Source organism: Centroberyx gerrardi, chromosome 14 (genome assembly GCF_048128805.1).
Source record: "Centroberyx gerrardi isolate f3 chromosome 14, fCenGer3.hap1.cur.20231027, whole genome shotgun sequence".
In the NCBI taxonomy this organism is placed as follows: Eukaryota; Metazoa; Chordata; class Actinopteri; order Beryciformes; family Berycidae; genus Centroberyx; species Centroberyx gerrardi.
The window spans coordinates 15570504-15685207 of NC_136010.1; the positions used below are offsets into that span (position 1 = coordinate 15570504).

Below are 114704 nucleotides of genomic sequence, written 5' to 3' on the forward strand. Positions count from 1 at the left end.
TAGAGTGCCAGTTACTGTACTTTATCTCAACAGGCAGGAAACACACAGAGATTTTTTTTTTTTTCCCACAGTGCCATGTGTTTCTCACCTGATCCCATCTCACTCACTCCAAACGGTAGACTCCCCAAATATGAGTAATGTTATAAGATAATGTTATCGTCAGCTGTTAACAATGATTCATTTTTCTGTCTAATGTCAAACATGTTTTTTCGTCGCCGTCGGGTGAAAACCTCACATCTCTGAAATGTCAGCTATTCAGGAGCTAAGAAAAGACGCATTGTTTTTAGCTTGATGGCAATGCATTTATCCAGTGGGTGTTGAAAGGGTTTCATAGAGGTCAGAGAATTTTCTCAAACCACACAGGGGAGAATTTAATCCTTCAATTGAGGTGAAAACATGAAAATCAAATCTGTATTATTGTGCATATTGAACAAATCTTTAAAAATGTAGGTCAATATAGTCCCACTCCCAACCCAGAGGAGAAATAATTCAGTGTTTTTAATCTAATTATAGTACGAATTAATCATTTTAAATGTAAGAGTTGCAACTCTCCCTTCCTATTATGAGAGGAAAAAAGGGAGAAAAAAGCAGGAGTTTAATGACCTGAAATTTCACAGCCAGGTCAAACCACAGGTTAATTACCCAGAAATTAGCCCTGTCCACGTCAAATGGATAAACAGTATGAAAACAACAAGGCTGTTTAGGTTCCCTTGTCAACAAATGGCACAGGAATTTACATATCTCTTCTGTTGAGTAAAGATGAGCCAAAAGGTCAGAGGTCGGTGTGTGTGTCTCTAATCCTCTGTGGGAGGGAGGGGGGGGGGGGGGAGTCAGAGGGCATGACTTGCCCTCTGAGTCGCTCTGGGTGACTCCCTCAGATTAATCAGGTAGGAGGCGACACGCGGCCCGGAGACTGATCTGCTTCATCCCTGCTGAGTTCATGCTGGCACACCATCATAAAGTCCAAGTGGTTCACAGCAGGGAGTTTACAGGGAGAAGTGATACTGGTGACTGGTAAAAGTTATATATGGAAAACCCTTTCTTTTTAAATTCATACTTGCATGTGTTTGGATTTATTCAGAGAAAGGTGACCTAGCACATATCTACTCTTTCCAGCAATGTCCTCCTCACTCACACAGTTACACACACTCCCACCAGGGGGACTGTCCTGTACAGCCACAGTCCTCTGCTGTTGGACTCTGTGCAACTGGGCAAGGTTATCATTGTAAACTGAAACTAAAACTAAAATGAAACTAGGAGTAACACTGATTTAAAGATTAAACACTGTTGTAAACTTAAATGAAAATAAAAACGAGACAGAAACTAAAACTGAACTGAAACTATTGTCTAGCCTACTTATAAAACTCAAAAATAATAAAATAAAAATGTAAGTGAAATGGTTTTAGTGTTTGTGTTCGTTTATGTGCAGGATAAAAAGGAGAATATATTTTGGGTGGAGAATTTAGAAGTGGTCCCAACTTTAAGTTAGCTGAGGATGTATTGAAAAAGTAATGCAAATATTTTTCATTATATTTTTACGACTTTCTGATTTATTGTTCGTATTACACAATACCTGTTCCTATACTAAATACCTGAACTTCTATCATTAAAATATAGGCTACCATCCCTACCAAAAACACAAAAAAAAAAAACTGAAACTAAAATAAGACAAAACTAAAACTAAACATTTGTTGCCACATTCAAATAAACAAATACATAATAAAAGAAAAACTGAACTGAAACTCAAACTGAAACTCAGACTGAAAAGTAACTAAAACCATACTGAAATTGAGATTAAAATTGAAAACTACATGAAAATAAATCATCCACTTTCCCCCTCCTAGAATTGACCTGCTGGTTTGGGATTTGAACCGACAACCTGTCAGTTATAAACCTACTGTCATTAAGACCTGCATTTAACTTTCACACTTTAACACTTGTGTAGAGCCTATACACGGTGTGTCAAAGTCCCTTTGTGCCATTATTTATGAATAAAGAGCAAAGCGCCTGAGGGGGATTAGATGTGGAGATCGCTGTAATCCGGTTGGAAACGCGTGTGGGCAGAAAGGCAGGCAGGCAGGCAGGCAGGCAGGCAGAGGCCGGGAGGGGCTTTAGGACCCAGTAGGTGGAGGGTCGGGTAGGATTTCCCCTCGTAGAGTAGCAGTTGGACGCATGCGTCCCCCTATACTATTTCTCCATTCCCAGCGCAGGAACAAATAGGATGAACTTGTCATGTTACCTGCTTAAAGGCGCCGCTGGTTGTGTGAAAAGCTCAGCCTACTTAACTGGGTAGGTAAAGGTAACAGTTTCTGCTCATATAAAGTTAAAAGAGGAAGAGAGCCGATAGAGGAATCAAAACAAGGAGATTAAAGAGAAGAAGAGCCGGGTCTTTGCTTTGGTGAAAGTAAAGCGGGCAATCAGAGAGCGGATTAGATCCTCTGCCCTCTGATAGCGTGCGTGTTATTAAAGAAGATGTGGGAACAACAACAGAAACAACAACAATCGGGATTTTGATCCAATGGGATATTTACATCTGCGACTTCGGGAAAGTATGCCTTGGTTTAGAAGAAGGGTGAAAATATTCCAACTTGGAGTGATGTCCAAGCAACCTGAAGTTGTCTGTGTTCTGGGACTATCTGTGTGCTATGCATTGGCTGATTTTTGTACCATTCCGCGGGACTAACGGGTTTGGTTTGGGTGTAAGTCATCATGTCAAAAGTCATCCAGAAGAAGAACCACTGGATCACCAAAGTGAACGAGTGCGCAATTATCCGGGACGCCCGTGGGGAGCTGAATGCGGAGCTGTGCGGGGGAGCTGAGAAGGGAGAGTTTCCATACATTGGACAAGTTAGAGAGGATGCTGTGGTTTACCAGAGGGGTAAACTCCATGAAAGGGAATTGCTCTTGGAAGTTGAGGGGCTGTCCGTGTCTGGATTGCCACTCTATGACATATTGACTGTGATTAAGAGTTGCAAGGGTCCCATCAGGTTGAAAACTGTCCGTCAAGGTAAGTGAATGAAATACAGATCAAGGTGCTGATGAAAGAAACTCAGATAAAAGTCAAGTCACCACACACACACACACACACACACACACACAAAGGAGAGGTGAAAGCCCAGAGGAAGTTATTTTATAATTGCCATGTGGCACAGCATCTTAAGCACACAGTGAAATGGTGAACTACATGCATGTAAAGTAGGGCAGAGGAATGTGGCTCTCGCTGGTCATCTCGTTTCCAGCAGCATGGGATCATGGCTTGACATGAAGCTGCCCTGACAGTCATCCTGCCCCCGTTTGTCTGAGGTTGCCAAAGCCACACTGGGCCAGACCTGCAGGGTCAGAGATTAGGCCACTTAGAGCGACTGCAGCTCCACAGCCTCAGCTGTAGGCCGCTTCATTCACAAGATGCACTGACCAGAGCCAGTGTGCTGCTCCCACATGTGAATGGAGCAAAATCACAAACTTTTGATGCTTGGCCCTCTTCCTAAAGACTCTTAGGATAAAGCCACCTCATGAGTTTCGTTGTTTAACTCCCACTGCAGGTAGAATCCCAAACGGTGGTTCAGTTTGCAGTGACAGTTTCACAGTGCTTCGTGGTGAAAGAGAGCATGTTATTGTCTAAGTGAAAGGCGTGTTTTTTGCGAACCCCTCAACAAAGTGATGGATGCAATCATGCTTGTGAGAGAGACACACCACTCATGGGCAGCTGGGGTTATTTCTGGAAGTGCTCACTGCCTGTTAGATGAGCTTGACCCATTGCCCACGGTCTGCTGCGCATCTGTCTGGGAGACAGCTGGAGGGAGAGGGATGCAGCCACTGATTGTAACCTCTGCTTTTTGTCAGTGTCTCAAGTTTACTTTGCATGACTTGGTGTTTTTGTTGTTATCCATCCCAGCTGAGTCAGGATGTTATGTGGTCCTGCGTGAGCAGTTAACACTGGGACAACTCAAGGTTTTAGCTCTCATTTCAAAAGGCATAAGCTAGGTGTATTTCACTTCAACTACCAGAAACAGCATTCTGTCTGCCATCAGCTTTCCATGCTGGTTCACACAACACACACACACACACACACACACACACACACACACACACACACACACACACATACACATTGTGGACACACATTGTGCGCATTGACAGAGCTAAGAGTGCCTCTCTGGGAAAATCATTAACTGTGTTATATAACAGAGGGTTAGTTTTGGTGCAGCGTTATTGCCTCAGTGATGTACTGTATGTCCATTAGTGGCTCCACAGTGAATGCTTGGCCTCTCAGGCTAAAGTCCTGACCCGTCTCACACTGGGACAGGAGCTCAGCACTAAGCTTGCCTTGTGAGTGCAGAACGGACGTTTGGCCGCCGTTTATTTGACATATGATCACACTAGGCCTGTACTGCTATAATAGCACCATGGTAAATATTTCATATTTCTAAACAAATTTGAAACTGTTTTGAACTCTTAGGAAAACACTTCTTAACTGCTTCTTAACTCCGCTTCACAATGCATGTTTAGATGTGAAGGCAGCGGATCATCCGAGGCAAAGATAAAAGCAATTTGTCAGACTGTAAGCATGAAGAAAATCCTGAGCCCCCTTCATGCCTTTGCCATCCGTCTCTTGCATGAGTCAGCAGATTCCCCTTGACTCTAATTAAAGGGGGGGGGGGGGGGGTATTCTTTGACTACCTGAGTAGCTCTCTAGCTCACAAGACCTCCATTGTGCTTCAACCTGTTGGGCTCCCATGCAGAACCGGCCCCCCAGGGGGAAGGGCGGTCCAGTCCCAGACCAGGTGACAGGCTGTCGGGGCGGATCGGATCTCTCTCCCTTCCTCTCCAAAGGGCTGTGGGTCTTATTACAGGGCCCGATCAGCTCAGCAGGGGGAAACTCTATCAGTGTGAGCAGGTAGGCAGGTCATTGCTGTGGTAGACTGAGGCCCCGCAGGTGTGTTGCTCTCTCTCTCTGGAATGCAGCGTCGAGCCCCCTGAACGAAGCCTGAGCATTCCTGTGGAGAAGGTGGAATATTACACTGCGACTCCTGTGGCGTTGACTCTGTGACTGTGGTGTGTGTGTGTGTGTGTGTGTGTGTGTGTGTGCTTGACTTGAGTGTGTGCTATTGTGTTAACTCGGGCTTTTTGTTAAGCTTTGTGCAAACAACACTTCAAATTGGGCAGGAGTGAATGAGCTGTGAGAATGTAACGGGTTCAGTGGTTTCCATAAACATCAAACCGTTGTGCAGAAATATTGCTGCATTAATGCTGCCAGGTCATATCAGGGCTGTGGAATAGAGAATAAAATGCTCAATACTCAGAAAACAGAATTCACATGTTTACACATCTGACGTCTACTGATTCAACTATAATGCCTATAGGCATTTTGTTCTAATTGCATAGGCCTGGTGTACAAAAAGTGAATAGCTCAATAGTTAAATTATTCACGCCAAAATACATATACACACAAAGTACACAATAAAGGCAAATATACTCAGTGATTGTGCAACTTTATCCTCTTTCTTTCCTCTTCAACGAGCTATAGAAACTTTATATTTATTTATATAAATCATGCTTTGTTTCCAGAGGCCCAGGTGAATAACAAAGAGATTTATAGTATGGCATAATGTTCAGGTTAAAGTACATGGAGACAGTATTTATTATTCAGCTATGCAATGCTGAAAAGGGGATATAAGGACTTTGACCCAGCAGCAAAGCTCTTATCTCTTAATGTCAGTTGAAGCCGGCTCGCAGGTGAAAGGTTTTTATCAGCAGTGTCTTGTCCTGCCAGGATTTCAATGACACAGCACTTGATAATGGTGGCATGCCTGTATATTTAGTAAAGCAAAGTTGTGCATCAAGCCATATCAGTTATTAGATTGACGATTATTGGTTAAATCTTACATTAAATCAGTCCTAATTTTGTGCCTTTTCATCTGAAATACTTTGTACACAAGTAATACAAAATCAAGATACAGGTTAGAACAAAACAGTGTTTGTGTTTCTCTGTTTTACAACTTGAAATTCCTCTTGGCAGTTCAGTTGTTTACCCTACTCTTAAACCACCAGCCCCCTCCAGCAGCCATACCTAAAGTCTGGGACTTAGGGTGACCTGGATCCTGGGTGGGTGGTTGGCCAGGTGTCTGTCCGCTCTCAAGGACTACTGGGCCTCGGACACCTAGAGCTCAGCCCCCCCAACTTGAACACAGCCCAGGGGGATCGGGACTGCCTGCTGGGCGGGATGGATGCCAGACATTCCTGAGAAGTGGGGCCAGGAGGCTACTGGTACGCCCCACTGAATCATCTCATAAGCCCCTGTAACCCAAAAAGTGTCCAACTCTCTGCTGCTGCACCCCTCCTGTCAGGCCCCCGCACCCTCTTGCTTTCTCCCGTCGCCCCACTCACCCCTCGGCAGCAGGGTGGGATAGTGATTAGAGGTCTAACTGGATTCAGTCCTGGGTTCAAAACCTTGTGACAGGGAGCATCTGTCCTGCTGAAGTGTCCTTGAGCAAGACACTGAACCCCTACTAGCTCCTGCTGCTCTGTAGCTGAGCCTGACCTCTGACCTCACTGTGGAGGGAGGAAAAGATACATTTTTCCTTCGGGGAATCAATACGGTATCACAAAACTGTCCCACTTTAGACCTGGAAATGCTATTCGAGATGCACATTTCTTCATATTTCTTTCATTTCTGGCACTATCTTTGATTGCACATATGAAAGCTGATTCAGTTACGTAAAGACAGAACTAACTTCTGCCACTGAAAGCATGTCTCTGATTATAGCGCTTGGCTAAGAAGGCTTACACACATCCAGGGGATGCGAGAGCTTTTCAGGCATAGATCTTTTCTATGATGTGCTCATCTAGGAATGCAAGTTAAGTCCCACTTATATTTTCTTAACTATGAAGACTTTGTCAGTCTTGATTAAGTGCAGCCGACTGTGTAAGTATATCCCTGAAAGGCTTGTCAAAGGCTTGTGACATGAATCCCACAGCTAGCTCTCCTCCTCCTCTCTGTACTGCCTGCTTTTTCCCAACCCTTCCTCAGCCTCCGTCCCCTTCTGTGCAGTCTCTCTCCAGCAGCCAACAGGCCTCTCAGATGTCCCCAATGTTCAGCCTATATAAGCCTGCTCTTATCCACAAACAATAGAACGTCACAGACCCAGAATTTGAAAGTGTGCGAAACTCTAATAAGTAGGAGGTCTTTAAAAAAAAAAAGGTCACTCTAACCCATCTTCAAAGGAATCGTCAGAATAGCTGTGTGTGCCTGTGTGTGCATGTGTGTTTTAAGTTTCTTTCTGGCCTTAGTGAAATATGGGCTGACTGCCTAACATTGCTCTTAGCTGTGGCAGCACAGCAGCGAGAGTAGGGCAGCACCACCAGACACAAGCAGCTTGTGTTATTTAAGCTTGCACAAAGGGCGGCGTAATTCAGAGATTCTGCCTCAGGTGTTGTGAGAATGAGGTTGGAATGGAATGGAGGCCGGAGGGGTAAAAGTGGATGTCAGGCTTCAGCTGTGGTTATATAAATAAGGCCATTCACAAATTCCAACCTAACTCAAAAAGCGCTAGACTCATTACCAAATAAATACATCAAATATATCAGAATTGGCCATCTATATTGCTCTTTTATTTTTTTTGCTGTGTTTGGATGTCATGTTATAATTCAAGCCTAATACTGCAGGTTTTTTATTTATTTTTCCAACAAAGTAGTGCATAGCTATCTTCTATTTCTCTCCACCTTTTCAGTACCTTTCTATGTCATTATGTGGACTGGAAGTGTAGTGTGTGTGTGTGTGTGTGCGTGTGCGTGCGTGTGCATGCGTGCGTGTCAGTATGTTTGCACATGTGTTTGTCTGGAAGATGGATGGAGAGGTCCGTTGTTTCAGTGGTGCAGAAAACAGGTGTTACCCCACAGGGAGCCAGGATGTCTAGTCTGGCCCTGGATGCTCAGTCACACACACACACACACACACACACACACACACACACACACACACACACAGAGAGAGCTTGCTGGGTTTGAAGTAGCTTCAAAATGTGGTCTGAATGCAGAGTGGGTATTTCTCATCGATATTCTCCTGTAATGAAGTGCTTGAAATGTAGAAATGACCTCAGCTTGAAAGGAATGCTCCGAGCGATAAAGAAGAGTAAATCCATGCCTGTACAGTGTGTTCAGCTCCACACCATGTCCATGTTACATTACCAACAACAAACATGAAACACACTGATCTACACTCTTAGGGCTGCCGGAGTCTCTTGTGAGGTTCACATGTGTGTTTACCTGTTTATCTACTGTATGAAGCGAACCAAAAGCAGCAAAAGAGGCAGGGTGTCAAGGTCAGAGCTGTCTGCGTCACCTCACACTCTACGTGCTCTACATCTGCTATATTTGTTCATGTTAATCCCACACATTTAATTCACCCTTATGTCTGTGTCTCTGCATTTAGGCATTTGTTTGTACTTAAACTATGATTTTGCTTAAAAAACGAAACCACAATGATAGTACAGTAAAATTGGCTTTGAGCAAGAAGCACTAAATATATGTTTCAGGGTTGTATATTCATTTTTTTTTTAGAGGTAACAATTTTCTTTGTAGGGGATGCGTGGACTGGTGTGTCTGCAAAATAAATTATCCATTGTGATTACAGGAGTTTGAAACCAGCTCATGCTATTTGGTCACATTTCCTTCTCCTCTTTTTTTGTCAGTCTTAACTGTACTATCTGAGTACTCACTTTCTCTGGAGTACCCCTCCTTCTTAAAACAAAAGGTTTATTGGATGCTGAGCACAAACATAACAGGTATATTTGTGCAGCACAATCAAAATGTTAGCCTGCGACCTCGTGAGAAATGACTTGCTCCACTGCCTCAGTGTTGAAACTGCTTCATTAAAGGACAATGTATGCTGGTCCATGTGTTTTTCTCAAACTGGTGAATCATACTTAATTATAATTCTCTAATCTTTGGTATCAGGATGACTGCCCATGTGTGGCAAGAAGTAGAGAAATAGAAACCAGAAAATAACGGCTGTCAGAATTGTTCCAAGCTGTCTGCTTTTGTTTGTTTATGCATCCAGTATGTGAGAAGTGGTTGGATTTCATATTTACGTGCCATTCAGGTGTAAAATTTGCATTGCTAACAATGAATAAGATGCATGCATATGCAGTATGGAAGTGATGCATGGAGCACATTATGTATTTCACCCACATACTTAACATAATGCCATATGGCCATGCTTTAGATGGTAATTCCCAGTTTTCCATATTGATTGACAGGTTAGACTATAATGAATTGCAGTTGTGCCCAATTAATGTGTGAAAAGGTGACATTGTAAATCCATACGCCTATTATGACATTCAGTACAACAATCATGACCTCTGAATGATAAGATGCCATAGAAATGTTTGATTTGCATAATGAATGACTAAATTATGGACAATAAGAGTAGGTGATTTGAGACCAGCCAGCTTGTGCTCAGACAGTCACATCTCTATGCGATTCTCTCTGGTATTGCTGTGTTCTTATGAATAGCTGTGAACGATTGACGAAGTAAATTACACTCTTATTTCTCTTATGTTTTTTTCTTTGTGTCTCATCAAGATGCTTTTTTTTTTGTCCAATAAAAAAAGGCTTTCCTTTGATGTTCCAAACAAGATCTGCCTAATCTGTACTCCGCTGAATGCATGCAGGTCTTCTGAGACTTGTATGGCATTCAGACTGAGAACACAGAAAGCCTTCAGCTGCAGGATCTTGATTTTGGTCCCCCAAGCATCTCGCCTCATGGGGTGAAAATACAAGAGTTTGCAATAGCAAACAATATTGTCATGATTTTTGGACTAAGGTAATATTGAGATCCTTAATGATTTACAGATATTATATTGCAGTTTGATAATTGAATTATTAGGATTTATAATTCTATTTTTCTTCTAAGTTTTCTTTTTAAGTTTGACTATATGGTCAAAAGCTAGAAAACTTATGTCTTAAAATCTATGAATCAATTATTACACTAAATTTAAGATCTTACAGACTTTCAGACATTTTTTTCTGAAACCTATATTTTTTTTAATATTCATTAACAGAGTTGAAAAACATATAAAACTATTAACATGTAATGTAATTGTATCATAACATGTTGAGGGAGAAGTTTTCACAATTAGGGTTGTAACGATTCACCGATTTGAATCAATGCACTGTGCTGAATGTCTAAGATACAGCTGCATCGATTCAAACAGCTTGTATCGGGCAAAAGTTGCTAAATCGATGCAGGCTTCTCTCTTGGCTTGGAAAAGCCCGATATATGACATGCATATCTTTTTTTTATTTTAGGACCTAATAATGCCATTTACTCCTCGTGTATCATTTAGTCCGTGCGTGTTTCTCTCTCTCCGAGTCCATATGCTTGTCTCTGCCTTTGTTTTTCCCTGCTCCTCTGACCATTGTTTTGTCAAGAATGACGACCCACGGAGAGCAAATACGTGCCTCACCAAATACGTATATAAATTTCAAGTGTAGGCCCACTTTGGGTTTCGGAAATTTGATCCAAGTGTGGCAATATGCAAAACTTGCCGAGCAGCAGTGAAGTATACAGGTAGCAGGACTAACTCACTGTGGAACTGCCTGCCCCTCTCCACCTGCAGCTAGCAGCAGTGCAATGAAAAAGCTCTCAAACGGTTCTTCCTCCACTCGCCAACTGCTCTGCACGGTCAAAATCCATCACTGAAGCTATTGCACATGTAAACATAGCAGCATGGTATTATTAATAAACAATGGCATGTTTGAAAGGATTATTTTTAGGGGACGGGCTTTCATTTTGTACTATCAACAAATGAGATTCCAAATAGGATGTTATCATGAAGCCATTTTTATGTACTTCTTCCTGGCAAAACTATAGTGCCAGGAAAATGGAACTGCTTTATATTGAATTACATCATATTGCATTGCATTGAGACAGGGCTGAATTTAATTCTTTTGAATTGTTGGCTGAGTAAAATGTATCTTTGGTGCATTGAAGATGCATAATTGGTCTCAGAATGAGCGATACACACCAAATCACAGCTTTCACTCTATCAACGTTTTCTCAAATGTACTGAGAGATGCTGTGACTGGCAGCTTATTTTGGGGGATATATAAACACATAACACATAGTTATGTTTCAGGCATCTGAAAGGCAGGAATTTGAAGTAGGTGAAGGATGAAGGCCTCGTTGCTATTCTGACTTTCTTAGGCATGGTGTTATCTGCTCGGGTTTTATAGTGTTTTAACGGTGGTCATGCAGTCCTGAGTTTAAGTGCTCTTACACAATGTTTTCCAGTCAGGCGTGCAGTGGAAGTTAAACTCTGTTTACCCACCTTTTTATTTGTGGAATAGAGTGTACCCACCTTTTTAGGCTACCATGAATCTTTATGAAATTAATTTATAGTATACATCATACTAAGCAGTGTTTGAAGTTCCCTGGTTTCCTGATTAGGTAAGTCGTTTTATTTCACAACATTAGATGTGTAGTTTAAGTTTTGCATATTGTTTGTTGCACTGTTTCACTGCAAGTGGGCTTAAAACTTTGTCATGGCCTTAGTTGGCCTTGCTAAGTGCATGTTCACAGTAGTTGTTAAGTTGTTGTGGTGAGCTATTATTAGTGATTTTATTTTATTACATTATTTGCCAAGACAATTTAACTGTATTTGTTGGAACTGTGGAAAAGAAACCTGGTTCTTCTTCTCATAAGTGAGAGGATTTGAAGCACAGTGACGGCTAGCTAAGGTTGGTGCCTGTAAGACACATCCGATACTGTAGCTGAGGCTTTCTGTTGCACCTCACACAGGCGAGTGGCCCTTGCTGATAGAGAGTCAGTGATTGAATGGTTTCAGAGCAGTCTCAGGACTTAGGTGGGAATAGTATACTGTCCATATCCCGTCACTGTTTTGAGGACGGTTCTGTGATGTGAAAGGTTCAGTGCTGTTTTGATTCTCTTCTCCGCTCTTCTCGCTGCTGGCTTTAAATAGCCAGACACTCAAGAGAAACACTGACAGTCTACAGTCTCCACCCAGCCCACAGGAATAGCCCGATGATTTGAATCAGGTGATCTAGAAAGAAAAGTATATTGGGACACAGCGAAAAAAACATGCCATGGGATTCTCGCTGTCACCTATCTCTCTCTCTCTCTCTGTCTTTATCTCTCTCTCCCCCTCCGTCTCTCTGTTGCACAAACATGCATGTGCACTCACTTAAACACTCACACATACACACACACAGATGCTCCTACTATGTCACAAAGTCAATCAAACACACGCACACACACACGCACACACACACACACACAGTCCAAGGGGTCCTGTATAGTGGAGATAAATTGACATCTAAGCTGTGCTACTCCTAGATTCACACATCTGGAAAGGATTATGCCCCATTACAGGCTTGGCTTTATAGACATGAATCATAGTTCTACTTTTGGTCTGTTTCTTTAGTTTTGTTGTGGTTTTCAGGCGCAGTAATTACACCTTTTTAAGATGCAAATAGAACATGATGTGAGAAACGCTTTAATTTTCCCAGAGGTCCTCTATCATCAAGCTTGCTTTTACAGGCTGGAGCAGGACCTCGGAAATGACAATGTCTCTAACGGGATAGCCAGCACTCATTTGAATATTGGTAAAACTAAAATGTTTTTACACTTGTAATGTTATTCCTATTATATCACCATTGGTCTGTTTTATGTGCATGTCCTGTTTTCCTCTCGGTTGAGGTGAAAGGTTTTCAGATGATCCTTAGAGGATTTCTCATCCCGCTGATCTCTCTATCCCTCCCCTCCTCCTGGTCGGTCAATCTGTAGAGATTCAGGTTACTCATAAGCTCTTGAGAGGCTGACCTGACCCGGGCCGGTTTACCAGTGTATAAAACGCTTTATGCACTATCATCTGATATCCTGACACTAATGTTCACACTGCTATTTAATCTGAGAGCACGCTTCTTATGTACTAATAAAATGTATCAAGTTTTTACCTCAACATGGGTGATCAATTATCATTTTCAAAGCAGCACAAAAGCCAATGCTGAATAATTGATACAGGACACCAAGACTAGCTTATGAGCAACTCCACCTTAGCTTACTTCTATTGGTCTGCAATTTATTTACACTGTATCAGAGTAAACTGCACAGTTACAGTTATAAGGATATGAGGCTGTTGGGTGGAGGCTTTCTCTGGGCGGGACACTGCTGGTTAACATCTAACGAGTTACAGCGGTGATGTAATGTAATGTTGTAAGAGGCTAACTAGTAAAGATGTGGACAGTCTCTTTATTATCTTTCATCACAGGCAGCGCTGGTCCTGGCATTGTTATCGTCATGGTTCACAGTTTATAATCTTGTCTACTGACATGACACACTGACATAAGAGTGAGAAGGAGGGTGGAGAGGGAAGATTGAGGAGGAGGAGGAGGATGACCTAAAATGGATACCATGCTAGACACTATAATTCGCATTTTCAACATTAATGAAAATATTAAAACCAATCAACTGGCAAGAAACATTAATTCCAAAGTATTGAACGTTTTTTTGCTGCAAAACCCTCAGAGAACTCTGCTGTCATGTCAGCTCAAATAAACACAAAATAAATAAATACTGCTGCAGGTGGACAGTGAAGCTATTATGACTTGTAAAAATGTGAAATTGGGGCTGCTGAACCATCGGTAGCCACAAGTAGGGTTGTAAAGTTCATTTTGTTAATTTTCCATTTTGGGAATCTAAGGCAATTGTGGAATTTTCAAGTAGATGCCAAAAACACCTTGTGTAATGTGCTTCTCTTCAGCTGTCAAACCTCTCTTACTTCATACCGAGGTAGGTGTGTCAACCTCAAGCTCACCTCTGCCCGAGTTCACTAATTAACTTTCTTACAAATGCCTGCAGTCACAGCAGCCCTAAAGTAAATCCCAGACAAAGCAACAAAGCAACATTTTCATTTATTGTTCCATAATGTGGGCGTTGTGAAGCCCTTGGAGGCTGCAACTGTGATTAAGGGCTGCACAAATAAACTTGACTTGACTTAACATCTCATCTGTTTGAAGATCCTGCAAGCAGAGCATGTTGGATTTGTAACAAACTGAATTAAGTAAAGTTTTAGCAGAGCTACTATACTTTTTGTTTTTATTCAACTGAATGCATCCTTGCATATGTATTGTTTTGCTCAAGCTAGCACACCTTTTCTTTGATCCTTTTCCAGAGGCCACGGCTGCCATCTGTCGTGTGGAAGCATTTCACTGAAGTTGATACAGATGAATAAGATGCTGTCATCTGCCATTTTTGCTCAAGCACATACACAACAAATGCTACAAAACTACATAGCAAGTAACAAAATACAAAAATTACCAGCAGATATTAACAAAGAAAGGGCAGGCACAGCAACTGTCAGTCCTACTTTTCCATCAGTCACCTGGTCCTTTAACCAGTACTGCCTCTATTGCTTTAAAACTGCTTTTAAACAGCATCATGTTTATTGAGATTCTATTATAAAATATTTTTTGGCCTTTTATCTACTAGTGTTTCCCAAATTAACCTCAGAACTTTACAACCCTAGCCACAAGTCAAGGTGGAAAATATTTATATATTTTTAAGAGAAATTTCAGCTGGATAGACAGGCTTGTTACATTGAACTACTAGCTAGCAATCTCTAGTGTAGCTACTCAGTTATCTTGACTTACACGTAAAAAAAAAAACTTAACATAATAAAAACGTTGATGATGACAGACTCCCCTGTCTTTTCTAAACTGCACTCCAGATGGCTTTGACCTCTTCATGATGCTGCCAAAGCTCAATTTCAGTACAGTTTTACTTTTCACAGCATGTTTAAATGTAGTCATAATCTTGGCAAAAATGGCCATCGTTTTAATTTAGTCAGATTTTAGTCATGGCATTTTTAGTCGATGGCATGGCAGATGACACCTTTGGTGAAAGCGGTCATTGCTTTGGGTAATAAAGACAGTGTAGACAGTGTTCTTCTACTGTACCTTCTTATGTAACAAACTGCTGTTGTTGCTTCTGTAAACGAAAAATGATTGAGATTTCCCGGGAAAGAGGGATAGGTGTTTAGAACAGCAAATGTTTCATGAAGCTTTCATGAACTGGGTATAGGTTGAATCACTATCGTATGGTGTCAATTGGAGAGTTGGGTTGGGTGTGATACTGCATAAATGCATTCCACAGGTGAAACCTTTGTCAATATAGCTGTAACGTCATTCCCAGAGCCATCTTGTGGCAAATGAATGTGTCATGAAGCTGGCTCAGGTTGAGCAAAGCACTGAAATGGCCCTTTGTTGACTGATGCAGAGAAGTGACACATTTGTGAATGCAAAAATTATGTTGGCTCAGGGTTTTGTCAGTGACATCATCATAGGGACATCATCCTGCTGGTGCAATGCTCTTCACAAACCTGACCATGATCCACTTTTGAAATCCCCTGCACCTCCGCAATTCTACGATAAGCTGAATTCAAAGTTTGTACCAAACTCAACAGGAAAATAACTCCGCTCCATATTACACCTAAACCCACATGTACGCTGGGACTAGGTATAGTCAGTGTAACCAGAGTGGGCTTTGATCTTTGAGCCTGTCAGTTTAGAGGAGCCTCCTTGGATTTCCCAGGATCTGGTTCCCAGACTTCTCAGCCTGGTGTTTCTGGAAAAGGTTAATCACAGTAGACAACTGACGACTTCAAACAGGTGGAGAAGAGTCTGTCTGCAGCCAAGGTTCAAACACCTTTATGAGCTTTGCGTATATATATGCGTGTACGTGCATGTGTGTGTGTGTGTGTGTGTGCGTGTTCAAGTGCACATGCATGTCGTCCCAGCATCAACATTATCTCCTCCATTCCCAATCATATTTCTGTGTGTTGTGGCAGGTGGAAGGACTCCTTATCTAAATCAAAGCAGCTACACAGGAACTGGCCTCCTCCCTCTGATATTCTCATTAGTGTCACGCAGCTTGAAGACTGTTCCGGTCGCTGTGGTTTGAGTTAGTCACAGCATTAGGAGAAGTAGGCTACAACAAGGAAGATGATTACTGATGTAAGGGAAGACTCTCTGCTCGAGTGTGTGGACTAAGAGAGACCTGAGCAGAATCTGTTGCAACCCCTGCAGCTCCTCCAATGTGCATGAATCAAAATGAACCAAAGAAATGAAAAAAATCTAGCTACTCTAGGAGAACAATTGACAGAGCTTTAATATTTAAAACCAACACATCTCGGGTGCAGTAGCCTTCGTCAGGGTTGCAGGATTGCATGCGTAGTGAACAGTATATATATTAAACGATATCCAACATGTGTTTAGGAGCTACACACTACATGATTGATGTGTTGTATGTAAACAACTGTGTGCACTGCAGCTGGAACTCATTTGCATAACACCCATAAGACATCATTCTTGTCCTTCTGGCTGTTGACTGACACAACTGGCTGATCAATCTCCCCTCAGTTTCTCTGCCAGTGTTCATTTTCTCACTCTGTTGAATGTTTTTGTGTCCTAAATCTCTGTGGCCTCTTTCTCTCTCCCCACTACAGTGGGTGTACATTACTCATTTTTCCACATCATACGGCCAAACTGCTCGGTTAGCAGAAAAACACTCACACACCGATAGGGAAACAGGTTAACCTTGGTTTTGTTTACACTTTGTGGAAATTATTGCTTTGTTCCACTGGATCAGGTTTGCTTCTCTGTGCTGCAGCTTAAGTTAATCTCAAATGGCAACCTGAAAACACAAGAGTATCCATTTACCTCAAAATAAAACAATCATTTGTTCAGTATTCACAGAGTACATTTTGTCAGCGTCTCTTCTGTGATCAGAGAAACTGACAAAACACATTTTTTGCAAGTCAGTCTAACATAAAGCATATTTTACATCAAAACAAGCTCTGATTACAGAAGTTGTGAGCTGTAAACTGACAGAGACAACACTCCGCTCCTCTTCTAGCTATCTCTACACACCAGGAAGTTGTTTTGTGATTTGTTTTTTTTCTTTTTGCCTCAGGAAGGTACTAAGGCTCTGGTTTGGATGGTATGCTGACCCATCACTGTTTGATGAACAGGATAAACTGTCTGAATTTCATCCTATATCCTATTAGCTGAAATATAGAGTGTGTTTGAGGTGACCATTAGAATAGGAAACAAAGCTGTACACATTACAAGATGCTTTATGCTGCTGCTTTGTATTGAAGTTTGTACTGAGTAAGAGATGGCTTACATCTATCTGTCCTCTGGAGTCGTTACTTTGGCCTTTTCTATATCTACAGAGCTGTATTCTACTTTTGCGTGTATGTGTGTACAATCTGCAATCTGCGTATGCATCTGCATATGCAATAATTGTGAATGGATGAAGGACACAGGGCAGAGGTTTGACTTTTTTGGCTGTCTTTCGCTGTGTTTCTGTTGATCCGTCTTGATGAACAGTGATTTGATTCAATGATTTTGTTTCTGGTAGTTAGGTTAAAGTCGCATATGCTGTACTGTGATTGTTACAAATTACTCTGCCACTAATTAAAAGCCCACACAGTTCCTCTTACAAATACATCCAGATTTTCAGGCCTATACTTGTAGTTGCTGAGTGACGCTGCTGTCCTGCTACACACAACTACCATCCAACTTTCTGACCATGACCAATGGGTAAACATATCAGATGAGCCATCCTAAAAGCCAATATTTCCCTTCAGTTCTCTGGCCTGCTTTCAGATACAAATCCACCATAATCTGACACATGCCTCCGCCAATCAAATCAGTTGATGTTTTTCTTTCAGCCTTGGCCCTGAATCATCGTATTTCCAATGTAAATTTAGACTCTTTTGACAAAGTGAGATCACGGTGGAAACATTTTTCTTGAGCTGTTGATGTCAGCTAAACTTACTTTGAACGCTTAACTTGTGTAACTCTCTCCTTCCATCTTATCCTGCGTTATCCCGCCTTCGTAAACCTGACCTGAAACTGTTGTGCAAACATCGCCTCTCATCTCATTCAGCTCTCAGAAGGAGAACAGTAGTTTGTTCTTTTGCGACTGGCTCTGTTCTCAATATAGAGCTTCAGTTTGAGGTTATATATGGTAGCTAAGTCCATTTGATCAGCAAACTGTCACTGCAAATGACCGAAATGTCTTCAGATAACTGTTTTTAAAAAAAGAAGCGCAGAGACAGAGGCATTTTTAAAACCATCAGCTGACTCCATTTTAAGAACATAAAAGGTAAATATCTGTTCCTGGCGCTCAAAGCTGAAATAACAGATATATATATGGTTTACTCCAGCACAAACACAGCGGAGATGCAGTATATTTGTCAGGATGTGCCTCCCTGGCAGAGGTAGCGGCACGGTCCGGGACAGTTTGCGAGCTTCTGTCCGTCCGAGGGAAGGAGTCACCTTGGGCTGCAGCTGTTCCTCACAAGTCGGCAGCATCTGGCGGTGCTGCGGGGTGAGGCGGGGCGGAGGGAGAGCTGGGCACACAGAGATGAGAAGTGCTGAGCAGGTGAGGCAGGGTTAGACAGAGGACAGGCAGGATCGTGGTGTGGCGGCTGCATTCAGGGTGAGATGGGGTGAGGCCGGGCGACGGTCTGACACTGATGCATGGAGGAAGGGTGAGGCTGTTAGGAGGAGGCTTCCGATTGGCGGAGCTAATGAGTCGGGCGGAGTCAGGGCGAGGGAGAGGCTGCATACTGTAGCTGGACTCTGCCTGGGGCGAGGGGGGTGAGGTGAGACTTTAACCTTGATGGAGTATAGAAGCTGAGGGCGGGTAGGACAGAGGGAGGCCCTGCCAGCACGTCTCTCTCTCTCTCTCTCTCTCTCTCTCTCTCTCTCTCTCTCTCTCTCTCTCTCTCTCTCTCTCTCTCTCTCTCTCTCTCTCTCTCTCTCTCTCTCTGTTTAATGCACACTTTATTTACTGGCTCTGTGCCTGAGACACAGACAGCTACTGTATACAGACACAGATACACAAACACAGCAAGTGATCTTCATTAGAGTCGGGGGAAAAGAAAAACTGTACTTTGCTAGCAGACAGGTACACTGTGATCTACTACACTCTCCACAACACACAACACTTCTCCCCTCCATCTCTCTCTCTCTCTCTCTCTCTCTCTCTCTCTCTCTCTCTCTCTCTCCCTCTCTCTCTCTTCCTCTCCCTCTCTCACATGGAAATGGCCAATTGTTTTCTTTTTTTGTTGGGACAGGCTAAAATGGCAGTGCTTCTGAGCAGGAAAAAGAAGGTGGATGCAGAGGTGACATACAACATTGTGGAACATGTATAAAGCACAAGTTAGGATATCATTAGATTTTGATGCAAGATCTAGGGTTTTTTTTATGATAAATGATGCTACAAGGATGCAGTGTGTATATATGAGTGGGGGAGAACTACTATTTACTGAATTACTAAGGTGATGATTTGTAAATAGTTGTGTGTGTGTGACTGACTGCGTTTGTACTTTATGTACATATAAGAACAAGATGAGACTGATTGGTCACTTTGAGGGTTTTATTTGCATTTTAACAAACTCAAAACTCTCTCTCTCTCTCTCTCTCTCTCTCTCTCTCTCTCTCTCTCTCTCTGTCACACACACACACACACACACACACACCGAGCCATCTGGAATATTGCCACAATATTGCCACTAGGACTCTACCCATATTGCGTGCTTGCATTGTTTTTTTAGGTCTGTGAGATGAACACAAGGCAATATATCTTTGAGGTGAAACTTATTCCTAGCTCTCCCTTTGATTGTTTTACTTCTGCTCTCTGTGCGGAACATCTAATAAAACAGTCACATTAGTTTTCTTTCAGCGAGTATGCTGGAGTGTTTAATCATGTTTTTGGTCCACATCTGTTTCTGTGAAGTTCCTTCTGTTGCCGCTGACCTCTCTGGGCCACAGGTCACACACCCTGACCACACATTGTCTCAGCACTTACTGCAAAGAGTTTGTCAAGCTGTGATTTTAAGGCTGCTGCTCATGGTATTGTGTGTGTGTATAAGTGAGTGTGTGTGTGTGTGTGTGTGTGTGTGTGTTTGCTTGATTGTGGGACTTTGTGGGACTCAATGTAGGGCTGCACTCTTCATAGTTTTGTGGCTTTAGTTGTTTACTGCACGTTTCTGTTGAAGCAGTTGATATACTGTATTATGTCAAAGTAGTTAGATGGAGTTGAGCCATCATCAGATATTACCAAGCAGAGTTATTATAGTTTTTTATTTTGATATGGTTTTCAATTTTTATTTCAATTTCAGTGTCATTTTATTTTTTCAGGTTTTCAGTATGAGTTTAGTAGTTTTAGTTAAGTTTTTATTTTGTTTCAGTTCTAGTTTTAGTATTTTTGGTAGGAGAGTTTTTTTTAAAGGTAAATAAAACGTTAAGTCTAACCCTTTTTAAAATGTATTAACCTTAATTTTTCAATTAGCATTCAGTGAAAATAGCCACATTTTCTGCCCAAAATTCATTCTCTGTTTTTTACTGTTTTTTTACTCAGTACATAAACAAAAAGTCTAACTAAAAACATGTAAAATATATTTTTATTTTATTTTAGTTAGTTTCACAAGTAGACAAGTTTTAGTTCAGTTTTAGTTTTTTCACAGTGTCATTTTTATTTCTATTTCACTTTACACTTTACAGAAAAGTTTAGTCTCAGTAGAGAAGCACTCCAGTACTGAAAGTTGGAATAATTTTCATGATGAGCACAGTGGAAGCACACGGCCACACTGTTCTGACTGCAGCTGTTATCTCAATGACCAAAGCTCCAACTCATTTTACAAATGCTACAGAAATGAACCCTGAGCTTAATAAGATAACAACCTGTAACTATCCCCCTCCGACTGGAACAGAAATGGGATAATTTAAGGCATTTTCAGAGAGGAGGTTATTAGATTTCATCAAAAGAAACTTCCTCCAGGTAAATGTGAGCTGCTGCTGTAACATGTTGACTGAAAAGCTCCTCAGTGAGCCTATCAGGGCCGGACACCTGCTCACCACAGTTAACACTCCAGATGAGCTTCTTCCCTCCTGTCTATTTTTAAACTCTCCTTAGGCAGATCTGAATAGTGTCATGATCTACTTCATATATCTTACCGAGTGGACGATGATTAAGTGTCAATCATCTTCATGTTCATATAATGTCACACATGCCTGGAACCATAAGTGTGTGAGTGTCTTCTCATTAGGACTGGACACTATAGATAATTATATTGCGATTATTTTTGTTGAATATTGCAATTGTGATATACAGACACAGATTTTTTTTAGATTTGATATTTTTCAGCAAACAAGAAACATTTTTAATAAAAAACTGTGATGTTGTTTCTTAAGATTTGCTCTGTTTGAATACATTGAAAGTTTTTTTACTATGTGCTATTTAATTATTAGGCCAGAAATTGGGCTCAGCACCAGAATACCATGTTTAGGAATCCATTTTGAGCAGCCACCACTCAAAATAATTGCAGCCTTACGCGATTTAGAAATAGAAGTAGTACATATTGTGATTTTTTATTTTTTTCAATTAATTGTGCAGCCCCACTTCTCACTTCTCTGTCTTAGTTGTTGTTGAGGATCTTGCCTTTCTGGCTCGGAGTTGCATTGCTTTTGTTCAGTGTCTCATATCGTCATTGAGAGACGAGAGAAAGCGGTCTAAATGCACTTTCTGTCTTTGCTGTGTTTGGTTACGCATCCTTCCGTCTCTCTCAGTCCTTGAACTCATCACTGATTTGAATGTGACAGGGTAAACAGTGGAAATTCTCCAATCCTATTGCCATCCAGCTCCGTTGGATTTCTCATCATTAATAACAAAAGGAAGGGGGAAGGAAGAAAGTATGTATAAAAAATTACTACTCAGGTTTTAGGCCGTTTATGGCAACAGCCTTGAGCTGCATAGCAGTACATCATGAATGTGAAAATGGGCCATTTTAAGATTAGGGAGAACACTCAAATCTATTCAGCACCTAATGATGAACCAGTGGCAATCTGTGCACATTCATTTAAAATTATTTGGTATAGAAAATAGGTTCTATCAAGTGTTTTATGCTGGGCCATTGGATTCCTTTCATAAATCTCCCTAATAGGTTTGTCTGATGTGCTCTAACCCGACGTACGGATATCCATTATGGGAAACAACAGGAGCTCATTAAGAGAGAGCTCAGAGGACAAGGACTTGAGATATTATGTCACATCAAATACAATGAATCACTGCCCCATTAAGGCACTCAGCAGCCACAATTAAACACTGCAGAGAGGGGCTTTAAACGAGCTGTGCCTAAATGCGGTAGGGCAGAATCACTGTGTAGACATAGTGTAGTGAGCTCAAAGTATTAACTGTGACTGTATAATATTCTGATTTCTGATCTAGACCAGTATTTGTTTCATTGTGTTTATTTTTAAACTCTTCTGATCGTCTACATCAAAAGTTCCCCCGCTTTTTCATGTTTTTCATCGATACAGCTTAGGCCATTTTATAAGATTTAGTCTGAAGGCCCCCCATCTGAGAAGATTTGTTATTTCATATCAGGTACAGAACTGGAGAGCTGTTAACCTTTAGGTGGGGAGCGTAGAGTCGAACCTCTGATCAAAATAGGCATTCCTATTTCATTCTCTCCTAACTCGAAGTGAATGAAATAACAGTGAAATCAAACTATTCTTCGTTCTGCTCGCACCTCGCTTTTAGAATCACCGCTCTACATCTCCATTAACTCCTCTTGACTTGGTTCAACAGCAAAACTGAATGGACCGCTGCACTCTCGCTCTCCTCATCTCTCCATTACTTTGAAACTCCTCTCTCTCTCTCTCTCTCTCTCTCTCTCTCTCTCTCTCTCTCCCTCTCCCATCTCCTCTCCATCACCTGTTGCTCATCTCCCTTCATCCCTCCGTCTCAAACCTCTTACCCTCGTCTATCTGTTGCGTTCTGTTCATCTCCCACCCCATCGCCTAGTGCTGTGAAGCTGAACCTGCGATCTCTTACCTTCTCTTACACTCTGAAGGTCAGCGGATCAGATATTTCACGGTGTGACGGGCGATAGTAGACGTAGGATGCGCAGTGCGTGACCGGAGTGTGATATCAGGCACAGAGACGCGTTCAGTTCTCATCCGGAGCGGTCCATTTGAGGCCGAGATGGGCCGTGTCATGGGTTTAATGAAGAGCTCCAGTGCTTAACGTAATTACAGCAAAGCCTCGTCTCGTCACTGCGGGGCGATCAGAGACACTTGACATGGTTTGTGTCTCTATAAATGTCTTTTTAATGGCGCAAAGAACGTTTTGTGGCTAAAGCGTCAGATGCCATCATCTATCAGTCATAGTCAAAGATGAAGTGTCTTTCTAATTTCGAGTTTAACAGCAGTTCATAGTTTGCTGTATCTTCATCATTGCCCCGTTGGTTGGTTATAGATCCATCATTATGTTTTTAGGTTGAAGTCTATCCGTTTTGAATGTTTCTGTTTACACACAGCATTCCCAGAAAGGCTTAGACTCCTCTGTTCTGCCGACCATCTGTTATACAGTATCGTCACCCATGGGGGATACTTGGTAGATTAACTGAACCGATCAATCACGTTTCATCACCGAGAGCCAGAAACACCGTGTCGTATTGGCATGCTGCTTTACCGTTTGATTGTTTGGTGGAATTTCACAGTACTCTTTATGTTTATAAATTTGTCTGATCAAAAACTATTTTCTTATTAATTGATACTAGATGTATAGAAACAGAAAGGGTGGGAGATGGGAGATGTTTTGATGTCATAATTTAAGATGTCACTCACTCTCTCTCTCTCTCTCTCTCTCTCTCTCTCTCTCTCTCTCTCTCTCTCCCTCTCTCTGCCTTGGTTTAAAAAGGAGAAGGAATTTGTGCCTGTGGTATACTGCTATAGATTGATGATGATTAGTTTTGAAGAGGCAGGATTGATCTCCAGAATTACGCAGCTATGTAGGTTGGCAGCATTATAACAACAAGGCCAGCTGCTGAGATCCAAGGTCTCTCAGCGCAGAGCCGACTGTAATCTCATCTCACCCGGGATCACTAGCTGTCAATCTGCAGTATGACTGGATCTAGTCATGGCTATTATGCTATCAACAATTATGCTATGTGTTTGCTTTCAGATAGTTTTGATAGGGATTGACTGATAAAGAGATGTGTGAGCCGTTGTCTATCATGTTGTATTGTTGCCATCCGTTTGAAAAGAGTTATCTTGAACCAGAGATTAAACCTGCAGTTCTTAACAGTGTTGCTTCAGTTGCTGGTTAAGAACACGTTTTAACACGGTAGCTGAATCCACTGACGAATATGCCTTGCTGGCATTTCTGAAATAGTGCTCCCCCTCAGCAGAAAGTTCTGGTGGCGGCATCCATTGGGTAACTGACTGAGGAAATTCATATGACAGATTAATTTAATGAATCTCCCTGTGGGGCCTGTTGTCTGTCAGCTATCTCCATACACACAGCTCTGTATATCTGATGGATAGCCCCTCAGTTAGAAGGGCTATTCTTGTAAATGTGGGTGTTCCATATATGTTAATTAATGTTGGATTTAACACTGTAGAGGATCCGGATATAGGTCAGTACGTGTCTCATCTCCTAGTCTGTCCTTCAAGCGAATCACGTTGGTTTGTTTGCTAAAACGTAGCTGGTGTTGCCACATCCACTGCACAAGATATACGAGAGGCTCCTTCAATTACAACCCTCAAGGTACAAATTATTGGTTGTTGCACCCAATGGAAAGGCTGTTCTTTTCTTGTCTGCCCTTCATCCAAAATGCATATAAACTATAATTCAAGCCCGATGTGGTCATTTCTTGTCCTGTGTTTTATTGTGATGTTGAGTTTCATCATATCTGCTGGCTGGCGATGACACGCTCGTCCCTGTGGTGTGATGTGTTCCAGTCTGCTGCTGCGGCGGAGGGAGTGTTGGGATGTCTATCTCTTCTCCGTCTCATCGCCCAGGGTCATCGGCTCCTGTGAAAGAGGGGACTTTAATGACAGAGGGGCCTTTTGTGTGCGACAGCCAGGCAGGCAATGACATTTAACAGAGGCAGCCAGTTAGAACTGATGGCATGCTCACATACCGACTGATGCTTTATATTAGCGACAGGGAGGATTCAGCCAACTCCTAGTTTTAGCGATTTTACACATGTAGCCCAAGGGAGGAAAAAAAAAACGATACAAAGGACAGATTAACATAGCTGCTTTGTGTCCATTTTCTACAATATATGAACCATGGCACATTGTAGTGATGGGTAACCTAACGTTTATTATGTAGGCACCCCTGATGAATCACAGCGTAAATGAAGATGTGTTTTTCTTTTACTTTATTAACGGACCCGTGGGGTATGAATAGGGATCCAACAATCTGGACTATGTTGAGTTTGGTATTCTAGTATTTGACAAGAGTAGCTGTCCATGTTTAGTCTGTGTTATATTTGAGCACAGGCAGAATTTATAAGTGGTATCTGTGTTTATCTGGGACAGTCGACCAAGAGCTGCCCGGCCCTCCACCCTCTCTCTCACGCTTTCGCTCTTTCTTTCACTCTATATATTCATACCATCCTTTCTTTCTCCTTCCCGGCTCGTTTCTCCCCCTCCATCCTCTGGCCTGCTCAGCTAGTAACACACAGCAATATGGGAGCAGTAGGCCTGGGTTCTTCTGGCTATATTTAGCAGTGAGCAGATGCAGCGCACTGGAGCGGAACACACTGCCTCTGCTCGCCTCTGTGTGCGCTCATATGTGTGCTCCTGTGTGTGTGTGTGTGTGTGTGTTTGTCTTTGTGACTCTTCCTTCATACCAGCTCTCCCATCATGCACCGCTGACTCTGACTCAGCAGCACAGCAGTGGAGAACTGGGTCAGAGCGGCCCTCGTGCCCTCAACTGCTGACCAGTTTACACAAAGCATCCGTACCATTCTGCATGCCCAGTAGAGTGAAGCAGAGGGTCCGTTGTGCCCAAATGTTTGAAGTGAACTGCCTGGTATTCTCTTTTTGCAAGTCGAGCCTGTTCAGAGAGCTGGGTCAACATTGGCTCGTAATTGGTCTTGGCAGAATTTCCCTGTGCTTTAATGTGGTTCAATTCACTCTAAAGGGAGATGGGTCACATTTAACGTTGTTCTGCCCTTATGTCTAAGAACTAATGCAAATTCTTAAGTTAAAACAATGCATGATAGTGAGACTGAAAACATTCTCTGATTTATACTGAATCATTTGATAAGTCTTGTTAGCTGTTAGGAATATGGACCAATTATGTGCCAAAAAACACTGGAAACACTGTTGGTTGCTTTTAATCGACTTTTGCTCAAATGGATGGTCCTGTCCCAGACTCCTCTCTGGTGGCTTCTCCATGGGCGCCCCAGGCCCACTGAGCTTGGAGTGGGCATACATGAAAGCAGCTCTGGGGTGTGGCTGCTTATGGGGGTAATTATAGTAGGAGAAGGCAGAGGACCAGTCCAGGGCTTCATGGCGGACCTCTCTGTGATTGTTGTTTTTTCCTCTCCATGCCTGCCACGCTGATTGCAGGGCGCATGGAGGGCAGCGATAGATGGTGGCTGTAAGTGGCTTGGTGATGAACATGTGTGTTTGGCAGAGGAAGCTAAACCAACTACTCCCAGTTCTGCGGCTGGTGTGTATGTGTGTGTGTGTGTGTGTGTGTGTATAATTGACATAAGAACGAAGCAACCCAGTCCCATGTTTAACATCATCATTATCATCTCTGCTATATCAGCTGTACAGAACTTTCAAACTCTCTCAGCCAGGATAATGGATACATAATAGCTGGAGATTGCAGCTACTTTATCACACCAAGAGTGCCAAGTGAATCCCATCAGTGAGAGCAGGAGGATTTGATTAGCCTGTTTTGTCTGTTGCATCCTCCCCGATGTTCACCTCTCCCAGACAGCTCTTCCCTATAGTGCTGGTTAATGTAGAGTTAAATGCTCTCATCTGTAACTGGAGAGTCCAGTGTTGACTGACGGGATGTCCTGAGACCCACAGGAAGCTGCTGGAACAATGGATTTTACTGTTTAAGAACCAGCATTTCCAGTTCCTACTCTGTGGCTATTATTTGGAATTGGCGAGAGGAAATACAATATTATTTGTCCCCTTGAGGAAATGCCATCTCTTTGTGCTCAGTTTGAGTCCTGTGTTATCAGCCTGAGATGGCTTGGGAACCATATGGCACTACGAGAAAGAAACCAATTTTTCTCATGGCGCAATAAACAAACTGTGTTGGACAACCGGTGTGTGATTTTGTGTGTTGAAATCCACATGATGTCTTTACGTGTGTGAGTGTCTGTGGCTCCCATCGCTGCTGGAGTGCTACGGCCCCAGACCAGATAGAGGGATACAGACAGAGTGGAGCCTTCTTAATCAAAATGTGATAACAGACGAGCTGAAATCCCCAACAGGACACTCCTTTTGAGATCCTGTCTTTTTATTGTTTTAGTACAGCTATCTAAGTGATGGTCCTAAAGTATCAGGCGGCATCAGTGCTGTCTGTGTTCTGAAGAGCGATGTCCGGTGCACCTGGCTCCTTCATGGCCCAAGACGTAGACAGGGTCACCTCCAGGCCCAAGAGCCTCTGGTGGGGACCCAGCTTGGGAGGGCGTCTTGTCTTGCGCCATAAGCCTCTCTGTCATCACTACAGGTGGTGTTTCATTAGGTAGACCAGTGTGTGTAGTGTGTGTGTGTGTGTGTGTGTGTGTGTGTGTCTTCCAATTACCACAGGGTTCTCTCTGTTCTCCTCTACCCAGAGTGTTTAGGGCAGCCTGGCTGTCATTTAACACCTAATCTGTGCCAGCGACACCCTCCAGGGAGAGAGAAGCACACAAAGCCCGGCCTGGCACACAAGACTAGCGATCAAACAGTTTCGAGTTACAGAGGTGATTTCTAATTGGTGATATCTGTGTTTGTTTGACAACTGTTTATACTGCAGATAGAGGGGAAAGAGACAGTTTGAGTGATCCCATTCACAATGTTACCATGGTCATCTTAACCACACGGTGCTGTCTGTTATCATGTGTATTTTGCTTACAGTAATTAGTCAGCTCCCAGTTGCAGAGTATCACCAGGATAGCATTCTCCCAGGCAGTAGCTGTAATTTAGGGATTATTTTGCTATGGTTGGTTTAAATCTACACCTGCCCATCTCATGTGTGGTCCATTTCTTGAGAAAGAACAACTGTGTTGATCTTCCACTAAGCCCATCAGAATTATTTGTTACAGTTTACCCCCAAACTGTTTGTGCTTACTAGCCAATTGATGTTGACTGCCAAAATGTAATGGAAAAAAGAGTCAGTAGGCTACAGAGAAGTGCAGCACATACACACAGGCACCTTGGTTTTATTTGCTGTCTATTTCACTCTCCTGCTCCTTGTGGTGTGATGGTGAAAAAACCCATCTCACTTTTCATTTAATTGGGTTGACTGAATGATATGAGAGTAGTTCATGTTGTGTCTTTAAATTAGTTACTACTCAAACTGCGATGCCAAGGGATTAAATATCATATTTCATACTTTCAAGCCACATTTATGGGTCTTCTTTTTTTTTTCCCAGAGAATCAAGCTTCACCACTGGGGGGCAGCAGCCCATAGTTACCACACACGGCTCATCCCATTTGCCGGTTGGCCCCGGGTTGCTATGGTAACGGGTCTGTGTGAAGCAGACTTGGTGGTGAGGCTCGGAGACACAGAGGGCAGTGTTGAGCTGGAGGACAGGAGATGAATCCCAATCAGCAGCTGAACAGTGCCACACACACACACACACACACACACCAAACACACTAATATGGATGCTTCCTCAAATTAATACACTCACTCTGTATGAACTATTGATATATTTTATTTCTCTTTAATTGTATATCTAAAACATGAAAATACCCCCAACCGCTGCTGGTGTTTGGAAGCCTTGCACTCTCTCTCCTCTCTTCTAGTGTTTCATTCCCACAAGCATGACTGACACATAATAGCAGCGAGTTGTAGTGGTGACAGCTGTTGTGTGGTGCCAGGCTGCAGTTGTTTGGCTCAGTCTTCTGCTGATGTTATAGGTATCCACAGCCATATGTTTTTGTTCTCTTGCTATCTGGCTGGCATGTTGTAGTTTTCTTTGACTCCTTTCTAAATGGCAGCTCTCACATACTGTGCTGTGAGAGATATTTTCAGCCAAGCAGTTTTTAAATATCTCCTATGACAATATCTCCAGTGGGAATGCATAGGTGAGTGTGTCTGTGTACACATGTGTGCAAAACTGTATGTGAGAATGTGTTCAAGCTCACAAGTGCTAGAGCGTGAATCAGTATCTCCTCAGATGTTTGAGACGATGCACCCCCCTCCCCCAGCCCCTAAATGAGACAGGGATGCATAACTAGATTTAAGGTTATGTAATGGTGACTGGAGGCACGAAGGATGTGTATAATCCACTCTTATTTGGGTTAAACCCATCTCTCTGTCTATCTGTGTGTGAGGGCAGAGGCCTCGCATCCTCATATCTCCCCTACTGCTGCTTAGCCTTCCACAAACGTGCCCCATGCAGGGCTGCAAAGCACCGATCTCTGTCACACACAATCTTCCACCAGCCAGCTCCAGGAACATCTCAGCTATCTGGAAACATTTCTCCACTGAATTAATTAATTAATCTCACTGGGATCTCAGATTTGCTCCGATGCAGTGATTTCACTGTTATGAGGACCAGGATCTCCTCTCCAAGCTTCTGAAATGGCCCATTTTATCATTGTCAGTCATTTTCATTGCCAGAATAATATGACATTTTATTGACTACGACACTTGTGTTGGTGTAAAGTTTACCTTTTTTAACCCTTATTTATCTAGTGAAAGTCAGCTGAGCACACTTGCTATTTTCCAGCAATACCCTGCTTCACATTCACACCTGGGAGCTGCCCAGTACGACCACAGTCATGCTTTTTACATGCATGTCCCTGTAAAAAGCAATGTGGAGTAGTTGTAATTGTAGTTGCAATTTCATACTATCCTTAGAGTGTAGATTCTTAGGAGGCTTCATTAGTTACATGCCCTTTATAGACTATTTACTAAAAAAACATATTAGTATTAATAAAAAACTGATATTGAGATGTGTGTGTACGCTACATTTGTCTGTTTTGACTTGGTTAACATCTGCGCATAAAAGCAGAAACTATTCTATTCAAACCTGTGCCTGTAACAAAAGGTACAATATCAGACAGTTTTTTGTAATAAGACAGAAATATATCAGCAGTGTCCAGGCTATATTTGGGAGGGACAGAAAGATGTGGAGTAGCAGAGACTGTGTATGTGTGTGTCTTTGTGTAGCCTGGCTCTTGACCCCTCTGTCTTCCTGCTGCTGCTCCTTATCTGGACCAGAGTGTACCAGCCAGGATTTGCCTCCTTGTCGGCCTCTCAGTCCACTCATGAACTCATAGTTTGTCAAGAGAATCACTGCAGCTAGATATCAGTATCTATCGGTCCCGGTCCGTCAAACTGTCTGTCCGTCACACACACCATCTTGGACACCACTGATTGGATGTTGTCGAAACTTTGGGGAATGATGAGTCTCATTGCTCCATTCTAGTATTTTTAAAATTGCACTGATTGGCCTAAGGGGGCATTACAACATTTGTTTGTCCATGTGTCACACGATATCTCAGATGCTGCTGGTAAACTTGGGGAAACTCGGTGGACATGATGCATCTCACCACCGTGTTTCAGCATTTTCAAACACTAATCGGCCTAAGGAGGGCGCTACTTTTACAGAGCAAAACAAAGAGACATATTGGTTCCCGACTGGCCCAGACAGAGAATGCGTCATTCGCGGGGGACGACATGTTTACTGTTGGCTTGTTTGAGGTTGACATGCAGAATATCTAGTCAAATGAGTGACCAGAATACCTGGTCATTTGATTAGAGAGAGAGTTGATGACTGAAATTATGACCAGAAGAGAGACTAAGCAGCATACATACTGTACACACGCACACACACCACAGTGTGGTTGTAATCTCTGCTTCATGTGGCTTTAATCCTCATAAATACTGAATATTTGATGACTCTCTCATTGATGGAGCATGACACCTGGGCCGCCCGCCCTCTGCTCGCTCTGCCCACCCACGGGAGAGGGTTGTTCTGCCGGTGGTCCTTACCTTGAGAAAAGCATCTAAGCCAGCAACACTGATATGGCACTGAATGATGCTCTGCATGTTTATGTATGTATACCATGATATAAGCATGTTTTGATGAGGTGCTATTACTATAATTCAAATCACCATGAATATGGAAATGGGTAACAGAGGATACACCGATTGAAAGAATGTGTGCGTGTGTGTGTGTGTGTGTGTGTGTGTGTGTGTGTATTTGTGTGTGTGTGTGTGTGTGTGTGCAAGCGTGCTGTTGTATCTGTTTTTTTTACAATCTGACTGCTGCTTGCCTAGCAGGGACCATAATGATGGTTGTCAGCACTGGCTGGTTGCTAGGTAACAATTACCTGACTGTGCTTTGCTTGCACTGAATTACACAGAGGGCTGTGTGTGTGTGTGTGTGTGTGTGTGTGTGTGTGTGTGTGTGTGTAGGGGAACGGAAAAATACAGCAAAGTAGACTGCCAACCAGTGTTTCCACTACTGGGCAAAAATGCCTCACACCAGAATCAGATCCATGACTACAACAACATTAGCTACATGGTATCTGTTTCTGTGTGTGGTTTACGCCCTGCTGTTTTTTAAATTAGCATGTTTCTAATTTCTGTTTGACAAATCAGTAGATGAATGGTGATGAAAACCTTCGTCTGTTTTTAGTTGTATTGTCTCTATTTTCAATTTGACAAATGTACCAACAGCAGATTTTGTTTAGATTTCCCAACTGCTCGTAATCAACGCTGACCTGTGTTAGCTGTCAGTGTGTGGTTGTATACTGGGACACAGTACTGCACATCATCAGTTTTACCTTGTGGGACATATGAGCATGTGGTATTTATTATCGTAGTGTTTGTGTCACTCCATGGGAAGAGGAGGTGAAGCAGGAGCACGGGCTGGTTCGACAGTTGATGATGTCACAGTCTGTCTGCACCACAGGGCCACACCTAGGGGCAGGCGACAGAGAAACACAATGCTCCTCTGCTTCAAGACCAGCTTTCCTTCCTCCGCTTCTAGACTGATGTTTCTCCTCTGTCTGTCCTGTAACTCCCAGGTTGAAAAAGAACAAGACAATATAAAAAACTTCCAAATGAATCGAGATCTTGAACCGGCTTGTAATTCCCATAAATTCCAAAGTAAACTACAGTTATTCAGTAGCGGGCTGACCTTGCCATCCCAAAGCACAGAAGCAGAAGAGAATCTTGCAGTGTGATCCGAGTCTGTCGGGAAAGCATGGCAGCTCCCCCAAGAATAGCTTGCCAGCTCCCCAGACATGGATGATATATTTGGAGATCATTAAATGGTCCTAAATGAGACCCTGGCGTGAGAGCGAGCTCTGACCATCTGGCCCTATTGTGACTGCCGGGGCTCCGTTCAAACTCAGCCAGCAGCATCAGCACCTCTGATTGGATAGATGCTGACTAAGCCCAGGAGCTCGAGCCAATCAGAGACCCTTTTCATCAATTACCTCACCGCCTCAATCTCTTCGTATCTCTCTACATTAACCATATTGTCATGGACGGTGTCGCTCTCCCCATAACTGATTTACTCAAACTTTATTGATATGGCACGTCATATGAATAAATTGTAATATATTGTGCTTAACGTTAAGTAGTGCATGAAATAGGTAAAGCAAGAAAAATAGATTCAGTGTCACTCAGTGCCTCTCATGCTTGTTTGATTCGAGTGATAATGAATTTTTATATCACATGGATTTACAAGAGACAGTCGTTTGATAATATTTATTTGCATTCTTGAACTATATCACATTTATATGCAAACCCAATCCAAAGCACTAAAGAATTTGTATAGCGGAGGCCTTCCTTCCTTCTTTCAAATTATCTAAGGAAGGTAAATATCTCTTTCTTTTCCTCCGACATTGTTAGCTGTTTCTCATGCTATTTCAGTATCCAAGGATATTTCAACGATGGAAATGTCACAGCCTTTCATGGCCTTATCTTTGGTCAAATGACAGCATTGCAATGGTGAAGAGATGACCAGGCGTGTGACTGCACAGTTTACACGCTTCATCTGTTTTTGTCTGTCTGCTGTCTCCAGGCCACAAGCTGAACAAGGACCTGAAGCACTTCCTGAGCCTGAGGTTTCAGAAGTCTTCCCCGGACCATGAGCTGCAGCAGATCATCCGAGCCAATCTGTATCGCCATGCCGTGCCTTGTGAGTAATGATAACAATGATGATAATGTGATAATTGATTGATCCCACGTAGGGAAGTTCTTCTTTTGCTTGCCCCCCATCCACAGTGCAGGGTCAGTTACAGAACAACACCTCTGGTAGGGATTCAGTGTCTTGCTCAAAGACACTTCAGCAGGACAGATGCTTACCAACACACATCTGGTTGAAGAACGGTCTCTTTAGCCACTATCATCATTTATTCCTCTCTACCCACTTCCTGAACCATCTTTCTCATCTGTTAATATCTTCTTTTTAAACTCCTTCTACCCTCTCGTTCACCCATTCATCCTCAACTTATTCTATTGTCCTTTACTTACCATTCACCCTTTTCATCCTTACATTAGGTGTATCAAAACACTCTAGCTGTAGGTATTGTTATGATGTTACTGTCTGTGTCTATGTGCTGGAGTACCACACAAAATATGTGAAATGCGTGGCTTGAGCCAAACATCCAGCGCCATGCCAGACTCGACAACTGGGATTGGTAATGTCAGGAACAGTTGGATCTGTGGTTGGATGATACAGTCCAGCTGTATTCAATTTTTGTACTCTACTAATGTCATGCTTCTGATTCAAAAACCTTTTGCTTGAGTGGCAATGGCCATGTGGCCCGAGGCTTAAAGTCTTTCCGCAAAGCGCTGCAGTGCATCGTCTTGAGGATATGACAGGAGTGTGTGTGTGTGTGTGTGTGTGTGTGTGTGTTGGGTGTGTAATGTGTTTTCCCATGAGGAATTGTTTTCATTATCACACATATGCATAGACGTGATTTAATCAGTGAAGAAAGAGATCATCATTCCTGTCACACACCACCACTTCCTGGATCTATGAGCTGGGGCTTGGCTATTTGTGTGTGTGTGTGTGTGTGTGTGTGTGTGTGTGTGTGTGCGTTTGCATGTATTTGAATGCAGCTTTGCATTGCGGTGCTCCCAAATAGAACACAGTTTCTAGACTAGATTAATTTTTCTCATTCTCATTTTTTCCCCTCCCTCTTTTTCTTTCTCATTCTCTCCTTTTCACTCTCAATCTCTGGCTGTCTGTCTGTCCTTCTCTTGCTCTCAGCCATGTGACTGGTAAATCCTTGTCTCTGAGCCTCCCCCCGGTGGCCTGCCTGGGATTATGATGTTCTGATATATTGAAAATAGATTCCTGCCTGATTATGTGATGAACATGTCGGGCTCTAGTGAAGATCACAGGCCGATGGGCAGACCGCTGAGCCAGAGGACAGCCAGCGTTGAGATTCAAATTGAACATGACCAACAGGCTACAAAAGGGGAAAAAATGGAAACGTTAGATATATTTTCCCAGTGACAATAGTGTAAGGCATGCTGATTCAGACATTACTCTTAAAACAGACTCAATGAAACCCCGCAATTCAGTTGTCTCTTACAATAACAGGATAATCCTTTAGATTTGGAGCCAATGCACATCTGTTACTTCCACTAATTTGAGAGAATAACCATTACAACAGTGCCTGCATTCAAGTGTGGAAGCCGTATCATAGAAGAGAATGGCGGAGGCCATTATAAAGGCCATTCATTCATGCAGGAAGATCAGCCCATGCTAAATCATTAATTGGAAATAATCACTCTTTCTGGGTTATTATCTTAAAATATAAGGCTGTGGTCTCTTTGGATGAAACATAGTTGAATGGCTGAAGAATTGGTTGTGAATCAATGAGGATGTATGTGTGTGAGGCTGAATTTTCATTTTCAAGTAATGATGCAAAGTTTGTTGGATATACGTTTTGATGTTTTTTTTGCATGTGTTTCTGCCAATGATTAAAAACTGGCACAGGTAGGCAAACAAAAAGCTAGATAGACCCCAACGCAATCCTGGTCAGTCCGATACTGAATTTCGGGAAATGTGTACAGTGTTTATCTCTCTCTTTCTCTCTTCCTGTCTCTCCCTTTCTGTGACCTACTGTCGCTGCCACCTCTTATTTATTGTCTCTCTCTCTCTCTCTCACACACACACACACACACACATGCAAATAGTTTCTTGGCATGACAAGGCAGAATGACAAAGGCAGGGAAATAAAAGCCACACTTCTCTGCCCTCTCTTTCCCTTTGTCTCTGTCTCTCTCATGTGTCCTCCCCCCCTCTCCTAAGCACATGTGTTGCTCCCTCTCTCTCTCTCTCTCTCTCTCTCTCCCCCCGCCTGCCTCCCCATGCTTGACTCGAACAGGTGCCTGTCCCTCCACCAGCAGTTTTTTTTGTGTGTGTGTGTTTAGGAAGAGGACACTCACCATGTGAACTCCCCAACCCTCTGTCAATCCCCCTCCCTCTCTCTCTCTCTCTCTCTCTCTCTCTCTCTCTCCTCAACCCACCCTCCTCTTTGCCCTCCTCCCTCCTTCATAGCCCCGCTGCTACAGATGGCCATTGTTATCATGTGCTGCAAAATGTCACAATTGATAGAGAAGTCGCTCTCTCGTGGGATTCATTTCCCTCTCACGTCTACAGCTGCTGCTCGGGGATGAGGGTTATCTCGGCGTTATCCCAGCGTTTGAGCCACCGAGCAAACCAATCCTCCCTCCCCCACCTGATCTCTCTCTCTCTCTCTCTCTCTCTCTCTTCCTCTCTCTCTCCCTCTGCTCTCTCGTTCTCCTCTCTTTCACTTCAAATCCTCCAGTGAGTGTCAGCGTCCCTGTGGCTCAGTGGTGGCTGCTGCCTTCCTCTCTCTTTCTCTGTCACACTCTCTCGCTGCTCCCTCTGTCTCCCTGCCTCTGCTGCTCTCCCCCTCTCCCTCTCTCTCTCTCTCTCTCTCTCTCTCTCTCTCTCTCTCTCTCTCTCTAGCTCCTTCTCTCTCTCTCTCTCCCTCCCTCCTCACTGTCCTTCACTCTCTCGCTTCCTTGTTTTTCCACTCCACTGCCGATCTTGGGGAATCATTGTTGGAGACAAATTTTTCTGTTTGCCGCTCACACAAAGAAAGGATTACGGCTTGATTCGCTTGGCTCCGGCTCGCTCTGCACCCAGGCAAGTGGCAGCTCCTTATTCTCTCCTCCTTCTCTCCTTCTTCTTCGCTCTCGCCATCCGCCATCCATTCGGCGAAGCCTGTGATGTATGCAGGCAGGGGAGATGCATGGCAGAGAGTGAGGTTGATGGTGTGTATATAGGCTAAGGGAATCAGGGGGGTGGGGGTGGGAATTATGTGAGGGAAGAGGGGGGCAGGCACACTCGGAGCAGGCACGTCCAACCCAGAGGGACAGATGGCCAGTAGCCCTGGTGCTTTTTCCTCTTTGGTTTTCTAATTCACCCTGCAGGCTTTGTGTAAGGCCCACTAGTACACAGACCTTCTTTTCAAGAAGCAAGAGACGGCTGCACTCCTTAGCTGAAAGAGGGAGGGGGGGGGATGTGTGTGTGAAGAACGGACAGGGTATAGAGAGAGTGGGGGGGGGGGGGGGGGTGTTGCTGTAGAGGCAGAGCAGGTTTTTAAGGGGCGGATAGGAGAGGAGAGGGAAGAGGGAAGAGAGAGGGGGGTCATCAGCCTCGAATGCATGGAGGTCAGGTCCAGATGCTGCTCTAACAAAAGGGCTTTTCTGGGGGAACGGCAGGGGGAAGCGTGGCGCTCGCCATTGTGTGTGTCGCTGCATTGCAGGGTGCTGCCGGGGAGCCTCATGCTAATGATGGCCATTCAGTCTCGTAACGGATGAGTGGGCCCCAGCTTCTGTTTGCTTGCTTTTCACACACACACGGTTAATATTTTGTTCATGCAGCCAAATATCTACTGTGCTAACATGCAATTTACTATGGAAGGACGAGGGATGGGAAAATTATGGCTTCCAAACTCACTGAGGAAGCTGGGCAAATATGTGTTTTTGCGTAGCAATGATGTATGGGGACAGGTGCAGACTTTGTGCATGCATGTGTGTGTGTGTGTGTGTGTGTGTGTGTGTTTACACGGACTATATGTGTCTGAGGTGTGTGTTTATTGCATGTGTCGGTATATTCAAGGCCATATGTGACATATTTTACACATAGTGACAAACAGATAAGGACTGCAGCTCTTCCTCCTGGTTTTCTTGCCAGTGTGATTGGCAGGTCAACAGTGAGGCTGGGTGGAAGGGGGCAATGGGGGTTGTGGTCTCTGACGTTGTTTTTGTTGTTTGGCAATTTCCTCCCAACCCATTTCAAAGATATCTCATGTCTTCCGGAAGAAATCACTACAACAACACGACCTTAACGTGCCATCTGATTCTGCACCGAGAGATTAGGATAGGCTGCACTCCAAGCTTAGTCTTGAATACATTGCCTTGATCAGTCTTAACGTGGAACCATCAACTGTGATCATACTGTGGGTTATGTGACTATTATGTAGTGCTGCTCACAATAATATGATTGTTACTCACAATCACCTCAGGCAGGTTTCCTTGCTAGGCTTGTGTAAGACTACTGTCCTTTCATCTTGTGAATACCATTAATACCTGCACTGCTACAATGTAAAGCCTTAAGGCTGTGAAAGGTGTTGACAGGATCACCCCAGAGTCACTCAGGTCCGTTTCAAGTGATCAAACCCTGACTAACGAGCCCAGTATCTCGTCCCACAACTGCAGAAATGCTTCCTGTAGTTTTCTCTGTATTTCTGGGCTGGACTGCAGTCCCTGCCTGCCCAGACCAGAGTGATGCTACGGCCAAATCTGGGAGCCCAATCCACCCAGCGAACAAAGAGAGAGGATGGGATGGCTGAATAAAGCAGAAGTCTAATTTCTTTCCACTACTACACAGAGTGAGGAACCATGACATTCTTCAGGGAAAGCCATATCCATTTTTTTGTTGTCAATAGATCGTAATGATGTTAGCCCTGCCTTTTGAGGTCAGCGACATGAACTACGGTAATTCATTGAGTGAACAAAGATTCTCTGTTATCGTCGTGTAGTCATTTACTGGACTGCTTTGTGTGTGAGTGTCTTGTGATGGTTTGGATGTGGATCTACTGTGCTAGCCTGCTACCCTACATAGTTCCTAAGTGTTAGCTGGCCTTGATGCCTGCAGGCGGTGAATGTGATAACTCCGGATTGATCTAAAATAGGTAGTGCTCCAGTGGCCATCTAAATTTCCTCACTAAACAATCAAAGGATCAGAGGGTGAGGAATGATTCATCATCCGTCACTATAAATAGAAGCCACTCTTCCTCTTTCTCGGCTTTGGGATGTCTCACACTTTGTTGTGTTCATCTGGCTGCTTATCTGTTCTCTTTCACTCATCTTCACTTCTGTGGAGGAGCAGATTCTTCATATTCCATGAGCTCATTTGGTGTTCGTCCATAATCAGACATTAACTCCTGAATTAAACACAAATCCTTGCTACATCAGTGCAGTCTCATCTCCACTGGCTTTGTTATCTCCTTTGTGTTCATGACAATAATAGTTTTTTTTTTAATTCTCCCTGTTATTCTATTATTCTCCTTCAGTATCTCAAGTTTTAATGTCTCATTTGCAGTTAGTGCAGGTGATTTTACCTTCTCGCTCTGTGGCAGAACAGTTGGTTGTCAGAATAGCTGACTAGTACTTTGTGACAGTTTTTTTTTACTGCCATTGTGCAAACTGTGAATGACAGATGTTACACGAGTGAAGAATGTTTGATCTGTCCTCACACCACAGCGCTGCCATTTTGTCATCCCACATAATCCTAAAAATAAAGAAAATTCTGCAGCGTTACTTTACATGTAGAGCCGTTACAAACAAGATACCAAACACTGCATGCAGAATTTTTGTTGATTAGTTTCAGGACTGCCATTAAGGCTACTGTTTCTGCTGGGAGCTGTGGTCGAATGAGGCCATGTGGCTGAGTTTGGGCCATGTGAATCCAAACAGAAAGCTGCAGTCCTCTTCCCTCAGGGCAGCTCCTGGGTTCGGTGGTCAGCTTGCCTGGGCAGCAGTCCATGTCCATGCAGGTACAGGCCTGCCCTGCCAGGTACAAGCTTTCCTTTGGTCTGCCATCGGGCTCTTAATCTCCCAAGGTCCTAACCAAGTCCAGGCTCTGTGCTTTAGTCCCGCCATGGACAAAATATAGTAAACCAACTCCAGCCTGCATCCAACTCTGCACTGCCTCATCCACTTCTCTAAGCCCAAGCCCAACCGTCATGTTCATATACCACTAGATCCATGCCATATCTACGTTTAAATCATGCACTTTTATCCCAGATATCTGTATCTTACTCTCTTACTCCATCTTTTACACCATCATGCTGTACTCCTCTCCCTATCCCTCGTCCTCCACCCTCCACACCCTGCCTTAACCCAGCGCTCACCCCTGGAGTGGCTGCCTCAGTCACGGGACCTGCATGACGCTGATGAGGCTGCCTGTTTATCAGAAGGGACCATGTGTTAGGTAATGTCAAGAGAGTGTATTTATGGCTAAGATAGCGAGAGAAGGGGTAACAACAGTGGAAGGGAAGGAGAGAGCGAGAGAGAGAGGGAGGGAGAGGGAGGGAGGGAAGCTGTGGGCGGGAGTATGCGGGGGGCTGTGGGGCTGCAGCCATTGGCCTCAGACAGGAGCTGGAGTGTGAATAGCTCACATTGGCTTAGCCTCTAAGCTGGGCTGGACCTCTAATTTGCTCTGCTTGTGGAGCTTTGAAGAAAAAAGGCAGCTGCCTACTAGCTGCCTGCCTGAATGAGCTAGCAAGCTGCGAGCTAGCACTCGCTCACAGGCGACTGGATGATCCGTGGATGGCTGGGATGGTATAGAGAGAACAGAATTCAGCCTGTTTGGATTTATCTTCTGAATATTTCTGTGGAATAACGCACAGAGGGGAAAGGAGCAGCAGCGGCATAGAGGTAATTCTGTGACATTTACCTCTCCTCCTGCGAGTGATGCCCCGGCTTCCGGGATTAGATTGGAGGGGATGTGGGTGGGGAGAAACATAGAGAGACAGAAATATAGGAACAGATACAGAGGCAGGTGATTTTTTTTTGTCCACTAAGCTGTGGGAATCAGTGCCTATGCAGATCTGTGGAGTGATATTGATGAGCTGTGATGTGTTGTGCCGTGTCTGTGATGATGACGGAGCTGTGTGTGTGTTTGTGTGTGTGTGTGTGTGTGTGTACACATGCGTATGTTTGTCTGTCTGAGATGGTGTTTGGTTAGCGGAGCGGCCGAATTTAAACACTGATCTGTTGACACACTCGCCTATTGTTAGAGGACATTATCCCCCACGCCTGCCCAGTGGCTCACAGAGGCACGTCTTCTCCCTCATCTGCTCTGTGTGCCTCTCTTTCCTTCCATCCTCCCTTCATTTTATCTCCTTGAGTCACCCCTCCTTGTGCACTAGCTCCCTCCTCTCAACCCTCTTCCCAGCTTACTCTTTAAAGGGAAGGTTTAAAGCTCCTTTCCCCCTTTCATCTGGCTTGCCTACACTGCACAGAGCGTTTGATAGGAGAAAGAAAAACAGAAACCCCTTGCATCTTTTGTGTAATTTTTGTGAGGTTTCTGGCTAATTAAGCTTCAGATTGTATATTCTTTCCTGCTATTCACATGCAGCCCCCTCCTCTGTTCTTCCCCCCCTATATTGAAAGGGGAGAGGTGGAGAGGGAGAGAGGGAACAGCAGGAGAATAGCGGCTGGGTCTCAGCTGTGAGGAGTGTTGTGGCGCGAGCTGAAAGAATGGCCTGTTGTGTTGGGCAGCAGCAGTATTGTGTGTCTGGCCTCTCGCTCCCTCTCTCCCTCTCTCTCTCTCTCTCTCTCTCTCCCCCCGTCTTTCTCCTCTTTTACGGTTCACTCCATCACGCCTTCATCCAGACAAGCACAGCCAGGAACCTGCTATTCTTATAAAAATAAGCTCTTTGATGAAGACAGCTAGCCGGTTCCTAAATGTGACTCTTTGTTATAACGCTGCAGATATACTTGACAGAAAAAAAAGGGGAGTATAGCGAGACTTATTTATATCAGCTCTCCCAGGAGCTTGTTCTGTTTCATTAATAGGGAGTTTTGAATATTTTTTAATAGAGTTTTCAAGACTTGAGGTAGGTCGTACGTATTTGAATGTGTGTGTGCGCGCGTGTGCATGTGTGTTTATGTGTGGGAGGCATGTAGGGCTGGAGGGTGGAGGGATAGGGGGCATTATAGCTCTTTGCAGTCGAAGCCCCTCCAACCCGTGGCAGTTAATTGAACCTACTATAGCATGGCGTGCTCTTAGCGGCACCTTGGCCCCTGATAGGATCTGGAGTGGGGCCGCTATTTGCTTCATCATTAATCTGTGGGCCTCCGCTACATTGATTACCTCTCCGTTCTCCTTCATAAATCATTATGGGCCAGCAATCCCTTTAATGGGGGATGGAAGTGCTGACAGAACACAGCCATGGTACTCGGGACATAATACTCACCTTGGCCCCCAGGTCAGGTTATCAGTGCTGGAGAAACAGGTCCTATACCTGTCCATCTCAGCACAGTGGCATTAGCCAATCGAACTAACCTTCTATATAGGAAAGATGTTCTGTTAAGATGGAATAATACCTCTCTCAGTTCAATTAACCCATATTCAGCCCTTTCTTAAAAGCACACATGGAAACATCTGTGTATTGTAAACACAGCTATATAGGCCTTAATAGCATCTCTACAAAGATTTGTCCCACTGACACCATAATGGTCATCTATCCATAGCTTGTGGTTGAGATGCTTCCATCCTCTGACCAGTGTATTAAGGGACTACTTGTGTAGACGAGGCCTTAAAGTGCTGCCTCAATCAATGCTGCTCCGGTAATTGGCTTAGAGGCCCAAGAGAGCGTCCCGCTAACTCCCTGTGTGACTGTTTGCTGTTGCCCTGCCCTTCCCCGCTCTGTCTGAGAGATACTCCTGCGCACGTCATCTCTCTGTCTCTGTTTTCATAACACACACTTCCCCATCAGCACCGAGCATGTGTTTACCCTGGAAACACACTCCAATTTATGCTGTGGCTTTGGCTTTTCATCCTGCGGAACGGGATATTTCGCAAACCCTAGTGATATTAATTTGTTTTGAATCCTACTGGTTCAAGAATGCCACGTAAAAGCTTGATGTATCTGATTTTGACCTTAATTTAAGATATGAGCCAGCTACTATTTTCATTATTTATTTCTTGCTCCTTCTTCTGCAAAGGCATAGGATTATGTTTCTTTAGAAATGATCTGATCCCTGCATAGTTTGTGTGAGTTGCTCAGTCTCATGTAGTCATGAGACTTCCAACCAGCAGGGGTTAAAAACGGCAGATGTTTGGCTGAACCGGGGTGCGTGTGTCTGTGTCTGTGTGTGTGTGTGTGTGTGTGTGTGTGTGTGTCCACGAGTGTGTATGTCTGTATCAGACAATGAGTGGAAGCTCCCCAGACCATCAACAGCAGGAAGGCGATTGAGGATATCAGATGTCACCAGAGTGCTCTTAGCCCACCGCCTATTGTTAACACACAAATTGAAGAGTACATTTTTCACCTGGTTTTGTTTGTGTGTGTATGGGTGTGTGGGTGTGTGTGTATGATTGAAGTAGTGGTGGAGGTGGGGTGTTGTCTCTCACTCATGGATCCAAGGTGTTGCCATAAACACAGAACTGACATATAACTGAATTCACTGTCATAGTCATTATTGTGGACATAATCTTGTACTGTACCCACATTGACCCAAACCGTCTCTGGTCTCTGATGACCATTGGTTGAGGAGGAAAGATTCTGGGCAGCCAGCTGTGCAGGAGGTGATGTGGGTGTGGATGGAGAGGTATTCTGGTTATCTTGGCCCCAGGTAACAGTGGACCCATTCAGAGCCAGAGGTCAAAACAGGCCATTAGGAGGGGAGGCTTAGTCTGGGAAAGGATGTAGAGATAGATATCACCCTCAACCTGACATCCTGAACCTCATTTTATTTTGACTTGGCAGCTCCTTCCTAACATGAACCAGAAAAAAATATATCAGAAAAATGACACACAAGGAGAAATCTTTTTGAATTTCGATTTTTGAAGCATGCTCCAAATTGCACACAGAGCGTTCAGGAATTTGTTTGCTTCACCTATCTCCCTGAGACGGATTTCACCATAGAGGTGACGTTTGCAAAGCCCTGGGAGCAGCTAGCTAGAGGTTGAGTGTGTCGCTCAATGTCACAATCAAAACTGCAACTTTCAAGTTACATGACAAGTCAATCCACTTAACATTTAGCCTTAAAACTAGTAGTCACAGTAACTTGAGGAGACCCTGAGATCTTATTGGGATCATCTCATGTGAAGACTAATTAAAAGTAATGTCACATGGACTCTGAACCTTACAGAGCATCTATTTTTCACGATTCTTGGTGACATTTTTGAATCCTTTAGTCTGCTGCCCTTGCATGTAGGCTACATGTGGCTCTCACAAGGAGGCCTGGAACACTTTTAGACAATACAAACATTTGCTGGGCCACACAAATTAAATATTTAGTCAGCTTCCGCAGATAGCAGCTTCTCTCTCAGTATAAGCTAGCACAGCTTGCATCAGCCCACCAGAAAGAGCCGTGTCACTTTATTTAATGGAAAAAAGATGTACAAACAATTTTTACAGCATTTGTGATCAGACTTTGTTTAGTGTCATTTTCAGTTGCGTAAAACCATCTTTTCTTTGTTGTTGGATCACTTAGCAAAATTAACAGATAGCTATGTTTTAAATATGAATGCTGAGTTCTCTCACCTATTTTACATTGTATATGTGTTTGCAAGATTGTGTGATTATATGTGTTGCAGTACCATTTCAACAGATCTATTTTAGCTCAATATTTGTGGTGATGAAATGCGAAACAATGTGGACCAATATGTAGGAAAATGTGAATTTGTGCTTGTCAAAACAGTGACTGTTGAGCCTTGTTGTGCATTGTAAAAGATTCAGTAGCCAGATGGCCTTAGAATCTGCTTTTCTCTGAAGCCAGACAAAATGGCTTCTAAATGTTTTGCCCCTAATGTTCTAGCTCTCATGTTTATAGCATAGCAGAAGCTTTCAAAGGCAACTGGAAAATGCAAGCTCTCCTGGACTCTGTCCCAATGTTCCTTCATCTCAGGTATGCTGAGATGAAGGAACTCAAAGATCTCTATTTAGGCCTGAGTGCCTTAACTGTACAGTATGTTGTGGTGAGATGCTACAACTGAATGTATGTTATATGGTTTGGTTCAGGTGGAAGTGCGGTTTTAATTAACTCTGAAATAGCCAAAAACCCTTTCTGTCCAGTCTCATATAATAGAAGATTCTATATATTTCATAACAAAACAGGAATACAATGATGTTTGCCACAGCAAGGTTATGTACAGTATAAAGATAGCTATGTTTACTCTTCTGAAACCCTCAAAAGATGTACTTCTTATTTTTGCAATAAGAATAAAAATATTTCAGTAATCAAGAAGAAAATGGAAAAACTGAATCAATCGTTCCCTTTGTGTCATGACATGTGCCTGTACAGTAGACTGGGACATTGTTGCTCTCCTATAGGTTTGAGGAGGCAAGCTCCTTCATTATGGCGGCGTTGTGCTTGTTCCAAGGCTCAGTGATAAGGGCCGTCTCAGTCTTATCAGTCCAGAGTCACAGCAGGGCTGCTGCTTTCTGTGCCACCTCACTGAGAGACGATGCTGCTGTAGCTGCTGCTACCACATCTCCTGTTGGTCTCTACCAGCGATACCAATCTACCGCTCATACATCTTCTGAGTCCTGGGTATTCTCCACGACAAAGGCATTTATGCATGGATAAATGAGAATCTTTACATAGTGTATAAAAGAATGGATTTTCAAATTACAGATTAAGATTATAACTGCATATAAAGATGATTGTTACAGTGTCCATGATGATTAGAGTGCCTAGAGCACAGAGAGCATAACAGACAGTTCTCCAAGGTCTGCAGCTTGTAATTAATGACTGACGACAGCTCTGTTGCTCCTGCAGTTTATGATGTGTGTTCTGTAGGAGTGAGGTTCAGGAGTGGCCCAGTATTGGGAGGCAGGATGTGGGTCATAGCATGCACTCAAACAGGCCACTTCAGGGACACATGTCCCCTGCTCCGGAGCTTTTTATGAACTGCCAGCGAGGACAGAAACTGGCTTCCACTACCTGCTATTTATAGTTCACACTCTGAATACAGTATATGTGTTTACACACACACACACACACACACACACACACACACACACACACACACACACACACACACTCTCTCTCTCTCTCTCTCTCTCTCTCTCTCTCTCTCTCTCTCACAATGCACGTGTGTTTACAGTCAATTTTCATGCTATGTATAAAGTTGTCGCAAAATCTAGAGCAGAGTACAGTGGGGACTACGGGTAAGTGGACATGCAACATTACTGATTACTGTTAGGCTTGCACTAATTTAATTCTTGATGTGGCTTTCAGAAAACCTTCTATGTATTCTTATGTGTTCTGTATTGACTCAGGGAGAGCTTGAGGTGATGCAGCAGTACAGTGACAGGGCATAGAGACAATGTTGATGACGTGACAGAAGCGAGGACAGGCTTGCCTGAGCTCCCTTATCCTTTTAGCAGTGCTAGGATCAATACCTCTCTCTCTCTCTCTCCCTCACACACACACACACACACACACACACACACACACACACACACACACCTACCTTCAGCCTTGTGAGAAAGAGAGAGAGATGCTACTCACTCAATAACAAGATGCCCAGACAAGATGAAAGTAAAGATGTGAGGAGAACCAGCACAGGGAGTGGAACAGAGAGTGCTGCAGAACAAGCCAGAGGTGCTGTGTTTGTGTTCGGCTGGTCGGTGGCGCGATGATTGTTTGTCAGACAGCGAGAAGGTGAGAACGAGGGAGAAAGTGTGAGTTGTTTGTTGTGAGAGGGATTTCACATGCCCATTAGGTGATTGTTTTTCCTGTTGTTCTGTGATCCTTGCTGTCATGTCTCTCTCCCGCCCTCATTCTCTCCATCTTTTTCCCTCTGTCATTCCTCCATTTGGCAGACGCCCCCTCTAACAACAGCCGCCCCGTACTTCTTCCTTTCCTCTTCCCCCGTTGGAATGGACCGGAGCTGCTGATTGATGTTGTTGTTGGGAGAGGGATTGATGCTGATTGGACGATGAGTGTTCCATTTCCCAACCTTCCCCAGTAGCAGGGAGACGTCAGCAGCGTGGCGGGCACCTCATCACACCTAGTGGCGTGTGCTGCGCCCGCCCGCTAATACCTACTAATATTTGAGGAGGAGAAAGACGGGAATAGAGAAATTGAACTTCCATGTAGAGAGAAAAGAGGATGAAAGGAGAGGAATTAATGGCGAGGCTTTGAGTGTACACAATTAGCGAGAGAGAAGGGGATATAAACCGGGGATCAGAAGAGATGGTGTGAGAAATTGGGAGGGACACCAGATAGACTCATAAACTATGCTGAAGGAGCAATGAAAATTCTATTTATTCATTATAGAATGAAAAAGTGAAGGGCAATAACGGAGAGGAGCTGAAACCACAGGGAGCTGTGTGCCATAACGCTGGAAATTTGAGTCATTCCTTTTGAAAATCACATAGTAATGGATATACTTTATGTCACAGAGCAACACAGCTATATCTGATAAAAACTCATGGTAATACCACAGGTAATATAACCTACAGCAATGGCATCAGGCCAAGTTGCATAATTACTTGACAATAACATGATGCTTTCATCACTTTGTTCAAAGGGACAAAGGAATGGAGTTTATACCTGGTTATACCAAGGCTGGTAGTTCTGTAAACAGGAATTGTAAGCTACTGGCAGCTCAAACACTGATGCAGCGTGCTTACATGTGTACCACTGCCTGCATTACTTTATAGATTCACCACAAAAGACATGGCACATATTATTGCATCACATGTTTAATAATCTAAATCATCATATAGTTATATAGTCATAAAGTTTGTGCCAAATCTTACTGGTTAAATACACGTTCTTTCTTGTTTTCTCCTGTTTTTTATTCTCATATAAGTAGGTGAAGAAAACTTTTTAGCAAGTACAGATGCACACATGTTAGAAGCTGTTGTATAAAAACCATGATATCTTTGAAGAATTTATTTATTGTGATCATTGACTTTGGTGATGCCAGTGGAACTTGGATGTGCCTCCTACCTCTTGCATCATCATCCTACACATAATCACAATAACAAAAGCCCTCTCACGTAAAATTCCTACATTAAATATGTATTTCATGGTCTTCAGTGGTGGGATCTGCTAACAGTCTATGGGATTAATTCTGTAAACTCACAAGACCTGTAATCTATTTGGTGTTGTGTTCTGTGTCACAGCCAAGATGCAGTTTATAAACGTCCTATTTGGTTGTCCTTAGCAAGAGGAGTACATGTCTGACTGAGGTCATACATCTATAGCTGTACAGCATGCAGCTGCGTTTGGAATACTCCTTTTTGTATCACCCTTCACTTTGCAGGTTTTTTTTTTATACCCACGCAGGTTTTAGAGTTGCCTTATTGCGGTTTAACATTATGTAAGGGCAAATGTACAGGGAGCTGGTAATTATCGCAAAATAAAGGTGGATCAAGACCCCAAAGCGAAGCTTACATAGCGCTGCTGTCCTGTGAAAACCATGTAACTCATAAAATTTGGGTGATTTTCATGTTTTCACTTCAGTTGAAGGATTACATGCTCCTCAGAGGGCTGAGAAAATTCTTCGAACTTTTGGGCTTATTAAAACCAAAAGAAAATCCACAGGATGAAGTCAAACATGCATTGTGATCAAACTAAAACACAGCTGTTTTTCTTAGTTCCTGAAAAGTTGACATTTTGGAGATACAGGGTTTTCACCTGACAGTGACAATATTAGACTAGGCTACTTAACAAAGACATTCATCTGTTGACATTATATATTCATTTAAAATGTTTTTATTACAACATACAGTATTTGCAAGCTTCCGCATCCATGGGCTACACTGTCCCAAAGCTGTCACCTAGAAATGTAAACAAACCTCTAACCCTCAGTGAAAATGTTCATGCTCTCCAAATAAATTAAAAGTAATACTGGAAAAATCTTCAGTATTTCTAACTAGGTTAGAGTGTTTTGTCTGTGTGACGAGTAACCTATTATTGGCGCAAGGTGTCGCTGCTTAATTTGATGATTAGAAATCAACAAAATCGACCAGACTTAACTGCGGAGTGATATGATAACATGTGAAACGGTCTGTTAAGTGAAACAGACCTCAGAATGCATTCATTGGCCAATCAGAATTGAGTATTTAACATAGTCATGTAATAAATGAGAACATAGTAAGTGTTCTGTATTAATACTGATGATTAATAGATCTCTCAGAACTTACTGTTGCATTAATAAGCGTTAGACGTCCTTAAACCTTGATAGTCAATAAATATGATTAATCTCAGGGAATGAAATGACTTCTAAGCTACTAAACACTCAGAGTGGAGTAGAGTGAATATGATTATGTGAGATTGTATAGGTCCTGCGACCAGGACCAAAAGTAGGGGTATGCCATAACCAGTGCAAGAGACATTCTCGGCCTAGGCAAGATCAGTATGTCAGAGCTACTGTGGAAGCAACTGCTGTAAAATATACATGTTTATACATATTTTTGCTTATTTTTGAGTGTTCCCTGTAACCTCAGCTTTCCCTGCTGGATGTTTATGAAACCTCTCTGTGAAAGGCTGCAAGAAGGCCAGAGTGTCTCTTAGTCCACCTTTTTATATGACGCTAAGTTCTTTGTTCCAATATGTCCCACCTCTCTTTATGTATTGTTTGTGCATAATACACACATTACATTGGTGGTGTAAGATTGCCAGATGTGAGTCATTCACCAATAACATTGTGATATGTGACCCACTTTTCTCCGGTATGAAAACCCCAGCATCAAGGCACTCAAACGGTTAGCAAAAATACAGAACGAATGCATCTTAGCAAACTATTAATACTTAGCAATCAAAATCTGTCCTGATCGAACGATAATAATGACACAGATGCATTGGGCAAGCTGGTCACCATTTCTTACTACCAAAGAAAAATGCTCATGGTGTGAAATGCCACTTAAGATGCACCTGCAAGTCCTGAAGTCACATCGTTTAGCGTAGGGTGAGCGTGAGTCTCCTGCCTGCCAGAAAGTCCCACGTTTTCCAAGAAGTCTGGCACATGCCATCTGTACTGTGCAACGTTGTTGTGAATTCAAGCTATGGAGGCACTGCCTGTCTGATACTGACACCATCCACTATGTAGAGGAAAAGGACAGTTTACTGGACAAATGACATTTGGCACATACAGTTAGTGACACTTGTGCAAATGCTGAATTAATATGCCTGCAAAAAAAGAAAAAAACCTGAAAAGATGACATGATTGTTAGAAACTAGAAACTGAGTTTTCAAGAGCATGGTTGTGATGCATCTAGAAGTAGGCCCAGGTCTACCATATCTAATTCTCCAGAAGCAAAACAAATTCAAAGATGCAAAATTGATTCAAAGAAGTGTCATTAAAATTAATTTGTAACATGAATTAGTATTTAGAGATTTCATAAAAGCCTGGCCCATGTGGTTCCACACATTCTGTCTAAAGATCTTCCAATAGAGCTTAAACATCACACCCTTTTAAGAAAATTAGATAAATTGTTTTAAGAAATCTATAGCATAGGTCTTAGCTTAGTCTTAGAAAGCTCCTAAACTACAGACTGCAGGACAAGATGTATCTTGCCTTTATGAAAGTTCCATACTTAAAATTAAGAGGAAAACCCCTTCTGGTTGATCTTACTAGTACAACAAATTTAAAAATGATAAATCTGACCTCTGCAGAAAAATGAACACACTTACATTTCTATATTGTCTTGTATGCTTGCTGGATGAATAGGAGCCCAACTTTTTCCTCGCAAAGATTATTCTCTACTGCACTGGTGGCATTTGAAGACTGCAGAAGTTTCCAAATGTGCTTGTGTTACATTTTTCCATTTTTCCATTCATGCGAGCACTCAATGGCTTCTCACGCTCAAATAAAGAATGAGCCCATTGATGACTGTCAGTGGAAGTTAGTTCATCAGAGCCCGGGTCAGGGCTGAGTACGGTCCAGTCATTGTTCCCCTGGCCAGAGAAAATAGAGAGGATCCACAGTGATAGTAAGGAGACAAGCCAGAGCTCACTGGAGTTATTGTCGTTCACTGGGAGCATTCAGACTCAATCTGCTGTGAGTCCAACTGAAACCAAGCTGCTGGGGTTTGAACAGGAATTGGCTCTCAGATATGACAAAGTGTCTGTGGCTTGGTTTATGTTGCTGACAAAATAGCCTTTTCTAAAAGCAGGACATCTAGGCTCTTCTGCAAACATAAAGCTCAGTAAATATACATTATTCTATTGGCCTAAATGATTGAGCTGTCAGGTGGTGACCAGGCAACAGCAATATTTTATCACTAAATTTCTGTTTTAGCATGTCTCAATTGAGGAAGATTTTCTGTGGAATATATCTTGTATCTTCAGAAACTCATAAAATTCCTAAGATTGTTTGCTACTGTATACACTGAATATAGGCAATGATACATGACATTACAATAATACATGATGATTGTGCATATTAATATGGACACTCATTATTCAATGTTATATTCAAACTAGTACTACTCCTACTACTACCTAGACTATCGGCCATATTACATCGCCTACTACTCCTACTACTGTTACTACTACTACTAGTTGTACTACTACTTATAATAATTTAATTATGGCTCTTTGATTTCTTAAAAGTAAGAATATGTTTGTGCCCAGTTGGTACGAGGCTTCACTGGTTGTGGAGTGTGTGTCTTTCCTCTTGCTGTCTGTGCTCCATTCTCCTTCGCTCTTTTTGTAGATAATGCACAGCTGTTTGCCAGTGATTTTACTGCCCAGCTGACATCTTTGTTGAAGTTGTTTAGGTTTAAACAGCAGTGCGCTGATGTTTGAACAATAGTTGAACAGTTGTAAAAGACCCGGTGGTTTTCTCACCTTCTTCAGAAAGAGGATATGCTGCTAACATTTTGTGTCGATGTGTTCTCATTTGGGTTGAAAAGGTGGAAGGGTTTTAGAGATGATTGCTTTTTTTGTATTACAACGACGCAGTGACGTAACGCTTAACAGAAGCTCTTGGATTTGCGTTAATGAGGCAGTGTTCATTCTTCAACTTAATATGAGCGCACCAGAATTAGTCATCCTATCAGAGGCCTCTACTGTGGGAATAGCCTGGAATAAAAACTCCCTTCCCTGCTCAGTAGACGGCGTCATTAGACACACTGAGCCTCAGAACCATCTCCCACCGTGGGACCACCCAGTCCTATGACTCACACTCCCAGACAACTCCACTTTCATCTGTACCTCGATCTACTGAGATGAATACAAATCAGCACTCTGCTGTACGGCGCTGGTGCATATGGTCAATTAGATGATTTATCATATATAGCCTATTTTTTGAAGTGAGGGATTTGTTTTTGCTCACAGTCTGAGTACTATATCTTCCCACCTAAATCGCCTCTCCTTATCAATTTATCTTCACTGTCATTTCGGGAAAAGGCTGGAAGAAAAGCGATAAAGAGTATCACTGTTCCCCTTGCAGTACAGTACAAGTGTAAGGCTAAGCACTGCACAGTAAAGATTTGCTTATTATCAGGTGTTTGTGGGCTGGATGCAGCCTGAGGGATCGAGTGTGTGCTGCATATTGGAGAGGCTCAGGTAAACATTTGGATATTTCCAAGAAAGAGCCTTGTGTCGAACATGAGCTTTCTCACCTGTCTAGAATAGCATAGCACAGTGTTGTTGTTCAAGACAGAAACATTATAATTTCTGTTCATGTGGTCTCATCTGCTTTCACATAGTAAGGTACTTCCTAACCAATTATTATGATAGGGCTGCTTTTAATTATTATTTTCATTGTCAATTAATCTATTGATAGATTTTTTTATTAATCAATGAATCATTTAGTCTATATAAGGTCAAAAATAATTACAAATGGCCATCACAAGGTACCAGTGCTCAAAGTGATGACTTAAAATTCCTTACTTAGTCTGACCAGCAGCCAAAAAAAACCCAAAGTATTCAATTTATAATGATATAAAACAGAGAAAAGAAGCAAATCTTAAAATTTGTGAAGCTGTAACCTGCAAATGTTTTGTATATTTACTTGATAAATGACTAAAACGATTAATGGATTATCAAAATTGTAATCGATTAATTTTCTGACTATCTCCACCTTTGTCTCCACTTTTACAAACAAAAAGAAACTTATTGTCATCAAGATCTGCTGTGTTAAGACATATTATTTACAATGACAATAAAAAAAAATTCTGAAGATCAACTAATCGTTTAATTGACTAATAGTTAGCCCACTAAACGTGGTTCTATTCTTCAACAAGAAAATCTGTCCCAGTGGTATGACACGTCTCTTTATCATCGCTGAGACCCAGTAAGGAGCATTGGAGAGAGACGTGGAAACTGGATAACTGTCTGGCCTACATTGATTCACACTGCTGCCTGTGTTACAGTAGAGTTTAGTTCCCTTGAGAGGGGTGTATGTGTACATTGTGTTCATGCGTGTGTGTATAGTATACATGCTTGTGTGCATTCTTGTCCTGATCACAGATGGGTTACAACTTCCGTCAACCATCTGGCCGGTCATCCCATCTCCTCTGTGTAAAGGCAGAGACACAATGGCCCCTGTCTCCATTGTCTGGTGTCGGCTCCCTCCTGCTCTTATGACCCCAGGCTTCCCACTACAAAGTAAAACACCGCAGCACACTAATCATTAACTCCAATGGGGGATCAGGCTCTGGATAGTTAACCTAGCAATTAACATTTTGTCGTTAGCCCACCTTTTAAGAGAAGATGATGACACATGGATGATTGAGAGCAGTGAGCAGCCTTTGCATCAGACCTCTAATCAGCAATTCTTGTTTCAAATCTGCTGTATTTCATTGTCTTTTATTGTCTCTGTTTCCCCAGCACAGAGGAATTAGTCTAGGTTTCAATTGTGTTGGACTGAAAAGGCCTTTATTATGGTGCAGTTAAACCTAACAACACCTAAGAAAGCAGCAAGCGTAGTCGTTTAACAATACAGTAGTAACAGTAACAGCTTGGCTATAACAAACAATAACAGTTATCCTAATAATCGCAGTGATACAGTTATCATAGTATTGTGTCAGTAAATTTTACTACTCTAGACCAAGGAGAAATGAAATGCACTGACAATAGTATCAGGACCTGTGTATTGATAAAGATGACCTTTATTTTTATCTTCTCACTTTGAAGCCAGCAGTTTCCCATCAGGCAGCGAGCCAGATGGGATGTGAGACTCTTTTTAATTTCCTGACATCATGTCCGCAGCCTCTCGCCGTTCACTTCACTATCAATCACAGCCGATGAATGACGATCGCACTCTTCTTGATTTCAGATCCCACTCATTTCCTGTTTTGGAAACCGTTCCCTTTGACTGGCCATCTTCTCAAAAGTTGAATGAATGGTGGGATGTTGACTGCATTTGAACACTCAAGATAGGCTTGTAATGCCATATGAGCATAGCTGTGAGAAGAGCAGGGAGAATTTATGTTTATGTGGATGCTGCTTTTCCTTCTGCTGCTGTGCCATGGATCAGATTTGATTACCAACCAAACTGTAATTTACCTGGTGATTGGCAGCCACCTAACCCTGTTTTTGTTTTGTTTTTCTTCCTGTCATCAGGTACGACTCGCCCCCCTCGAGACGGAGAGGTCCCAGGGGTGGATTACAACTTCCTCTCTGTGGAAGATTTCCTAGAACTTGAGGAGAGCGGCACACTACTGGAGATAGGAACGTATGAAGGTGAGGATGATAATGATAGTGATCGTAACTGACGCTCCATGCAACTCATTATAGCGCAGGTGTCCTAATTCTCCACAGATACAATGTCTGCAGCGTAGGAGCGATCAACATTTATTTTTTCCTACATGCAGGCGGGCTGTAAGACTCTGCACTCGGTTGATTCCGATTAGACTGTGTGTGATGGGGGGAGATGCATGCAGGAGACAGCAGGTCACTCCACATCTGCCCCTCTCACTCTGATTAGGACAGTGTTGTGCAGTGCTAAGTCTCATACTGACACAAACCTGTGTGTGTACAAGTGTGTGTGTGTGTGTGTGTGTGTGTGTGCATGCGTGGGTGGGTGGATGTTTTGCACGTTGTGTGTTTCTTTGCAAGGCTGTGTGTTAGGCAGTGCTAAGTCTCATGCTAAAACAAGCGCGTGTGTGTGCGCGCGTGCTTGTGTGTGTGTGTGTGTGTGTGTATGGGGCAGGGAGAGAATGTTACAACGTTAATCTGCTTGGCACCGGTTCTACTGTGGTGTTGGCACGTTCCTCCCTTTCCCGCAGACAATGTCAAATACCTGTCCACAGGAGTCTGTGGCCATCCCAGACAACAGGAGGAAGGCTGGGTCTTTGATACATAACCAAAGAGTGACATTAGTGTTTCATGATTTTATAGAAACATCTTTGATCGTGTAACTCTTTATAATTTCTCCCACATTTTTTCCACAGTTTTATACCATACTAGCAAATACTTGATACGCTATTTGTTTGTTGTACAAAACCTCAACACTGACACTGAGTTAACGCTGAGGTGTTAACAAGGCGACTGTCAGGAGAAGCTGCTAAAACAAGTGTAATCTTTAAGGGCTCGGTGTTGTGAGATGATCCATTGTTTTAGATCTGTATGCTCCCTGTGGCCAGACAATACAGCTCCACACCCCAGCCCATAACAGGCACTGGAACAGCTTTGCTTTCCCACCAGCTGCTTATTTCCACCATTTTTTGGTCACATTGTGCTCCAGCTTTATTCCTTTTCTCTCTCAGCCTAAGATTAGGAGATTTCAAAGATCCTCTGCCTGCTATCGTTCTGTCCCCCGCTCTGTCTGTTTTTATCCCCGTCTTCCTCCTTTCTGTCTCCGTTTCTCCTTCTCTGTCTCTCTCTCTCAAGCATGCTAATGTCCTTCTTGTTGCCTAGGTAACTATTATGGGACCCCCAAGCCGCCGAGGCAGCCCGTCATTGGGACAGTGATTCTCAGTGATGCTGGCTCCCAGCAGTCCACCCCCAAGCGCACCAAGTCCTACAATGACATGCAAAACGCCCGAGTAGTGCCTGCTGACGACGACGATGACGACCAGGCCACGGAAATGAACAACAGTTTTACAGGTGAGGGAGTTGCTGCATCTTTAAGACAACCTCTCCATTTGCTGAAGTGTGTGTATCTGCGGCCTTTGTTTGTCTGTGTGTTTGTGTGTTTGTATGTATACAGCATGTTTCTGTGTTGTGTTGCTACCGAGTGGATGTTTGTTCAAGGGTGTCTGGGTGTATACATGTGCCTGTGTGTGTATGTGTGCGCCCAAGAGGATGCATACATGTGTGAGGAGAGGGAGAATGTGTGCGTGTGTGTGTGTGTTTATGATCCTCTCCTCTCCTCTGTTCTACGTTGCTGGGTGTCTGGCGGTTACATCATGTCTTTGTGATGCTGATTCCTTTTTTGTGAGCCTCCAAACACTGCCATCTGCCTGCGAGGAGGGGTGTAGTGGGGGAAGAAGTAGATTACAGCCTAACTTCACAAGATTCATCATTCTCTCTCCAGGCTTCACTCCTCACATCCTCTCACATACATTTTTAATTCTCATGTTTTAATCATTAAATTCCCTCTAATGCACGTATATCTGTTAATTGAGTATTAACATTTCTCACTTATTAAATAGGTGATAATGGTGTTTGGTGTTGTGTTAGCCTACTTTTTATGTCAGATATTTGTCAAAACCTGTTACCACCATTGCTCAACTGCATGCAAATCCATTCAAGAATTTGAATAGGGAGAGCAAATATGTGACAATATGAGATTTTTATGTAAAAGGATTAGTGTTTTTTTCTGTTCCACATCTCCCCCTCCCTCCTTTGAGCTCTGTCCTGTTTTTGTGAGTGTGAGAGACAGTTGCTGGATGGTGTTTTCTGTTTCTTGATGGTGTGAATCTATGCCCTCTCTGTGTCCCCCTGCCAGGCTGCCAGAGTGTTGAATTAGCATTTGATCAACCCTGAAAGGCCCACGGAAGTGGTGGAGGACAGTGGGCCAGTGCTGGGGGACTAGTGGGGGATGGGGATGGGGGTTGGGTTAATAGTTGGTTTTTGGAGAAAGAGGCTTGTGGGTGGGTGGAGAGGTAAAAGAGGGTGGGGGTCAGGGGTAGGAGAGAGTTTGGGAAAGACTGTTGCTGAAGGAATTAGCATATTCCTGGGCCCCATTCAATACACTAGAATTGGGCGGGAGCCAAACTAGGGATAGGGGGGAAGGGCTGCGAGTTAGATGTAGTTTTAGTTTGCATGCTATCTACCATAGACTAGCCAACCACTGCTTGTCTGCATATTTCATTGTTCCTCTCTTGCATGCCTGAGACATAAACCATATTTGTTCTTTTTTTGTTCTGTGTTGTGCTTGTTATGTGACCCAGGATCCTTAGTGCGTAGTCTCTTCCCCTCTCCCTTGTTGTGCACAGGTAACCCTAGTGACCAGGACGAGAGCCGCGGCGGCATCCTCCGGCCGTACCCCGCGCGCGACAATGCTCCATCCTATGGTCTGAACAATGCGGCCACCTCCACCGCAGACAGCGGCCAGCAGACCCTCGCGGAGCCCCAGGCCTCACCGGAGGACCCGCTGGGCCCGCTGCCCGAAAACTGGGAGATGGCCTACACAGAGAACGGAGAGCTCTACTTCATAGAGTATGCACCCTAAATTTACGCTACAACGTGCTGAGATTGTTCTACTGTATACAATGCTGTGATGGCCTGAATCAGCATTGCTGAACTTAGCCCATAGCTAAAAGTCGGTATTTTGTGTATTTTACCTGCACAATCATCAGGGCATTGTGTGCCTGTTTTAGCCCAGCGGCTTGTCGTTTGAGGCCAGCCCTCCCCTCTACTTCACAGCCAAGTTGCCCAGCCCTCTGGGTGCTGCTGCTCTCCAGGGCAGCCTGTTAATCCCTGCATGCCCTGATCTCTAAGGAGATCACAGCCGGATCACCTGACTGTACCTCCAGCTCTCTGTCCTCACTACAGCACAGCACAGGCACAGCACTAGGATATGGCTCTGTATTTTCAGAATTTGTATGTTTATTTGTGCGATTGTCGAATTATGTTCTCGCCTAACAATTAGGGATAAACTCAGCGCGCATGTTATTGTTGATATCCTGTCTGCAATGCTCTGTTATTTTCAAGCTATTCTCTGTACAACAGATGCCTTCCGTCCTCTGCAGGCAAACTTGCTGACATGGTTTATTTTCTATTTCTTGTTTATGCATTCATGAGCCCCTGCTGTGCTTGTTTTGTTGGTTAAATGGCCTGTCTTGAATTTCTTCTGTTGTCTTGTTTATTCTCTTTCAGCCACAACACAAAGACCACATCATGGTTGGATCCTCGATGTGGAGACAAAGCCTCCAAACCTCTGGAAGAGTGTGATGATGATGGTAAGCGGCTCTTAGTACTTAACTGGTAATGTAGTGTAATGTAGTAATAGAAGTGTACATCCACATTTGTGTCTAGTGATTTACAAATCAGTAGGTGGTGCACTTGAGCTCCCATGGATTTAGCTGTTTTTGTGTACTGACTGGCCTTTCTGATCACATTATGTAGCCCTTCATTTCTTACTAGCATATTCAGAATGTAAAACCCAAATGAAATATGTTTTTGTCAAACTCTTCTTATCTTACTCTATGTGTTGATCTAGTCTGTGTTTCACAAAAGGGAGCTCAAAATTGCTATACTTTCTCTGTTGATAGTAGATGGTGTTGTGTTTTATCAGAACATATGATTATACAAAAGAATGAAAGAATATCTCAACAAAATCAAAAATGGAATGAAATGATAGATGAGTAGTTCACAACAATTTAAAACACAAATTACAAAATTGCACCATCAAGTGGTGATATTGAAAATGACGCATCTCACTCAGATTGCTCAGGTTTGTTTAGATCGTGTTGCTTCTTGTTTATATCAGTTTTGAGACTAAGGGATTTCTTTTTCCCTATTTATCTTTCTCTGGACTGTCACTTCATTCTTTATTTACTTTTGACTCCTCCATCCCCCCACCCACTTCTCTCCTACTATCCATCCCTTTTCTGCTCTTCATTTTGTTTTTTTTGTTTCATCCTGCTTTCTTCACCTTGGAGAAGAAGGGATACATACAGAGGATCTGGAGACTGATCTAGGTGGGTTTTTTGATATTTGTATTGGGAACTAAGGTCACGTTGATGCTCATAAGGGCTTAAGATGTTATAACTTGAGTTATAACTTGGGGCCAAACCTATCCGTGCTTTAAAAGTAATCAGAGGAATCTTAAAATCAGTTCTGAAACTAAAAGGTAACGAGTGAAGTGATGCCAGAATTAGGGTGATATGATTTATTCAGTGAATCCTAGCTGCTGGCGGCAGTGGAGAGACTTTTCTTTTTTACTTAGGCAGGAGTAAAGAGACTTGCAGTTGTCTAGACAAGAGGAAATAAAAGCGTGATTGATTTTCTTCAGATTCCTGAACCATTAAAATGGCTTGATTTTAGAGAAAGTTCTCGACTGAACGAAAGAAGACTCAGGACTGCACAACTGTCTTGTATCTGAACGTCATAAGTTAGGTCAACATCAAAGATGGCAGCTGCCTTTATATAACTGTCTTGACCCACTCTTCCTTCGTTTTAGTCTTCTAATGGAGTCTCACAGTATTAGTGTCTCACACGTCATATTGTGAGATATTGATCAGCGGTATAGTGATTCTAAATCTACCAGTTATTTCAGTGTTGCCTCTTAAAAAGAAAATGTCATTGGCCCTAGCACTGCGTTTGTTTCCAGCATCCATTACAAGGGCCACATCACAACCATGTGCTTTTGGGATTTTCAGACCATTCAATTTGGTGTGGAAGTAATTTACATGCTATGCCACTGCTCACTGTTCATAAAGTGAATGACAGGGGTTATTTGTCTCTTATGCACAAGAACACATTTGGAGTGTGTTTGGCTGATGATGCAGGTTAATATATGCAGTTAGACTTGCTTCACAGACTGGAAAATGGCTCTGCTGCTGATTCTCGGCCCATTTGCAGGTGGCGCAAACAAGCCTAAAATGGAATGAGGCTCATACAAAGCCTTGAATGTCTGGCTACAAGCCCCTATTATTTCTGGCTGATCAGATGGAGACAGTCTGTGATTATTGATTGCGAAATCCAGCCTGCTACAAAAGTGTTTACTGGACTTGGTAGAAGCCCACAGTAACACAAGGAGCTAATGTCTTTGTCTGAAATCAAATACAGCGAGGAGGAAAATTGAGATGCCAACATCTTAATGGGAATGTGTCAGCTTAATAAGCCTTATCTGTCAGCCTGTTCCCCTGCAGCATGGCAGGATGTGTATGAGTGTGTGTGTGTGTGTGTGTGTGTGTGCATGGGTGCATGCATGTGTGTGTGTTTGTGTTACACAGTGAGGTAATGCTGAACAGGGCGTATAGTAACATTCAGTCATCAGCCTTGAACACATGGCCATAAGGTGCTGCTAGATTTACAGTTCTGTTCTGGAGATTTATGCAGATGACTACAGCTGTTAGCTCTTCAATTTTAAAGCCTCCAGACCACTCTCCATGGCTGGTTGTGTATTACACCCATAGTTTTGACCTGTGTAGTATTTTTTGGCCTTGTTGAGTTATTGTGAAGTGTTTTAGTCTTAATAATAATAAGCAGAAATGTGGTAGTAGGCAGCAGGAAGGAGATCCAGGTTGTAATTTAGTTGTGAACGTTCCCTGACAGCTCCCTGTTGAGTTTTTGACTGCATGAGGTTGGATTGGCAAAAGTTTTCATAAAACATCTGTACTACTGGCAAAGCTGGAATTAAAGAAATACAATGGAACCTGAAATGCGTGATCAAAATAAAGAAAAACAAAACAAAATTGTCCTGCTGCAGTGAACGGTTCAGGTGATTCTGCACTTGGTGACGTGCTTTTCTTGGCATTTGGCAGCGACTTTTAGCCTCATGGCAGGGCCAGAGAGGATCCCAGTTTGTTTATGGGAGAATCTGAAACAGCATCTGAGACTGTAGTTTACATCACCATCATAAAGAGGGCAGGCACCAGATGAACCATGCCAGATAACGGGCCAAGAAACATAACAGATCCGATGTATTAATGCATACCTGTTGAAAAAAAACATAAAATAAGTAAATTATGTAGAACATCCATTGCTATAAGGGAAAGGTGCCCCAGTACAGTTGTTTTACATACTGTATCTACTGTATTAGATACGTTTAATGTCTATTATTGCCTCTACAGTTTCAGGCAATGGAGGTAAATGTGCTGTACAATCTTTTTTACGCTGTGTGTGTCTCTTTCTTTCAGAACTGCCTCCAGGATGGGAGAGGATAGATGACCCAGTGTATGGGGTGTATTATGTAGAGTAAGTTGAAGACTTCACCTCACAGCTAAAACATAGAACGACTGGGTTACTCCAGGTTACACAATTTCTAACAAGTCCCTTTCAGACCTTATAGACACTTAAGTATTGCCGCTTTTACGCTTGACTGTAAAGGCTGAACCTTCACACTGATATCGCCACATTCGCTGAGCTTTGGTATAGCTGTCAGTCCCATTTAAATTAAGTTGAACAAAGCTGTTTCAGCAGTGACTGGAATCCATTTTGTGTCTGAAGTGTGGACCTGCATCGCTGTCACTGGGAGTCTGCGAGCCAGAAAGACTGTCAAACACTGTGCACTGCTATTTATCACTCTGACAATAAATCTCCCACTCATCTCTTCTCCTTTTCTCATCCATCTTTACCCCCATTATCTTGTTTTCTCTCTCTCTCTCTGTCTCCATTCTCTCTCTCCCTCTGTACACGCCCCTATCTATCTCAGTCATATAAACAGGAAGACCCAGTATGAGAATCCTGTAGTGGAGGCTAGGCGTAGGAAACACCTGGAGCAGCAGCAGCAGCAGCCGCAGCCTCCTGAAGGTGAGCGGTACATTCGAGGTTCGTTTCCTGCCCTGGCACGGCACCATTTCTTTCTTTCTTCATGTCTGTGAGTGTCATGTCCCTCTAGGTTGTCCAGTTTTCTGTTCTCCTGGGTTTGGGCCAGACCGCTTTTTCTGTACAGTCCAGTCTGGAAGTGAATCAAAATCCCTTGTCAAGACGCGGGAAAACGCTGTCATTTCCTAAACGCGACTTTTGATTCATGTACTGACGAAACTTCATTCAAATGGAGCTGGCCCAAGCCCTGGTTTTATTCTGTGTTTAATTTATTTTTCATTTGATTAAAAATCATAAATGCTATATATCATTTTATATTATTTTTTGAGACATGTGCCAATCACAATATTTGCTTTACCATGAAAATCCTAGAGAAGATTCTTGCTTCAGCCTGTGCTATCAAGTTATCATCTTTATATGCAACGTTTGCTACATGTTATCATCAATATTATTAATTTTTTTGTTTACAACATTTACAACAGTATGTTATATTCAATGAGGTTTAACAAATGACACTGTACCTGCTGATGTAAGTGAGTAGGTGATGACTATTGAGGTTTGGAATTATACCAGATGGCACACTGTTACTGTTTCTTTACAGTATGTATCTACTCTAAACTCTACATGTTTGTGTTTGTGTTGCTGTCAAGTGTTTCTATGTGTGCATGTGTGTGGCATGTACATACATGTGTGCGCTGAGTGTGTGTGAGTTAATGCCGCTGTGTGATTGTGTCTGTGCAGAGTGGATAGAGGAGCACTCCTCAGCAGGCGCTCCCCTGGCTAACTATGCTCCCAACCACCTGGAGACCTACAGGGACCCGCAGGCCCCGCCCCCTCTGCCTCCTGGCCCCGGAGCTGCCAAACGTAAATCTTCACACACACACACACATACAGTGGTACCCATCATAAAAGCCCCTGCCAGCCCTGCATCTATCATTGCATTACTACAGCATGATTTTCCAAACATGTTGTCTTGGCGGTGGCTCAACAGTGCAGCATGTAGTTTAGATGAGAACAGGATAATAATAGAGAATGGAGTCAGAGCTACAGCCTGTAAAATGTATTTATGTATTATTCAGTTCAGGAAAAAAATACGCTTGTTTATTTACAATGCAGCTACATCGGAAATTAAACCTGTGTCTGGACAATTTCCTCTAAAATCATTTTCAAATAATTTTCTGAGCAGAACATATAGGTCACTGTCGCTGATTTGTTTTTACAGCCTTTTTGTGTGACCTTTAACTAGGGTGCCAGTGATTCTGGAGGGTGCTGTACTCGGAGGAGACAAGCCTATGTATACAGGCCAAATGTTGTTAGACACATGTCAAGTTGTCCAAGCTGCACATGCATCAGCACACAACACTTTTAATAACCAGACAGATCAATCAACAGTTTATCGTACGTCACAAGGGGTGTTAAATGTGTTGACCGCCAACATTTGAAGATTCGGTTACTATAAGGTTATAATATATTAATATAAACATTTTGTCAGCAGAAGGACATGCTGTTGTGTGTATGTTATATACAGTTCACAAAGATTTTTATGAGGGCAGGTAATTAAAAATCATGACTGACGGTTGGAAATTGCACTTGTTTTGGGGTCTTGTTCATTAAACCAGTTCAGTGAAACATTAGTGTTTCCTTTAGGTTCATGTAGCTGTGGCGGCACCCTCAGCTGGAAAACTACCCCCACAACTAGAAAAAAGTAAAGACAGTGAAAATTCATCATCTGGCCTTATCTGTCAGCCCATCCCCAAAAAATAACAACACTTACTAGAACTGATCTTGGAATGGGCTCAAGAACGATCCTGGGTCTCACAGCAAAGATTTCCCTCACCGTCCACATCTACAAATAATTATTCAGGAAACATTGAGTTGTTGTCTGTAGGATGTGTGCAGAAAAACAAGGATAAGAGTTTCCCCCTGTGCTCTCTAGGAGGGAAGCCCTTCTTCACAAGAAACCCGGCGGAGCTGAAAGGAACCTTCATCAACACCAAGCTGAAGAAGAGCCGTCGTGGCTTCGGCTTCACCGTGGTCGGGGGCGACGAGCCGGATGAGTTTCTCCAGATCAAGAGCCTGGTGCTGGACGGGCCTGCAGCTGTGGATGGCAAGATGGAGACAGGTGCAGTACATAACAACAATCCACAGGGGGCACTGTTTTCATTCAACGAGATACAAGTGTTGTTACTTTATTAAAATAAATAATAGAATTTCACCACATATGGATTTATACAAAATTATCTCACCAACAGTGTTGATAAAATACATTTATTTCACTTGATATTCAAACTTAGCCCTACAAATAGCTGCCTGTTGTGTAAATCAGTGGTTTTCAGTCCTGCTCCTCAGGACCCAAACTGCTGGTTTTCATTGTAGTCATCTAATCAGGGACTATTTCACACCTGGGATGCCAGGTGGGCACAATTAACTACCTGGTAGGACAGAAAAGCAGCAGCACTCTGGGTGCTGGTGATTGCATTGCTAACAGTATTCTCTCCTTGCTGCAGGTGATGTGATCGTCAGTGTGAATGACACCATTGTGCTGGGCTACACCCACGCCCAGGTAGTGAAGATCTTCCAGTCCATTCCCATCGGTTCCATGGTAGACCTGGCCCTGTGCCGCGGTTATCCCCTGCCCTTTGACCCCGATGACCCCAACACCAGCCTGGTGACCTCGGTGGCGATCCTGGACAAGGAGCCTATCATTGTCAACGGACAGGAGACGTACGACTCGCCGTCCAGCCACAGCAGCCAGACCGGACCCGTTAACGGTATGAGGGAGCCGCGGCCCCACAGCCCCTCGGCCGAGGTGGCGTCTAACGGGTCGCACGGCTACTCCAGCGATGTCGTCACCCTGGCCTCGTCCATCGCCACCCAGCCCGAGCTGATCACTGTCCACATGGAGAAGGGAGACAAAGGCTTCGGCTTCACCATCGCCGACAGCCTGACGGGCGGAGGCCAGAGGGTGAAGCAGATAGTGGACTATCCACGCTGCCGCGGCCTTAAGGAGGGAGACATTCTGATGGAGGTCAACAAGAGAAATGTCCAGAACATGAGCCACAACCAGGTGGTGGACCTGCTCAGCAAGTGTCCCCGAGGCAGTGAGGTCACCATGCTGGTGCAGAGAGGTATGTACCCTTAATATTAAGACATGTGTATGGAGGGATGGATGAACAGGTGGGATTTGTGTGAGTTTTTCCTTGTTCTCAGTTGAGGGTCTAAGGCTGGTGGGTGTCATTTCCATTTTTCATTTATTGTTCTCATAATGTGGCCATTGCGAAGCCCTTTGAAACTGTAACAATGATTAAGGGCTATACAAATAAACCTGACTTTACTTGACGTGCAGGAAGTGAAGTTTTGATGGCAAGGCAAGATGTCTGATTAAGCTACTCCACCGCAGACATAAAAGAATGTATGAAAGAAGCCTGCTGAAAAGATAACAGCTTGAATAGCTGGCACAGAAAGAGTGACATAATGAGCAAGCGAGAGAGAGAGAGAGAGAGAGAGAGAGAGAGTGAGGAGGAGAGTGGGTGGCAGGGTGAAACGCTTGGACTGGATGAGCTGAAACGAGGAGAGGTAAAAAGAGGATGAGCTGAGTTAGCAAGGGAGTGGATGAGCAGATGAGTGTGGGAAGGAGTGGGAGGTTGGGCAAAGCGGAGAGATGGATGAATGAGAGGGGAGGGGTGGAGGAGCACATTAGGTCAGGGACTCTTATACATTATGAATATGGATGCTGCTCGATTGCTCCTCGGAGACTTCGTGAGTCTCCGTGTGTGCTGTCATCTCCCCCTCTCTCTCTGTTGCCTATATGATAATTGGGTGGTGTTTATGGTGTCAGTGTTCATTGTCTGCTTGTGATGTGTCTCATTTTCAAATTACCTGGGAGCGAGGGGGATGAATGAACGAGGGAAGACAAAGAGCCAAGAGCAGCAATAGAGGGACAGTGTATAGACAGTACAGCCTGAAAGGACGAGAAGTGGAGATTTGTCATTGATTTTGATTACGATAGTATTTGGGAGGGTCTGATAGGCCCACTTTCACGGTTGTGTGTATTTCTGCTAATGGAGTCACACATCATTAATGAGGGTGTTAATAGTGGACCTTTGTCTGCACTTCTCAGCCTGCACTACTCAGTCCATACCACTAAACTGCTGCACTGTGCCATTCCTGCTGCCATCCATTACACATTTGGCCTCGAATGACCCAGAGATAAATGTTTTGCGCATTGAAATTTCAAAACAAGACAAACTGTTTGCCGGAGTGTAAACTATCCACATACGCACTGCATGACATCAGAGGTCTCTCATTTGTGTCCGGCCTTCATTGTTGTTAAATTACCGTCCATGCCGACTGGCCCAGATCTCTATTGGTGGCAGGTTTGGATATACCGCCGACATCAATTATGCCCTCTAATGAGTTGACCTTGTGCACTGCTGCTGGAATAACACTGCTGTATTGTGTTAAATGTCAGCATCATTATGGGTCTGTGTGTGTGTGTGTGTGTGAGTGATACAGATACAAGGCAGTATCCCTGCTCCCGGGACATTCAGAGAGAAAGAGCGAGAGAGAGACAGAGCGAGAGTGAGACAGAGAGGAACCGAGGGGAGGGATAAGTGGGAAGGCATTGGGGCAGACAGGCTGACAGACAGCAGCATAGATCATCTCCCTTAGCTTTGACACCCGGCTGTCATTACCGTGGACCCAGGTCAGCGGCCTCCTGATGAGGGGCAGGAACAAACACACAGACACAGAGGCCGCCGCGGGGTCGTGATTTAGATGAATAGAGCGGCTATCTGTCTGTATATACTTAACACCGTGTCAAACTGCAGATGCAAGACATGGACAGAGAGGCAAGCTGGTAGAAAGGATGCAGATGCAAAATAGGCAAGGAGCCTGGTTTTAAGGGGCTTGATAATGAGGGTTCGAGGGACAAAGACGTACGCCCAGCTTTCTGTCTGAGAATGATGCAGTGACCTTTTGAGTGCTTGCTGGCAGTAACGCGTAATCATTCACAAACAGCGATTATGGGAGCTAAGAGAGGAAAGGTAAGGCAGATAAGAGGAGAGAGTAGAGGAGGAGAAGCAGGAGGGCCTGGGATCAGGTATTGAGAAAGTGGAGGTGGAGGATTAGAGGAGAGCGTGAGATTTTGCAGAAAGGCACAGTAAGTTCAGCAAGGCAGGGGAAAGTGAGGGGGTTGGTTTAGAGAAGTATGGGCGGAGGAGAGGAGGAGGAACAAGGTGGACTTCAGCTAGAGGAGAAGAAGTCTTAATCTGTTCATCTGTGACTCATCAATCTGGGCTGTCTGACTCAGAGCCAGCAGAGTCCTTTTTTAAAGAGAGGACACAAAGCCCAAGGTCACGCAAACATAACATCACGCCATGACAATGGATTCTCCAGCACAATTTGTATCTCTAGAAATGGCAATGCTTAGGAAAAGACTGCTAACATTCAAATTTTGTATCTGAATGTAAACTCTGTTCAAATCTGTCAGAAACATCAGTGTATGTTTTTTTTAAATAGTTTGAGTTGTGACACACAGAAGTCAAGTTTGGATCTGGAATGCCAACACTTATGTAAAACATTCTGCGTTGAAATGAAAAATATTTCCTTATATCCTTTCCAAAATGTGAATGCCACTGTTAAAACTGGAGCTAACATACTGTAGCTCAACTGTTCTTTCCAAGATTCCTTTCCAAGATGAAGTTGTCAGATATATACAGGCATGCGCTAGGGGAAAAAACACCTTTTGTAATGATACAACAGTTCAACAGTTTATCCTTATCGCCCCCTGAGGCAGGATCGCTCTGAATCGAACAATGTAAAAGTGGTTTGCTTGTGGCGAATTTACACTCGCTGGCTTAGCAGTAAAAATTCAAATGAATGTATTTTGTCACACAGTATTTACGGAAGGCTGTAATGCATTTTGCCATTACCTCAATGCTCTCTGCGATGGCAGAACAATGTGTCTGAAATGAACAGAGCCACAGTTTGGCTTTTGGATTGCCCAACAAATGGCCGTTCCAATTTCAATACTGTGTTCATTGAATACCCAGAAGAGGGGAGAATGGCAACATATAATTTGTGCAATGTTAAATAGAGAAATAGAGAGGCTGTTGTGGTAATGGAGGAAGTATTTGTTAAAGGATTGGGTGGTTTTCAGTACAGACTTTATTGTCTACATCTAATAACATTACACAAATTCTGAAAGGTTTAAAAGTTGGAAATATACATTATTGCCCTACGCTTTTTTCTGTTCTCACTCTAACAAATGGTTTTATTTTCCATTTAAATGTTAAAATGTCTCTCTCAAGATAGCATCAAATGTTTTGACATACAGCCGGATCCTCCCCTCTAAAGGAGGCCAGCTATGACTCTCCTCCATCTTGCCTTCCCATCGTTGTTGCCATGACAATCCTGCACAGCACTTGTGTAGGGTCTGTCCCCAGAGAGACGGAGAGACAGAGGAGAGAAAATGAAAAAGAGAAAGAGAGAGGGAGGAAATAAAATGTAGGGTAAATGAAGACAGACAAATGAAACGTAAAGATAATAGCTGACAGAGAGAGAGAGACAATAAAATGTAGAGTAGATGAAGAAAGAGAGAAGAGCGGTGGATGTCAGGATATTCTCTGATGTGTACAGCGCCCCGAAGAATTGAAAAGTTTGGCCAAACAAAAGAGAACATTCTTTGTGTTGGATGTCCTCTAACAATGTGATGCATAGAAAAGCTGGAGGAAAGGCCATTCACTTGCTGTGTGTGGGCACTGCACAGACCCACCAAGGCCGCTGCTTCAACAGCGTATTGAAACTCTAGGCCACTCACCTCAGCGCAGATTAATTTTGAAAAGCTCAAGCTTATTCACTGCTCTTATTCTGAGACGAAAGAATGACCTACCCCCACACACACTTGTACCCACACACCTATGCGCACATCCACTCCCTCATTTTCTCACATTTTTATTCAACTAGTGCTGCTGCTTCTCGCCAGTGATAATCATCACAAGACACCAGTTTGCGATTCTGAAATGCTAAATTCTAAATTCCTGTATCTTTATTTGACTTGAGAGATGGGATTCAGAACATACACACACACACACACACACACACACACACACACACACACACACACACACACACACACACACACATACACAATTGTGATGTTTATGGGACAGATGGCAAGGACATCTTTTTCAAGGCCAAGTGAGATATAGGCATACCCCTCCCCCTTATCACACACGCACACATCAATTATGCAAACATATTAAACACAAACATTAATTGGCACATGCTTATATTGGCAATATGATAATATGAGCATGTTGTCTCACACAGAGGCTGCACATGCGTCCACATTCCCTCTCTTTAGTGCTGATCAATTATCTCCTCATTAACAGCTTTCTCTGTAGTTCTGCTAGCTGTGACAGTCGTACTTCCCTGTGTTGAGTGGTCCCTTTCTGAGTTAAAGAGGCCAAAGAGGAGGTCTCCTCTCCTCCACTGTGACGCTGAGAGCCAGTCTAGGTCACTGAACAACTTACGGCGCTCTCTTTCACTTCCAATTTGTTTACTTCCCTTCTCATTTGAATGATAATGGGTGCAGTCTATTAGTCATTCTGCTGAGAAGGTCCACTCAGTATTCATAAAACTAGGCCTTTTAAGCCCATGTTGCATCCTTAGTGATCAATTCAGAGCCTTTTAAATGGAGCGACGGGGAAACGGATTAATTGTTCTGTTTTGGGGTATTGAGCAGAGCTTTGCTATCATTCGGCAGCTTCGGCAGAGGAAAGAAATCAGGAGTGTGAACCCAATGCATAATTTAGATCCTGTGTGTGTATATATATGTGTGTGTGTGTATGTGTTCTCTGTGTCTGTGCATGAGGAAATGCTCACATTCTTGCAAATCTTGCCCGTGTTTGGTATCATGTATGTGCAGTATGCATGCATATATGGATGCACCCACAGAATTGCGTGTCTAAATGGTATAGTGTGTGTGTGCAGGAACATGTAATCCCCATCCTTCTCTCATTGTGCTTCAGTGGGTGCACAGAGGGTGCATTAGGCCAGATTTGATCCTCTGTGGCTGTGTGTGTAGATCTGAATTATATGTATATTGCATATCAACGTCGCAGTGCCAGAGTTACATTAGCAGATTCAAACACTGTGCCATGCATGAAGATGCATTCACACTTCACAGCATGTAAACCAGCTTTTTCAGCTGCCAAAAGCTAGATTAATGTAGTTTTTGGGTTTGTGGGGGTCAAATTGAATTTAAATCAAATTAAAATGTTTTAGCTACTTCAGTTCCTAGAAGTCCTATTCTCCTTCTGTTCCATGCTACAGTTTATTCACCATATGGTCAATTTCCATTCGTACATGCCTGATGTAATTCATATTTGACCTCACCGCTGGTGTTAAAATCAGTCAGAGGTTGTTTCAAAGTGAAAGGTTTCTGTTGGTCTCCCACAGTGGTGTAATTTAGGGCTCCAGGGTCACATCACCTACTGCTGTAATGGGGAACACTATTATTGACATCTGACCTTCTGATGTGTGTCCTTCCTGGGTCAGACACACACACATACACACACACACACACACACACACAGAAACATTCATCAGCATGCCAGCAGCTGAGATGTTCCACTTACTTCAGTCAGAGGCAATCCCATGATCTAAGAGAGCGGGAGAGACAGAGGGAAAATAGGGAGGATAAATTATGAATCGTATAGAGAGAAGGGCTTTGCAGCAACAGAAAGTTTTAACATTTAATGATTTTTCGCCGATGCAGCAGGATGACTAAAGAAGGAGCCTAAGATGGATGCTCGCATGCCGTTGCATGTGTTAATGTTGCTGGAACATTCCATTAATATTTTTCCTTCCTTGTGCATGTTAGGCAGCAGCTGTAGTAGGGAAGGGTGGTTTTCTTGGTCTCATGTACAGCAGCGGTGAAGGAGAATGAGGCTCAAGTAGAAGATGGACCAAAGTGGAAGATTAGAAAAACTGTGCCATTAACGTAGATGTAGTATGCTGCTGCTTACTCCTCATTTTTAACAAGCTAGACTGCTGTCACCGTATGTAGAGCGACATGATTGCCTTGGCAACAGCGACTCTTGTCCCAGTACTACTTCATGTCATTTATGCATTCATGTCCTCTCAATATTTTGTACTGTAATAACTGGCAGCTTCAAGTGAAGTGAAATGATTTCATTAGAAAACGGTGCACACTGCATTCTATGTGTAAAAAAAGAAACAGGTGGAGTTTGCATTAATTTTTGAAAAGGTTGCTATCAATATGTTTGACAGAGTCTTTGAGAGGAAACATGAAGGAATTGTGATGGGTGTGAAATAAAGCTGTTAACTGGGAATGTAGATTATTCCATACCTGATATGCTTTCAATCCTCTCCTCTGACAATTAACTCCTAGTGTTAATATTTCATTAGCAGGTGTGAGATTGATCCTCTTGGTGACTCTGTGTGTTAACTGGTGTGAGAGAGAGAGAGAGAGAGAGAGAGAGAGAGAGAGAGAGAGAGAGAGAGAGAGAGAGAGAGAGAGAGAGAGAGAGAGAGAGAGAGAGAGAGAGAGAGAGAGAGAGAGAGAGAGAGAGAGAGAGAGAGAGAGAGAGAGAGAGAGAGAAGGGGGTGGGTGCCAGTGAGCAAGTCATGGTGCACGCAGGAAGAAGAGGGGGAGGGCACAGGGAAAAAAAGGAGAGAGAGAAGATCAGCTTCTCAGTGTATAAGCCTTGAGCGAAGCAGAGGAGTGGAGTGGAGAGGAGAGGAAACAGTACTGTAGTCACTCAGCCACTCAGAAGATGTGCATAGTAAGGGAGAAGCTCAGGCTTGCCTTTGATATAATGCTCAAACTGCTGAGCTCCTTCTCTATGGGTAATAGTTGAGATTCTGCTTGAGTGCTCACTACTGTGGCGGCCGTGGAGAAGGCAGCTGGCGAGCGGATTGGGGGATCTGTGTCTGGCTGCAGGGACCTGTGGCTGGGACCAGCCCTCCAGGGCTGCTGCAGCATCAGCATCAGTCCGCCTGTCTAATGCAGATAGATCAGTAGCTCCTCTCCTAATAGCAGAGCGGCACAGGTGAGAGCGCTGAGCGGAGCGGGGCACGGCGCAGGGGGAGGAGATCACTTAGGCTAGCGAGCCGCCTAGCGCAGTGTTGCTCAGAGAGAGAGAAAGAGCAAAAAGGGAAGAAGAGGAGAGAGAGCGGGGCCAGCTGCGCTCAGCTCTGCAGCAGGAACCGGGGTCCATCCGTTCGTCTTGGGGAGTCGTTGATTTTGCTCAGTGGGGACGAGGGAAGAGCACCGCCGGTCATTAATGCTCTCTCTGTCTCTCTGCCGCTGCTTTGCAGGAGTGGTGCCAGCCAAGAGGAGTCCAAAGCTGGTGGTGAGTACCAGACTGACAGTCTTCAACTCTTTCTTGTGTGTGTGTGTGTGTGTGTGTGTGTGTGTGCATGTTAACGTTTGACTGAGTGAAAGGAGGGCTATTTAAAGAACAAAAGACTTGAGGATATGATATTCAAATTTTGCTCTTCTGCTCTGTATCCAGAGCTCCATAAATCTTCCTAGCTCCCTTTCTGTCTTTTATCCTGTTACTACCATCCCTCTTTACTCCCCTCTCATTCTCTGCCACTTCGCCTCTTGCTGCTTCTGCCTCTCTCCCTTCTTGTTTTTCTCCCCTTTCTATTGTTGCCTCTGTGTTTTTTGTTTCTTCTTCTTTTATATCCCTCCATTTCCCTCTGTCCTTCTCCTCATCCCTCCGTTTCTCCCATGCTGCCATCCTGTGACTGATTAAGCGTAGCCTGGGCTTAACAGTGTAACAGTGACCAGCTGTTGGGGAGGGCAGACGGCCACAGCTGAGGGAAGATGGGAGAGAGAGGTATGAAGCAAAGACAGGAGAAAGGGATGAGGAGAAAGAGGAGAAGGGAGGGAGGGGAAGACCAGCGTGGAGAAGGTCTGTCCTACAGCAGTGAATCACTGTGATGGCCCACAGCTAGAGAGGAGACACTGAGGCTAACAGACTGGGAGAAGAGGGCAATGACGATGGAGTGAGGTGGAAGCGGAGGAGAGGGAGTTTGGGGAAGCTAGAGGAGAGATTGCAACAGTTCCCCAATGTGACTTAGAGTTACAGTAGATAAAACAAGTGACGGATGAGAGAGGAAGGGTAAAGAGGGGACAGAGAGGCAGACAGGCAAAAACGGAGCAGTGTGAGGTTTTCTCAAGGGACAGTGCAATTATACAGCAGTTTAAAGAGCAAATGCCCCCCTCATTTTTACGACTCATCTCGACCTGATAAAAAATCAATACAGACTCAGAAGAGATGCCAGTGCAGCTTCAAATTACAATCACCCCAATTCACCCCAGGACAGAACACAGAGTTAGAGCAGCAGGACATTTCCTCCAGACAGGCTCACCCAAGGTCAGCGGCGGGTTCAATTCCCACCACTTGAGTGGAACGAAACCTGATCGCAGGTCTCTCGATCGGAGCGAGGATCGACATTAAAAACCCTCCCCTCAGCAGGCAGGATATTAGGATTAGGATTAGTTTGAAATGGCATCAGTCAAAGCTGTGGGTGTCACCTATTGAGGTCACATGGCACGGCGGATGGGGGGGAGGGGCGGGCGCTGCAAGGGGGTCGAGCGGGACCAATAGTGGCCCTGCCTGGCTGTCACTGTCGATTAGTTTTTCTCTGAGGAAAAGCCGGTTTTCCCCCCTCTGCGTTATGTCAGTGAAATGTCACGCTGCATGCAACTCCGTGTCAGCCTCCAAGAACCATCTTCCCTCCAGTTCAGACTCTAAATAGATGCTCACAGTAAACTCCCATATGCAGAAGAGACCGCTCTGTCTCAACTCGTTATGCAAGTCTCTAGTGATCAAATGAGAAGTCAGCTTTGCATGGCTGTTTTCCTCATTAAGAAGCATTACTGGAATATTTGACCTTTCAACTCGTAGAATGTGATGAGTGAGAGACTGGAAGACCGTGCCAGGACTTCTCTACCATTACATGTATAGGTTTATTATTCATATCCGATAAAATATGATTCCATGTATGGATCCTGTACATCTTGTCTCAGTTTTCAAATGTGTGCTAAGAAGCTTTTTCATCGGTAATGGCATTCTCTCAAATATAGGCTAATTTTTAACAAAGTCTTTGTAAGCATTAATCACACGCTGTGTATCAATGATAATATCAGTATGTGGGAATAAGTACATTTAGTGGTTTTGGAATCAGAATACAAAAAAAAATGTTTTTACTCGGATGACAGAAAATCACAAGGGGCCTAGCAGCATTACAATAGCAGACACAGAATGGAGTCTGGAGAGTCATGCGACTGAAATGTAGAGTTTAACATTTAATCAGCAGTCAAGGCTGTAGATGTTTTTGAGAAACTTCAATTAACTGAATAGAAAGGAAATAGTCACACTACTTGTCACCAAGCTAGCAAGATTCTTCACTGACGTTTTTATGTCACATTTTCCACAATCCAGATTTCCAATGACTCCCATTCATTCCAACCTTGATTCTGGACCTTTTCACGTGAAACAAAGACTCGTGGGATGCATAAGAACCTTGGGCAATATCTTCTTTCATTAAATTCCCTCACATTTTGAATTGTCTTTATCTGGCAGCCATAGAAACCAAGTCATTTTTCCTCGCGCTCCAGCAGGCGTTTTTAGTGAGAGATGTTCTAGTGCAATGTCTAAAAAAGATGACCTTGGATGTTTTTTTCTTCCTCTTTGTCCTCCATCACCGCTTTTCTCACTCATCTTTTTCCCCTCTATCCTACCCTTATCACCGACTCACTTATCACTCTCACTTTTTTTTCTCCTCTCTCTGTCCTCTACCTCCTTCCTCTACTTCCATCTATTAACCCCCCCCTCTCCCTCCCTCCCTCTATGTCCACCCAGCAGCAGTTGGAGAGGAAAGACAGCCAGAGCAGCTCCCAGCACAGTGTGTGCAGCCATCGCAGCACCCACACCGACTCTCCCAGCCACCCGCCCTCCGCCATGCCCAGCGAGGCTGTGGCCCCCACTCCTGCTGCCCCCACCCAGCCTCTGCCAGGCCTGCCGCCCCAGGACCCTGCAGATGGCACCCTCACCCTGCAGAAGAAGCCAGACCCCTTTAAGATCTGGGCTCAGTCCAGGAGCATGTACGAGAGCCGGCGTGAGTAGAATCCAAGTTTCTTATTTTTAGAATTTAGTTTACGATTTAACTGATTAGTTTTAAAGCTCAAAAATGGTTCTTCTCTGGCTCTTCTGAGAGTTCCTCGGTCTAGACTCAAGATTAAATATGACCAGCATTTGCCGTTAGGGCACCTAGATTGTGGAATGACCTGCCCAAGGATTTGAGGATCTTATTTTGTTCCATTCATTATGCTATTTCCTTTTTTTATGTGAAGCACTTTGTTTTAGATAAGTGCTGCATACATAAAGTTTATTGTGTGAGTTTGGCAGCAGGCATATGGAGAGTAGGCAAAATGTGATGTGACAGATAACTTTAAAAGATTTTTCTTCACTATAATACCCACTGATTGGATGATCAGGCCTTTTTTGATATGAAAGATGTGAGATGTGAAAGAGGCTCTGGAATTATCTCTGATGATTTTGCACGGAGTACATGGCAAATTAATTTCTTTAATTGTGGAGATGTTACATTGAGTGCGAGAATCACAGCTGTGGGAGCAGCATAGAGGGCATCTGTGTGTGTGTGTGTGTGTGTGTGTGTGTGTGCACGTGTGTGTGTTGATACTGTTTCAGTGTGTGCTAAAGAAGTGTGAGTCACAACCCTGTGACCCTGTGACAAAAGGTGCCTCCAAGAGTGAAGTCTCCTTGAAACACACAAGTGCTTGCTGATGAGTGGTATTGTGGTGTGTGTGTGTGTGTGTGTGTGTGTGTGTGTGTGAAGCACATTTAAAAACACTCAAGCACAAACAGTTGCATGTGTACTCTGCTGCACCTCAACCACTGGAGGGGCAAGGGATCATGTTCCCTTTAAACTGCTTTGCTTGAAGTAAAAAAATTGGCTACATTTATCACTGACCAAACAGCCGGTGTCACAAGCTATTTAATTATTGGCTACAGCTTATCCAAAATTGGTACACAGGAAAGTAGGTAGCGTCCCTGTAAGGATCCTCAATATAATTTGCAATCACGGCCCATTCTTACATTATTCATGGAAGAAACATTGTGAGGGCACCATCCCACTTATTTTCTGTTCTTAATGGAGGAGACTCTTGAGAGAAAGAGGATCCTCCAAATAATGGGTCACACGCCTGTTCTGGCTGAATTAGAGCTATCAGACCTCCAGTAGTAGTAACAGTGGTGATATGTAAAAGGGGAATATGTCTTTGTATAGGATGGAATACATGTCTGTGTTGTCGCATTATACTGTATTGTAATCGTAGAGGGGTGATGTCGGTGGCGGGCCGAACTCCAGTGTGTTTTACTTGTCACACACTTGTGATTGTTGCCAGCCAGCCGTGCAGCCAGGCGCAGGCTGTGTATTGCGGTGCTGGTTAATCACAGTGGCTGCCTGTAGAATCTAGGGCTGCTGCTGATTAAATATTAACTGGGCCCGGTGAGGGCTGCTTTAAGCTCCGGCTGATTGGTATATCTGTTTGATAACCCCTGAAGGAGCTGCAGCCCCTTTTTGAGTTGGCTGGATTATGAGAGCGGGGAGGAGGGGAGAGGCGATGAAAGAGAGAGAGAGAGAGAGAGAGAGAGAGAGAGAGAGAGAGAAAGCACGAAAGAGAAAGAGAGAGAGGACAACAAAGAGGCTCTGCTTCTGTGTATATGTGCGTATGTTTCGCGCATGTATTTCTGTGTGTGCATGGCTGCAGTCACACACAAGTGCTCATTCTTGAATATGTGAGCGGGTGCATCCACGCATTCATAAGGCAGTTGAGTGCACCAGAATAGCAGCATTTCAGTGTCTCTGAGTGCTGATGTTAGTGCCGGGACAGGGCCAGAAATAGGTGAGCCATACTCTGAGCCTCCTGTTGTGGCCATTTGGTTTCCTCCAAGAGGCCGCCACTCAATTCTCTATGTCACCTGTATGGCTGGATGTCGTGCTGACAGTCCATGGTGTGTACTTCTTACGGTTAGTTTAAGTTGAGCTTTGATCACTGCTCTATAGACACGGGTCAGCGGAGGGTTAATTACCAGTCCAACAGCAGCAGTCTAATTCACACTGAGACGGTTAGGGAGAGATAGAGCGCTGAGGCTAATGGGTTCGCTACTGGCCCTGTGTGGCAGCCGTGTAGACAGCAGGCAGCGCAGAAGAAATGGCCCGTGCCTCCTGCGCAGACTGGCCCTGTGGGTGAACAGACTGACACCAAATTGCCTGTGTCCTCCCACAGTCTGCTCCATCAATGCAAATATGTGGGGGTTTACGTGTGAGAGGAAGGGAGACAAGAGAGAGAGAGTGAGGCTAGATATGCATGTGCGAGAGAAGGTTTCAGTTAGGGGGAAGCAGATAGCGATCGTGATTGATTAACTTTTTCGGATTGCAGGTCTGAGAGTATGGAGGAGTCACTTTGCGGCCTCGTGTGTGGTCCGCATCCGAGAACAAACAGCCAATCTGTCCAGTGAAGCTGAGGGGGAGGAAGGAGCAGGTGTTGATGCTGCAAATTGTCTGCTCTCATTCTGATGCTAATGGACAGAACAAACACCTTATTGATCAGTGATTACACAACTGCAAGTGGAGTTGTGATAATTACATAAATGGGAGACATTACTTGTTGATTAGTGCAACAAGCATTCAGTGATGAGCCTACATAGATGCAGATCAGTCAAAGCGAGCGGAGCCTGTGGTTCACCTGCCTTCTCACCCCTCCTCTTGTGCATTGCAGTGCCAGATTGCCAGGAGCAGGACATTTTCCTGTGGCGGAAGGATACGGGCTTCGGCTTCCGCATCCTGGGAGGAAATGAGCCCGGGGAGCCAGTAAGTATCCCTCCACCTTTGTCTCACTCTTAATTTTATCCAGTTTACATCACATGCAACGAGTTTAGCCCGGTTCAGGTTGGAGAAAAGCAGGGTGTGGAGAACTGAGGTTCATCTAATTCATTTTTAGTCCTTGAATCTCATCAGTGGCATGTTATAAGAAAAATCACAGTTGATGAAGAAAACAGTGCAGTGTAAACAAACACACACCATGCATGCTATTGTTGATAGCTCTGACTCTCTGAATGCTCTGTCCTGATGCTAGGTAGATTTCTCATTTCTGTCAGAGGTTCTTCTTCCGTTTTATTTGCATCACTTGTTTCTTCCGTCTTTCTTTCCATCTGCTTTTCTATTTGGTCTGCCTTCAAACTATAGAGCAGTGGAAGGTAGCAACACAGCAATCTGTCTCTAACTGTAGCTGTTGCTCCCCAGAGGTTCATATAGACAGCTTGTTAAGGGAAGCAAAGGCCTTACCCACAATCCTTTTGGTTGTGCGCCATATATTTGTTTGAAAAGGAAGATGGGAGAGTGAGAGCGAAAGGCAGATATTGAGAAATAGAGGGAATTAAAAGGGCGGCAGGCTGCAGGTCTACCCCAGAGGAGTTAGTAGTTGTTGTTTGTGCCAAGGATGCTGCATGGTAGTTGCGCACTTGTTTCCATCAGAGCGCGGTAACCTCCCACACAATGCCAAAAGCACACAGCTTCTCCACGGCCCCAGTAGGCTGCAGCTGCCTTCTTGGTTTCTCCTAACAGCCGCCGCAAATAAGTTAAAGTAATACACCATTAGCTTCTTAAACTCTGCTCTGTTAACTAGATTAATTCAAAATCAAGAAGGAGATAAGTCACACCAAATCATTTTACTGTAGGTCCCCTTGGGTGCTGTTTTTATTTACTGCAGTTTTATGAATCTTAATAAGCCGTAGTATCCTATTGTATTCATGTCACTCTGTTCATAGACGACACAATGAATTACAGTGCAAATGTCATTTAACAAAAATCTATAGTCGATTACAATATGCATTGTGTATGCGTACCTTGTTTCAGATCTATATAGGGCATATAGTGAAGTACGGAGCTGCGGATGAGGATGGGCGCCTGCGGTCAGGCGATGAGCTCATCTGTGTGGACGGCACGGCGGTGGTGGGCAAGTCTCACCAGCTGGTGGTGCAGCTGATGCAGCAGGCCGCCAAGCAGGGCCACGTCAACCTCACTGTCAGACGCAAGACCTCCGGATATGGAGGTGACGAGGGTTTAACATGTAACCCGTGCATACATATGCATGCACACACCCCGGCACGAGCAAAATGTATGCACTGTCACATGCATGTCATGCAAACATAATGTTCTCTGTCTCACTTGCTCTTCTGTGCACCTACACTCACACACATATACGGTCATAGTCACCAAAAAGCTATTGGCCTCAACAACAGCGACTCAAATGGTAGAGAAATGCAAAAGTGTGTTGCTGTAATATTTGTCTTATCAGTCTTTTTTTTCCTCCTCATCCCCAGTGTCAAAAGGGGAGGGTGACGTTCCCCCGTCTCCAGCCTCTTCCCACCACAGCAGCACCCAGGCACCCAGTCTGACAGAGGGGAAGCGGACGCCCCAGGGCAGCCAGAACTCTCTCAACACGGTTAGCTCCGGCAGCGGATCTACCAGCGGCATAGGCAGCGGCGGTGGAGGTGGCAGCGGGAGTGCAGTGGTGCCTGCCAGCCTGCAGCCATACGACGTGGAGATCCAACGTGGGGAGAACGAGGGCTTCGGATTCGTCATTGTGTCCTCTGTTTCCAGGCCTGATGCCGGCACCACCTTCGGTAAGTGGGGCAGATTGAGCTAAAGCTAGTGCGGGATTGACTAGGATTTCTATTCAGACTGACATTTATTTGACCAGGCTGGTCAGGTGAAAATGATTTATTTTGTTTACTATGGGCTGACTCTGTTTTACTTGAAAGGATAATGTGGTTCAATTTAGACTTTAATCTGACTCGACTGTTTGATTGGGCCTTGGTAATCTATTTTGGTGCATGTTATTTGAAAAGAGCCTTTGTGAAGAGTGTTATTTTTCTCTGTGGTTAATTTATTCTCCAATTGTGAGCAGCATGCACAAATAGCTGCAAAACAGGGCTGTATTTTGGGCTCATTTGGACTCATTTGGCCATATGCTTCTAAGTTAATAAACGGGCACTAACAATAATGCTTTGCTTTTAAAGTTTATAAACTATTTGACGAAGATAATTGATACTTGGTGCATGAAAGAGACCTACACTGCTATGCAAACAAACACATCCTCAGAGAGTGTAAATGCACCACTCAATGACATGATTGATGCCATCTCCTAGTAGAATTACAATATTTTTACAGTCTCTCCTCACTGAGTTTCCTCCACTTTATGAATAGCAGGGGAGTGGCTTTTGACAGGAGTGCACTTAATGCCACAGACTGAGGTCACAAACCCACTATCATGAGCTTAGGGAAAAAGAAATCTCTTTATGTGCAGAGCGCATTCGCTCAGGATCAGGCCGTCTGCAGCTTTATCAAAAACACCATCATCACAGATTCAGGCCTCACAGCTGCCCTCACCAATTCACTCAGCATGTAATTGAAGTCTACTCAGCACAATCCATAGCTGTCCATACCATTTATGTACGAAGGCAAAAAAGCAGAATTGCATCTATTAAAGTTGCTCAGCCATTGATGAGGGATTGTAGATGTCCTCTTCTAAACAAATTTGGTACCATAGTCACTGTGATGAATTTGCAACACCAATGTCATGCCAAGGTCCCTTGTATAGTTAACCATCATGATGATGTACTACGGCGTGTCACATGCGACACATAAGAATGGATGAGATGTTCGCTACACTGGCTGCTCAGGGAAAAAAATCATTGATCCCATGGGCTAATGGTGTTGCTCTGCAAAATGGAATGCAAGTTTTAATATATTATTTATAGTGACACCAGAGACACTGCTAGTCAACAACCAATTCTTGAATGTCTCCAGGTCTTTTGAGGTTTACTTTCTCATTCCCCTGTTTTTGCTGCTGCCTTACCCTGCTCCTCTGCTCTGCTCCGTCACTATTCCTCTTGGGAGGATGAGATGAGTGGATGTGTATATGTGCTGATCTGGGATCGGGCTGTAGCATGCTGCGCTCGCTCCTCTAATGGAATCCAACCACGTGGGACAGGAGCTGGAATACTGAATGAGGAGCATGTGTTGCTAAAAGATAGACAAGGCTCTGACTGAGGACTCTTCCACCTAGGAGGGCTAGATGTTTGCCAGTCCTGGGATGAACAAGGACCTTTCAGCTGTATCAACCTCCCATACATCATGGACGCGTAAACCATTTCGCTCCAGTCCAACAAGCCCCATCCCCCTCTCATCCCCTCCTCCTCTGACCTGGGTTGGTGTTGTGCTCAGCAGATTGGGTATTAAATCCTGGGTATTTGTCACACCCAGTAATGCCCCATATCTCATTATTTGGATAGAGTGGCAGGAGACAAGTGCATTTTTTAATCAAGACAGAGGGAGAGGAGCTGGGAGGAAAGGTGATATAATAAATATGGATGCTGCAAGAAAGACAGGATGGAAGGGAGAGTGCAGAGAGGGAGGAGCAGAGATAAAGGGAATGAGATGGAGGGAGGGGGAGGAGAGAGATCGGAGATCCCGCGGGTCTGTTCAGAGCTGCTCTGTAAACAAGATGTGCGGTATTGAACGCTGTCACTCAGGTGTAGTTTGTATTTCCTGCATTGCCTGCATTGTCGAAATGACTTTTGCCTTGCTAGGATTATCATCATAGCCTTTGGTATAGGTTGCAATGTGTCACTACTTCTGTCACTAGGAGTCCTTGAGATTCCTCTCCAGGAATCCTTATCATTTTCTGAGCCGTTCAAGGGCCCACAGCTCAATTAATCTACCTGAACATCTTAACACGATGCTGCAGCAGAGATTGTGTCCTCATTGATCGCTGGCGGGGGGGGGGGGGGGGGGGGGGGGCAGGCATTCGTAATGCTGTGACTTGTGTATTGATAGCCTGTCAAGCGTTAGCCACCAAGGGCTCTGACCAGTGGCATATGATTCACACTCCATCGATTAACGCATCAGGGGTACACAGGAGGACAGAGAGGAAGGGTGGGGGCGCGGAGCAGAAGACGGGTCCTGCATTTTCCCACCCTGCCCATAAATTTTGTATTGACGTTATAGTGTTCTCCCCTCCTCCAATAGGGATGTAGTATTTTGCATGCACACTGTTTGTGTCCCTGGGATGTGCAGGCTGCTTATTGGTTCTCTGTGGGTGAATGGGCTATGGTGGTTTGGATGATTAACCCTTCTCCTTCTTCTCTCTCTTCTCCCTTTTTTCTTGTCTTGTCTTTTCCTTTTTTCTTCTCCTAAAATATACAAACAATCAATATAACCACTCAACACAATCAAAAAATCAAATCATTGTATTAATCAAATCAATCACCACACACTGTATTTCTCACCCACACAATAAACACTCAAACATACAAACATGCATGTTAACACAAAAGCTGGAAATGCTTGTGTGGCCATGCCCCACAAAATAGGACGCATCATCGAGGGGAGCCCAGCGGATCGCTGCGGGAAGCTGAAGGTCGGGGACAGAATATTGGCTGTGAATGGCTGCTCTATCACCAACAAGTCACACTCGGACATCGTCAACCTGATCAAGGAAGCTGGGAATACCGTCTCGCTCAGGATCATCCCAGGTGATGGTAAGGCTTTTGGCTTTCAGCTTCTCATGGCTGTTTTATAATGCAGCAAGATGTGACTTATTCATGGATCTGGTGGGAAGGAAAGGGCATTGCTGCTCTCCACTGGCAAGAGCACTTTTCATCAACCTGGATAGAGATCTAGGAGGGTATGCACCCGGGTATCTCACTGTGAGAGAGTGACTCATTGAGTAGGAGTAAGGTGAAGCTGCCCCCAGAAACGATTCTAGCACTTTGCATTCTTCTCAGTGTGTGTGTGTGTGTGTGTGTGTGTGTGCATGCGTGAGAGGAGAGAGAGATAGGGAGAGGTCAGATGAGCTTGTTTTGTTCAATGATATCTGATAGTATAATGAGTTTTGTTTATTGTCTTTGCAGGCTAGTCTTGCCTTGCAATTATTTGTCAGTTTGAAAGGATTAAAAAACATCGCTCACATCTAATCAGTGCGTCCTGTCGGTGTTAATCCCTTCAGCCTGGCCTGGAAAAGGAAATGGAACTGCATAATATCACAGCACAAGCTATTTACTACTTGAAGCTCCACATTTTACAATAGGCCAGTGTTGTGTCAAGTCCCATGACAAGGATGTGGATTCTGTAACTGCTTGTCATTGGTTGAGTTCAGCTTCTGGTCAACCAATGAAAACACTGAGCAAACTAAGCTCTAACAAAGACAGAAAATGAAGGTTAATTAAGATAGGGATGAGAGAGGTAGGAACAATCCACAATCCACCCACATGCTCACACACATGCATGCTGACTCCCTCACAGGCTTGTGGATGCAAATGCATACATGTGTACACACACACACACACACACACTACACAAAAAGCTTAATGCAAGGTTGCCTACCAGAAAGCCTGGCACTTAATAATATAGGACCGATGGCATTCTAATGTGGGTGCAGCATAGCTGCTTAGCAAGTTGTTTACCCCAGAGAGACAGAGAGGTGGCCATGAGGAAGTCATGTAATGAGGGGAGAGTGAGCAAGGAGCCTGAGATGAATGAGTCAGGCTCATGTTCTCGCTAAATTCAGGCAGAGCTATATTCATGCTATAAGCAACCAATGTCAGTGGTGACTAATGTGTGCTGCTGTGCTCTTGCTAGTGGAGGAAGTAACCCTGGAGTTACATTTGAAAGGCAAGAAAAGACAATTGTCCTTTTTTGTTTTTTTCTTGTCATCTTTTCCGCCTGGAATAGCAGATGAAACGGAATGATGCAAGTCAAGAGGTTTTTTTTGCTGCTGTTTTTCTTGCGTGCATCGTGGCCAGTGTTGTCCATGAACAAATGGCAAATGACAACATCACAGGCAGTTAGCATCAGGTTGAATGGAGTAGCCTTTAGGCAGTTCAAGAGGTCCTGGACAGTAAAATTTTGTTTTCTCCACACTGTCTTTTGAAAACACAGTTGTAGGCTAATGCATATAATAAAAGCAGCCAGTTCATTTAATGTTTTTTTGTTCGCCTTCTTATCACAGCCTGTTCACCAAGGTCATGACCCCTTCCCATAATCCCCTGTGTTTCTCTCCAGAGTCCTCCAATGCTTCTCTGCTGACCAATGCTGAGAAGATAGCGACCATCACCACCACACACACACCTCAGCAGACTGCTACAGAGTCCCGGTGGGTGATGCTGCCTCTGTCTTATGAATATACACAAATGCTTCTTTCCTACAATATACTCTGAACTTACTATGTGTGTTCATGTGAATGTCTCTCTCTCTGTTTTTAAAGGAATAACTCAAAGTCTAAAGGAGCTCCCCCACCTCCCCCCACACAAGCTCATCCAACACAGGTAAGAATAGATGTTTTCACTCTGCACTTACCATAGCAATAAACAGAAGGGTTGGGGTCAATTCATGAATGAACTCAACTGAGGAATTGGAATTGGAATTTGAAAAAAACTACAGCAAACAGATTTGGAATTTCAGAAAGTTTAAATTAATTCAGTGAAATTCTGTGAAATTCCATTCCATTCCATTTTTTGTTTTTTCTTACCACATATCTGAGTTTACACATAGTGTTATACAGTATATTATCAATACTGAATATCATAAAATGTTAAAGGTACCTTTCAGGTGGTATTTGATGCATAACATGTAATCGTAATATATACATTGTGATTGAATGTATTTTAATTTTAATGTCTTTTATTTGATTCATAATGTTTGATTTATAATGTTTAGCAAGTCAAGACAACCTCTCCTAGAAGTGGAATTTCATGGAATTCGGTTCTCTTTCCTGTCATTCCAATTCAATTCCAATTCCAACTCCACGAATCCAATTGGAATTAACCATGCGTTCTCAATTCAGTTGATGACTGGCCTCGACCCTGCCACCAATCGTAACTCTACATCTGACCTGAGATGTCTAACATAATACAGGTTCAGCGTTGGGACAGTTGGGCGGGGAGAGAACTTTTGATGAGTGTAGTAAGTTTTGGGTCCAGCCCTTGCGGTGCCCTTGCTTAGCGATCTGCACCCTGCTCACAGGCTGATGCAGCATTAATTATTCATGCCTTCCAGGGTATTGTACTCTGCCATTGACATTTTGTGAGTTTTCGTGGGACATGGCTTGATTAGTCCTGAAGTTTGGACTCACCTTTTGACTCTCACGTGCTCTGTGGATTTTGGCCATTTGCAATTTCTCACTTCCCTGTGTAAACTGGGAGCAACTTTGTATCTCTCTCTGACTCTCTTTCTCACTCTCTCTCTCTCTCTCTCCGTCTCGCTCTCTCCCCTAGGATGCCGAGTTCTACTCTGTGGACCTGGAGCGCGACAGTAAAGGCTTTGGTTTCAGCCTGAGAGGTGGGCGGGAGTACAACATGGACCTCTATGTGCTGAGACTGGCGGAGGACGGGGCTGCTGTCAGAAATGGCAAGATGAGGGTACGATTGTAGCGATTATAGCTGAAATTCCTATTTCCCCCCCTCTTCTAGATCCCAAGATATCCAGTTCATCTCCTCTATATATCTTGTCAGTCTGAACACCTTTGAATTTCCTCTTTGCACACCACTCACGATGTTGTTTAGCTAGTTGCCATAGTAACACAGCCGCTGTGTTTTAGGTGGGAGACGAGATCCTGGAGATCAACGGCGAGAGCACAAAGAACATGAAGCATTCACGTGCCATTGAGCTGATCAAGAACGGAGGCCGGAGGGCGCGGCTCGTGCTCAAACGGGGAGACGGATCCGTACCTGAATATGGTAGGTAACGATGTGTTGGAGCGTGATGTTTATTCCCCCTCCTTACTGTGAATAACACCGCTAATGCCAGTGTTGAAAACCTATCCCTATTCCAGCCTTAGACACTGGAGACCAGAATAAAGCCTCTCTTATCTGCTTAATGCACCCGAGGGACATATTCTTTCTTTCTTTCTGTTTTTTTTATTGATTTTCATGAATGTTAAGTGCAAATTAAACTATAAACATTTCACAGGAAGACGCGTTGTGATGCATTAATTTAGAATGAACGATCATGGTATCAGTAAAAAATTGGCTTGTCATATAATATTGATCAATGAAGGAATGGTTGCTACGGTAGCTATTTCAATGATTTATATAGAATCTGAAGCACAGATGTTTTATAGCTGGAATAATATTCCCTCCCAAGAGCTGTATTCTCTGCTGATGGATTATTCCTCATGCTGTGTGAGTCCTGACATGCCATATTATGTATTGTATTTCTCAGCTTTATTTTCTGGTTTAGCTGGGGTTTCACTTTCTGAGAACTTTTTCCTCTCAGAAGGCTGTTTGATACTATACAAAATGTATTACTTTCTTTTCTTTCACAACAAAACCCCTCCTTCTCTCTTTGAAGATGCACTGTAAACAGTCTCTTGTCTGTTTTATTTGTTTTCTCCTTTCTATTCCTCTCCCTTTCTCTCTTATTGTCTCTTGTTGCTGGGCTCTTCCTCTTCTCTCCAGCGATGATGGCTCCTCATCTCGCTGTTGGTACAATGAGGAATGACAAGATGGGAGAGCCCTGTTTCTACCTAATGGGCCAAAATCAGACCACGGTTTGTAGCCAAAAGTCTGTCCCAGTCCACTCTCCCTTCTCACCCCTTTCCCTTTTCACCTTTTACCTTTTGATTTAATCCATCCCTCTTTCCAGCTCGTCCCTACCTGCATCCCTCTTTGTGTGTGTTTGTGTGTGTGTACACAGTGTACATGCTTTGTGTCTTGTCACGCCTGACTTGTACTGTACTTCCATAAATCCTGTGAATCCCTACACATACGATGCCCCTCCCCTCTGCCCACCTCAGACCAGCAGTTTGTACTGGGACTGATTTATGTCACTGCTCATCACATGCTGCTGCCATAGCAACCTGTTTCTAATTTGGCAGACTTGCAGCCAAACACACTCTTGTTTTTTGTTTTGCTTTTGGTTTGTTCTGCTCTTCCCAATGATGCACACTGAGTTGTTCACCATTTTGTTTTTAATGATTTCCTAGGTGCCTGTTGTGTCATTGATAACCCCTTGCCCTACACTTGCCGATGTGTTGCACCTGCTGTTGTTGCTGATGTCTACTTGTGTTTCAACCCACAGCCCCCATAGAAAAAACATATTGAAGTGATCTGTCACTTCAATATAATTTAGCTATTTATATAGATGTATAACAGAATGGTTACATATGTAGTTACAGTCCTCAATTACAATAATTTAGATTTGTTGTTCCAAATATTGTTTTGACGATTTATTTATGAAAGTGCACGTTTATGCATGATTTCCATAAAATTCCTGCATTGACTTTCTGTCAGTATCAATGCAAGTACTTATATGGATGGACATAAAAAGTCATGTTTGTTGATATCTGTGAATAGCAGTTATGAACAAAATAAATGTAATATGTTTATTTATGTGCTATGTAATGCTACTCCACAGCCTCGTGCTTCTGTAAGTTATTTCCGGTCAGCTGACTTGTCCTCCTCTCTGCTCTCCTCCAGACGGCAGCAATGACGGGCACCCTCCCACACCCGGGGCACAAAACACTCCGGAAGTGAGAACGCTGCCACCCAACAGCCGATATCACACCTCATCGGAGTCCAGTTATCCACCAGACCTTCACAAACCATCACGCCAGGAGGAGGCTGCGTGTGGCCGAGACAGGAACAGGGACAGGGACAGGGACAGGGACAGGGCTGGGACAGACCAGATGGACTACCAAGGCCGGCAATTTAACCCCCACCATCATCACACCTGGAACAACAATCACAGTCAAAGTACCCCCAGACAACAGTCTCCAGACAACAGTATCAGCAGTAGCAGTGGCAACAAGAAGAGCCGAGGCCGCAAAGTCAAGAAGTCTGAGTCGGAGAGCGGCATCTCTAAACTCCTAAAGACTCTGAGGAAAGACTCGGGGAAGAAGGCTGCGGCTGCCGAGAAACTGCGGGGGCGAGAGCTCTCGAGCAGCAGCTCTACTTTGGACCAGAGGTTTGGCCGGCAGCGGCGCGGCTCCCTCGACCGTTCACCGACCCGAAAGCGCAACTCCTCCCCTGATCGTCGGCGGGCCAAGTCGATGGACCGCAGGGCGGAGCGAGCGCATCGGGACCGTACGCCTGAGAGGGAGTATGACGACGGGGGGTTCCTCGCAGTCACCCCCGAACGAAAGCTCTACGAGCGCAGGCTCTTAAAAGACTCGCAGACGCCTGGCCGAGTCAGGGAGGCCACAACGCCTGAGCGCGCAAACAACAACGGGGATTCCTTGTCTCTCTCCAGGGGCCGAACACCTGATAGAGCCAAGAACAACGGCAACCTCCTGAGGGACTCTTCCTCAGAGAGATACGGGATGAACGGGACGCCGGAGAGACGATTCAGAATGGAGCGGGACTCTTCCCCCGACAGCAACTACAGCCGGGAGGAGCTGAACTATGCAGCAGCACCCAGACTGAAAGACTACTATAGCATGATGAAGAACAACGCTGCGCACAACAACGCTGCCTACAACAATGCGGGCCATAACAATGCGGGCCACAATAACGCAGTAGGCCGCAGCCCGAACCAGCTCCCGGAGCCCAAGAGAAGGCTGTACAAAGAAAGCCCCAAAGACCTCAGCATCTAGAGCAGAGCAGAGATCCCCCTCGCCACTCTCTCCTCTATCTGTGGAAACTATGTACCATACACTGGAATTGGACTTCTGAGGATACTTGTGATTTATTTGGTCGATTGGTTTATTGATTGATTGATTTGATTGACTTCACTTCTTGTGATCCCAGCCAGAGATTCATAAAACAGCAGGAGTACAATCCTTCTTTCAGTTCATACTGGTTGTTTTGTTATCGTTATAGTTATTTTGAGCATAACAGAGGTTGTTGTACTATAGTAAAGGTATTGTATGTGCCTGCATATAAAATCAGTGATATTGCTTTTTGTAGGCATTTCTGATTCTAAATATTTGTTCCCTCAGAGGTTTGAAACATGCTTCCAATTGTGGTAACTTGTTCTTCTAACTACTAGGCTTGTTTTAAACATGTTTTTAGATGTCTTTTCCACTCCTGAATTGCTTTACTGAACAAACTATAGCACAAGACACTGATGGTTCACAAGTATTGTGAATATCACGATGGACTTAAGGCAAAAACTAAATTTAAGATCTGATGGTAAAACTAGAGTGATAAATATATATATATAATATATGATTTTTTGCATTTGCTCACTATTTATTTTTTAATTGGCACATATCTTGAGCAAGCTTCATTAAACCTTTAAGGACCAAGGTATAAGTACATACTGTACCTGGGAAAGCATGGTGTACCTCTACTTGAGTTGCTCAGAAACTGTCTTCTTTTAAAAGTGTGGCAGCTCACCTTGCTTTGCCTAAACTCCCCCACAGTCTCATCCTGCATCAAAATTAAGAGAATAAATCAGACAACCGATGTGCGAACCGGCAAAGGTGTTATTGGCTTTCCTCTCGGAGTAGGGGAAGCAAAAAACACACACACACACACACACACACACTGGCAGCTCTACTACTCTGGCCCTTTGTTCCTCAGTGTGTAATGATGTAGCAGGGAAAGGAACCTAACTCACTTTCATCTGCAGGCAAAGCTGTTCTAGGAAGATTCCCTATGGGGGGAAATGAGAAAGTTATCCGAGTTTGTTGCTCATCATAATCAGAGAAATGAATCAGTACTTTACCTGAGTCTACGCTGTGCCAGATTTAAGCTGCCATAAGATAACATGATTTAAGAGATATGCCAAAAAAAGATTAAATCAAGTTTTATCTAAAACAACAAACGTGTAAATCATCTCCGTCCAAGAGGCATGTGTGGATGAGCATTGTTATTCCACCTCATCTGGCACATCCGAGTGAGAATAATCAACAAGGAACATGCACTCTGATCCCATAGTAATCGTTCTCCCTGTCCTCATATTGATACCCACATCTGGGCACCGACCACTTCCTGGGTCCCGACACAGTGAGCTGATGTGATTGGTTAAGGAAGTGTCTTGTGTTGGTAACAGATGGAGAGTCCCGGTACAGAAGTCAACCGATCTGCCATCCTGAGCCATGCTGTCACGCCACTGGAGTCTGACTGCTGCTTTATAATGTGTTTTGTGTGTATTCTCTGTTTTATGTTTCACTAAAGAACTAAAAAGATATTGGATAAACCACAACAAATGCATTGTTTTATCACTGTTGTCACCATGGTACTGTATTTAAAAAGAAGAAAAAAAAAAAGAAGAAAAACATTTAAGAAGTTAACCTGTTGGCCATCACCTGTAAAGAATTTTACTATGTAACTAATAGGAACCTGTCAAGGAATAAAATGTTGCCTTTTTCTTGTACAAAAGAGAAATTTATGAAAAACCTCAGCAGTGAGGAATGTGACATTGTGTTTATATTTCTGAAATGGACCTGATGATTCATGGGAAATATGTTCATTTACTCTGGATCAGGTATGTAAAGACATTTTAAAATGAAAGACTGTATTTGGTCAATCAGAAGCTGTTTGATGGTTTGAATCTCTCTCGATGGTTAGCCTGCCTTTGTATTATAAAGCACTTGTATGCAGTCTGTGTTCTTTAAGCATTATTTCTTGCAATGTGCTCCAGACATAATGCTGTCTCTGTGTTGATAAAAGCAGTACATGTATATGGGCCAATCTTTTTATAAAACTATGCATATATAAATACTACATTGTTCATAGCTTTATTTGACCCATGAAGCTATACATAACATTAGTCTAAGTACAAGTAGATGTGGACTTATCCAGTAAAGCTTCTTTCCTTGAGATGGATCACAATGTATATGTAGCTATCAAAAGAAGTCTGTGAATGCTATTTTTATTATCAAATAAAGTTTTCCATACAAATTCAAAAGGATTTCATATTTCTGCACAGCCATTTTGTAGTAATGTCTCAGGGGAGGCTTCTGATATTTTTCACCCCTTTCGATCAAATCATCCAGTGCCAGTACACACTCTATCTTTTAAGTCCAACATTAGAGACTTCCTTTTAATGCAGATCTACACTGGAGGGAAATTTTTAGTCTGGGACATTAATCGATGTCTGTATACTGGCTCATAAAGTTCCAAAATCCACAAAAAGATTGTGTAGAACAATAGGAGGAATAGCAATAAATAAAACACAAGCAAATAAAAAATAAATAGCATGGGCTGTCTACTGTATTTCTGTCCACTTAGGTTAGATATCAGGTATCAGTTTTAAGAGATGAGGAGACCGTTTTTCATTTGTGCTGACAATCAGGACTCTTTTTTGACATACAGCATAATAATATTACACATTAAATTTAAAGCAGAAGGTCAAGTGAAGGTGACGACATTGACAGTGACTGTAAAACTCCACATTAAGCTAATAACAGGCTGACCTGAGGTGGCTTTCCAGCAGGTTGTTATCTTTCAGTTGTACAACACACACTGATGTATTCTTTAGTAGACTACCATGTAATAAATGAAGACAACAGAAACTACTAAAAAAAAAAGATTATGTTGTTATATCAACAATGGTTAGGAGACAAAGAATGGAACACGAAGCAGTGAAAGAAAGAAATGCATTAATGCTATCAGTTAAACAACGACAATAAGGCTAATGATACCACTGATATTTGTTTTTATTTATCTCAATCTATAAAATACAATAATTCTATACTATAGTTAATGGACACAAAAGCACATGTCTAACACTGAATTTTATAGAACTGGGTAAAATTTTAGGAGTTCAAAGATCTATAGGATCTTACTGAAGATTATCATTGGTAAAGTATACACAGCAGACTACATAATATATTTTCAGTGAGAACAAGAATTCATACTATTTGCAGTTATCAAACATTCTTCAAATAGACTTTATTTTTTTCCAGAACATGAATGTGGTTTTCCTCAATCTCTGTACCGGAGACTTGACTTAAGCAGACCGCTTGGTGAGCGTATCTGTATTCCAAGAAAGATCCACTGGTATGATGGTTGCTATAGCTACGCATGAAGGTCATTATGGGAGAGATCTTGAGGTGTTTGTTTTGCTCCAGTCTGGCAGACTGCACAGCCAAGCACTGAGGAGGAGGAATCACATGTCATTCTTTGAGTTTCTGTCATTTATCACAGTGGCGCAGCTCACGGCAACATCTTCCACAGAGTAAAAAAAGCCCAGCCTTGAAGAAGTTACCGTTATAGTCGAATAATGAAGCTGCAAACTTACATAGACCTCCAGAATGGGCCTGTAGTTATCAGTGAACTGCCCCATCATCCATTAGCTGGTATCTAACCTCTATTGGGACTGCAGTGGTCATCGTAAAGTAGAATTGAATTGGCGCATTGTAACACAAAACTTATCTTCAAATCTATGGTTCCTATATCATTCTTAGCACATGTTGACAGCTGAAAAGAGAACGAAATTATTATTTTCTCGAGAAATTATCTTGGGTATGGGGCAATAGTGCAGCAGTAATTCTTTCCCTCACTCTTAAGGTCTACGTGTGCATATGCGTGTGTGTCTGTGTGTGTGTGTGTGTGTGTGTGTGTGCGTGTGTGTGTGTGTGTAGGTGTGTGTGTGCGTGTGTGTGTGTGTGTGTCCATGTGTGTGTGAGATATTTAAAGTGAGGGGTAATTGTTTCCACTCACTAACCCTTGCATCAAGTAGGCTTGTTATGACAATATTGATATGCATTATCCAATAAGTCCTTGTCCGTGTTAACCTTTATTTAATGTGCTTAATATGCGTCATCAGATAATGTGGGTGCTGTGTCATGTGTGTGTTATTCATGTGATAATCCCTTAGCTGGACCTAGTTCTTAGTCCAAGGTGACCTGTGATTGAATAGAGATTACAGCTGCACTGCAAGTGAAACTCAAGTATCTCAACTACTAAACTTAACTATTGGAAGTTCATACCTTCAGGTCCTGCAGTGTAGCTATAGAGTAGTAGTAGTTACTAGTAGTATAGTTTAGAGTAGTAATTGACTCAAGACATGAATGCATTCTAAATAGATCATTCACATTTATTCATTTGATATATACTACAGTCATTTGTACTTTTCCACCCCGGTTGTAAGTAAAACATAAACAGGGAGATTCATTTGCAAAGTGCGTTTTATTTTACGTTGCCTTGATTACATGCCTCTACATTCAAAAATAAGCCAGTAACATATAGGATCCAACTGTAAAAGATTAACAATTTTTCCTTTCATCTCAGGAAAAAAAACCATCTCATAGATTGTTACGTTGGATATTCTGTACATACAGAAACAACTTTGTAATGGGCTGCCATTTCCTGCAACTGTCTTTAGGTTGAACCAACTGGTTTGTAAAAATACAAAAATGTAGACATTAGCCTTCAGTCGTTTCCCGGGGGGAGTAGAAGTCTTCTTCTTGGATAGTGGATCATGGAGCCTCTGCCGAGGGCCCATTTATGCAGGGGAGACAGAGCTGGAGGATGCAGAGGAGGCCTCGGTCTTGGAGGCAGTACTGGATGCTCCCTCCTCCTCCTCGAAGGGGTTCTTCCCGCAGCACAGGGTGGTGACCATGCAGTTACGGAACTGCTTGTTCATGCAGATGTAGATCATTGGGTTGTAGATGGCTGAGCTCTTGGCAAAGAAGGCCGGGATGGTCATGAAGACTGGCCCGAACTCACTGCCCTGGTGTGTGAAGATGAACCAGGCCACGCTAGCATACGGCAACCAACATACCAGGAAGGCGATGACCATGAGAATGACCATGCGGGTGACTTCCCTCTCAGCCCTCTGGGTGGTCTCAGACTCCTGCTGGGCAGCAGCAGCCTCCTTGACGGCACAGAGCAGACGGCCGTAGCAGAAGAAAATAACAGTCAATGGAATCATGAAGTGACACGAGAACATGTAGACGACGAAGGACTCATTGTTGACACCGGGGGCACGTGTGTAGTAGTCGACTCCACATGAGCACTGCATGCCCTCGGGGATGTAGCGAGACCAGCCGACAAGAGGGGGAACGGAGCAAGAACACGCCATAATCCAGGTGAGAGACAACCCCATGAGGGCGTGGTTCTCCCCGAAGCGGAAGTTGCTGATGGGCTTGCAGACGACCACCCACCTTTCAATAGCCAGAACAACCAGTGACCAGAGCGCTATCTCACCACCTTGGGTAGCAAAGAATCCTTCCAGGTTGCAGCCGATGCGTCCTAAGACAAAGTAGCCATGCATGGAGCTGTACATCGTGGTAGTGAATCCTCCGAACACCATGAAGAGGTTAGCCACCGCCAGGTTCAGCAGGATGTAGTTTAGAGGGGTTCGCAGCTTCTTGTGTTCGATGGTGACGTACAGAGTAAGGAAGTTGACAGGGAAGCCAACCAGGATGAGGAAGAACATGTAGGCAGCTAGAGCGGAGTACGCCGCTGGGCTGACAAGGTAGTACTGAGGGTATTCATAGGGATTCCGGACGATGCCAGTGGTATTCACCATAGGAACATAGAAATCTGGTCCCTCTGTGCCATTCATGGTTGCGGTTTGCGGTTGCGCTCAGCCCTTCTGTGGTGTTTCTTTCGGCCGTACAGGAGAGTGATGGATAGGGACTTGCTACAAATGGACCCAGGTGGCAACACTCTGGCTTTTAAAGGCACACCTTGGATTATCACTTTCCAAATCCGTCAGCACAAAGTGATTTAGGCCACAGTTAATATCTAATCCAGCCACCACTGCAAACATAACTGACCACTCATCAAGATATTAAGGTTACACCTGCTCATACCTGTCATGGAGCTATCCGTTGACTGCTTAGCCTAAAGCATGATTACAATTTGGTAAAGCTCATACTGCACCTCATCTGGAAGAATTGATTAATTTTCATGTGTACTGAATTTAAATGATACTTTGAAATGGGGGGTGTTTAACGCTTCTGTTCGTCCTTTATAAGTTGATATTAAAATACTTGACATTACCTTTTAATAACATGAATTCAGAGGGCAGCACGGTGGCTCTCAGCAAGAATTCCCGGCCCCAGCCCTTTCTGTGTGGAGTTTGTGTGTTCTCCCTGTGTTTGCGTGGGTTTCCTTCCACAGTCCAAAGACATGCATGGAGAAATTGCCCATAGGTATGAATATGAATGTGCGTGTGATTTTCTGTCTATCTGTGTTGGCCCTGTGATGGACTGGTGACCTGTCCAGGGTGTTTACCTGCCTTCTGCCTAGTGTACGCTGGCATAGGCTCCAGCCCCCCCTGAATAGGAATACGTGGGTAGAGAAAATGAATCAATGTAATTTCATTTCATAACTTCTAATCTCAAACCCCAAATCTAAACACTGAATGCTTAACCCTAACCCAAACTGTAACCTTTATTCTAACGCTAAATTTACCCCTATCAAAAGCTGATCCTGATCCTAAAGCAAGCTTTTTTCATCTGAGTATTTGCAAAAATGTCCAGTAAATAAGCGGATATTTACCATATCAAGGACACATGGTCACGTGTGTATCATGTATGCATGATGTTACTTACAAGGACCTAAATATATCATATGTGCTGAAATATAGTTTAGCCAAAAACACAATATGCCAGGACAATAATGAAGGCAGTCAATCCAATAACTCTTGTGAGCTGTTCCTCTGGGTCTTTTTTTCACATGACAATATATTTGTTTTAACAGCGAACACCTGCACTGATTCATGAAATAAAATTATCTTCAATAAAATGCTTCTACAACTATTTTGAACTATTTTAAAATGCATCAGGTATGCATATCAAGGAGTGGATATAATGAAAAGATATTTTAAGCAGTACAGCAATTTTGTTTAGTATATCCTGGTCTAAGTTTTTTCTTTTTTTATATATGTATGGGGTAAAACTTTATTTTCTGGGTCCACAATTTCCTAATAATTTCCTAGAAAGGAACTGTTAATTTCCTGGAAAGAACCATAAAATGATGTAGTAGTTATACAGAAAATAAGCAGTCAGTTGGTGGAGTCAATAACATACTGTCAATTTCTAAAAGAGTTTCCTGGAAAGAACTGCAAAACTATAAACTATTTATTGGAAAAATAATAGGCAGAGGTCAATTTGGTAACCAAAGTCATTATTCATATAATTATATAATATAGTTATGTGGTGAATTCCTTCCTCTAATTTCAAATTTTCTATATAACTACTACATAATTTCATGATTCTGAAACTCCACAAGAACTTACCAGGTACTTACCAACCACCAACTATCATGGAACTCTTTCTCGAGTAGTACATAATATGGTTATTTACAGGAAACTTCCTAAGACATTAACAGTTCCTTTCTAGGAAATTATTAGGAAATTGCAGACCCAGAAAATAAATCGTTACCATAGTAGCTTATTATATATACGGTATTGTGCAAAAGTCTTTTTCCATATTCCAAATTCCATAAAGCGATGATGCTTTCAAAAAATAATGACATGGAAAGTTTCTAAATATCAAAACATTTACTATAAAGAGCAGTCTACTGATACACTACTACAGAAAACAAATAAATAAACATCTAAGACAAAACTTATATAAAAAATCTAGGGTGCCTAAGACTTTTGCACAGTACTGCATATTGAGGCGGCGGGGTTGCTGAGTGGTGAACCATCTTAGTGGCTAGTAGAGAGCTCAGCACTTTCCTAATGGGTATTGTATTAAAGAGATTTGGGGCTTATGGGCGCGTTACTCTCTCAGGCCTGTAATAGACTTAACGTCACAGAGGTCTAATAGCTGGTCATTCTCTCACAGTGGGATGTTGCTGTCTTCAGACTTTCTCAGCTTTTTTTTTTCTTTTTTTTTTTGTGGAATTTAGGAAATGGGTAACACTTCAGAATAATGAAAGCATAAACTTGAACAAACTATGAGTTATTAATGATTAATTAAATAAGATGCTTATTATTAGGCTATATTATAAATATTTGTAACTTAAACGTCTGTCATTAGTAGCCTATTGACAGTTAAAACTTTACATCTGATTTGTAAGTGAAGAATACTTTATTGTAGTACATCATTTGTAGCTTACCTAATGTTAATACACAGAGCCTCAGCCAATAGTTGGACCTACATACCCTTCTTTAGGACCTCATAACGTTTTTTTCTTGTGTGTGATGTGTTTTTATTTATTATGTAGGCCTATACGTAAATAGCTGATAATTAACAAGTAATGCTTAAATGCTTTAGAAAGTATTCATGAATGCATAATTTTGCATTTGATTACAGTTTTAATGTAGCCTATTGTTTTACTCCTGTATTATAAATGATTTACAACAATTAACAATTGTTAGAGCTCTGTTAAAAAGTTGTTCATGTTTTTGCAGCCCTTGATCTAAAATCTAAACTGTTCCTCGTGCACAGACAAGCAGGAGTGTAATTGTTTTTAAGCCATGTCCTACATATTTCTAATCCTTAAATGTATACATAAATCGTTTGCTCCTCGTTAATAAAACTGTTTACTGCCTCTAATCTTAAGTGGCAACAAATTACAGTGTGTAAACATCTATAAAGGTTAGTAAGCCGTTTGATGCCATCAGGATGGAGGAGAGATAAAATGACGATGCAGTGCTTGCAAATTTGCAATTCGTTTATTTCCCATGGCGGCCATGTTTGAGTTACGTCACACTCGGGGTGGGAAACATTACCCGGAAGACAGCGAAGCAGATGGAAACGGAGGTAAAACTCAACTAGTCAGTGGATAAAATATATGAAATGATTCCTTTAATAATAAAAGTCACCCGACCAATTTGACTCTGTGTTTAACAAGTAAACTATAGGCCAATAAACCAGTTTTAGAGAATAGGTTATAAGGTTGATATTTAGACACTTAATTGACTATGACTGGGCCTAATTAAAAATATAAGTCATATATATCTGCCTGGACGCTGATGTAAGATTAGGATTGGTGTTTCTATTCTGGATGGGTGAGACAAAATTTGGTGTGATACAAGTTTATAATCCAGTGAAAGGATTTTACTTCTTGTTTGTTGGTGAACTCTGCTCTCTACTGGAGAGGTAATGACATGACTAGCCTACTTAACGACATGACTAATGCCACAACCCATTTGCAGTAGAAGTAAGCTACTGTTACTTTGCTGATATTTTACTTAAGTAGAAGTAAAATTACCAGTGTAAAAATCTACTTTAGTAAAAGCAAAAAGTAGCTAATTTAAAATGTACATTTAAAATGGGTAAAAGTCACTGAGTTACTTTTTACAGAAAACAGAACACTGGTAGATGTGATATTTCCCATGCAATTATATATAATGATGTGTATATAATGTGTGTGTGTGTGTGTGTGTGGTGTATAGAGAGAGAGAGTAATATGTTTCATTCTAAATCACATCAAATCAATTTAATTGGCCATGAGTGATTTCCAATCAAGTTGTAGAGACATCTCAAGAGCATAGAAAGGAATTTGGTTCTGCCTTAGTGTCACTGCAAAAGAGATGAATACATACTGATTCAAAACATTTCAATTTTAGTTAATTTGTTAAGTTGTAAATAAAAAAAAAATACTTTGACATGGGTTCTTGTGAGTAGCCTACATCTGTGACAAAAATCCAGATTTAACCCATTTTGAATTCAAGCTATAACACCACAAAATGCAGAAAAGGTCAAAGGGATTGAATATTTTCTGAAAGTACAGTAGATGGCCTAATGTTGCTATTGGCACAATGAATGAAACATGATACATATACAGACAACTGGTTCTGGCTGCTAAATTATTCAAAATGCCTTTCAACGTGGCTGATTTTGGTTTTGTTCGCAGTAGTTCTCATTATAACCTAATCATCAGTATTGACCATGAATCACCTTCTGATCAGATTCATAGCAGAGTCAGCAATGCCTCTTGTCAAGGCAACCACATGCAGTAGAAATCATTACAAATACATTGTCCATTCACATTATCCTATTGACACAGGATTCCCAGGTCTGTCTTATAAACATCTTGTCTTATAATATGTGTTAAATGTAGTGGATTGGGCTGTCCTATGTGTTATACTCTGTGACTGTGGTGATGTGTTCATGCTGGAATGATGCATAAACTGGATTTAGTCAGATGAATCATGACGCCATATTACAGGACCTGAGCAAGAGGAACACACACACACACACACACACCCACACACACATTCACAATCATTTAAGGAGCCATGCTTTTGTTAACAAGCAGCTGGATGGAACACAGCTTGTAGAAAGACCAGTTGTGTGAATAGTCCTTTAACAGAAGGTTTTGTATGGAGTGCAGTCAGGACAGAGGAGGGGGACACAGTGGCCTTGGGGTTACAAAAGGCTCAGAGTGCAGCACAGCATTACTTCACTCCACTGGCCGGGAGTTGCAGCCAGCTCCCTGCCTGCTTGTCTGCTTTTTGTTCACACTAGGCAAGTTGTTTTGAAAAAGAAATAGGAGTGGGCTGCTTATCTGTCTGTGGTTGAAGCAGCAACAGCCCGACAGGCTGCTCGGTGTTGGGTATTGTTAGGGACCTTGGAACAAACTCTGTTTCATCTGTGTTGATCCTTCATGTGAGTCTGCATGTCTCTGCATCTGCTTGGATTTCTTGTCTTAACTTATGTGTGAACAGAAAAACTTTGGGATGTCATTTTGAAACTATAAGCATAAAATCCTCTAGTCTCCGTACTACAACTCAAAACACGTTGTGAAAGGCAAACCCCGCTCACCTGGCACTTCAGGTTGAGTAAAACAAACTTTGAGAAGTATTTAAAATAATTCACCCAGCACACAAGCATGCAGTGCAGAAAGCACACAACACAGTAGACAGCAATGCCAAGGGGGCCAAATCAAAGTGCTTCAAACCGTGACCACAAAGTAATTCTTACCACCCCCACCCCCTCTAAAAAAAATAAAATCAAATAAATTAAAATGTGGTAACAAGTACTTACAAGATCTATGGCAAGGCAAGTTATGATGAATGGTGTGTTTATGGAAACAAAGTAAATTACTAAAAAATAAAACGATTAAAGTTACATATGCAGCAGCAATCTGAAACAAAGCCTTATGTTAACATCGGCCCATATGACGGATCATGATGGCAGTAAAACAGCAGCTGACCAATGGCTGCAATTACTTCAGCAAATTAGGCCTGTACTGGAAAACAGAAAAAAATCACATACTATTAATTTTACCCAAAAAAAAGCTCAGCTGTATTGGCCATGCTTACCTTGATGCAGGCAAAATAAAAACCATCCCAAGCAATGATACTGTGCACAGGCCTACTAGATGCCTCCAGGCCAGCAGTGTGGGATACACACAGTACAAAGAGATCTGTCGCTGAAGCCTGAACTGCAAGAACATGAGTCAAAAACTAAAGCCAATAGCAGAGGTACAAACCAGTGCTGCACCCTCCATGTTTGTTGCTCATCCACATACTGTAAATCCAACTGCAGTAGAGCAAACACCTGGGAGATCAAGAGAGACCTGTTGCTGAGAGCAAAGCAGAGCTGCCAAGTCCTGCTTTTCAGCAGATGGATTGGTGTACTGCTGCCCTCCACAGGAAGACACAGTAACTACGCTTATAATATTTACAGTTTTGTTTACTTACCATCTGTTAGCAGAGTTTTCAAAGAAAAATCTGAAACATCTGAGTCTATTAGCTCCCTTTTCCGCAAAATACTTTCTTTTTCATGAACAATAATAATAATAATACTGTCTCCGACCGTCCCGCCATTCATCGGCCACTTGTGTGCTTATTTATTAGAAACTGGTCTCCCTTCACCATACCCCATATGTCCCAGTCTTAATCTTGCTAGTTTTACTTCATCCCTTCTATTACTGACAGAAATTAATTCTTTCTTTTCCTAAAATAATTAGGCCTTCTTTCTTCCATCCACTCCTTCTCCCATTTCTTACAGTATGTGCCTTTTTTTTAATAATGCTTCTCCATTACATTGCATCTCTTGGAACCTCTATACCAACTGTCTCTCTCCTCAAAACATGCCGTTTTATCAGCTAACTTGTTGTTTTTGCTTCCTTTGTGCTTGTTTGTGAACCCTGGACCCTTTTTTTGAAGGACGTGAACAGGGTGTGCCAACAGGAGGAACGGCTTTAACCTGGGGCTGATTGGACAATATACAACTGTACTGCCTGTCACAAAAAGTTCATTCAGGTTGTTTTTGCCGGAGTTTCTTGTTATGGCTCTCTTTCCTTTTCTGTAAAAAGAAAAAAAAAAACACATGCTGCAAAATTGTGTTGTGTAGAAACGACAAACCTCTTGGTCACTGTCTCTCTTTCTCTCTCTCTCTCTCTGTCTCTCTGGATTGATTGGTTGATTAATTGATTGACAGCTTGATTACAATTTCCCCTAAACTCCCTTATGTTGATGTATGCTAAATCGATACTAGACAATAGTGTCTAAAAAAAAAGTAAAATCCATCCACCTATTGTGTATGGATGCCTCAAACAAGGACCTCTTCAATGAATAATACACTAAGATTCTGTCTTATGCTTATGAATAGTGCATGACTTTCTCTCCAAAGAGAAACACACAGAAACACAGGAGATGTATTGTACTATACTGAGATGTAGCCTACTAGTAGGCACAGTATGGAAGGAAGCAGAATCCCTAATTTTATCAACACCAAATGAGATGAGATTGGATGTAGCGGACAAATACCTACTGCATTCATTCTTAAAACTCTTGTCACTTCATCTCAGGAGGGAAAACATTCAAGTGTCTCCAAATTCAGGTCAGCAGTTGTCAGTCCTGGCTAGGTTTAGACATTTATTAAATAAAACTTTGATTATGTTCATCTCTCAAAACCAACCACAGCCTCACTGCCTGACTTCAGCTTTTTTTTTTTTTTTTTTTTTTTTGCATATGAAGATGACTGTGGTTTTTAGAGGACAAATGAGTGGGCAGAGTGTGATGCTCTCTCACTCTGCCTACAGGATCTCTCTTGCTGAGTGACCGGTACAGAGGAGGGAACACTGTGACCAGGACATGGCACATTCCACACCACCAGCTCCCACATACATTTCACACTGAGGGTTATACATCATCGCCACATCGTCGCATAAGGGCAAAGATAACAGATATCGGTGTCTAGATTGATGTCCAGATTAATTTGCTATTTGACTGAAGATGCATTAAAGTTCAATATATGATGGTAAAGAGAGAGCTTTTCGTTGTTTGAGCTATTTAGTGTTCAGTGATGCTCTGATGCTTGACTGATGAGAAACACCCATCATTTTACTCATGTGTCTTAGGTTCGATATAACCACAGACAATGAGCCAGATTAGCAAACAAACAAGTCAGTGGACTAAGTAGACCATTATGATCTTTTTTGCCATCTCTCTATTAGACAGGCTCAGCTTTCCCAGTTCTTCTAAACCACAAATGGGACTATAAATTCATATAATAGGCAGTTGTATGGATATCTTTGGTACTGCACATGCTTACAGCATATTTGCCAGTAGTGGGAGCTATTAACCTACTATGTGCTGCATCAAGTGAAAACATGCTCACATTTTGGTTTCTTATTGATTCTAGAGGAATTGACTCTGAAGCGAGATTCGCATCTTGATGCTGAATTGGCCGCACTTTATTTTGAATGTTGGTTTTTATAGCTGCCAAGTCACATCTTGTTTATACATTATCGTTTGTAACAGCAGTCCTACTGATGCATCATGTAGTGTGTTAAAGAAAAAGCAGAATAATGGATGTCTCTATGCTTCTTTCGTCAGTTCAGGCTTTTTTTAGACAAACACTCCTATTGCTGTGAGGAGAGGATGTGTCAGCAGGCAGTAATGCATGTCGGTGACCCTCGTTGATGTCTCTCAGACCCTCCTCTGCTGTCAGCAAAGACTGCTGTTTGTCAGGAATAGCACTCGGGTCTATTCAGCCACCTGAAAGTGCAGAGAAGGATGAGGTCAGAGGTGTTGTTGTGGTTTCATTCACTGGAGTCCTGCAGTGAATCAGAGCACCCTGCATCAACACCCTCCATTTTCGCCACAAATCATTAGGAAATGGAGCGTTTGTCAGGTTGGTTTTCAGAATGTGAATCAGATGAAACACATTTCTATCCGGTCCTATATTTGTATGTGTGCATATCTAGCTGTGCCTGGTGTTTGACAGATTGTAGTTTATAAATTGGCATTTCATACTCCTTTCAGAGTGAGTACCTACTAATACGCAACTATCGCTCATTTCTATTGAAAAGACCCAGTTGTATTCTGAGAGTCGTGAAGAAATCCCCTTCAGCAAGCAGTCAGAAGTGCAGAGAGAGAGCAGTGATTCTGTCCTCCCATTAGGAAGGATTTTCAAATGCCTCTTTTCCTTTCTGTCTCTTAGTATATCTACGCTTTCTCCAGTGAAACCATTTTGGCAATCTTTCAGTTCACACACACACACACACACACACACATAACACATTGTGATGATGTTTCCGTGACTGCTTCTTCTTACTGCCCATTGTTCATGTTTGATAACTGCGAAGAAATTAGCAGTCTTTGGCATGATTCATCATGTTTCAATCGGCTGGTTGCTAAGGCGATGAATCCATGTTTTATGTGCAGAGTGCTGAGGTCCTGTGGAGTAGGTAGAGAGCAGTGTCCTGTCCTCACTTTAACACACACACACACGCACACACACACACACTGACTTTGTGATAGAAGTGTGACTAAATCTTGGGCTGTGCTCTGTCCTTAAGTCTCCTGGCTTGGTGTTTAGGGCTGAGAGGAGCGGAGCCCCAGATGCTGGTGGTTAAACCCCTCGCTGTGAGCCCAAATGTCACCCTCATCAGCAAACGCTTCCAGACGCACATGCACACACTCACACACAGAACCTCCCACGCACTCATCTGCACACGATCACACGACAACAGCATCAAAGCTACACATATTCATCAGCCCTCTCCAATCTCCTTTTATTATACCTCATTATTCATATGCTAAACCGCCACGCAGATTTTGGGGTTTGTCAGCTAGCGGACGGCAGTCGGCAGCTAGTCAGGTGAACGCCCATGCCTGGCCCCGGCCCAGTGTGAGGCTTTTGTTGTACTGTCAGGGCCTGCGTGGTCAGATGTCTGCCTTCCTCATTGCTGGTGCGCTGTACTGTACCAGATCCGTCTACCGCCAGCATCTGCCACCCGCATCTCGCTGCTCGCAAACACAACACGGCACACAAAAACCATATGACTCATGTATGTTCAACTTCCTTCCACGCTATCATGTGATTTTTCATTTTGGCATATTGTTTAGACAGGATCAGGGCCTGAGGCGACTGACAGTAATTATGGGCTGTCCTTTGAACCCCTTGTGAATACCACATTATTTTCACATGCAGCTCGTCCCCGGCCGCTTCGCGCTACAGACCAACTTATTGTTGCGTTAGGTGTGGCTGCCTTCATATTGGCAGCACATGGGTGGACCGCACTCTTCTCTCTTGTTGGGTCCCATTTGTCGCAGTGCCCATTCACACACACACATCTCTAGCCAGAGAAACCAGAGAAACACAGCATAAAGCATGATGATGCTCTTTTGTGTTTTAATTCTAGACATCAGAGGTCAGAGGAAATGGGGAGGCCTTTCAAGCGAGAAGCATGAATAATATTTAAACACAGAGAGTGTTTGAAGCTGGTCGGCACATACTGGTCAGCACATGTACACACACGTGTACGTGTGTGTGTGTGTGTGTGTGTGTGTACATGTGTCCTACATGAATGGAACAGTAGTCCACCACGCCACTGTGCTAATCGCCTCAAAGATGAGCTTTAGTTCAAAACAAAATTATCATTCATTAATGCAGCACAGCAACAGCGACTAGCCACCACTCATCCCAATTTTCCACCACAGATGTATCCCATGATGCATATAAATTGAGACATGGATACTGAACTTGCTTTGGTGAACCAGCATGCTAGTAAGTTTTTGATAGATTAATCATTGTGATCCTAATGTGGCGTGGATAGTGGAAAGTGGGCGAAGATGAAAACATTTAACCAGGATATGCGTCAGTGGAGCTGCCTCCCCAAATTTGTCATGTGTGTCTCATATTTAGATGAAGAGAAGAGGAGATGGAGGTTCAAACATGATAGAAAATTAACACAATTTCCAATTAAGGCTTTCATTTCCCTAATGAGAGGGAGGGACTGCTGCAGAGACTCTGCTAGTTCACCAGATGATGGATTGGGCTCTGGAGGGGTGTGACTGGGAAAGGGCTAAAAGTGCTTTATACCCCATCTGTTGGGCAACCTGATTTGAATGCTCCACAGCGCTAACACCATCACATTGACTTGACTATGAATGAAATGTTTTGAAGTGGTGTTTTCCTGTAAGCATGTGTGAAAATTTAAAGTTTAAATGCTTCACTGCTCTAAATTCCATACATAGCAGGGGAAAAATATCAAATCCACTATTTCCTTTGCAGTGAGGATTTGGCGTTTTGCTAACTCACTGTTATGAAAGACTTAACTCCAGCATATCTCTCTGGGCCGGAAAGAGTGACAGTTGTGTTTGAAGAGCTTCAGATATAGCCCGCAAGTTGATTGAAGTCTGCTAGTTAGCCAGAGTTCCCGGCTGAAGGTCTGCTTATTGAGTTATATGGGGGGTCTGATGATTGGCATTGGTCTGCAGGGAAATTGACTGCGATTTAATGGGAGACATGTGACTTGGTCCTCATGACCAGCTAATGGAAGCCGGGAAGAGCATCATTGCGTAAAGATGAGACACTCTTACAGTCCAACTTTAAATAAGCTAGACAGACACTGAGGGCTCTTCTCGAGTTTTAAGGGCTTACTTTTCAGGTACAGGTCCTGAAAAAATCAGTTTGGTATAGAAGCACGCACACACAGAGGGGCAACTGGTTACCTGTGGGGAACAGTGAGCTCATTAGCAATGCTACAAGTCTTTCTTGATGCAGGTTAATATTACAAAGTTATTGATACAAACTGTTTTACAGTCCGTTTACAGTGGAGACAACCAAATATGTAAAAACCAAGTCTAACATCATGACAGGCGAACAGAAATATAAGATAGATGTTTTTTGTTCTAAAACCTGGCGTTTTAGTTAGAGATGTATGAGCAGTAAAGGAGGTTTTCATCCTGGTGTTTCTATATCATACATTCCAGATTAACATTTCCAAACATTTTCACCAGACAGTCCATACAGTCAGTCCAGACAGTGATAATAAACAAAGCAAAAGTGGGTGGAGGGTTGACGTATTTAATCACACCTAGCAATCACACAGGGAATGGCTGCAAACACAGATGCACATACTGAATGTACACATGCTTGAATTAGAATGCCGTCTTTGAAGGTGTTGATTATTCGTCGCAAGAATGGATGTTCATTCATTTTGAACTTCTCTCTGTCTTCTGAGGGCAAATGTGCTTTGATAGTATGGACCATGTGTTTATGTACTGCAGCTGATCAAAGCTGGATTGGATGAATATTTATTGTGTGTGTGTGTGTGTGTGTGTGTGTGTGTATGTGTGTAAACTGAAGGACTGCATCCCTGGCTGTAGATAAAAGCTGTGCATCATCTTGTGATATTCCTCGTGATCATGGGAAAGGTTTAAACCTGCTATTTTCAAAGGTATAAGACATATAATCACGCACTATACACATACACATAGACCCCCCCCCCCCCCCACACACACACACACACACACACACACACATCCTCACTCCTTCCATCTCATCCTACTCACTCACTTAATGACATAGCTCATATTAGATAATTCCTCTTAAATTATGTTGCCAAAAATATGATAGGCCCATCAATAATCCCTGCGAGGCTTGAAATAGAATTGAATAACCCAAATGCTAACATGATCATCCAGTACTTAGTTGCGTAAGTGGCAGTGCTCGCGCACACTGCGTGGTAAGTACTGCTGTCCTTCACCATTGCTCTCTTCCCTCCTTCTCAGTGCGTCTGATTCTGCTGCCACACGGTGCAATCTCGACATTTTCTGATCTGTTTGTTGCTCGTCTGTGAAGCTGGCAGAACGCCTCCCCAAAGCTCTGTGCTCATACAGAAGACAGAGCTCCTCACTGTCTGGGCTTGTAAAATGACAGTGTTGTACAGATCAGGGCCAGACAGTGGGCTCATGTCTGCTGAGCCTCAGCACCAGTCTGCCCAGTCCAATATCCCAGCCAGCCATGTAAGATTTTACCCAGTAACACAGCCTCTCCTCATGTCTAGCCCTGGCCTTTGTCCTGTGTTTTTCTCAGGCTTGTGACAGCCAGTGGTGGGCTTGTGTGCGTTCAACAAGCAAAGGTCTTGTTTTTGTTTTGTTGCACCAAACATGAACCAGAGACAGAGCGACTGACCATGACTGGATCATGCGGTTCAAAAGTGTTGTGCTGTGATCATCATGGGACATAAGACCATAAAGAACAGCAGGGCAATCGCTGTCCCAGTTTGTGTCATACAACTTTACGTTCCTGCCTATCGCATCTCATACAGTTCATTTTAAACTCTGTGTACTCTTTACTCTTTTGGTTTTTTTTTTCATTTTGAATTTTTTTTTAACAATATTTTAATTGGGTTTTCTCATTTTTTCCACAAAAACAATAATGATAATAAGACAAGCACATCAACAATAATCAAACAAACCAAACAAATGAGTACATAAATACAATTAAATATTAAATCATAAGAATAAATAAGTAAATAAAAAATAATAAGGATGACAATAATATAACACATAAACTCATAAAGCTGAGAAGTCACAGGATGCAAGAGTTCAGATTCAGGAGATTCCTTTTCAAATAATGGAAGATAAATCAGGAATCAAGATATTTCAAGCTCCCACACTTTGTAAAACTGATCTGTTTTAGAGTGCAGAATATGTGTAAGACATTCCAATGGAATCAACCCCCATATAACCCTATGCCAGCTCACATCGTAAACATTTGAATGTACAGAAATTATTTTTATTGTGCCTGTAGTGTGCATTCATAATTACAAGAATAGCTGCTATTTGTTCTTTGTGATAGTATTCTTCAGTGACTCTTTTTGCATTAAGATAATCTATCTAAGCAACTGTATACGGAATGTAACCTCCAATGGCAAATCCTCCTGTGCTGAATGTTTACGCTGCTTCTTGCCTTGTTTTAGGAGTTTATCAGGAAGGATTTATCTCCACTTAGAGGCCGTCCCCCTGTGGTGGCGGCCGCCGGGGCCTCAGTCCTACTACACAGTCCTTTGATGTCAACCACTATTACAAGATACAACATTTACTCGGCTACATCAAAAATTGTTTCTCAATCCTTGAAATTGATGTCAAGAGATGCTAAATATGTATGAGTGAGGACTGAGAAGATGGAGCGAGAGGGAGAGAGAGAAAGAGAGAGAGAGTTAATGCATATGTGGCCCGGCCCGTTTCACCAGAGGGAGAAATTACATCAGTTGATCCTGGCCTGTATCAATGGCAGCTTTCCCCTCTCTTTATCCATTCCAAAATATGAAAATGTAATCAAATTCAGAAAGGGGTATTGAGACGGCCTATGTGAGAGCGAATGGAATTGAATTTTTCCTCATGTATCAAATGACCCATCCGCATTGGCGCTAACAGTGTTATTGTGACCCCCCCATCCTGCTTGATGAGGTAACGTCCTATGGTAGCTGTTAATCCATGACCCTCCCGGAGACTTGCCTGAGAGCAGACGGAAATAGAAATGCAAATGGAAACGGTTTCATAACTCCTCATATAGAAATCATTACCCTCTATCTTTTCATCTGCTTCGTGTGTTGTATCCCTCTGTGCAGCTCCATGCGGGTTGTTCTGTGTGAAACATATACAAAGCGGTTTTCATGCTTTTCATCAGTTCAGCTTGCTTAATTAGTAAAGCAAGAGAATTTAATGGCAGAAAATTGATTCGCTAAATATGCGGGCTGTGGGACAGGCAGCCTGCAACGATCTGGATACAGTTGGAGGGTAAAGCTGCTACAATCGCTATACATCGCTCACATATGTGGAAAGGATAAGAGTTCATAGTGTGAAGGTCTTAGTGGCAACAATTCAATATCATGCCATAGGAAGGTTTGGGATTCTCTAAACACATTTTCCATATGAGACCCAATCATGTGTGATTTACTACCAATGTGGCTTGAAGGACCGGCAACTGGCTGTATAATAAAGAAATCTGATACCCTGATGTGACTTTCTCTTTTAACAATTACTGCGCTGTAGCAGTTTCAGCCAGCAGTTTGAAGGTTTATATTTATGCTAGTTTGTTTTTGCAGGTTGCGTGACTAATTTGTACAGTTATAAAGTTGGGGCTTTGTCGCCTTAGATCTAGTAGCACACTTGTGGCCAGAGATGAGAGGAGGACGACAGATGTTAGAATTTGCCCCTTGTGTATTTCTTGTGATGGTGGCGTCTTGTGAAAAGGGGTAACAGATAGGCAGGATTAGAGGGCAGACTGCACACAGAGCCCATGTGGCTCCCATCTCTTCTATTCAATGTGTTGTCATTAAATGTCTTGTCTAATTAGATCTACCCAGAGTGGATATGGCAGATCCAGAAGGCTTGTCCTCAGGGCTCCACACTGTTGATGTAAAGCCTCGGTGCTAAAAGCAGAGGGACTTCCAGCACACAACATGCTCATATATTTCACACTTACAGTATATAGTGTGTGTTTGAAAATGCCATGAGGCACGAGTTTGTTGTTATTGATATTCTGCTCATAGAAAGTGGGATGCTGAATGGGAAAGATGCACTTGATGAAACAGTTATCATGTGATACTTAGAGACAATTTCTCAAAGCACTTTGATACGCTGTGACACCTGTTTAGGTCCTTAATCAATCTAAACATTCTATGTACCATCACTTAGACACAGATACATGATTTTCTCTGTATACTGTATATGGCCCACTATCTGATTTCAATCCGATTTTTTTCTATTATTATTTTTTCTATTATTCATGATTTCAATTGAAGATAGCGACAAGATCAAACAGCTGCAACTGAACTAAATTTGTTGAATTTTGTCAGGTGGAACGGGGCAGGGGGGTGAAACCGAGTTGACATCTGAAAGAAAAACTGCCTTAGACCTTGCCTATCTATTCAATTTCATTTTGTCTTCTTGGAAGAGAGAATGCACAAAAATGGGTTTTTCACTTCAATGAAAAAGTCACGGACTCACAAAAAGGCAACTATTGAGAATCTTGAGCTTGGGATAACGCAGCGAGGCAGCGGACCATTTCAAATTGACTATGTGCCACGTCTTGTGTCTGTTTCACTGTGTACACTGCATGTCTCATCCTATTGTGCAACTGTATAGATTTTCACTCCTTATGTGTGTGTGCGTGCGCAATTGTATGTCCATGTGCGTGTATATATGTGTCTGTGCGACTGTCTTTCAGTTGTTTCTTCTTTCTTAGGAAAAAAAAAAGAATATGACAGCTCAGTTCCCAGGGAGTTGTGATAAAGAATGATAAGAAATAAAGATGTCTGCTAGTTGACATCTTCTCATCTAGAACAGTAGAACATGGAGTCCCCCTGGAGAAGGTCTATTTTTACATGTGCTTTGAAGGGAACAGGTGGACAGTTGAGGATGTGGAGGAGCAAGATGTGAATAGAGTGAAAAGGGTTGAAAGACGTGGAAAGAGGCAGGGAAAGGGAAAGAGGTTTAGAGAGCGAGGCGAAGAAAGCATGTTTCAGCATGGCTTATTTTTGCCCGTGCGCATGTTGGGAAAACTGTACTGCATGTTCGTTGTGTTTTACTTGTATTGATGCTCACTGCATCCTGGGTTTTAGCGCGTAAAGCCATCTAATTCTACCTAAATCTCCTTTCTTGATTTGTATGGTGTGATCCAAATGCTTTTTCTGGCCCATGAAAGTGGATTATCTTTCCTGCGTGACTTTCCTCCTCCTGTATTGTGGCTGTGTGGTTGTGCATTGAGCCACCAGGGAATCGATGGCTCATCTCCTGAAAGCTCTTAGTGGCCTTAAGCTTGAGTAGTTATGACCCCGCGTTAACCCCTTAGGTACCTAATTCTTCACTGAGACAGATCTTCAATAGCCTCAAATCTAACACCAAGGAAAAGAACAGAAAGCCACATTTTTAATGCATTTCTTAGACTACTAACCAAGAAAAGTACAGATGCATACCTTATAAAATACGTACTTATGCTACAGAAACTCCAGAGATACAACACTGTAATGTTTTCTAGTTTAATACCAAATGACAGTACAGAGGTAGATACTGCCAAATCCCTCCAGTTCGGGTGTAAACAGATGTAGCCCCTAATCATTGGCATCATATTCTATGTAATGGCATAGACCTCATCTAATGAAAGCATTCAGTTAAAAAAATGTTGATCATATCAGGGAACGTGCTGTTGTGGAAAATTAGATTGTATTTAATAGGTAGAAAAATATGTTCTTCAGCTGAGCAGGAGATGGTATGAAGTGAAACAGAGACAGTATTGTTGATGCTTGATTAGATTTCTTCTACATCTTGAGAGATGTAGATATTTCAAGTATTTAGCTGAAGCGAGGCTTAAAGCAGACCCATGTCAGCTGAAAACAGATATGGTAATTGGAAGAGGGACACTGGGACATAATCACCTCATCACAATCCTGATGTGGCCTGTAAATATTCACACATTGGTGGCACAAAATAGCACTAGCTGGAAATGGTGATGTTTTGTTTAGATAGTGAAGGTCAGCTATAAAAAGTGCAGCCTAACTGAAGTGAACATAACGTGTGTCGCGGGCCACACCGCTACAACAAAATGTGTTTTCACCCTGAGGAAATAAGAATTTTTCATGTTTGGGTTTTGCGTATGTTGTGTTTGTGTATTTTCTGGGCAGACGATGGCATTTCCACCTTTTGTGCAATAGTGTGAATTGTTTCTGGTCCCGGTGGAATAGCAGCAGCCTCAGAGAGAGGAGCGTGTGTAGTCGATATTTTTGCGGCTGAGGACTCAACAGTCCGCCCAAACATGACCATAACAGCAAGAATAGTCACGATGGGATAAGAGAATTCACTTTAGCCAAATAAAGGACTCTTGGTGTTTTGTGTGTATTTTGTTTAAAGGCTGTTGAAATAGCATAAACTCATCCAAAAAATATCCTACTCAATCATTACTTATGGCCCATTGGTAGTCTGTGACAGTGTCTGTGTGTCTGCCTGGATTTTCTTATTTCTGAATGTTCGGGACGTTTCTGGGCGTCGACCTTTTGGCAGTGGGTGTGTACGCCTGCAATCAATAAATCTATATTAAATTTATATCTAAAAGCCATGCTGCCTACAGTAGCGATCCAAAACTCTAATACAGAGTAACTGGAGTTCTGGTCAGAGCTAGTGTGTGTGGTGAGCTGGCAGCTAGCCACCACTGTTAGCTTCTCTGTGGTAGAACAGCTGATATAGCTAGCTAAGCTAACTGGCACCTACCTGTCCAACACAAGGCCAACTCTGTGTTTCTCCTCATCCCCATTCTCTCCTTCAATACTTGCCAACAATGGGTGAAAGCCAACCCCAGATTCTTGTCTGCTTTGCGTTTCACCTTGCTGTACTTTTTTACTGTTTTCTACCGTTCTGGAAATTGCGTTGAGGGGGCGTGCACTTTGCGTCTTGTTTGCGTCTTATTGAAGCCACAACCGGCAAAATCCTACTCAGTATGCCTTTAAATTTAGCGAATGCTGCTTATGTTGTGTAAGAGCCTCTGCTCTAGAGATAGTCTAGGTGTCAGGCCTCCAGGTTGCAGTGACAGTTAGGGATGAGAGGGCTGGTTATCATGCTGTAGTGCTGGTTGTGTGATCAAATCAAAGGGCAGGCAGGATGACACGGGCTCTAATAGACTCAACACATCACTGTCAGACTCATTATCTCCCCTCTCTGTTGATCTGATCACCTCACTGACACCGTTCTCCCGGCTCACAATGGGTTATTAGTGTACTACAGTGGATGTCATTTCCTCACTGTGGAGCTAAATCATACCTGCAGATACGACTGTGTTCTTTTTTTTTTTTTTATCAAACACAAACCAACTGAATTCATACGTACAAACACACACGAGTGCACACATGCATTGAAACGAGCGTGAGCACACCCAGACACACACACTGATACATACACACACATCTATACGTCTTTTAAAATTACAGCCTTGGGGTCGGGGCCTGAGAGCTTTGTCATCCCCATGATGCGGCCCAGTGATGGAGTAGATAAAACCCCCATGTGTCTTACTCACAGTCCCCCGGAGCGAAGAGGTTCCTCGGTAACTGAAATGGAGTATGGCAGGACGGAGCTCCCCCTTGCTCAGAGCATTTAACATCAGTGTGCTGGTATCAGATGTCGAGTTTCCCCGAGGGAGCGAGAAGCGAAGCAGAGGGAATGTGTTGTGGGTGAAGGCATGACAGAGAGAGAGACAGAGAGAGAGAGAGAGAGAGAGAGAGAGAGAGAGAGAGAGAGACTTTCAGAAGTCCCATATGGGGTGTCATCACCTTGACAGACAGATACTGGTCAGAGTCATCTCCTGTGGATAATGTTTTTCTTTCGTTTCTTTTGGGGTTTTTTTGTACTTTTTTGGCTGACAGGCTATTGTCTTTGAGTCCGGTTTTGCTGACACTGAGTACTTCTGACTCCCTTTCCTTGACTGGTGAATCACATCCTTGACATACAGTGCTGAGTCTGAAGTCCTATTTTACTATTAGCATTTTTAGGTCATCTCACTCCCACAGGAACATGACCAACAGCATCAGGGGGGGCGCGAGGGTGATTGAGCCTATTCAAAGATGCAAATGATTAGCCTGCCACACTAATGCATAATAAGTAGCCAGGCCATATGATTGTGTGATTGTAGGTGTACAATAGCCACTGATGAACAAATGATTCTGAAAAGAGAGTTAATGCAAAATAGCAAAGGCTGCCTGCTTTCACTCCAGACTGTGACTGTGATCTGCCACAGAGTAGAGCATCGACAACAGCAGCTTTAGTCTTTTTTCTCCTAGTAAATAAAACCTTTGATATTTCCAAAAGTTGGTCAGTACATAGAGTTGTGTAAAAGCTAAAAAGTTGTGTCTGAGCAACATCACTCCAGTAATATTAGGCAGGCCAGTGGCATGAGTAATAATTTCACATCCTGGTTGATATTTCCAAGTCTCCAATTTAAATGTCAAGTACAGTCTTATGTGGCTGTCATGTAATCTATCAGCGTCGGCCGGCTACAGCTGCTTTTATGAGGTCCAGCATTGTGCAGGGATGAGCAGAGGGCTCTTCCCTGCTTTCTGCCAGAGCGTGAAGCATAACGTTTTCCATCATATTCCTGTGGAAGTCCATATGCGTCTCCGCTACATTTCTGAAATGAAGAGAAACAGCTGTGAGACGGTTTAACCAATGCCCTCCGACAGTTTGATAAACTTCCTCAATAGCCCCCTTTCCACTGAGGGCCAAACCTGGTGCTTGAACTTAGTTCCAGAGTTCCTGACCCCTTTCCACTGGGTTGGCCTAGGCCAAAGCAGGGCTAGTCCAGGAACTCAAGCCCCACTACTTGGGCCTTCCAAATCCTCAGGGCCAAAGCTGTTAGCCCTGATTCTTATACATCATCACATTCTATATTTTTTCAAATAGGGGGTGTTGCTTAGTAACGTCTGTAACTGAGTGCAGCCATTCCTACATTAATGAGCATCTACCCGTTAGAAACTAGATATGTTAATTCTTAAATCTGCATTACTTTCAGCTGCTATCTTAGAAAACCACCCCTCCCCCCCCAAAAATACATCTTGCTACACATAGAAAAATAAGATTTTTTAACTTTTTAGCCTGATACCGTATATTAAAACCAACATTGGTCTTATTTAGCTGTCTAGAAAATACCCCAATTACTATCACTCGCTTTCCAAGTTTGACACACACAGTAATGTGCCAGACTAATGTTAAAGGGGGAAAAAATGCCTTTGCTTACACAGGCAAGGCAGTTTTTTTTTTACTTTAGTGCCTTCAGTAGGCGTTTAAATCACTGCCCAGCAATGACACTTTGTTTTTTTATGTGAATGATGTTAGCCTCATCCTGCAACCTTCTTCTTTTTTAAAACTTCCCACAAAGTAATTAAAACTAATGTTAACGATTATACGGTACATTTGACAGCAGCGTTGTCTGCCATGTTTGATGACAAGCAGTTGTGTAAGTTAGTTAGTCATGGTTATGCGGGGACCATTTTGCTCAGTGGAAACACTTTAACAAGTTTAGCCCAGTGCTTAAGTTCCAGGCTAGAGTTCCTGGGCCAAAGTTCTTGGGCTTTTGGCCTTCAGTGGAAAGGGGGCTAATGAGACATTTTTGTCCCGAGAATGAGCCACTCACCTTAATGAGTTCATCATTTCAAGACCTTTGTCCAGAGGTTTTACAGTTGTCGTATGTCTCTGACCTAGTGGACTAGAGTCAGTTGCAGTGGATGTCAAGACTAGATTAATCCACTGTGACATGTTGACCAGACACAGTTGTTTGCTCTTTGGGGAGAGCAGCTCTTGTCCTGTGATCAGCTCTTTCAGGATCCTT

The 114704-nt window shown here is 43.1% G+C and overlaps 2 protein-coding genes across 2 annotated transcripts; one reads left to right on the top strand and one right to left on the bottom strand.

Moving 5' to 3' along the window:
* Window positions 1-2709: 2709 nt before the first annotated feature.
* On the top strand, window positions 2710-90059 carry LOC139928298 (membrane-associated guanylate kinase, WW and PDZ domain-containing protein 1-like). Its single transcript, XM_071920785.2, has 23 exons — window positions 2710-3007; window positions 33111-33227; window positions 53846-53965; window positions 55142-55330; window positions 56665-56887; window positions 57548-57630; window positions 58336-58371; window positions 60535-60592; window positions 61050-61147; window positions 61904-62026; window positions 63099-63284; window positions 63670-64290; window positions 71510-71541; window positions 74068-74323; window positions 77010-77101; window positions 78146-78341; window positions 78613-78915; window positions 81631-81834; window positions 83357-83447; window positions 83559-83619; window positions 84568-84711; window positions 84891-85029; window positions 86770-90059. The coding sequence occupies exons 1-23, from the start codon at window positions 2710-2712 to the stop codon at window positions 87882-87884; spliced, it is 4785 nt and encodes a 1594-aa protein (XP_071776886.2). The 3' UTR covers window positions 87885-90059.
* Window positions 90060-92253: 2194 nt separating this feature from the next.
* Window positions 92254-93821, bottom strand: LOC139928314 (rhodopsin). The gene has a single exon (XM_071920806.1). It carries the CDS (start codon window positions 93749-93751, stop codon window positions 92687-92689), a length of 1065 nt encoding a protein of 354 aa, XP_071776907.1. The 5' UTR covers window positions 93752-93821; the 3' UTR covers window positions 92254-92686.
* Between the last annotated feature and the right edge of the window lie 20883 nt (window positions 93822-114704).

Excerpts from the sequence above, each read along its gene's own strand:
- LOC139928298 (XM_071920785.2), top strand. The coding sequence starts at position 2,710 with ATGTCAAAAGTCATCCAGAAGAAGAACCACTGGATCACCAAAGTGAAC. Across the intron at positions 33,228-53,845 it reads GTATCGCCATGCCGTGCCTT|GTACGACTCGCCCCCCTCGA; the intron begins GTGAGTAATGAT and ends TCCTGTCATCAG. Across the intron at positions 53,966-55,141 it reads GGAGATAGGAACGTATGAAG|GTAACTATTATGGGACCCCC; the intron begins GTGAGGATGATA and ends CTTGTTGCCTAG.
- LOC139928314 (XM_071920806.1), bottom strand. The coding sequence starts at position 93,751 with ATGAATGGCACAGAGGGACCAGATTTCTATGTTCCTATGGTGAATACC.